Raw genomic sequence first — 144179 nt, 5'->3', positions numbered from 1 at the left:
TTTGGAGAAGTCTCTGTTAAAGCAATGATACAAATTGGCAAACCCGAGAAATTGCTGTAGTTAGGATAGGCCATTGGAGGAAGGGTTTAAGTGCCAAAAATATCTATTCAGCAACATCCCCCACATAACCCACGTGCTTTCAGATTTTTGTTTTGTTGGGGGATAGGGGGCCGACAAGTTCCCTTATTTACTATACTATTATTTTGAAAAACACAAATATTTGTGTTAGTGGACAGTGAACGTTTTTTTTTATTTTATGTTTCTACTAGCAAGGGTCAGTACGTGTAGCTAATGCTATATTTCTCCATTGTGATAATAAAAAAAACTGATAAATACCTGTGGGATCGCTTGTAGTCAGTTTTGTAGTAGAGGGACGACTGAAGTTTTTTTCCTTCTAGAAAAAATGAAAGAGAGGTAAGCATATTATTTGCTGGTAGCTTCTTATAATAACAATCATGTTTGGGAAATTATATTTCTGTATTGTTATTGGTGTGCCATTTTCATAGTAATTCCACAATCTGTATCCATATAGTGCCTATGGAAAGCATTTGGAAAAAAATGAATTATCTATGAAACTCAAGAAGGCACTGATGTGGAATGTGTTATAGAAATAGTTTACTATTATGCAGATAAAGCATTACTATAATGCCAACTAGGCAGCTGGTAAGAGGCGCCCCATGAGATTTCTGTTTTAGCAAGCAAGGTCACGGAAGAGGTGCAGTTTTACTAACGTAGTAACACAAGTTCAATCTTGAAGAAGGCAAAAAAACCCACATTAATTTGATTTGCAATTATGACTCAAAAAGGGGAAGAATTCCTTCTTGATCTTATTTCTCACTGGATCGACAAGCTATAACTAATCATGACCTTACAGCCAGTTTTATCCAAGTCTATCCTTGTTTGCTAAAAAAGTCATCTAGCCCATATTTAAAATGATCTATCGAATTTGATAGCACAGTGTATGTGGGTAGTGATTCCACGTCTTTGTTGTTTCTGTAAAGAACCCTTTCTCTGTCTTTCCTGAAGCCTACATGCATGACCTCTTGTTCTTTACACAGTCTTATTAATGAACAGTTCATGAGAGTGTTTGGCATTGTCCATGCATGTATCTGTACACTAATATCATATCCTTTCTCAGACACTTTTTTCTAATGTACACAAATTCAACTTCTCTAGCATCTCTTCATAAATATAAGGTGTTCAATTCCTCTTATTGAACACCTTATAGTGCCCGCTCCAGCACTATTTCTAGCTCCATAATGTCCTTTTTAAGAACTGGTGCCCAGACTTGGATTGCATTTTCAAGGTGAAGTCTTACCATTGAGTCAATGCCTCTTTTTGTACATGCCAATATAATACTGGCCCTTGCAGGAACTGCCCGACACTGAACACTGTTAATAAGTTTAAAGTCTACAATTATTTCCAAGTTCTTTTCATTTAATGATTTTCCTAACACATTTGCCCAACTCCATTTAAGATATAATTTACACATTTATTTCTTTTCCCAAAATGCACAACTTTGCATATCACCACAATCAAACTCGCTTGCCACTTTGTCCCCCAGTCCTCCAATTTGACCAATGAGTGGGAAGTAACATCTAGTTTGGGCTATATTACTTTACTGCAAACACTGACACATGTAAAAAATACCCACTTCAAGATCATTCATACAGTCATTAAATAACAGTAGACAACAGGACAAAACCCAGAGGAAATCCATTTACCACGTCTGTCCATTTGGAGAATGTTCCATTAACAATAAATCTTATCTTTAAGACAGTTTTCAAACCAGGTGCAAAAATGTCTCCTAATTTGTAATTTAATTTGTACAATAACATTTTTTTGAGGAACCGTATCAAATGTGTTAGCAAAATTCAAATAAATCACAATAACTAAAAGACCCTGGTCTATGTTTTTGCTCCCATTAGAAGATTAGAAACCCTATTGCCAGCCCTACACAGACCAGGATTTTGACTGATGTCACCAAAAGAAGATGGTGTCTTCTCAAGATCACAATACTGCCCAATATACCCATTCCCAACTACCACCACATTACAACAATTAAGAAATGAGTCGTGTTCCACTGGATTTACTGTTGTATTACAAATATACGAGTAAAACTGTGCTTTTGCTTCATCTTACCTTAGGCAGTGTTAATGCTAGTTTGCAGACTGGAGAGCATTGCTGTAATAACATATCAGTCTCTAGACCACTTTTGTAACCTTCAATGATGTCCTCTTTGGACAGTTTGTAGATAGTCACTGTACCTTTGTAGTGTGGCGAGCTGTAATTTCCAAATTCATCGACCACACTTAGGTTAAGTGGCAATCTTTGTTTTCTTTGAGAATGAAATGTGAGTTTAAAATGATTTCCAAATGTTTTGCCATCTGAAAGCAAACAGTGTGAAATGACACTTGCTAATTGGGAAGTGCAAAATGTACATATAAATACATGGGTATCAGTGGTATTTGTTAAAAGTGCTCCTTCTGCATATACAACAAATTACAAACCTACCCACTACTAATCCATCATTCTGCATATTTTGAGAAATGTGTGATAGAAATGACAAGGGAAATCTATAATCAATAAGATGCTAGTTTCTCCATCAATTGGACTAGATATGTTGGTCCAGATATATATATAAATATATATTTAAAATAAATAATTACATGACATTTGTGATGGCAAGAAAAATACATATTCTAGTAATGAAGCAGCTACACTTTTCATTTTTCTGACCTCTATTTTTTATCCAGTGGGGTTATATACAGTAGTATTAAAACATGACATGCCAAAAATAATAGTTTTTTTCAACTCTCCCTGTGTCACTCTTTCTTCGATTAACTAGCACCTCACATTTGCCATTCGTGACCTCATCAAATACAGTTTTTCTTCTAGTATGTTTCTCCATACAGTGGCAGGCATGCCATAATACATATACAGCATATTAAAAAGGTACTTTTTTCACTATATATATACAGTATATATACATATATATATAAATATAGGCGTAGAGACACCCTTTAGCAGCAACCATTGCTCCTGTGTTTGTTGTGTTCACTAGTCAAAGTTTAAGTTTCAAAGAATAATTGATAGAAGCTAATGCATAACAGATTCACCATTATTGGCACTTGTAGGCTTAAACTTTTAATGAAAATATGATGGCCTATACATTATTAGTGAGTGCATTCATTTTTTTTCCTGAAACGGGAAAACGATTGCCAGCAAAAGTAGCACCAAAACTAGTGATATAAGCATGATAATATATACAAACTGGCAAGGCACCTCATAAAACCTACTTAATATACTATCCAAGCAAAATACATTTGCTTTGGTTTGGTAATCCCTATTTCTAAATAAAGGGCTTTCTGAGTTGCAGCCCACCTATTATGTTTGGAACAGACAGACTTTACAAAGAGTCGGACAGAGAGTCTGTGTTCATCGTTTTTCTGATCCTATCATTTTTGTTAAGCATATTGTACCGGTGTGTATAAAGTGTATGAGTCTCTCTTATTCCTCACTTTGAGGTCCTCTGTTCGCGTGTTTACTTATTAACATCCATACATATCCACATACCTGAGGCAGTTATGTTGCCACAAAAACGCAAGTGAATTTGCTCTCCTTCCTGAAGGGGTATTTGCTCAGATGGTTCCGGGGGTCCCATATAACCCGATTCACGCAAGTGGAGGATTTCCCAGTTTAATTCTTTGGATGGTATCACTTCAACAATTGCTTTCTGTAAATTATCTTTCCTTCTGTACAAGACCACGTTTACCATAGAATTATAGGTGGCATTTTCTAAATTCTGAATAAAACTGATCAAGTGTAGGTTGTCCATAGTTGAAGAAAGACGAATTACAATGAATCTGAAATACCAAAAAAGGCAGGTTTGTTTAAAAACAAACGAACAATAGTACTGTATTAAAATTTCATTACTTGATGACAAGATGATGGGATTGTTTTTTTGTATTAGCACATATTTACCATCTATGTGTTTTCTTTTGTATTGAAATACATCTTATTTATACAGTGCCCTGCTCAATTGTCTTTCTATATGTGATAAACTTTATATTTTATTATGAATGTACACACAGCTATATTTAGGTTACAGCCAGCTATGGGGACTGTTCTAGGCATGACCCAGAGCAGTGGCCTGAGACTTACAATAGCAGTCATTTTCTTTTTTAGCGGGCTCCGAGCACATGCACAGCATAAGGTGGTGGCTGTAAATGGAGCGGTTTGGTATATCAGAGATCATCTTCTAACTAGCCCATTGAGGCAGGCGGAAAGCATCAGTAGCAACAATGTGCCAGGTGAGCTCTGGAGATACTGGGCTAGGGGGTTGTCCCTTTCTGACCAGAGGTGGGGCGGGGGGGGCAGGTAAAGCATAGGGCACCCTCTGTAAATAACATATGCATTAGCACAGGCACACTTACACTAACACACACACTGACTCTAAAATATCCATACTCTAAAGCACACACACCTACACTAAAGCACACTCACTCTATAACACCTCACCTCCTCCATCACACCCCACACCTCATTCCACTACATCCCAACTCCTTACTTGGCACAGAGGCTTTCCTGATACTTGCTCACAGGGTCATGTAACATTGTATTACGTGATCCCACTGAACTGCTGATTCTGGGAGTGGGCCAGTCTAAATTGAACCACCCCTGTATGATCAAATTGAGAGAAATGAGATCCTTTATTTGATAATGCATACAAGCATGCAATAGATCAGACATGATATCCTTTTGATCACGAGGAATAAGAATATATACCATTTAAGAAAAACACGTACATTTAGAAGCTACAATTTGAAGCTGACTTTCCTCTGACTTTTACTTTTTATCCCCTGTTGGACTATTCCTTTTATGGACAGCAATAAAAGCAAATTTCCTTTTTGAATCAATCATAACCCCACGTGGACACAGCATTAAAAATTTCCAAATCAGAAGCTGTTAATATATTGCTGTGCATGATAATTCGCTAAGATTAGACTTCATTATGTGTCTTGGGAAACGTATTACATGTTTGTTCTATTCTATTTCTTCCAATAATTGTTTTTGTAATTAATTCTGGAATATATTAGAATGCGTCATTCATTGCATTTTCCTATATCTGAAAAAAAAACCCTAAAAAAAATACTTTCAAAATGTACCGTAACACCTTATCTTATAATGTTTTTTTTTACCAATATGCTGCATAAAAAGGACACCCTGAAGTCCCAGTGAACACCCTAAAAAAACAGTACCTTTAAACATACATTCAGATACATTGTTCAAGTTGGAAAATAAAAAAAGGAACATGATTGAGGTACAATCTCCAGTCCTACAGCTGTAGATGTCATCGTCTCCTGGGTCAGAGTATTCTTGCCACTCTTTGAAATGGATCAATTTCTGCACATCATAGGGCAAGGTGAAAATGCATATGGGGAGATTCTTTAATAATGATAACCTCTAATGATTGTGGAACTGAGTAGGGTGCACTTCTAGTTAGGTAGGGTTTCTACTTCACAGAACTGTTTAGATACCTTCAGTTGACATTGTGGAGATATGAATACAGTGAGGTTCAACTAGAGGGTCTATTGTTTGAAAAGGCAGGCGACATTTTGATGAAGGTACATTTAATATATGACTGCATAGAGATGATTTGTACATTGCAGTTTAAACTGTATATTATAAGTGTAAGAAAATGTTACCTCTGTAAATACTCTGCCACGTCAAATGAGACAACCCCATTCTGTACATTTTTAACCACAATGTCGTCCAAAATATGCCATTGATCTTCCTTAAAAGCAAGCAACTTCAGAATTTCAGTTGGATTATCCTTGTGCTTCTTCATTGAGGCGCTGACAGCACTAAAATATTATAAAGAATAATAATGTCATGTAAAGGAGATGTTTAGCTGGTTTTCAAATGCATTATTCCCATACATACCACAAGTGATGAAACGATTAACAGTACTGTCCAATAACATGACTATCTCAGGTTGAAGAATTACACATCAGCATCGAAGAGAAGATAATGGTCTCCTCCATCTATGATCTAGATTGTCATTCTAAAGGTTTAATTAATTGCTTACATTTTTTTGTATTTTAATTCTTGTTTTTAATCTTACCGTATTGGGTTTGCCGCTGTGACCCTTGGCACTGTAGCAGTAGATGGCCTCTTATTTTCTAGGTCATCTCCTTGCTTTCTTTTCTCTGGGTTAGGAGGACATGGCAGAAAGATAGTTACAGGCTTCTGGAAAAGCTGGACCGAAGGATGCTTCATGTGAACCAACGGGCTGCTGGAAACCACTGAATGGTAGATATCGTGTTTTACTTTCAGTAAAGTGAATAAAGATGTATCAATGGGCTGAACCTAATTAAAGAAGAATGTGTTATTCTTTTAACTTAATTTTATAGTTTTAAACACAGATATCACACTTCATTCTTTTTAATTATGATAACCCTTTTACAAAGATAGTTATTCACACCAAAAATTATGTATGTAATAATAATGAAAAATACATTGTCAGAAATATGTATCATGGTGTGTTATAAAATAATCTTATTAATCCATGATCTTATATTTATCATTGGCACATTGAAGCGGGCAGGCACTGCGCTAAGATGGGACTGTGGTGATGCCCTTTAAAGATCTCTTGTCAGACCTCACCTTTGAGGTGTCTATAGTGTTGGAGACCCCATCTCCACAAGGAGTTTGACATTTTGGAGAAAGTTTAGCAAAGGGCTGCTAAATTAGTAAATGGTTGGGATGATAAAAGACTAAGGCATCCCAATATCTATAGCTTGGAGAAATGATAAGGGAGATTCAATAGGAACATTTAAATACTTAAAAGGATTCTAACAAAGTGCATGAGGGAAGTTTGTTTCAAAGGAGAAGAAGTGTTAGAACAAGAGGTCATAATCTAAAAATAGAGGGTCAGAGGCTTAGATGTAATATAAGGAAATTGCACTTTACATGAATGGAACAGCCTCCCATCAGAAGTGGTAGAGGCTAATACATTAAGACAATTTAAACATGCATGGGATAGACATAAAGCTCTACTCCGTCTAAGAGGAAACCAAGGTCTAAGTGTTAAGATCAGGGAAGACTAGATGGGCCAAATGGTTCTTATCTGCCGTAAAATTATATGTTTCTATTTCAGATTATATACATTGCATTAATATTTTAGATTTACATTACAATATTTTTAAAATCTTGCTAGTCAACTACATTTCTTATACAGTATCAACACATGCAAATGAAAAAAGTCATATATATTTAAATACACTGTGTTTGTTTGCTTATCAAAGCCTACCAAATTAGTCATATACTTGTTCTTTAAGAGAGGCATTTTTATGTAGCCCAACAAGAAACCCCTCAAACACTCCTCCCCAGATTTAGTGAAAAATAAAACATATCACAATAACAAATTGTCTATTTGTTCAAGTTGGTATTTTCTATGTTCTGCGCATATATTCTTTTCCCTTCTCAGATTATTCTATTCACTATGCATTCTATTCTATGCCTGGTGGATTTCAGCTAATTCAGGGCAGCGGTGAGATTGTAATTATGTACAAGACTCCCAAAGCAAAAAGACAGTCTAAGGGAAATTTGACTGCAGGGCTAAACAGTTCAAATTAATCCCGCAGTTCCAGTGCAAACAACTATTTTCTGTTTAGAGCAGCAGTAAATGTGGAGAGGGCATCGTATTTCCAGCTCTGGGCAGAATGAATGTTGTATATAAACTATATATACTCATTTATAACTCTTTATAAAAAAAATGTAAATTCTAGTGGTAAAAATATTTAAAATTTTTTTTTTAGTATTTTATTATATTCATAAAAATGCATGCAATTTCTAGGTAGAGTCTTGGTTAAGAAGATTAAGAAGGCTAAGAAAGCCATGAATAATTCTGTGGAGCTGAAGTAAATGTTTATATGCTTGGTTCCGCTTCTAAAAAATGGACATATCGATCGATATTTGAAGGAAGCTGTTGCCTCTGTTAGACAGCGATGATTCCTATCAGTAGTGTTTATATGTTGAATGCTGAATTTTTTATATATTATTTATATTTATATTGAACATTCATGCTTCCCAAGTGTCTCTTTCAATAAACAGGGAAAGACACTCTTTGCGATCCAAATCCTTCTGTCCATCCCTCCTCCCTTGTTGACCTATTTTGTAGGAGCTAAAAATATTTGTTGGGTATGAGTGTATAAGAATGTGTTTTAACCATAAAAATAACAAAAAATGTGTATAGAAAATTGTTGTAATATTTTAATTGTGTATGCTATATAGAATACATAATTTTTTTAGAATTGCCTTTGCTATTTACAGTAGGTCACAATATTTCTGTATTTTGGTCATTTAAAAAAAAACATATGGAAATGTGATTTTTTAACTGCAAAATATAAAATGAACAAACATAAAAAAAATATTATCAGCTATATCTCAGAAAACACCTGTAAAAATTATGATCTGTCTTGGACCCTCTAACCCCCTATATATATATATTATATATATATATATATATATATATATATATATATATATATATATATATATATATATATATATATATGTATATATATATATATATATATATGTATATATATAATATTAATAAATGAAGAATGTTTACCTTAGATTGTACAATCACTGAAGTATTGAAGCACCCTGGTGGATAGTTCACTGATATTCTGGGATCCACACTTAACTTTAGAGATAATCCTTTTTTGGGAACTGTAAAATTTTCTTTCTTTAAACATGAAACCACGGAAAATATGCCCAGTTTGTAAACTTTGAACTCTGCAAAACTGCCCTGCTCAAAAAAGTAATAAATGGGTTAAAGTAGCATTTGTGAAAGTCTGCCTAGATAAAATGCATTTTTATTTCTTTGGCAAAGGTAAAATAAAACATTAAATAGAATTTTAGAATAGAAAACATTAAATAAAATATAAAATAAATACTTTATCTGACATCAATAGCCATAGCTAAAGTCTGCTACATTTACTGCTATTGCGATAATTATAATTAAATATAGATCACAGAATATTTGTTATTTAGTAGATTGGGTAAATCACTTTCTCTTGCATTCTACACTAAACTGAAGAATATAAAATTACATATTACTGATTTTTTTTTAAATGTTCATCCAAGTTGCAAGGTACAAATCATGCAGAACTACCTGTTGGCTACCCTCAGCCCTTACTATTTTATTCACATGTTCGATCTCCATCCTTTTCTATGACTTTAATTATTCTTAAGCATCCAATAATTTGAAGTGTCCACTACAGGTATATCCTTATACCGCCCACAAATATCGCTTAAGCATCATTTTTGGCAATACAATTAACATTTTGAAATTAGCATAAAAAATGTAAGGCTTATTATTGTAAAAAATATAAAGGCTAAGAATGTAAAAAAAAAATGTGTTCCTCACTTTGTGGCTTCCATGATACCCATCTAATGAATTTGGCAGTATGTAACTTGATTGGAGTTTTTCATCATTTGCTTTAACCATGACATCCTTGTAGTGTCCTCTGTAGCGGGCGTTAAATGGAATTGATATACTTAATGGAAATGGAATTTTAAGATCAGGGTCTTTACTCCAAATACCCAGGACACTGCTGACCAGCTCTTCTGACTCAAACACCACCAAAGAGCTGATATCATCCATACATTGACATTGCAGTTGTTCCAAAATAACTGGAGGTGCTTTGATGAAGCACGCTAGCCTCTGATCATTTCCGTCCTCTGGTTGTAACATGTATCTGTGAACAAATACAGATTCATTGTATTTAATTATACACATGCACCACATTTAAAGGGTCTCCAACATTGGAGATAAAACTAAAACTCAATCCAGCACAGGAAAACATCACTTGTATTATAAAAGATTTTAGGAGGTGTGGATAGAGACAAGACTTCAAGGTGAAGCTCTACAAAGACATTTGGTTGAACTTTGTGGCCTATAGTTAGAAACTTACGTATAGCATTTTGATTAATAACATTTTTAATTTAAGCAAGATCATTTTGTGATATACATATTAGACGTGTATTTGGATTTATACAAGTTTTAATTTTAATGACATTTGCCAATTTTGTATATTAATATTTTTGATATTTGGATGAGCTTTAGGTAGCCAACCCTGGAAAGTTCTTCGATATGGTAATATGGACCATCAGAAACGCTACCCACTCATTTTGATATACTAATGTAAAGTTGACTAAATTAGTATTATATTTAATTTTGTTTAATAACATGAGTTATTACAAGAAATACTTTCAAAAGTTTGAGTGTGGTACAAGGGAACATAACAAAATGCATATTAATAATTTGCAGATAACTAAAACTATGGAATAAGGTACATGAAAAATATAATTTTCTGTCTCATGTGAGAATTCTCACAAGAACACCTAGATTTTGCTTGTCAGCAACAAAAACCCACAGAACCATGTAAAAAAACGGAAAATAATTTCCATTATAATACGCGTTTCATTTTCCGTGTGATTTCCTGTCTCTATATAAAAGGGTGACAGAATTTCAGCCTGACATATAGCTTTTTTGAATGTGAGTGCTATTACTTGAGTTTATTAAGTACACTGATCTGAATTCCTGTGTTACAAAAGGTGTGTAAAGTTCACACAGCCTCTAAAAAGTTATTGGATTTTTGCTCCTTAGTTTAGTCAAGTAAAACCTGGTATAAAAAGGAAAAACTCCATGTAGGACTTCATATACCCCATAATAAATGTTTTTATATTAACAAAGTAGTGTTCATCGTTCCAAATGCCCTCAAATTGTATGGCAACTTGTTTAAAAAAAGACATGGTTGGTATTAAAACATTTTCACACGTATATGTTTGGGAAATTAACCAATATTGTAAAAGACACGTTTACTTACTCTTTATACGTCCAGTTTTCAGCTTCCCCTACGTATTGTATAGAAGGATTAAGTGTTGTTTCATCACTGGCTGCTGCTTTATTTTCTTTATCAGAGTCCGCACTCCCGTATTCGCCTGTGTGACTTGGTCTTTCATTGAGGTCTTGTTGAAGCTTGCCATTTTTTTCATTTACATCTTCTTCTTCTTGTTCTTTGTAAATTGAAGTATCTGCTCTGTTTACTTCATAATGCTTGCTTTCTTCTCCATCACTATTATTGTTTATTGTTGGGGGCTCATTAGTGAAGACTAAAGTTTTGTCAGTCTCATATACTACATCTTGTGTAGTGCTTTTTTCCACGCGTGTTTTTTCTGTGACTTCGGAAACCTGGCTGGTGCCAGTAATCACACTTACACTCCTATTTCCATCGACATCATCATTAGTGACTTTGTCGATACCACTGGTCTCTTGGGTTCTGTCTGCAGTGTCCTTGTATCTGTTGCTGATATCTTTCAATTGCTGTTCAGTGAGTTTAAGTTGCTTTGTTGTATCGCCAAGTATTTGGTGGACCAAGATAAGGTTATTTATGTGTTCTGTAATGCAAAACAATAATATTATTTTAGCAAATGGAGAGTCCAAAAATGATACATGCATTTTACTTTTGATGTAAGTGACTCTGTAAAGTATTATATAGAAAAGCATGTTTACACAAGCCCTAAAGTAATATTCTCATGTCAAGCGTATATTGCCTGTATAGATGCCTGTTCTATAGATGCCTTTCAATTTTAAGCTCTAAGATTTCATCTGATAAGGACAGAATGCAGATACCTGCAGAATAGTCTGCTACCAGTTGGGAGCTTCTCGGAGAGTAAGAGACTGAAAAAAACCTGATCACTGCTATTTTGCAGCAACTGATCCATGGAGCAGGTAGCAAAACATGGCTGCTTGCTTTTATGGTAAAACTGCTAGTATGCTGCCAGCTGACCTATTGTAAAAAAAATAATGGGCTATCCCTGGTAAAAAAAAATAAAATAAAGGAATTAAAAACACAAAATGCAAAGAAATTACGGAATTTAAAACCTTTTTGTGTGCCTACTCATAGAGTTAATTATATATATATATATATATATATATATATATATATATATATATATATGCATTTATAGCTCTTTTTTTCAAATGTAATCCAGCCAGCACAAATTGTCAGCTGATGTCATAAAAAAATCTATATTGACCATGAGATTCACAATATATTTATACAATGCAAAAGTCTGTTTTAATTTATGAACATGGCTGCCCATTTCAAATGGTTTATTGCCTATTGTAAAAGAAATATCAAAGTTAAATTGCATTAATCTATATTATGATATTACAGGAAACGCTAATACATGCAGTGCCAGTAAAACTCTGTTTTGGCAAAAGACATTTGGAAGCCTAAATACTGTTAATGTGTTTGCGTATCTGAATTTGGGATTAAGTCAATTCTGAAAAGTAAAATCAATTGCTAAAGTAGAAATGTAATTGTTTTTAGAATATATTACAAAAAATGAAATATTCAAGGAATAATTAGGGAATAGGTGCAGGGTCCATCACAGCCAGGATTTAATTTACAATTATACCCTAGATAAAAAAAAGGGGCCTGGGGTGTTTTTTAATCCTTGGGATAATTGGTGTCTTGTCAGTGGCATACTTGTGGGGTGCTGTCTGCCCCAGGTGCCACTCATTAGGGGGTGCCATCAGGGCTAGCCTTAGGGATGTGTGAGGGTGCCTCCTCTGCGGCTCTACCAAAGCCAAAATATCTTTTGATCTCCCCTCACCAGCCCTCTCTCTGTAGGGGCAGACAGCTGGACTCTGGTGTCCTCCACCCTGCCAGCTCTCTCTAGAGGCAGACTGGACTACCCGCCGCTGAAAGTCGGTTGAGGAAGTCAAAACTGGTCCAAAATACTGTACAGTGCAGGGCCTCTGTTCACTGCTCTTTTGCAATGCGCGCTGGCTATTGATGTCATATCCCGGTGCTCAGACATGAAGCCACCTGTTCCGAGATGGAGCACTGAGACAAAGGTCTATATGAACAGACCCACCACAGGACTTAAGAAAGGCAAAACGTATTGGTGGTGTTTGAGCATCTTAAGATACCATAGACTTTGCAATCAGTAACGGGAGGTATGGCCAAGTTTCGGGAGTTGTGCACGCCAATGGCTCTGGATTTACAAACCTGCCAATAGAGAGGCATCTATTCCTTTGACGTACATAAACGTCTTTGGAGCTTCCAACTGATGTATTTTGGCTGTAGTATAGAATGTTATACTCCCTTTCAGAAATTATCTGCTCTCCATATGCTCTCCGTATATCCATCTGATTGCTGACTGGTGCAAACAGATGGACATTCTACATGCATAGATAGCTTTTAAGTTTATTTTTAAGTTTATTTTAGAGAATCTTTTGTGAGTGCCATTTCATTTTTATTTTTTAGTATTCATCTTCCATCAGTTTGCACTATGTGTGTTTGTACTTTTATTTTTTGTTCATCTTTTGAAGAATATTGAGGAGATGTTTACGCCTCCCTTTTTGACTTTTTTGGTTCCATTTTTCTTCATATTTGTAAGTTCATTTATTACTTTTCACTTTATGGTGATTTTACTGGTTTGTGTGTTATCCTTGCACAGGGTTATGTATTGAAGTTTCTTTGGAGTGTGAGACCTGTGACCTATTGCTGCTATTTAGGGTTTCCATGGATTATTTATTGGATCTATACCATCAAATTTAAGTTTGCATGCAATATTTCAGTTGATCTATACCTACAAGGCTGGGTTTTTGTGCTATCCAGTTTCTCCATACCTTCAATGCTATGTTGCCATGTGTTATTTATTTAATGTGTAGTTATTTTAACATTTTAAAGTGGGGGTGCCAAATACAGGATCTATGCCAGGTGCCAAATACACTCCAGTATCTTGTAGGGGAAGGTGCTGCATCACTAACCATTTTGCAATACGCAGAGGCACCTTTCATTCCCTGACTATATTATGTAATACCCCATACAAGAATTATCTTTAAAGGTTGTAATCAGTATAAATCACTAAGCAAAAGCACTGGTTTGTTACCATTTGATTATAGAATTTTTACATTTCTGTTAGCTTTGTGGCATTCAATGGCAAGGATGGTCTCCATTTTCATACATTCAATTATTATGCAGTCTTTATATTGTGCGTATGCATTAGTCTACCACTAGGGGGAGACACAGTCATTTAATGAAAAGCTATAGCTCTGATCATAAAGTATGAACCAATATAATATAACATTCAGTTTTATATATAAGCAAAACCAAAATTACTTAACTGCGAAAGTTAAACACAAGCCATTGTTGTCTAGCAAATGTTTAAAAAGATCTATGCTTTTTCAGGGTACAGTATAATTCCCCATTGCATTATATGTCTCCAATATGTGTCAATGTGATTATATCAACAATCTGTTCTTTGTATCTGAAATATTTAGAGTTTATTGTTTTAAATGTTTACCACTACTTTAGATAGCATGGACAAACTATAAATACAATCATAAGGTATTGTTAAAGAAAGTGTTGTTTACAAGAGTTAATGTGTAAATGCGTTCAAATAGGGAAAGCTTTGTTTAATAGGTCACGTTAGTACTACAGATAAAATGCTGGGGACTGAACATTTTTGTAATGCTACTTTGTGTTATCCCTTTTAATAGGATCCCTCTTCACCAAGAGCCCCCTGTGTAAAGGAAGAACAGTTACCACTAAAGTCTGCAAGTATTTAAGGTAGGTATGTGGGGTATATACATGAAGGAGGCTGTAGGGTCTTTAAGTCCCCAGTAAATGCTAGGCCCATACACATGTACTGGCTGTATTGCCCTTATGTCCTGTGTGGGCTTGGAATATAGCTAAAGCGTGTTTCGTGTGTTTGCACTTCCCATTGCTATCCAAGTTCCCCCAAAACAGCTTCCTATTGCCAACCTTGTCCCTGAAAAAGCTTTCTATTTCTAATCTTGTCCCCAAAAACACCTTTCCAGTGCCAACCTTGTCCCCAAAACAGCTTCCCAGTGCCAACCTTGTTCCTGAACAGCTTTCCAGTGCCAACACTGTACTCAAAAACAGCTTCCCAGTGCCAACCTTGTCCCCAATAACATCTTCCTTTGCAAACCTTGTACCCAAACGACTTCCAATTGCCTACCTTGTCCCAAAAACAGCTTATCATTGCCAACTTTGTCACCAGCTTACCTGGCTGAAGACTTCAGAAACTGAGCCTCGCTCTCTCCCTCCACATGTCCCTCTTGTTGCATGACATACCATAGTAACAGGCTTAGTGGAAACATTGCAGTAAATACCAATGACAAGTATTGCTGCGCACAAGTATATCTGGGTACAGACATATTTGTTACTCACTTGGACTAATCAGTTCAGCATTAACATTAACCCAGACAACATATGCTAAAGATGAAATTACCCCATACAAACACAAGGTTATTATTCCATATAAATAATCATCATATGGTATTACATTGCTGTCCTAATGTCCTAACGTTTTGATTTAAGTTCTATTTGTTTGTTTTCTTTCATTTCATTAAAGCTTTCCAAACTGGCATTTAAAGAATCATTATAATCTGTATGTATTTGTATTTCTTCAAATACTTAGTAGAAGTAACTCAAGTGTTATTTATGTTTCATCATGTTTATAAATGGTGACCATGCATATGGTAAATGTGATGCTGGAAATTTGAAAATGCTAGTAATTTCAATGTCATAATTAATAACATAAAATACAAAACTCTTTTTGCATTTTTATACGTTCTTACCATTATTTGAACCCATGTCCTGGAATTTACTCTGGATTCCATTTAAAAGATGAAGTGTGGACTGTAAACTCTCTGTAGTTCTACTTAACTTGTCACAGAAGGTCCTGCTGAGGTCATGAATTAAGAAGATTAATGAGCATATACACTTTTCCAAGTCTTCATTATTTTTCAGATGAGATCCTTCCAGCAAATCTTTGACATTTTCATTATACTGTTTAATCTGTGTCAGAATTCGAATGAGATGATCTTCAGCATTTGTGAGATTAGTAGATGCTAATTCCATTTTTACCATGAAATTATTTTTATGCTGATACCAGAATCCAACTAAATCTAAAATATTTTTTACAGCACTGCCTGCTAAAACTGTTCCAAGCTTTCTGTAGTAGGTGAAGTAACAGGCTCACTGAGTTATTACAGACTCCCTGTTACCGCAGAAACCCAAGGAGTGGCTCTTAGTATACTGTACACAGAAATCAGAGATAACAGACCCACAGCAGTGCAGCAGATCGTTCTTTAGTGAATGGCATACGCTCTATTCATCTGTTTACCTTATTATTACAACACTGTTAAGTAGCTGGTCTAAAGCCGTTACAATAATTGAGTATATTTACCTTATCTATCAATACAAAGAAAACCTGACTAGGTAAAAGATATTGCATATTTTTTTATTAAGGATATATATATATATATATATATATATATACTGTGTGTATATATATACATATATATATATATATATATATATATATATATATATATATATATATATATACAGTATATATATATATATATATATATATATATATATATATATATATATATTTACTGTATATATTAAATAGGTAGCTTAGTTAATCTGGATAAATGTTTTGTTGCTACCCGAAAGCCTTAAAATTAGGTCCCTTTATTCTCAGTTTCTTATAAACTAGTTTTTAAAAGATGAGGAATATAAAACAAACAACCTATTTAATAAGGTTGTCCTAACTTGTTTTAAATTAATATTGTTTGTGAAAATACATTAATCCTTCCCTGGTTTATATCTAAATTAAAAACAAAAAGGTTGTACTTTTTCATCAATCAGACATTTGAAAAATGATTTATAGATGTTATCTCATTTATTTAAAGATGAAATCCCTACATGTTGATTTGAATCGTCTTCTACAAAAGAAAATCCTGAAAGCCATCTGTTTATAATTTCCCACAAACATGACACAGACTTTTATCTGTGTGTTTAATACATATTTGATCATTAACCTACAAACTGCTTGTTTTACATCAATAATTATCTCTTGATTTGTTTTTATTTTCAGGATATCAGTGAACCTTTCCAATGTGTCTATACATGTCCAAAAAGTATTTGCAGTTGTTGAACACCTGAGTGGGTACAAAGTAGATTTCATAAGTGAAAGCAAGTCCTGATCAGCCCTCTGGGCATTTAAATACGTAGATGTTAGAGCAAGAAGAGCTTTCTTCACCCTATGGGAATTATAATGTTCATGTAAATCCAACCAGTTATTTAAAGGTACCGTATTTGCTCGATTATAAGACGACCCTGATTATAAGACGACCCCCCAAAATCAAAATATTAATTTAGGAAAAAAACAAAAAGCCTGAATATAAGACTACCCTATAGGAAAAAAGTTTTACTAGTAAATATTAATTCATGTAAACAATTTTTCATATTTAATAAAAGCTATGATTGAGAAATATATATTTTTTATTTCCTTTTATTTGCCAACCTGCCCCCCAGTTATGCACATCTTCCCCCAGGCTTGCCACTCTGCCCCCAGAAATGCCTTATACCCCCCTATTTGCCACTCTGCCCCATGATGTGCCTTTTAACCCTCTATATGCCACTCTGCCTCCAGAAATGTCTTATACCCTCCTATATGCCACTGTGCCCCATGATATGCCTTTTAACCCCCTATATGCCCCTCTGCCCCATGATATGCCTTATACCCCTATATGCCACTCTGGCATATAGGGGGTTAAAAGGCATATCATGGGGCTGAGTGGCATATTGGGGGTTAAAATGCATTTCTGGAGAGGGGGGGGGTAGAGTTATGTGGGGACTGTGCTAGCTTCCTGTTTCCTGCTGCTAATAGCAGAGACGCCGCTCGCGATCAAAGCCCGGTAAGCAGCACGGCCGAAGCAGAATGAGGTCTGATTAGAAGACGACCTCGATTATAAGACGAGGGGTATTTTTCAGAGCATTTGCTCTGGAAAAAACCTCGTCTTATAATCGAGCAAATACGGTACTTTTTCTACTTAGATAATCAATTGCATACTTTAGCATGTTAAGTAAGTAAACCTTAGAAAATGAAAACTTAGAAAAGTTCTTGAACGGTTTAATAACTGGAAAACAACACTGAATCTGTTAAGAAGCTTTTTTTATGTTTCAATAGCAACAACCTATTGGAGCCTGTTTTTGTGTTTCATGATAACTTAACATTCCCTAAAAAACTATGAATAATGCTAAGTTTTTCATTAAAGTGTTATTTAGTAGCAAAAAGAGTGATTGTTTAAACTCTTAATGTGGTTTCAAAGTGTTCAACCGAATAACTAAAATGTACATTTCTGCCTACATACAGTATGTACAGAGGTATTGCTTTACCACTGATTTTGCTGTACATGCGCCCATACCACTAAAAATATTCAACGTTCTTAGCACTTTGACCATTGTCCCATTGATTGAGGAAAAACAAATGCAGTGTGTGTTCAATTAGAAGTTATCCAAAGGAATTAGAAAAATAAAATGATTATGAGACTTTAGCCTCTTTTAAAAAGTAAACTGTATTTAGCAACCGTTATCCCTCCCCAACCAAACTTTATTCAGGAGGCACTATACATACTTGTAGGTCTCGATCTCCGGCATCTAACTAGACTGCTAGATTCCTCCATCAGACATTCAGATAGAATTATTCATCACTCCAGAGAACACATTTCCACTGCTCCAGAATCCAGTGGCAGTGTGCTTCATATCACTCCAACTGACGCTTGGCATTGCACATTGCGATCTTCGGCTTGTGTGCAGCTGCTTGGCCATGGATACCCATTTCATGAAGCTCCCAAACCCCAGTGCATGTGCTGATGCTGCATCTAGAGCAGGGGTGTCCAAGTTTTTTCTGCAGTGGGCCACTTCATCGGAAATGTATGAGTGCGTGGGCCGCACTCATTTTTCAGAGAGAAAATATGGCATTTTAGCTTTATAATGCATATTAATACAGGGTTAATTTGGTGATAATGAAAAAAACTGTGGAAAAGTTTTTTTTGATCAACTTTTATATGTAATTCTTTTAATACTGAATTACTTAAACAGTAAAGCAAAGTCAGTCCACAAACCATTTAAAACAAGCTTAGCCAAATAAAAACTGCACAAGGCTGGAACACACTGCGGGTACAAGCTGGATTTAAACTGGTTGACGCACACTGGAGGCAGGGCCGGATTAAGAGCATCATGGGCCAGGTGCTGAGGATGTTGGTGGCCTTTTTATGGAAATAAATAAAATAGACAGAACTGCTCGCCATACATGTGTACTGGATAAAGATGATCAGCGCTCGGCAGATAACATAGGATAGAGTCTTATGTGATGGGACTGAGAGTACATCAGTACACTAAAGGATCATACACAGGATGCCTGAAGTCACAATTTAGTGCCACTAATCCTTTTCAATAAAATATGCAGATTGAAACAGAGTAAATAACACAAAACCTTTTACTCTCACTGATTTCTGGGCCTAGAAAGTTTTGTCCTCTGAAGTGACTACAAATTCAGGAGGGTGTTTTATCTCTGTATAAATACAAATTAGATAGTTCTATTTATTCCTGCAGTAAGTAAAATGCTAGAAAACAGATAACCAAATACACACCAGGACAGGTTCTGCCACACCGATACCCAAACACACACCAGGACAGGCTCTGCCACAGCGGCACCCAAACACACACCAGGACAGGCTCTGCCACAACGGCACCCAAACACACACACCATCAGGTGTTTCTTCTGGAAAAACCAAAGATTTAAAAATAGTATTGGCCCTTGCTTATCACACAGCAATTAATCCCTTCCTTGCCTCTATTCCTGACCTTATCCCAGGTGCCTACCATGGTATTTTCTGAGGAATGGAAGTAGTTTTAGGTCCTTGAGGGTGCCAGCCTGCAAACTCAGCACATGAATAAACTTTTAAAAACTTTAATACATCCTGAACAGACTTTGAAATTCCCTTTACCAACCACATTTTGAGGCTTTTCTGCTAATATCAGTAGAGAAAGAAGCCATGATGGAACTAAGCAACTAAAATATATTCAGTCATGGCTTCCAGAAGCAGCTTGCTACAAGAGGCGTTACTTGCTTAAAACTACTAGATGGCAGAACACCACAATACTGGCACATCTCCTAAACTGGTTTTTTTACGAGGCATTCCTACTTTGTGACGTGCCAAAGATATATTTTGACCTATATTTTTTATAGGTTGCAATACAGCTTAGAAAAATACTTTTTATTAGGGCATTTAAAAAAAAATGATTATTTAACAAATGTTCTGCACATGTTTTTTTAAAGAATAATTTGCAGAATGTTTAGCAAATCATTTTGCACATTTTAGTTCTCTTTTATTAGTAGAGTTACTACCAGTTACTTGTCTGTTTGGCACCCTGAAGACCCCGAATACATTTTGCAAACATTTGTGTTGATTAACGATAAATAATTAATTCATGCTGTACGGATTACCAATTAATTACCGTTCTTATGAAATGTTTGTGTTTTTCAAGGCTCATAATGTTCAAAAGTTTCGGTTGATTAATCCTCACTTCACATCATATTTTTTTTTTTGTTTGGGTAGGGGTGCAATGCAGTTAATATGGCCCTGGTCCCAAAACATTTTGTTTATATAAATAATGATGCTGCAAGCTGTTAGTGTACAGTATCAATGTTGGAAATTACAGGACTGACAATGCACATAGGTAACAGGAACTAACAGTATTGTAACTAGTAGACACAAGCTTATGGCATCATAACTGAATGCATAACATCTCCCTTTCTTAGTGAAAAGTTAAATTGAGACACAAGTGATGTAATCTCCTACAGGTTAAGTCTCTGTGGTGGTCGTGAGTGTCGCCCACTTGAGTATAGACCAGACCTGGTTGGGCAGGGAGTTGCTTAGCCCTGCTTGATGCTGCTGAGATAATACCTAGGTGAATTCTTGGCACGTGGCTACTGTATTTGCCCAGTGCTGTCGTCTAGTATAACACCTATTTATAATGAAGTCGGTCACACCAGTTGGGTTTTGTAAATCTGGCCACTCTTAGCCACATCTACACAATCTACTTCACTATCTTCATAGCTGATTCAAAGTTGCCGCTAGCTTGTGGAAGTCGTGGAGATGAAGACACAGAACTCAGATTCTGCAGTAAATCTTTTAATCAGAGATCACTTGATCTGGCTGGCCATAAAGCGCAGACTGCGCTTTACACCACTTGATTATGGTTTCAGCTGATACGTCTGGGAGCCGGTAAATTTCCCAAAGAGTCTGGGAAGCGGGCTACAATAAACAGGAACATTTGTCCAGCATAGTTGAATAACTTCATGTTGATCAGCCAAGGAAAAGAAGGTATGTCATGTATAGAACAATAGTTTATTTCTGTGGCATGTGTGCATATTCATTGCATGTGGGGCAACTGCGGACAAAGTCTTTAATTTCAGTTGGCATTTTGGGCAATTACAGTGTGTCTGTAGCAAGCCTCACTCACAATGTTTGAGTTTATGCGTGTTAGCATCTCCGGTCTCTTTATACATCTCCAGTCTCTTTGTGATTTCGGGATCTTTGTACAAGATGCTATTTTTTACACTAATTTCATCCCTGAATGGCCAATTCTCCTTCACAATTGCTAGGGCTGCATAGGGTCACCCACAGAACTATAAACTTTAGTTTTATCTCTCTCTCTGTGTGTGCTGTTTTAGTTAATGCAGCCGCTGGGCTATGACATTAAGATAATCTGGTTGATTGATCTGCTTATTGTATCGCTGATATACTTCTCAGGTCCTGGCTTGTAAACAACATTAAGATTGTAATGCTGCAATATAAGCATAATTCTTGCAAATGGCGATAAGTGGCTAATGATGACAGCTGCAACAATGTTCAAGGGACACAATCCAGTCCTGTCTAATACATATTTGCTGAAACTGTCTGCACAAAAGAAGCGTATAAAGGAAACAGTTTAATATATATATACTGTATAAGGTTCTTTTTATCTAGCTTATAATTGCAAAAAACACATAGTTTTCAGACAGTGACCCAAGATATTTAAATCAGAGAAACCCAGGGGGTAATTGCCCCCTGATCCCTGAACTAACTTCAGTTGTTCTACATAAGCATTTTATAAGCCATTTTTATGTTTCAGCATTCTGTATTACAGCACGTCGTAGCTTTGTTACTTTCAAACAATAAAACTGACCTTTGTACTTATTTGTATGCAATCTATCTAGGGCACGGCTTATTTCACTTTGCATTAAACAGTCAAAGTGCAACAAATATGTCCAATAGAACTTTCATTTCAAAATAGAAACAACAGGAAAAAATATAAATAAAATAAATATTCCACGTAGAAGTATGATTGTATGTACGTACATGTGTATGTTTGATAATAAAATAAAGAAATGGAACTAGCTGTATTTTAAAACAGATTGATACCTTTGAAGAAAATGGAATTTTTGTAACAATCAATATTTTAAAAGGACATAAATATATATATCTGGATAACACTTATAAATTGTGCATTTTGTGAAAAAAAAATAATTCCCGGCTGTCAGTGGTAAAAAGTTTATCACATATGACGACACAATTGTCTATATGCCTTTTAAAGTTTTTGCTTGCTGAAAATAAATTCCTTTCTTTTGACTCAGGTTCTGTGTTTGAAAAACTGGGTGTGACTTTCGGCTTACTTAGTAATCGAATATCTTTCAGTTTACTTCTTGTGTGAAAAAGTACGTGTGTGACAAGCTCCAAAGGGAAACCAACTGAGGCATCGGAATAAAACCCCAGAATCCATACTTGAGACACCTACAAGAAGCCCACCTGTGGAGCAAGTACGTAGCTGAATGACTCCGAGTATGAGGACATGTATGATGAAGACTTGTTTGGTTTCCTGTGATGTAAGAAATGTATTTAACTTTAAAATGGTCTTATCGCTAAAGAGGGGGTATGCAGGAGATATAAAAACATCAACTCCGGGATGAAGGAGTAACAACAGCTTCACCTGCAGCAGGGGCCGAACAGGTCCTATATGATTGATGCATAGTTAAATCAGTGAGAAGAGTTTCAAGGAATCCTCACATTATCTATGCATTATGAAGGGTCAACTGAGACCACACAGTAGAATCTCACTGGGGTTTGCTCTTCATGACGCATAGAGATAGCTTGGATTTTAAAAATTCAACAGCATTTTGTGTTGTTTTTGTGTAGTGTTCAAAGAGGAAGAAGAAGCTGCCTAGTAGGAAATGTCTTGTATATTATTGTTCAAAGTCAATTAGATAGGAGTCAAATGGGTTAATTGAATTGTAAGTATGTTTTGAAAAGAATTTGCTGTGCAATCCAAAAAGCTTCAAGAGGTATGAACATATTTATGCACAAGAGGTCGATTTGATATGAAAAATCATGGCATAAATTCTAAAAGCCTGAAATAAAAGATTGAGGAATATGGATGTTTTTTGCGTATCGTGACAAATGCCTTTCCGAGGTTTTTAAAGGGCCAAATAGGGACACATGTTTGGGGGGTTTGGTCGGAGGTTTGGCCATGGACAAAATGCTAATTAATTTCTAGCATGGTAAGCAGAAGTTGATGCGACAGTTTATGTTTTCTCAAAAGTTTTAATAAAATGTTATATTGTGTCATAAAATGTTATATTGTGTCTTTTAGCCATATTTAGCGATGTTACTAGTTCATAACCTAATATTTAGTTATAGATCTGATATATTCATCAGAGTATGTGGAGCAGTGTGTTTAAGTCAGAGGTGTTACTAGAGGTTAGGATTAGTTTTTAATAGGATTACGTACATGAATAAGTAAGCGTTTGGCAGGGTTTTATTGACTGATGGTTGTAGCAACTGAAAGAGAGAAAAAACCCGTTGTCTACACATATTATTTTGCGGACACAACGTATATATATATATACCCCAAGAAATCATTCAACAGTTGCCTAGCAAAACAGATTTTAAACTCATCTTGAATTACAGTTATCAAGAACCACAGAGCAGTTAGTTGTCAGGTTTCTTCCGAAACAAATAAGAACGCCCAGACATGTCTGGCCTGCCCCGATCAGTTATATTCTCAATACACAGAGAAAAATGAATGGCATGCAGAACATGTAAAGACGAATCTGCGATAAAAATCCATTAAATGCCAATAGTTGAAAAATAGTAGGAAGCCAAATTTACTTTGATTTGTATTGTTCTTTTCTCTCTTGTATACAAAAGTAAATACACCGATCTGCAATCAGCTTACAAAATGAAACCTGATATAATAATGCGGAAATTAAAAAAGGTCCAGAAGATTTCACCGTTAAAGGTCTGCGGCCATCATACGCATTTTCAAGCAGACGACAGCTGAGCGTCACATCTTTGTTTTACCTTTTTTCATTCAAACACATAGGTAGATAGATTCATGAGAATACCCATTATGCATTTGCTCTGCCCCACCATTCACTAGCTATTTGCCAGACATGAGCTGTGTTCTGTAAGGATTCTCACCTCTAGCCAGCTCCCGTGTGCACATGCGCATTACCCTCTGCCACTAATTCCAATGGGAGCCCCTTCCAGCCCCCAATTACCTCTATTGCCACTTGTTCAGCAGATACTGTCCTTTAGTATGTGGTAGGATACACACAGCTGCACACTTGCATTCCATACACACATTACTATTTATTGTTTTATATAGCGCCATCAAATTCCGTAGCGCTGTACAATGGGTTACGTTGTATGCCTTTAGAGAGAATAACAGCTGAGATGCAATTGGCAGCCATGGTTCTACCCTGGGTCAGCTTCCAACCAACATAGGCTACTAACTGAAATGTAATATTTGTAATATGATTGGCAGAAGTGACAGATCCACTTTAGGTACGGAAAAATGTATTCTTTTAACAAAGGTGAGGTTACACAGTGATGATACTTGTGTACATGTATGCTTCATAGGGATGTGTCAGGTTTAGTAGTTTTGGAAGCATACATGCAATCACAACTTGACCTTAATTTAATATCCTTAGAGTAATTTTAATGCCATATAATATTGTAATCATACGTTAGCTCAGATATCACATTTTTATTTTTCAGGCATCGTGTTTGATTTAAACGACTGAGCTTCTCTTCAATTATAATGCAATTTGCCTTATGAAGAGTTATGGAATGATCATAATTTCATTATGACTTCATGCAATGAAAATAAATATGATGTTGGACAGATGTTATCTGATATTCATTTACATACGTATCAGTCAATTTTCCAAGCATATGGCTACCAAACTGTTTTTGATTGTGAAAAATTAAATCATAAAACTCTACAGGAAATTGGAATAACTCTTACTGGACACCGAAAGCGAATTCTTAATAAAATACAGAGCGTATTGGGCAACGAATCTGGAAATACTGAATGTGATATTGAAACCGAAGAAAAAACAACATGCATTTTAGCATCAGAAAGGGCAGATTCTAAAAAACAAAATGGGAAAATAATTAATGTTTCCTTAGCCTTGACAGAGCAGCATGAGAGTTCTACAAAAGAAGAACATTGCTCAGAAGGAGTCCTAGAAATAACAAAAATAATAGATCCTTCTGTCCAACCAGGATTTACATATGATTATTTGGACAAACAGCAACTTACAAGCGCTGCTACAAACTATTCTGACTGTATACCGGGTAATAATGATCAAGATGGCTTGGAGGATGAAAGTTTTTTTGAGTTTCAAGGACCTATGGTTGAAAATGAGTTGTACAGCAAAACAACAGATGATTCTTCACACAAGCATTCCATTACTAGTGTTCCATCTCGATCCTTTATACTAAGAAACAGACCTGTACCTGAGTTACCTCGTGTTGCGAATGAACATAGGTAAGCATTATGTGCACATTCTTACACATTTACACATTGCGTTATAGCTATGAGTCAGAGGCCGTGAAATAAAATCTGAGATGGGTCTTCTCAGAGCTGAGGTTTTCAAGGATCTCTGTGTGTAAACAGTTCAAAAAAAAAATGTTATCTCTTTTTTTTATGTTTCAATTTGGTGACATTCTTTGAAAGGCAAATCAGTCACATTAGAGAAACGCTAGGTGAGGTCACGCCTGAGAAGTAGCACAGAGTGGAAATTTAGACATAGCCTTGAGTGCCAGAAACAGCCGAGCCTGAAAATACAGATTAGCAGATAACAGGAAGTTTACATTTATGGTGTTTTCACCTTTACAGAGACTATGTGGTTTATTTAAAAATGCAAATTTCATAATGCAATCTAAGAACCCAGTGTAGACAATGTCCAGATTTGCCGGGGTGGGATTGCATACCTCCAACATTATCCCAAATTCCTTTTTTTCCTCTCATTTTTTATTCTAATGCCCCTCTTTTTTGTCCATCTTTTCTCTCCTAATTTCTCTCTTTTCCAGGCACACAGAATGTTTGCTGGTTATGTGTGGACAGTGTCCTACAGCCCTAACAATGTGTAGACAACATTAGAACATATGTTTATAAAAAACTGTGAAAATAAAATATACTTTTCCTTCTTCTAAGTGCCTTTCTAACTTACATAAACTAACATAACAAGTCTACTTAAAGCCCTTTGTCCTGAGCCACAATTCCACCCCTAAAGAAAAGTGTCCCATGTAGGGAGGTATGGAATTGTGTAAGCTAATCATGATGTGATGGAGCACTGTGTTGTACTTAATAACTAACCAAAGCCTTTATTGGGATACAGAAAAAAACCCTTATATAAACCTTATATTATATCTGAACATGTGCAGTAGGATCAGCCCTTAACTGAACCATCCATAGTACCGGTATATACTGGTAATGGAGTTCGGATAGAATAATTTCACTTCTCTCACATCCTTGGTACATCTAAGCCTTTTATTGGGGTGTATTAATGATGATGTATTATAAATTATGTATTTCCTAAAGAATATTGTGTTTCTTTTTTTTTTAAATTGCATATATATATATATATATATATATATATATTTACATAATAGTATATATTTCAGTCTATATTTTGCTAGTCATGACTTCTTGATTCCTACCTTAATCTTGTTTCACTCTTGGGCAACAAAGTATCAATCTCATCAGGAAATGACACATGGAAACAGTTATGAAATATCGTGAATGCACGACGTTTGCTATAATGTAGGAATGCCACAAGATAATTCATTCACGTGGCAAAAATATTACCGCTATGTTTCAGGATATTAAAAGTAAGGTTTGCACAGTTGCTATTTTAAGAGATTAATAGAAAAATAAAAGTGAAGTTACCAGTTGATGCTCCTTCAATCTGCTCTTCACTGTAGACTATGTCTTAGAAGCTGACTGTGTCCATAACGAGCAGTAAGATTCTCACTGCCAATATTAATCTCTTAAGAACATTTTATAAACCTTACTTTAATGAACAGTAAGCATTGCTTAATCATTTCTTAAGAGCAAAAATCCCTTGCTACTTTAAGCAATAAGTTGAATCATTCCATTTCAATAAGTTAACACAGCATTATGACAGGCCCATTCTAGTAATTGTGCTTCATGGAGGGCTCTACTTGGCTTGAGTAATATATAGTAAATGAAGTGATATGAAACCACAACAAACTACTTCTTGCTTAATGAAGAAACACCAAAAAATAAAAAAGCAAACTGTTACACCTTTCTTCTCACCAGGCACAACATGACTTTTAAATACCTTTACCTGTTCAACAGTGCATGTAGGGAGAAAATACAACATTAAGTGTGGTTTGCTAGATCTTTCAGTGTCTAAGGTATACTTTTCTTCTGAATAATAATAATAATAGTAATAATAATAATAACTATTATTATTATTATTATTATTTATTTATCTTATTCTACTTTGGGTTCATTACACTTTGGTTATGGGACATATTCTATATTGAAATTTATATCAGTTTCATTTATCTATTGTTTTTGTTGTTTTTTAATTGAATCCTGTAACCCTGAACAAAAGAAATACTCATACCGGAGAAGAAAACATGTACCCAATCTCACCATATGAAGAAACTTTTTTCAACAGTTCAGAATTAACAACTGTAAGTATAAATTATATTGTCTGTATGTAGATGGTATATAAATATGACATGTTTCACATGGTGGGAAAATTCAAACCACTATGATGCTACTATGATGCTATTAAAGCCTACTGTCATAAAAATAAAGGTCTATTTAAAAAAAAAAACAAAAAAAATAAAGTTTCAAGTTTTACAAAAAATGAAGAGCTTATCCACTCCCATTATGCAGTCGATGTACTAAAACAGAAGAAGGAACTGCAACATTTATGTATGTGCTGCTCACTACTACTACTCACTACTACTCATCCTCCACCTGTGTTGAACTAACTAACTAATTTAGTTTGATGGATAGATAGATGATAGATAGATAGATAGATAGATAGATAGATAGATAGATCAATCGATCAGGGATCTTTGTATGTAGAAATTTTGAAATGTAAATCAGACCATTTTTAAGGGGACAGTCCTGGGTTTTGATCACTGATACATGGGCCAGTTGACCTGAATCACAGCTCCCACGTGGCTTACTTGCGTCACATTGGAAAGGTTGAACAAAACCCCTTATATTTTTACACAAATAGCTATAAAGTCACATAAAAACTTTAAGTAAAGCCCTATCCCTGACCATAACTTCCTCTTTGACCTTCAAAATGATGGGAGGTGTGGATTGAATGTGAATTTTAGACATTTTGTAGTAAGTTTTAAATTATATTTCCAAGCTGTCTCTGTTGGCTGTGAGGTTCACAGTCCAGTAGATGAGCCACATAATTCTTTTATGGTCGCTCTACAGTATATGCATAACGCATTAATTATCTTGAAATGATAATTACTGTCTGCCCATCATAATTATTGATAAACATGTAGGAAATTGAACATATTTACAGCTGAATCTGATTTATACTTTCATTACTGAAATATCTAATTTGAAAATTAAATTCATGAACACCACAAGACACTCAGAAAAGGAAGGGAAAAAAATCAATACACTCATATATACTGCATTCTACAAGACTATATATGTCAGGAAGCATTACGAGATATTATCTCAATATTTAATGAGGTTGTAGATAGTACAAGTTTATTAATAAATAAACTTTTTATTTTCTCTCGCTTCAACTAACAGACAAAACGCTGGTTACCATCTCTGACTGACTACACTAGTACTTTCTACTACTTACCTGCTTTTTTCTTCCAAATGACCCTCAGGCAAAGATTTAGGAAGTTATTTCTTAAAGGTTTAAGTGTATGAAGTAACTGATATAAAAGTAATACATTTCTGTCAGTGTTCTTCCTGATCAGCGAGAAGCCCATTTTCTGAACTGAACGAAAGATATTGAGATCTGAAAAATTAATCACCTTGTCACTGGGTTTCAAAGAAAGTTTGACTGGGTTGTTCAAGTCATTACTGCTTCTCACAAACGATTTCAAAGACCCTTCATTGTCTTCTGTGAAGCTGCGCGGTAGCAAGACGTGACAGCTTTCTTAACTTATTTTCTTATTGAGCTGACTTTTATATTCTATAGAGACTCTAATTTTGAATGCCTTTAATGTCCTGGAAATAGTCTTAAGCAGTGGACTGAGTTCATGTTTGTTTTAAAGTCTGTGGGAGTAACAGGGAGTTCTAGCCAACATTTACCTTTTGCGATATCTGTGTACGTGCTACATTAGTATGTACAAAGAAACATGGCTTTAGTCGCACTATTTGCTATTTACTATTTAGGCAGGTATGAAAAAAATACTATCAAATATTAATGCTTTCCAAAATAGAAAATTCTAATTTAAATCAATATTTGGTGTGACCACTCTTTGCCTTCAAAACAGCATTAATTCTTCTAGGTACACTTGCACAAAATCAAGGATTTTGTAGCCGTATAATTGCATTAAACAATTATACAAAACAGGTACTAACTATCTTTACCATATTATAGGATTGTAGGGAAAACTAGGTGAGTTTGCTGAAAAGAGAGTTTATAGAAACATAGAAACATAGAAAGTGACGGCAGATAAGAACCAGAAGGCCCATCCAGTCTGCCCAACCTCTGAGTACTCTCCTTTAGTACTTGCCCTTATCCTATATCTAGCTTGGCATTATGCCTATCCCATGCTTGCTTAAATGACTTTACTGTATTAACATCTACCACTTCCACTGGGAGGCTATTCCATGCGTCCACTACCCTTTCCGTAAAGTAATATTTTCTGATGTTACCATTAAACCTTTGCCCCTCTAGTTTATGCTTGTGTCCTCTTGTTGTGGTTTTATTTCTCCTTTTAAATAAACTTTCTTCCTTTACTTTGTTGATTCCCTTTAAGTATTTAAATGTTTCTATCATATCCCCCCTGTCCCGTCTTTTTTCCAGGCTATATAGGTTAAGATCCTTTAACCTGTCCGGGTAAGGTTTATTTTGTAATTCATAAACCATTTTAGTAGCCCTTCTCTGCACTTTCTCCAACATATCTATATCCTTCTGGAGATATGGTCTCCAGTACTGTACACAATACTCCAAGTGAGGTCTCACCAGTGATCTGTACAGCGGCATGAGCTCTTCCCTCTTTCTACTGCTAATACCTCTCGCTATACAACCAAGCATTCTGCTAGCATTACCTGCTGCTCTACTGCATTGTCTACCTACCTTTAAATCCTCAGAAATAATTACCCCTAAATCCCTTTCCTCACACGTTGAGGTTAGGACAGTACCAAATAGTCTATACTCTGCCCTTGGGTTTTTATGCCCCAGGTGCATTACTTTGCATTTATCCACGTTAAATGCCAATTGCCACAGCTCTGACCATTTTTCCAGCTTACCTAGATCGTTTGCCATTTAGCTTCTTCCTCCAGGAACATCAACCCTGTTGCAAATTTTTGTGTCGTCGGCAAATAAACATACCTTTCCATCAACACCATCTGCAATATCACTAATGAAAATATTAAAGAGAATGGGTCCAAGTACAGATCCCTGAGGTATCCCACTGGTAACAAGACCTTGTTCTGAATATACGCCATTGACTACAACCCTCTGTTTTCTGTCACTCAGCCACTCCTTAATCCATTCAACAACATTGGGATCTAAACCCAGAGATTGCAGTTTATTTATAAGTCTTCTATGTGGGACAGTGTCAAAGGCCTTACTGAAATCCAGATACGCAATGTCTACTGCACCACCTTGATCAATTACTTTAGTCACCCAATCAAAAAAATCAATAAGATTTGTTTGGCAAGATCTTCCTGAGGAAAACCCATGTTGTTTTTGATCTTGAAAGCCATGTGACTTCAGATGTTCAACAATCCTTTCCTTTAACATGGTTTCCATTAATTTTCCCACTACAGATGTAAGACTAACTGGCCTGTAGTTGCCCGACTCCTCCCTACTGCCTTTTTTGTGTATAGGCACAACATTCGCTACTTTCCAATCCCCAGGGACAACTCCCGTTACCAATGATTCGTTAAATATATCAGTTAACGGTTTTGCTAGTACACCCCCAAGCTCTTTTAATAACTTGGGGTGTATCCCATCAGGCCCCATCGACTTATTTGTCTTTACCTTAGACAACTGAAGTAAAACCTCCGCCTCGATAAACTCACATATTTCAAATGATTCAGTCTTTTTTCCCAACTGAGGTCCCATTCCATCATTCTCATCTGTAAAAACTGAACAGAAATATTCGTTGAGGCAGTCAGCTAAACCTTTATCCTCTTCTACATATATGCCTTTTGTTTTTAGTCTAACTAATCCTTGTTTAACTTTCCTTTTCTCATTTATATATCTAAAAAATGTTTTATCTCCATTTTTTACTGATAGGGCAATTCGCTCTTCTGCCTGTGATTTGGCAGTTTTTATAACTTTCTTTGCCTCTTTCTGCCTAATTTTATAGATCTGTCTATCTTCCTCACTTTGGGTATTTTTGTATCTACTAAAGGCTAACTTCTTGTCTTTCACGATTTTGGCCACTTCTGCAGAGTACCACAGCGGTTTCCTTAATTTTTTACTCTTACTGACCAACCTAATACAATTTTCTGTTATCTTCCATAAAACAGCTTTTACAAAATCCCATTTCTCCTGAACACCATTTAAATTGTGCCAGTCTGATAATGACTCCTCTATACATTTTCTCATTTTAGAAAAGTCAGCTTTTCTAAAATCTAAAACTTTTGTTTTTGTGTGGTGTGACTCAGTCACTGTTCGTATATTAAACCACACAGACTGATGATCACTAGATCCCAAACTTTCACCTACAGAAATATCTGTTAACAAATCTCCATTTGTGAACACTAAATCCAATGTGGCCTCCTTACGAGTTGGTTCCTCAACCACCTGTTTTAAAGATAATCCCAATAAGGAGTTTAGAATATCCGCACTCCTGGTACAACCAGCTACTTTCGTTTTCCAGTTCACATCAGGGAGATTAAAGTCACCCATGATTATAACATCCCCCTTCACTGTCATTTTAGCTATTTCCTCCACTAGTAGATTATCGAGTTCTTCTACTTGTCCTGGGGGTCTATAAATCACACCTATGCGAGTTACTTTACTTTTGCCAAATTGTACTGTAACCCAAACCGACTCTAAGTTCTCTTCACCAACTTGTATTAAGTTAGATTTTATGTTATTTTTCACATATAGGGCCACCCCTCCCCCTTTCCTGCCCTTTCTATCTTTTCTATATAAAGAGTACCCCGGTATTGATATGTCCCAGTCATTTTTCTCATTATACCATGTCTCGGTAACAGCCACTATATCAACATTCTCAGTTGCCACAACTGTTACAAGTTCATGGATCTTATTCCCTAAACTGCGAGCATTTGTAGACATGACCTTCAGCTTGTCATTTAACACCGATGCTGCAATCACTTTCTGTCCTTGCTTTGGGGGGCAAAACATATGCTTCTCCCTATTATCTTTATAGACCAAGCCCCCAGATCCACCCACCTGGTTACTAAGTAAATCGCCTTCCCTTTCTATACTGTCTAACCCGGTATTTATTCCCTCCCCCCCCATTCCTAGTTTAAAATCTCCTCCAACCGTCTAACCATTCTCTCCCCAAGCACATTGGACCCTCTTGCATTTAGGTGCAATCCATCACGACTATAGAGATTGTACCCCAAAGCAAAATCAGCCCAGTGCTCTAAGAACCCAAAGCCCTCCTTCTTACACCAAGACTTCAGCCATGCATTTAGCTGCCTAATCTCCCGCTGCCTTTCTGGTGTAGCGCATGGCACAGGTAGTATCTCTGAGAATACTACCTTGGAGGTCCTTTTCTTAATCTTACTACCCAAGTCCCTAAAATTATCTTTTAGGACACTCCATCTTCCTCTTGCTAGGTCATTGGTGCCAATGTGCACCAAGACAGCTGGATCCTCACCAGCCCCTCCCAATAATCTATCCACTCTGTCCGCAACATGCCGAACCCGGGCACCCGGGAGACAGCAAACCATTCGGTTGCTGCGATCAGAGCTACAGATTACCCTGTCTGTTTTCCTGATTATTGAATCCCCTACCACCACAACCTGCCTGGGCTTTCCTTCCTTTCGGATCCCCTGCACATTGGATGAGCTGCTCTCCCGGCTGTTAGGGAGAACAGCTTTTTCCGCAAAGCCTACCTCTGAGTCTGCCTCCCCAACATGCTCACTTAAAAGGGCAAATTTGTTGGGAGGGAGAGACTCTGGGCTGGCTTGCCTCTTCCTCTTCCCTTCCCCACTGCAACCACGTCTTACTGTCACCCAGCTATGTGCCTGACTCCCTTCTGACTGATCTCCTCCCTCATTGCTAGGGGCCCCATCTAAACTTTGCTCAGTGAGCAACAGACTCCTCTCAAGATTGTCAATCTCTCTCAGTGTTTCAATGTGCCTCTTAAGAGCACCAACCTCAGCTTCCAGAGAGACCAATTGATCACACTTACCACAGCGATATGGACCCAGGAACTGCTGTTCCAAGCATGCATACATATGGCATGATGTGCACTCTCCAAATCTCCAAGCTTGCTCATTCTTTATAAAGGGACGCGAGTATAGAATTTAAACAGTTGCTTTATGTCACTTACCCTCCTTGCTCTTGCACTCTTGTGTTGCACTAACTGCTGTGGTGCACAAACTGGTCACTTACAGAAAGCAAGTCACTTAGAAAATGCAAGCCCCTTACAGTGAGCAAGCTGTGAGTTTAACCACTTCCTTATATACAGAGCAACACAGTTAATTGATTATAAACCCCACCCTTAACTAATTACACTATAGAAAATGGGAGAGAGAAAAAAAAACCAAACAGTTAATGCAAAACACAGTTTTTTTTTTGTTTTTTTTTTTGTTTTTTACCACAAACCCTTCAACCCTCTTGTTGCTGGTTGAGATACAAACCCACTGTTGGTATACTTATAATACCACTTCTCTGCCGCTGCTGTGGTGCACAAACAAACTGGTCACTTACAGAAAGCAAGTCACTTAGAAAATGCAAGCCCCTTACAGTTTAATGTCAAAAGTTATACACAGGGCAAGACTGAGCACAGCAACAAGACACAAGGTAGTTACACCGCATCAGCAAGGTCACTCCCAGGCAATTTCAAGGGAAACAGGGGTTTCCAGCCATTTCTTGAAGAAGCACAAGGCCAAGCGACTCAACTATTCACGAAAACACAGGAACTGGGGTGCAGAGAAATGGCAGCAAGGGCTCTGGACTGATGGAGAATGTTTGCAGGCAACAGTAAAGCATGGTGCAGGTTTCATACATGTTTGGGGCTGCATTTCTGCAAATGGAGTTGGGAATCTGGTCAGAATTAATAGTCTCCTCAATGCAAAGAAGTACAGGCAGATACTGATCCATCATGCAATAGCACCAGCTAGGCATCTGAGTGGCCCCAAATGTATTCTACAGCATGACAACGACCCCAAACATACAGCCAAAGTCATTAAGAACTGTCTTCAGTGTAAAAAATAACAAGGAGCCCTGGAAGTGATGGTATGACCCACACAGAGTCCTGATCTCATCATCATTAAATCTGCCTGGGATGACATGAAGAAAGAAAAGCAACTGAGACTGCCTAAAGTCCACAGAAGAATATATATATATATATATATATATATATATATATATATATATTAACATACATACCCTATTACTGTGCTTTTACACTCGGTATATGAGTGTATATAAATAGTCATCACTAAACTTTCATCAGTTGTAAAATATAACAATGGTCATATGGAAAAAAGGAACTACAGCTTATAAACTGAGCAGAAAGACTTCAGGAAACATATTATAGAAAAAAAAGTGTCTACAGTGAGTCTCCTGGTAAAGCCCTGATTCCCTGGGTCTCCAGGTCAGTTTCTTCATTTGGCTTCATCCACTCCATGCCCACTTTCCTTCCATTGTCAGCAAAAGGCTGCCTGAGGCTAGCTCTGCCCCTTCATGAAGCAAATCCCCCAGCAGAGGAAACTCCCAGGCATTCATATAAATATAGGAGATCAAGAACATAACAAAGTATCAAAAGATCAACATGACTGACTTTACTCTTATTAAATTATTGCTTTTAGGGAAATTAAAACTGGGTTTATACTTTTCTGTTTGCGTTTATGGTTTTACTTAAATCTTGTGTTATACTTTAATGTCTTGCTTTTGGTGACGCGTGGATATAACTCTAGTGGTGCTTGGGAAAAGCGATAGTTAAACCAAATGAATGCATTATGGGTATCCCATTATAGAACAATGCAGCACCAGTGACACCACTGTCCACCCCCAATACTCTAGTCTGATGTCATTTGTTCAAATGATGTTAGGAGTGGTGACATCAGCAGGTGCATGCACAACTGGCAGACAGAACCTGACCAAGCCACAAACATTACTTTATAAAAGTTAATATAAAGGGACTGTTTGTTACAGGGGTTTTAACTTATCATGCCCTCTTTTAGAGACTTCCCTTTCACTTAATGAGTATATTAACATTATTATTATTATTATCAGTAAGCAGATTAACTCACTAATGTAGCCCTTAAACTCACATTCCAAACAGAATGTAGGACATTAAAAAAGGTGCTAACGTAGTGTCAGCTACATTGGTAGAGCCGGTCTCAAAGGAGGATTGGATTGGGAGATAGTTCAGTGAACTCTGAGCTTTGTTAAAGTCGTACGTTTTAAAGTTTTGAAATCTAAGGAAGAGGTAGAGAACAAAACAGATCAAGGATTGTCTTTTATTATATCTTCAGTTTGAGAAATCTGACCCTACAGGCTTTAAAAAAATGTCTTCTTGTTTTTTTGTAAAGTAAAAAAATATAGGGGAAAAGGGCAAAATTTTTATTTAAAGACCCATTAATAAGGTTTTATGAGTCCAGTTTTTAATAAAATTAAAAAATAAATATATAATTTACAGTGCGATGCCACAATGAATAGTAAATTCCACAATGTTGTCTTGGGCTAGTTAAGATGCTACACCTGCAGTTAAAAGAATCTAAGACAAGACATGTAGCGTTTGTAATTTTGTGTCATGCAGTTTAACTTTAAGTATACATTCAATTTAATGGAAAAGAAAATAAGGAATCTCATGTAAAATTACTACATATGATGACCTCAGGAAAGCACCAAACATATATGCTGCTTGATATTTCCAACTGTATTTTAACCTTACGGTCATTTTCCAGACACCCAGACAAAAAAAAGAAAAAAATAATAATTATCAAAACTAACTTTCCACCACATTTCATCCTTTTGACCTCTTGATCTGATGAAAGCAGTGAAGATGTTTGTTTTCTCTCCACAAAGTCATAAACAATATGCAGATTCTACTTCCTTATACCAGAGTCCAAACATGTTTTAGATGGTAGAATAAACACAAAGTATTTGCCTATTTTGTGTTTATTTTTCAAGGAATTCTACGAAGCGGATACCATTTTGACCACGGCAAGAAAAAATGAAGTAAATGAGGAAGACTCTGAAATCAATGCAAGGTAATACTGAGCTTCTTTTGTTATTAGTCATAACATATAATGTGCGCATGATCACATATTTTAGAAAAAGATAAACTAACTCATACAGTATATTAGTATTCATAAATTATCCCTGTGTTTGATGGGCAGCCGTATATGGTCCAGATTAGATCTATGTTCGTCTGCACACCATGACACAACTTGATACATGGATCACTGTTGAAAAAATTGCATTTGTTCCGAAGGCAATCATAGCTACTGGCTGTCTAGCATAACAAGCATTTTGAGCAGCATTTAAAACTGGACTGGATCCTTTCTGTGCTCCTAATATTAGCTTTCTATGAAATTATTATGCATTGGATAGCACATACAGTAATAATGCTCCCCGAGCATGTTTTCTAGATGGGCATGTTTTTTAATGGCTGTTGTATAAACAGGTTTTATAGCCAGGTCTTAACCCTTGGCTGATTGCTGATACCATTTTATTGACTATGTGGTTGTAAGGGAATATGTTTTTGTTATTTTTTTATTCACAGCACAACATCGTCACATAACGATTCCATGCTACCTCAAGACAACTCAGAAGAGTCCTTGTATTCCACAATGGAAGAATGCTCTCGTGAGTTGGGATTGAATGTAACTGAGAACCTAAAAGGGCAATCTCCCACCACAACCAGTACCAAGCAGGGCAATGTCAGCTTACATCAAGAGGATTCCATTTCACCGTATGCCTGCTTTTATGGACCACCAATAAATAAAGCAGGATGGTTAGATAAACTTTCACGTCATCGGCATCGGTAAGGTCAACACTGGTACCACATGCATTATTTTTGTTTTCCGCACTCTGAGGCCTTTCCTTTGCGTTATTTTATTTCCTACTAACCTTGCATCATAAGACTTCTCACATATTCACTGCATTATATTTTTCTATTATGTCAAAGGAAATTATACTTCCACTTTCCAAAGTAATTTAATTCATCCCACTTACCTTCCAATATTACTATCAACCACGTTTTCCAATAACATCTACAAAGTCATTATCATTAACATACAACTTGCAGAAACCTGCTGGTTTAAAGAAGAAATCCGGTGTAAATCAGTATGCTGGTCACCGATAGGCTTAAATGATCTAACGGTTACTTACTGTGTGATCGAATGGTGTTATGGTGTGGTTGCAAAGTTCCTACAACGGAATGAGCATATTTTTGTGAATAATATTCTTGGAATTGTAATCACAATGCCCATTTATATTGATAAAGTCAGAAAAAAAAACAGAACTTGACTTAAAGGTATTATACAATGTGTTATTGTTAATTTCAGAACATATATGTTTCAAAAGCGCTGGGTAAAACTGGAAGGAGAAAATATTTCCTACTACAATACTGACAAGGTAAGAGTATAAGAAAACTACTCATTAAAACGGATTAAATCATCTAAGTGTCTCAGTCTGGGTTACATTCATGTTTTCATTCATATAGGATTTTGTTTTAAACGTATTGTACTTATTGTCTCAACCGGATAATAATTGGCTCACTTGGTGTTATAGTGTAACATGCTACTAGTGGATATGTCAATCATTCGAATGACTGGTGGTTAAAAGGGAATGTGGTTATGTTTAAGTTAAGTTTCAGAATCATCTAAGAGATGGAGAGGGATTATTTGCACACAGGGCCGGCCGAAGACTTAACGCCGCCTGGGGCGAAGTTTAAAACGCCGCCCCCCCCGCCGACGCCGGGGGGGGCGGCATTTTAAACTTCGCCGACGCCATAATCTACGATCCCCCCCCGGTACTTACCTTTAAACAGTCCTGCGGCGAGTCTCCCTGCTCTGCCACGGTGCCGGCTTGTAATGCTGAGCGCCGGAAATTGACGTCACTTCCGGCGCTCTGCATTACAAGCCGGCACCGGGACCGAGCAGGGAGACTCGCCGCAGAGGAGAGAGAGGGAGGGGCGCCGAGCGGGTAAGCGAAAACCACTCGGTGCCCCTCTCTCTCTCCTCCGCTTCAAAAAAAACCCAAAAAAAAAGCGCTTGGGGCGGCAAAGTGCCGCCCCTTCTAAAGTGCCGCCTGGGGCAATTGCCCCAGTCTGCCCCATTATAGGGCCGGCCCTGTTTGCACAGATATGATACATAAAACATGTGAGGTTGCACTATCCGTGATGCTGCAGGTAGCTGGATTCAAATGTATTATTTCCCTTACACAACTAAATCTAGTCTCACCCCTGACACTTTGACACCAGGCACTAACACATACTCAAGGTAATACCATACACTAACATGTACTCACTCACTAACATCATATGCAGACAAACAAGTCAACACCATAAACTATAACAAATAACCTATAACACCATGACCATACTGTAACACACACACACACACGCTAACACCATACACTTATACTGGCTTAGAATTTTATACGGGATTTCCTTTAATGCTATTATTTTTACTGATTTACTATCCAATTAAATAAATTATTTTGAGAATTGCTAATGGTTTTGAATGTATATATCAGTAGGTAGTGTTAAAAAAAAGTATTCAAACAGCTGTTGATGAAATAAGTGCAGACTTACCCACCTATAATTCAGACAGGTAATTGGTATAGAAAATGTCATTTGTTTAGTCGTACTTTGTTTCCCGTGTTTCCCGATATAACCTATTGAGACGGGGAGTTCTATGACAACTGTTAAATCTTTTTTATATTTTATGCTTTCAAAAGTTATGTTAAAGTTTTTGTTAAAAACATTTGTTAATGGTGGTGTGGTGTGAAATAAGACGAGTCTCAAACATTCCCTCTTATGTAATACAATAAAAAGTAGAACATATTGAAGAATATTGTACATGTTCTGCCAATTCAATCACTTGTGATCATTTATTAATATAAAATATATATATATAACAAAAGGAGGCCAATAAATTATTTATTGATGATTTCATGAAAATATTTTTTCAGTTGATAATTTGTTCAACATGTAAACTCATTTGGCTAATTTATCTAATCTTATCTAATCATTTAACTAATCTCATAAATGTACGGTATTAAATATTTCTTTTAGTGGTCTGCGTCAGATATTGATGATTTAAGATTGTAAGCTTGTTTGAGCATGGCGATATATAAATCAATACATAATAATGTAAGATGGATGAAAGTTTTCTAGAAAATAAAAGAAGATATAAGAAATAAGTGAAATTAGTTTTGTGTAACACCTTCTATAACATATGTTGCAAACACCGAAGGTTTGTCTGTCACATTATTGCTGGTATGAAAAGCATTGATATCATAGCTATTAACATTGCATAGCGGCTTTCTTACTGAATCCTACAGGGATTCAATCTGAAACCTTTGCCATCTGCTAAAACAAGTGATAAAGCTGTAAAATCTGCCACTGTGTCTTATTTGTTTTTCACAAATTATATTTGTTCTTTGTTAGGAGATATAGCCAGTTAAGTAGATAATTATATGTTTTCGTTAAGGTCTGCAGAACCCTGTAGAATTGTATTATTGGCTTTTTCATTTGGTGATCAGTATTCCAAAACTGAAAATAGCAGTGTTTATCTTTCTTTGCTTTAAAAATGTATTTGGCATATGACATACAGTATGTCAGTCACAAATAGTGTGGGGGTTATGAGACGTTTGTGATTTCTTTTATTTGGTCGAAATGTACAAAAATATACAGAAATGGAAGCACACCTTAAAAAAAAAAACATATACATTAAGATTCCGGGGTGCTGCTGAAATGAAATAGAACATTATGTAGGGTAACACAAACACTTAAGACTTGAGAGGTCCCCACTTAAGTGGCTGAATACAATACTAGAGATCGATCTGTCACAGGTATTTGAATAGCAATGCCCACATAGATTGCAATGTTAGAAATAGGTGAAAAGAGAGAGATTTTGGCCTAGATTTATAAACAGAACTGCAATGTGACAGTGTTATTTTACATAGCAATGTATACGAAGTCTGCCTAACCTTGTCACCGAGTCTGGACCCTGATGATGGACTCCTGGGTTGATCACATTTAAAGATATTATCACAACACAAACAGTTTTTCACAGCTGCATTCGTAGGACATCTGATGTAATATGGAGTTGATTGCATGACCTCCCAACACTTTGTGGTCATTGGAGTCCAATCGTGAGACAAAACAAAATGCAGATAAATGATGAAGGTCACACCTTGTACCAGGGCCGGTCTGGGGATAATGGCCCTTCAATCTGACTGCTGGAAATGACGGGCCACATATTATGTTTTTATGCTCAAGTACCATGCAGCCAGGCATATCTAACCAGTGACCGGTGCCAGATGCCCTGTCCAGGCCTGCCTTCTACTTAACAGCTAGACAAGTTTGATTTACGTATCCAAAGGGTTCTTGCAAGTTTGTCTAAGTAACATCTTGATAACTAGAAACGTGTTTTCTGTACGTCTGATCTCATGGATGATACAATCACCAAATCTTTTTCTTTTCAAAACCCGCTTGCTCATGGTACTGCTCCAGTGTATATTTCTTACATCTTATTATATGTGGGTGAGAAGCACCTTTACTTCTGGCACTTCATTTATTACTACAAGTCTGGTTTATCTGGCAATAACATGTAGACAGCATCTTCTAAATTCTTGAAAGCTAAATTAGGGAACAACTAAATTACGTTTTAGTCTAAATTCCCAAATGGTCCTCCACAATTGGTAAAATAATATAATATAGAGAAAATTGGTACACATTTTTAATTGTTTAAAATGTACAAATATAGTATGCATTGTTACCATTAAGGAGGGTTAGACAATGTATGTGTGCATAATTTGACAACTAGAAAACCCACTGGCCTCGATTACGAATGTCATGTCTTGTATCACGTGTGTCCATTACAGATAAAAAGACATATATATATATATATATATATATATATATATATATATATATACTGTATAGGTATATGTGCAGACTCACATGATTTCTATGAAAGGATGATTTTCAGATCTATTTTTAAGGACAGATTCATCCACGCATATTGTCTAGATTCTCTTTATATAATTTATATGCTAGCCCCATACAATCAGGGCAAAGAGTATGTTAGTAGAATTAAAAAGTGAGTCATGGAGTCTCTGTTTGATTTAATCACACTAATCATTTGGTCATTTACGTTAACAGAGGCTTCATTCAGGATTTGGAAAGGGTTTTCATTGCAAATTAGATAAAGTGAGTCTTAGATCGAGAAAGGATTGAATATACATTAGTCATTAATGAAAAGTGACAGCAGGTAAAGACACCGGAGAGGAAGGAGGAAGGTGATGAAAAGGCATAGATTAGGTATTCATCAATAGTGATTCATTTAGTGTAATGGGGTTGAATTAAAATATGAATGTCATGGAAATCTTAGCAGGCCCGTCAGTGTGTCTCTGCTTTGATACTTTTGTTGCATACAAAAGTAAGAAATATTGCTAAGTAAAGATAACTAAGATAGTAAAAATGGATGCCTCTATACTATAATAGATACGGATCAAGAAAATAGACCAAACCTGGTCTAAATGTATGTTTAATTATAGTGGTAAAAGTGGATGGGGTTTTAGGGGCCTACTTCTAACACACATAAACTTTTAGTTTAATCATAACCATACCCTTGGGATCATTATCTGTACGTCCGTTTCATGAGACTCTCCGACATACTTTTTGGTTAGAGTTTGATATGTCAGTGGCACAAACAGGCATGGTAGACCCTCATTTGGCTGTTTGTAATATTTTGATTTGTGTTATGTTTGAAGATGAAGATGGTGAATGCAAAATTGCAATTTTTTTTGCATGCTATTTTCACGTAAAATTTATACAGAAGTTTATATGATATTAAAGCGTTATCATGTCAATTAATCATTCATTTGGTGTTTTTTCACTGCACATCAAACCAATGCAGGTTTGCACTAGAATTACTTATTTCACTGAATTAGAAGACAAGGTACAATTCAGATGATAAATAAGGCATTATTTTTTTTTTAGTTTTTTTTCTTTTCTTTATCATCTGTGGTATATAATTAATTTTATAGCACCTTGCCTTCTTGACTGTTTTTTAAAGTGACAAATCCCATATTAAAATTCAAAGCAATACTGATGTAGAGTCTTTGCTTATAGCGAGCTAAATTGTTAAACATGCCTCAACAGATTAGTAGATGGCTACGCACTGTTGATATTTGATGGAAAAATAACAGATCGTATGGAGATCAATGTGATATGCAATCTAAAATGTGAGATAGAAAGTGTGTGTCATTTCTTTGAGAAAGCCTATTCGTACCATGTAGCTCTATACTGTATAGTGTAATATTTTCTAGATATCATTATATTTGAATTGTGCCAGCTACCAAAGAGAATGACCCACCAACCAGTTTACTAACGCGGAACACTTTATTTATGGAAACAGTTAATTAAGGATATTATACATCAGTACAGCCCTGTATGGTAAGCATTATCAGTACGGGCTCCATGACTGGGCCCACATCCAAGGCAAATATATTATTTAGTTAAAGAGGAGGGGGATTTAGGGGGATGATCTCAATTAGATCCTAGGTATGATCTACTCTGGGGGATTAGGTTTGCTAGAGGCAGTTTGTCAGGCTATTAGGGGAGTGGCGACATATATCATTACTTAAACTGGGTGCCCCACATGGCAGGCCACTATTTTGATATATATATATATATATATATATATATATATATATATATATATATATATATATAATATTAGCTGTTGATTACCCTCCCTAGTCTTCTATCCTGACCTGGTATGGTCCCTTGGACATTTGTGACTCTATATATTGTGTTTTGTTAAGGTTTTTTTTCAAAACAGTTCTTTTGAAATTCGATTTATTGTATGGTATTTCATATATGTGTAGCTATTTTATATCAGTTTTTTCTTTATTTTTTATATTACATACTTCAACTCAATATAGTGTATGAAGTCTCATATTCTCTAATACCTCTGAAAAGTATGGCATCATACATATTATTACTGAACATTATATATGAAAAAAATGCAAATAATAACGATTATTACTAAACATTATTTAAGGGTATTTTACACTTTGTATGCAAGAAAAGTTAGCAGCTTAGTTCCAAGATAAAGTGCTACCCTGTTTTCTTGTGCCATAAAGATTACACACACTATTCTGAAATTAAGCAAATCATTATGATTACCCTCCCTAGTCTTCTATCCTGACCTGGTGTAGGGTCCCTTGGAAATTTGGCACTAGAGCAGATGGTAGCCTTCGCAGGGACGGCTATGGCCGGAGCACAAGCCAAGGGGGATATAGTCCATATGGGGGCTGTGCAGCTGGTGGTTTATTTTACATTGGAATACACTGTAATGATTAGGCTGATTCTCCTAGGAACTCAATGAATTTACAGAATTGTTCACGTCGGGGGAAATTTGAGTGTGTTTTGAATATAAACATTCTGATGGCATGTTTATTATTGCAGTGTGTTTAGAAATAATGGCTTCTTCGAACTCCACCTTGCATCGTGTCAATACAATAATAGATTAAATAGTTTCTGTATTTAAATTTCAGGATGTGTTTTCTAAAGGGAAGATTTCTGTGTCTGCCATTTCAAGAATTCAAATGGTGGGGGAGAACAAATTTGAAATAATAACACCCCAAAGGACATTTGTGTTCCGAGTAGAAAAAGACGGTAAGAGCTTTCAAAACTATAGCTCACTGTAAAAAGGGAAATATGAAGATATATGAAGACTATCGTAAAATGCATTTGTCTTGTAAGTGGTAGGTGGGTAGAGCACTGCTGGACACAACATTATGAGCAAACAAGAGGATATAAGCAGTGTTTTTGGTGAATTGAGGTTGTTCTGTTGAGAACTGTTAAACATAAATACAAGAAAGCATTTTTTGTGAAATAGCTTTAGGTTTTGAAGTAGCAGCAACATGGAAGATTCAAAGTCCCTTCTAAGGTGAATGAATGAGTAAAAAAAAATAGGGTTCTGAAAAAAAATAATTATGAAAGGAAAATGTCAATATCGCTGTATACAACTCTTGTCCTATGGTATGGAGAGGGATTAAGTTATAGAAACATAAGCATATATGAATTCATAAAAAGGTACCATTTGGGTACCAGGAGGGTGGACAGTAAAGATGAGTTAGTACATAAGATGCTTTGCGTGTGTTAGCATAAGATGTCATGTAACCTCAATGACCATTAAGCTTCTCAGTGAATAAACCCAGTTTTATTTTATGTTTGTGCATTGGTTCTTGGGTTTTACCATAGAAAAGACACAAATAGTGAATCCCTGTTATTATGCAGGTCAAAACAACCCCTAGGTAATTTTCCCATTTAGTCTGCATTAAGTTGTCTTGCAGAGTTCCGTTGGGTACAGTTTGCCTGCTTTTTACAGTAAATAGATTTCCAGTTGTATATCATGCCCAACAAATTCATTTGCACGTTACTGTAATTACAATGCATTGGATTTATTTTACCTACATCTTTATAAACATCTTTAATTTGTTTGCTGTTTTGCTTTTAGGAGACAGACAGGATTGGATTAACACATTACGGCATGCATTAAAATCCAAGCCCGATAAATGTCCAACTCTTAACGTCAGCGATAAAAACGGATACCTGGAGTTGAAAGGTTATAAAAATAAAATTTTTACTATGATAAGTGGAAACAAATTATGGCTCAGTAAAAGCAAACAGGTATGTTCCTACATAATGTCCTTGTTATTGCTTGTCAGTAAAATAAAAGCAAGGTAAAATGCTTTATTATGGATTATTATTATTGCTTCTTTAGAGAAGCACTGAAAACTATAAATCACTGAAGAGGTTTTGTGTGTAAGAAGCACAAAAGGATGGGTACTTATTGCTTGTTCTTTATTGTTCTAAAGTTAAATATCTGTGAAATCATTTATTTAGTGAATGTACTGTATTCTGCTAGACTGACCTATTATTTAGAGTTTCCTTGCACATATTTAACTATATACCCAACTGTGTTGGAAAACTGGTGGAGCAGAGGCATTCTGTGCAGGGGATGATGTGACGTTGCCCATATCTACCAATAGTCCCGGTGTTTTTCTGGGACAGTCTGCATTTTCTGGCATTGTCCCTGAGGGGCTTCCAAATTGTCCAACTTTTGTAGTTGGGGAGAGAGAGATTTCCTTGCATTGAAATTGCATTGAAATTGGTTTTTCAATTAGAGGTCACGTTGTCTTGTTTACGATAGTGTTTTGCTTGTGATTGTTTAGCTAGGACTCTATTTTAAGGTCTAGTCAAGGGTTTATCACATTCTCACTCTACCACATTTATCTAATCCACAAGTTATTTTGTTTTTGACATATCCCACCCTTCCCCTTTTTCTAAAATGTATCTTCTCCATTACCCAATTTAACATTATCATACCTAGGCATGCCTTTAATTATATAGGTGATCCGGATAAAATGTTTTTACGTACATTTGCAAAGGCAATAATGCATTTAATGTGCACATTCTCTTTTTCTGATTATGTGATTTTCCTTCATTTCTATTGCATGCAAATGGTAAATGATTCCCAGAATACAACCTCCTATTTCATTAAACTAATTCTGACATTTTTTGAACTGCTAAATGTATACCAGTTTTAATTAATGTCATTCTCTCGTCATTCCCTAATCTTTTACCCCTAGTGGTCATTTTACAGAATCAATGACCACCCAACTGAGATGAGCAGAAACCAAGATAAATATAGTTTCTAGACAAATTATAATAATTATAATAAATAAAAAATACCTACAACATATATATGCACTCATTGTGAATTTGTAAGAAATGTGTTTTTTAGTGTAAGGGCCGCAGTGTAGCACTTATGACACTAGAGGGCAATGTTACTTCACCTAATAATCTGATGTATAACAGCATGTAGTAATACAGAAAATTCACAAAGGGATGAGCTAATACTGTTCTTATATTGGCACTCACATCCATGCTAGAACTACTCCCATTGTGATTTATAGAGCTTTATTATGACTGCAGTGCTAAAACTTACCTAGTGTTAAAATAAGAACACATCGCACTGAATTCTATTAACTTTAGCAAAGAAAAAACTGTGACTTCATATATTGTGTTTTGTTAAGGTTTTTTTTCAAAACAGTTCTTTTGAAATTCGATTTATTGTATGTTATTTCATATATGTGTAGCTATTTTATATCAGTTTTTTCTTTATTTTTTCTATTACATACTTCAACTCAATATAGTGTATGAAGTCTCATATTCTCTAATGCCTCTGAAAAGTATGACATCATACATATTATTACTGAACATTATATATGAAAAATGCAAATCATAATGATTATTACTAAACATTATTTAAGGGTATTTTACACTTTGTATGCAAGAAATGTTAGCAGCTCAGTTCCACGATAAAGTGCTACCCTGTTTTCTTGTGCCATAAAGATTAACAACAATATAATGAAATTAAGCAAATCAGTTCTATTTCATCTTACGATGATCTATATATACTGATTTAATGTGGATGTGAAAATGAATCTCTGAGAAAGAAATGTACACCCAGCAACATATATCATATTTGCTCTTTACAGTGATGTTTTATTGGACTTTTAAGGAATGAAATAGGTGTTAATAATATATTTACAAATGACTTTTGCAAAGATGGACACCTGTTGGGGGGGGGGTGGCTTGGGGGCAAGAGGGGGCACTTCCCACTCCTAGTGGAAATTCCCTCACAGGGCCCACCTATTCTGCCTCTGGTCCACCCTTGGCACAGGACTTATACGTTGGGAAAGAAATTCTGTGGACATGCATTTCAGCAAATGCATAGATGTTATACTTCCCAAGGTTTTCGTCTTTTGCAGACGAGATAGATGTGCACCAGCATGTCTCCACAATGCTCTCACTTCTCTAACGTAATTCATTTTCAATGATTTTGGTATTGACTGTGTGTCTCAACTTCATTTGGCAGTGCAATCTATACTTTAAAGCATAGGGCAGAAATCTTAATTAGAGAATAGATTTCATTACTTAAGACAAGTGTATCTTGAATACCAGTTAGGTAACCGTACACCGGCTGTACTTTCCTAGGAACCACGCCTGGACACTCACGGGCATGCAAAGTCATACGATGCTCTCGTTATGCCATTCTCTGCCCATAGTATCTTTCTAGTTTTGTAATTTGTATATTTGCCAACACAGCCGATAGTCAAGACTACACTGGGACTGTTAACAACTATGTAACATGGAAAATGTGCTACATGTGTTTCCCAGGTAACGGCCTGAGATGCTTGGGCCTGATATTACACACTTGTGTTGTTATTAAAACAATTAAAAACTACTTATATTTCATATTTTAATACACCTTATAAAAATGACCCCAAAATCTATTCTGTATGAAAGGAGATTCTCAATATACACAGCATTATAGTTTAGGCTTATTTTAACAAAATATAAAACAATTCAAGCAAAGGTTCCAAGTACATATTATAGGGAAGTAGTTTGGGAATCCAGTTGTAAAGGTAAAAGTGAGAACAGAATAGTTGAGGGGAGAAAAAAACATTGGGATTAATACAAAGATAATAAATTTCACACACTGCACTTCACCAGCTGGAGTTCTGAACAGCAGTATCAATTCTTAATGACTCTTGGTCGTTCAATAGATTGTACATTATGATCATGAAAAAAGCCAACACAGTTTGTAATATTATTGGATTATACATTGCAATGCATTGGAGGAACAGGGTAATGAGGCAGGCGCAATAACATCTGCTGCATCTGCATAAAGTGATGCAATCATTCTTTATTTAATTGCTTTAATCGTGGAATTCTAATTGTACAAATCGCTACAGTAATTTAATTAATTTGTCATAAAGTAAAATGAAAAATATATTTAACACATAAAAAGGAAAAGATCTAATAAACTCTGTCGCAATATGCGAACAGCATTTTAGAAAAAAAACAGCTAAGAAATATGTATGATTAGGTGATTTCATGGTATGTTTATATTCCATTGAGCATATTCTATCATTTCCCTAAGTGCTAGACTATGCTTATTTAAATAAAGGTGCTATATTTTCATTTCTGTAAATATAATGTGGAAGGAAACCTTTAAAAAGGAGCACAAAGTGCAAATCACAATTTCTACTACATCATGCAGCAAACAATTTTATGATTTCTAAGATGGTGTTATTATGGCAATTTGGCAGAGGTATCCAGGATTGGTTAGAGTGGTAAAAAGTAGCAGAGGTAGAGGCCAGTAAGTAGGGGGCATTAATCCAAAAAACTAATTAGTATTTTATTAGTGTCTTGTGTGAAGAAAAAAGAAAATTGGGAGACACTTTCCAGGTTAAGGTGTCAGGTTTTGGTGAGTGACTGGCTATGATGTGAAAGAGAGAGCCAAGTGGAGTATAACACCAAAGCAAGAAACAGAGGAAATAGGGAAATAACCACAAGCTCCATCATGGAGATGTTGAGCTTCAGATAGTGGGAAGAGGTGAGTAGAGGAAAGGTAGTTTACTAAGAAGTGATGCTGGAATGCAAAAAAAAAAAAAAAAGCTGATTGGTTTGTAGACGACAGGGCAGGGCCGGCCCGACAATGGAGCTCGGTGCCCCTCTCTCTCCTCTGCGAGCCCTCTAGCTTGGTCTCGGTGCCGGCTTGTAATGCATTACAAGCCGGCACCGAGACCGAGCAGGGAGACTTGCCGCAGGACTGCTGAAAGGTTAGTACAAGGGGGGGGGTAGATAATGGGGGGACGGCAGGGAGGGAGAGGAAGGGTAGATAATGGGGGGGGCGGCATTTTAAACTTCGCCCCAGGCGGCATTTTGTCTTGGGCCGGCCCTGAGACAGGGTAATGAGTTCATGTTCAGCTCAGTATAGCCACGAAAAATGACATATAAAAACAATTAGATTGCCAAACATAGGATACATTGATGTAGTGGTGGGCTAACCAATATATGTGACGTATCCCCTATATTTAAGCCTTTGAATTTTTTTGAATTGTACTCTTTGGGTATGTGCTGAATTCTTGCTTCGTTTTGTGTACTTATTATTCAAGCAGTAACCCGGGAATCAGAATGTGTATGCCTTTTATCCGTTTAAGGTTGTGCTGTCCCTTATTTTGTATAATTTTTCATGCTGAGTTGATGTTTCACGTTCAAGGCACTTATGCTGTGATCCATTACATGTTCCTTGTAAGTGCTATCTATGCTGCCCATTTTAGTGAATGTATGTTGACCAGAGCTCTAAATTGCCGGGTCATGTCTGAAGAACATGTTATGTTAGTTATGTTACCATATTCTTTTTTTTCCCTCTGTCTGAAACTTGCCCGAGTTCCCTAGAATAGACAGAATAACTTAATTTCCCAGTGAATTGTAGTGCTGTGCTAATAGATTTAGTTTCTTAACAGGAGAACAAATTCCTCCTCTGAATACATTCAGTCCAGGTCACAAAAACATCTTAACAGATGAACAAAAGATATTACTTTTATCTCCTCACAATAAAATAAAACCTGCCTGCACTTATTTATACAAATTGCAACGCCAGCATACAAAATAATAAAAAAAGAAAAAGACTTCACTAGAAATAAAATAATATCGCATCAATGTGATGGTATCGTGGGGAGTATAATACCTTTATTATCCAAGTTCTAACCAAATATTAAAATTAAATATTTACATAATCGATTTATTACATAAAAATGTAAAGCAATCTCGTATCTATATTCTACATACAATGCATTATTAGTGTGTAGCGGATTAACATGATAATATTGACCTCTGTCATACAGCTTTTTTATCTCATTAAATTCAGTTGTGTAAAGTACCTTTGCTTTGTGACTTTTGTTGTCTTTTCGTTTCATCGATTGCAGTTTTTTTTTTAAAAAATATTTGGTTTAAAAACTAAGTATTAAATTACTTCATTAATGAATATCCTGCATAACGATTTACATTTCTGCCTAGATTTGAAATCCCTGCTTAAGCAGGGATTTAATTTAGAATATATTTATCTTCTAGCAGTTATGTTTTTTTATAAGGACCATAACTAAAGCCATTTGTTTACCGCCATTAGTGAGTCGCTACCATGTGTAATTAACCCTCAAGATTGTAAGCAGGACTCTCTCCACCTAATGTATCGGTTTGTCTTAGTCTGTTAATTCTTGTCTTGTCATATCCCTTGAATTTATTTATGTATTGTATTAAGCGCTGCATAAACTGTTGGCGCTATATAAATAAAAGATAATAATAATAATAATAACAATAATAACTATTATAGGGTTCTTTTTACAAGGTTCCCAATAACAGTATGTTTATTAAGCAAAAATACAATGGTGTGAAAAACTATTTGCCCCTTCCCGATTCCTTCTATTTTTTTTTGCTTATCTATATTTCAGAGCATCCAACAAATTTTAAATGATGATTTCATTTATTGAGAGTAAAGAGTTCATCAAAAATTTTTTTTAGCCTACTTTACTTTGCAAGACAGGTTCTCGTTAACTAAATCAAACAGGGCTGGCAAACACCATGCCTTTCTGTGGCTAGTGAAATTTAACCCGGTTATCAATTACATTTGGTTAATTGGTTGATTTAGTATCTAAGGAGGCAATTACTTTTTTTTACAAAGCAGGACCAAGTAGGATTAGATACTTTTTTTCTTTGTGTACATACACTTATAATAAAAAAATGCATTTTGTGTTTACTCTGGTTATCTTTGTTTTATTTTAAAATGAGTTTGTTGATCTGAAACATTTAAGTGCAATACTGGAAGAAACCAATAATTTTCCACAGTACTGTACACATTAGTACTGATACTCTTCATTTCTGGGTTCTCTGTTTCTCGACTGCCCGTTATGCTCCAGAACTATACACAATTCCACTCCCAACCCTTTGTATCCCTCTGTCTGCACACTGTGTGTAATCTTGTCATCCAAGTATTTCATATTAGCTGGGTTTTTTTTCTGACTGCACAGCACGGTGTCTCTCCAGGTCCGTACAAAGCTCAAGTACAAAGCTCAGTATTAGTCTCCTTATCACACAGGAGCTGGCATGAAGCTCCCAATTGAGATATGTCTTGGAAGTAACTGTAGGGGTTGTACACATCACTGTGAAGCATTAAAACATTGTATGTTCCCTTAAATGTATTTCTTTGCATAGAAAGCTTTATTTTTCTTATAACTATCTGTTTAATTTGAAGAAAACAAAGACCTGTCCAGTATTTTGAGATAAATATATGTTAGATTCTAACCTTCTCCAAGTTTTTTTGGCATAATCAAAAAACTAAATGTGAATAATCTGTTGTCTGATATTCCCTTTTTTTACCATTAGAAACAAACTGTACCCAAAAACGTGTTCCTGATGGACGTGTCGAGTAGCATAATCTGTAGTTAATGGTTCCATAGAAGGATTATATTGCAAATAAGATTAACATTAATACTCCGTGTCAGTAGCGGAAGACCTGTGGCTAACCTGTCAATGACACATGAACGTGTAAACACAATTATGCAAATTAATCGACGGAATTTGATAGTTTACCTACTTAGACCACAAAGCTTGCATAGTGTATATTTTATTTACAAAAGGTTGACTTCCCATAACCATTTTGTAATTGGAAGATTTCCATTAAGCACAGAAAAAAAACAATAGAAAAGAGAAAAAACACAACCCAAGGAGTAGACGGAGAGTAAAAAAAAGTCCTGTGTATTGTCAATAGGTTGAAATGAGCTAAGCCTGCTTCCTCCATGGCATTTATAGCTCCTACAAAATTGTTGCCACTTGCCAGCAATTTCCATGGCATAGGCAAGCAGTCATGCCCCCTGCCTCATGGTCAATGGAGGGGACATCGAATATTGTATGAAAAGTACAAGGCCCATCAGCAGCGGTGACAATTGAGTTCTTGCCAAATAGGTACAGATTTAGAAAATGGAAGGGCCCAGTTTTATGTCACAGAATTGTTTTCTGGATCATTATGGGAATATCACTCAATATAAATTCAAGTAGTTCACCTGCTGTTCTTCTCTAAATTAAAACAAAATATTTTTTCCCGAAGCGTATCGTCCTCTTTACGGCTCTCCTGCAACTTAACTATTGATTGACTTTATACAGCGGCAGACTGTTCTCTGCAAAAAAATCTAATATTACTGCATGTTGTTTGATAGCAAAATCCATATTTAATGACGTGTGTATTACCACCATATGGGAAGCAAAAAACCTTTTTGTTTGTTTTTAATGGATGGGGCTTCATCTATATCAAGCTGGTTTGTTTTTATCAGGTATAAATATTGACCCTGGTCTTAATGGGAAATCAATGCAAGTATAACACCTGTTTGACTCCTACCCCTTCTAGTGCAAGATCACACCATAAAAACTACAAAGATGGCTTATTACGTAGGGCTAGTAAAAGGGGAGTCCCGGTGCATCAGCCGTTATTCTTCCAAACATTCGTGTGCTGAAACTAGACCCAGAACTGCTTTTTACAAACAGTAAAAGGGAGAAATTACTTTTATCAATTCAGTGATGTATCCAAGGCCTAGGATCGGCAGATCGCTCTATTGCCTAGTTACAGTCCAACCGGCCCATTTACACTAGCTCAGTGGAGCCTCCATTGCCTGCGTATCTTTATATCCCGGCACTCCATGTCTTTTAAGGCACGTCACGCCTTTTAATGCAGTGAAGATGCCGACTGCCGAGTTCCCTGTATCAATTATCATAAAAACATTTTCTTATACCTCATATATCTTTATAACAATGTAATCTGGTATATCTTGTGGCTTCCGGTAAAACAATTGGCACGCAAGTGGTATACAGAGCCCAGCTTGCCTAAATGAGTGCACGCTCTCATTCTATATAATTATATGGAACTTCATCTACATTATTTAAGTACACACTGGTTTTACATGCTTTCTCCACCATCCTATCCATGGTTACCTTTCTTTCCCAGTATTTTTTGTGATATCTCTCCATATTTCCTCCAAACACCTTGTGTCATAACCAATAGACAGTTAATCAATTTTTTTTTCATATGTTTCATTTATCTTGACGCAGCTTTTGCTTTCACAGATAGTGGAGTTTCACCAAAATAAATCAAAAGAGTTTTCTTCGCTTCAGATTCTGTCCTTGGAGAGCACTTAAGTGCATTGGCATTTCTCAGCGACATGAAATGCTAGAACATACATCAGAAACAAAATTTGAACCATATATTTTTGCTTACTTTTCTCATTTTAATGAAAAATACATTTTATTAGTTGTTTTTAAAGGGTTATAATTAAAAAAAAAAAATCTGGATAAATAGGGGCCAGAGGGGTAAGAGATACAATGTTTGCAAATGATCAGATTATCAGTATGTTTTTTACTTTACTGCCGCCGTGTGGATGTTTAAAACCTAAATGAATTGCGACCCTTTTTACGACACAGATTACTTGTGGTGGGAAATATTACTTTGGACTAGAGGTAGATTTTTTTTTCACATATAATTCTGTAATGCATGTTTTGTTTGGAGAGAATCACTATTGGCAGAAACATAATTACCTCCTGAGGTGCCCTAAGCCTGACCCAGGCAGTGCCCCAAACTGCCCCTTCATGGCCTCTGTCATCAGGAGGTAATTATGCCAATAGTGATGTTCCATGGTATTCCATGTCTTAAAGGTGTGCAGCACCTTGAAATGCATCTTATGGAGGCTATGTCAGCTCAGCACAGCCACTATGATGTAATGGTCCAGTTGAAGAGATATCCCTTGTAATTGGCCTGATCAGCAGCAGGGTAGAGGAGTAGATCACGGTCCCCTGGTTTAGAGGTAGGGGTACTGCCATCACCTTGGGTCTATCCGCCCAGACACAAAAGTATTGAAGTAATTTTGATTTGGGGCTGTTATAATCATAGACCATTTGGATTGGCTTGCTAGCCTGATACTGTGTACTGTATTTTGGTATTAAACAAAGAACTGACTGTTGCTTAGCTGCTTAGTTCACAATACATATAAGTGAATGTGGACATGGTCTTTCATTCAGTGGTTGTCCTGTTTGTAATTATCGTTTCTTGTAAGCACTATAACAGCAAGAATCGAATCCTTTTGCAAAATTTGCAAAAGTATGAGTAATTTGGATTTATGCTAAAACAACAACTAAACTGAAAATGAGAATTTAACTTTTTTTTTTTTACAATGTTAGTAATATTGCAAAGCAATGCCAAACTGTCATCAACCTATCTATAGTAAAGACACAGCGGCATATTGAATAATGTAAACACTGCAACAATGTTATTACATATTTAACAAACTAACAAACACAACCATATTAATTTATCATTAAATTAGTAGCCTGAACTGGCTAACTGACTTTATTGATCTTGCTGGGTGGCTACTGCTGCAACCTCCGCTGCACAGTAGCCACAATACTACCCTCCATGGTCCCTGAATCCATGGAGAGTCCTGCACTCAGCTACACGTGCCACACAAGTTACTTGTACCTTGGACAGCAAACTCCTTCACTGATGTCAGACCTCAAGGACCTGCTCCACAACCAAGTAGATTAGCCTGAAAGAGATTAGCCTGACAGAGAGTAAACGAGAATGAGAGAGTGAGAGAGTGAATGTGGGCACCAGGCAACATAGTTTGTGCCTGAATCAAAACTGCCACCCCTGAATTTCATTGAATTTCATCCAAACCAAATGTGTTGCCCCAAAAATGTATATGTGTGTGTACATTTTAAACATTTATATATACAGATATTTAAATAATTTATATATATATATATAATAAAAAATATTATAGCATATGGTAATTTAACGCTAAACCGTTGTCCAGGTAAAATAAAAAAAAACCCTTGTTTTGTAGTTTTGAACACTGACAACGTGCACCTGCATTGAGTCGTCTCTTTACACACGTTTGTTGAGGTGCTCCAAAGAATTTCAAGCCTGCTTTTTAGGTCAGTCTGTTTAATCTTCCTGTGGAGGAAATAATAGTCCGATATAATCTAATCAGTAAAAGCTGTTCTTAAGCTATTGAAGTATCTCTGACCAACCCCAAAGTGCTTGCCATGCCTATCCATGTGAAGCTTGTTTGAACCTTACATTTCAAGGCACAGTGGGTCATAGTGGGATTATAGCTACCTTCTTTTTATTTCACAAAAACGTTCTTGCAAGTGCTGAAGTTTAACAAATATAAATACATTTATGTGGAATATGCCTGATCTCATCTGTCCACTGGGTCTCTGAATGGATGTGCGGTTGCCTGCAAAGAACATTATTAACTAAGTTTGCTGATGTGCTGTATGTCAGCATGCACGGTCATCATATATCATCTTTAGCCCAGCAGGCATCATAGAGCATCACAGATGAGATGAAAGCCAGAACAATGAATTTTAAATATTATAAGGTGTGATATAGAACAATATATTCTTACGTGTAATTGTATGTCCTTTGAGTGTATCAAACAGATTAAAATGTATTACGTTGATTTGTATTTCAAAGCTCCAGGGTCACCTGATGGGGGGATCACTTGTGCCAATAGATCAATGGAATATTTTTTTTTAAAGTGGGCTTTTGGAATTGAACGTTTTGCACTCTAAAAAAATGCAGCATGAATAAAGGTTTTTTTTCATATGAAAAGCTACCAAATTTTTAATGTCCGGACATTTGCAGTTATGGAATTAAATAATAAATAAATTGGAGAAGGCATTTTAGGGTATTTTTCATTACTATATGAAAGTATGTATTGCTAAGTCTTATGCTAGAAAACAGAAAATATAGACAGGAATCAAGTGTACCAAGTGTACCACTGGGAATATCTGACGGAATAACATAGGATCTGGTGAAATGTACAGTGGATAAGGAGGGATTGATATGTGACTTTAGCTGTTTAAATATTAAAAACACCTTTCACCTGTATCTGCCATCCAAAACAAAGCCATTTTTAAATTGCTTGTTTAGTGTTCAGTAGTAATTCCAAAATATCTGACAATCAATGAGTGGATATTTTAGATACAGATACACTTGTGTTGGCATTAAGTAATCTTGTCAAAGGAGGTATGTGGAGGTAGTGTTGATTCGCCTTTTCCTTGCCTGGAGGTCGTGCAAGCAATCATTTGTTCACATCTTTCATGTAGCCAAAACGTAATTATTTTTTATAGAAACTATATTGAGTATAAATATGACCCTAAAACAGCACAAGAACAGAGCACATGCTTGAACACTTTCGCCCCAACCACTGGCTCCAAAACCCTTTTTATTGTGTTAAAAAAAAAATCACCCAAGATTTAGGTATATTCATACATACTGTTGGTATGCTGCTATAAGGAAAGAAGAGCCAGTAACCCATCAACAACATTATCAAATTCAGGTCAATAGCCTTTTGTTAAAAATGTGAATAACTGCCAGTTCCACCGAAGAAACACCGGTGTACATTCAGCCACAAGTATGTTCTTTCTTTATGCCTGACCGAACTTGTCCTTTGATGGATGTTGATGTTTAGCCTCAGGATGTTAGCCATATGCTGTAGGCATTTTCTGTGTTGCTGCTATGATGCCATCATATACAGGAACACACTGGAATTAATTTTTTAAGTTAACATGATATTGAGAATTGTACATTCATTCACAGATAAGGCCACCCACTGGGTCCCCTTGATCTGTTGAAGTGTAATACACTTTGGCTGGAGACAATGATTGGTTAGTTTGTCGATTAAAAGAATGGACGGGTATACTTAATTAATAAAGTGGGTGAAAATGTGTTTTGAGAAATAGTTTTCCATAGTTAAGATCTAATTAGGTCTCCTAGCACCTTGAAACCTACAAAGGTCCAGTAGGATTTACAAAAATGACACAACTCATTTTCAACTCAAGTGTAGCACTCTAGAGACAAGATAATCCCAGGGTGTTGTAGGGCTCATGCTGACTTTTTCAGGGCTCCACCTGGCATTGGCTTTATTATATGGTAAATGGGAAGAAGGTCACACAGTTTCTCAGTAATTGCCACCATGACACATGCTCATTCCCTAGAAAAATCTAAAATCTCTAAAATGAGTGCTTTTCTCATGATGGTTGTGTGGACCATGTTCTTACCCATTTTTGCCCTCTATAAACAACAGCCCATAGTTTTATTTGTCAGCATAGACAGCATAGTTTTTTATTTAGACAGCATAGTTTTATTTGTCAGCAAGCAGAGCTGGTTCTGTATAATAAACATTATTCACTTAATTCCACATTTTCTTGTACAAATAAAAATGTATATATTATCCATGGAATAGAGTTTTAGTCTTTGCCTGAGAACAGGTTATAGAGTCATTATGTGGCACTTTAGTTCAAATATATTCTAAATCATCAAAGTAACTTAATAAAACTCACATATTTCTTTTAAATCCCATTGATGTGTCAAGTGAGAATTAAAAAAAAAATACAAAGTGGTTTGTGAACAGGATGACAGGGAAGGGATCAATTATGTCTGAAGAGGGTTAATGACACTTGAAAATATTCCTGTGTGGCAAGGAAACTAGAATATATATAGGATCTGTTCATGTCTTTGCATGAATCATGGTATATATGATCCGTTCATGTATTTGCATCCATGATGGGGATAGTGGGAAAAAGCACGTAATTTATTAGGGATAATTTTTATTTTGAGAAAACAAATAGAGTCTATGAATAAAGTTACAATATCGGCGTAAATACAAACCACGTAAGGTGCACAAAACTGAGAGGTGGGAACATTTTATATTGTCTGAATTGAAAAGTATATGAAACATTTTATTCTACGTTGAGCAAATGCAAACCAAAAATTTTATTAGGGTAGTAAAGTTGCAGATATGCATTGTATGTACATGGACACCCTCCTAATTATAGAGTTTAGGTGTTTGAGACTTACCCGTTTCTACCAGGTGTATAAAATCAAGAACATAGGCGCTATCTTCATAGACAAACATTGGCAGAAGAATACTGAAGAGCTCAGTGACTTTAAACATGGTATCATATGATGTAACCACTGCCACAAAGTCAGTTTTTGAAATTTCTGCCCTGTCAAATCAGCTCCAGTCTAATGTAAGTGCTAGTACCGTAACGTCTAAACAAGTCACCACGCACCCTTTTAGAGCGAGACTGCCAAGTGTTGATCCAGAGACTCCCCCTCCCATCTGCTTGGACACCGCTACCTGCCAGAAGGATTGAGCCCACCCGCTCAATGATTTTGGTGAGCGTGACTGCCCAAAAAAAATATAAAGCGCTGCTACCTATACAAATGATTGAGTGGGAGCGCTCAACTGTTTTTTAGGCAGGTAGGTGAGCTGCAAAACCAGTAACCACCAGCAAGTTCCCATCATGGAGCCAGGGAGGCAACAAATGGCGAAAGGGAGTGGTAGGGAGAAGATGAGGAAACCTGAGATAAAGAGAAATGAAAGAGATAATGAGAAAGGGGAGGATAACAAGAAGACCTAGTTCTTATGTACATATTATAGAGTTAAAATTACTACTCACTACTAAAGTTACTACTCACAAAACCTACATACAACACTGAGGCCAACTCCGTATTAACGCCTATGGTTTTGGAATGTAACGTCCAGCACATTTAAAACCTTTAGTCATATAGTGTAGGTGAAAGGGAGCGAAGTAAATAAAAATCTCAATTTAACATAGAAAAAGATTTTGCTTTTCATTTGTTCGCAATGCACGGTTCTCCACACACATTATTAATGTCTCAAAAGGCTTTTCCTATTTCGACTGCCCTTTATTATAGTTTTACCTGGATTACCTTCTCTGACTATTTGTAAACCCCAACAATCCTGCTTTTAGGTATCTTTAGAAAATGTTCCCACTCCCTATAATGTCATCACCTCTTCTTCCTGCCCTCCAGATGGGCCATAACCCCAATTATATCTTGTACATATCCACCCAGTATCCTTGTCATCCCCTTTGTCCCTCATGTCAATCTAGATAACTTGCATGTCAAATGCCAATTTTATATGTCGGTTTGCCCTTCCTTGTACTTGTCTGTTGGACTTCAAACCTGCTAATTCTCATTCCCAGTCCTCTTATGAAATGCTATTTGTAATTTACGTACATATGCACATGCAATATTTAGTGGCTTTTCCTTGAATATTTATTTTGTTGGACTCTTTCCATAATATTTATTTCCTTGAACTCTTTTCCATGTGTTTCCTTGAACTATTTTGAATATACACATTTACATATATATCTATGGTATAATCCCATGCTTCATATTCTCCTGAAAAGTAGTAATTGAATTTCAAGTTTTTTTTCAAGTTCTGACCTTTGAGACAATTAAATATGTGTAATACATATATTATAATATTTTGCTCCTGTTTTAATTTTGCTTTAGCTTTCATGGATAAAAAATATTCCTTACATATGTGTTATTATAATTCTTTTAGGATGCGGCCTCTGGGATTTACATTACTGATATAAAAATGACTATGATAAATATAAAGGACGCAGACCGGAATGGTTTTGAAATCATTACTCCCTTTAAAAAATTTTGGTAAGTAAAGAATAATTCCCATTAATTCTCAAATTGAGAATAATCCATTACAATTATTTAATTTAAACAGAACAGCGGTTTGATTAATTAATATATCTCAACTATCCAGTGGTCTTTAATGCATTTTTTTTTAAATATTAAAAATATATATTTTTGAATATAAAGCAAAACTAACCGGAAAACGTTTAACATTTGATTACATAAACATGTATAAAAAGTGGGCCAATAATCTAAAAAAATGTAAATGTTGTAGCTTTACAGCAGAATCTGAAGGAGAAAAGCAAGAATGGATTGAATCGGTGCAACAATGTATAACAGAAACTCTAGCTGATTATGAAGTAGCAGAGAAGATTTGGTTCAATGAATCGAACACACATTGCGCAGATTGTGAGGCTCCAAACCCTGACTGGGCATCTATCAACCTAGGTGTTGTCATTTGTAAAAACTGTGCAGGTAAATGAATAATGCCACTGCTACTACACATCCTTTTTTATATTTCCCTGTATCCCAGCTCATCTTTTTTGATTAACTGCTCGTCTTTGGTGTGACAGTGTTATGAATAACGTCTTCTACCGGAAGAATGAAATCGTATGATAAGAACATTTCGAGCAGTCATACAGTCATATCAGCACCCAACCCGTTCGTAACTCGAGCTAGAATGAACAAAACATACTGGTGCACCAACAATGTTTTGTTTTTTTTTAAAAAAGATTATTTGTTAATATAATTTACATACAGTCACACAAAAAAAAATACAAAATGTACTTATGCTCTAATGAGAAGACATAATTAATGTATCATTAATCCAATTCACGTAAACAGTAATGGTAAATATTTTATGAGACGATTATATCTTATCGACTATGCCAAGACCACAGTTAAAGGAAAAGTATCACAGGAAAACAAATATGTTTCTGTCATTTAATATATTGGCAAACACCTTGCACCATTAAACTTTCTTTATCTGCAGGTCTAGAGGCTGCCATTGTTGGCAGCCATATGACATGTTGAGTGAATTTCTCTGCTCAAACACTACAGTGAGCTGATTCTTTATGGCAATGCTAATGAAGTCCTGCTTAATTTTTTCCTCTTAAGACTTTCATTAGTCAGAGTGTCTAGCTGGGTAATTAGGACTGAGCTATTCTATTGTCTACCACAAAACGGTATGTGTTTTGAATCATACTAGTTGAAAATATCATCCTAGATGAACAGAATATGCTGTCCAACAAAAATACGCGAATTCATCCATATAATCCACTTATAGCCCAATTTTTTATAATAATAATAATAATTATGACTACCTTTTATTTATTAAGCGGCAATACATTTCTCAGCACTGTACAATTTAAATGGGTCCGTTAACACACACATAACAAATATACATTAATACTTAAAGACACATGAGGAGATGAGAACCCTGTCTGTGAGCTTGCCATATAGTCCTTACTAGACTTGTGCATTCGTCTTCGGGCGAACATGGAAACGAACACGAAGAGTGCGTTTTCGTGTTCGTTCCGAAGACACGCCGAAGAGAAGACGGCGGCAGTAAAACGTAGGCGAAGACGAAGACACACACCACGAAGATCTTCGTGATTGTCTTCGTCTTCGTCTACCATTCCCCCCCTTCATCTTACCTTGTCTTCGCGGCTTCGCGGCATCGCGGCAGTTCCCGGAAGTGGAAATCCGCAGGTTCGCCGTCACGGGTTACAGGGCAGTGCGAATGAGCCTATTGGTCGCCTACAGGGACCTCCTCTGGCATCAACCAATTGGTTGATGCCAGAGAAAGACCCTGCAGGTGACCAATAGGCTCACTCGCATGGTCTTTGTAGCCCCTGACAGTGAACCTATGGATTTCCGCTCCCGTTAACCCCTTCGATGCTGCGTTATCTAACGCAGCATCGAAGGGGTTAACGGGAGCGGAAATCCATAGGTTAAAGGGCCGTGCAAGCGACCAATAGGCTCACTTGCACGGCCCCTTAACCCTTTTAAAAAAGTTAACCCCTAACTAATTGAACAGGGAGGGAGACCAGTGGCATCGGCAGTGCCGATGCCACTGGTCTCCCTCCCTGTTCAATTAGTTAAATGTCCGTATGAGCGACTTTATTGGTCGCTCGTACGGACATTTAACCCGGCACAGACTAACTAATTGAACAGGGAGGGAGACCAGTGGCATCGGTCTCCCTCCCTGTTCAATTAGTTAAAGACCAGTGGCACCGGCAGGGCAAGTTGCAGCATTGGGATTTTAAACCCCCAATGCTGCAATTTACCCTGCCGATGCCACTGGTCTCCCTCCCTGTACAGAGTTAAATGTCCGTACGAGCGACTTTATTGGTCGCTCGTACGGACATTTAACCCGACACGGACTAACTAATTGAACAGGGAGGGAGACCAGTGGCATCGGTCTCCCTCCCTGTTCAATTAGTTAAAGACCAGTGGCATCGGCAGGGCAAGTTGCAGCATTGGGGTTTTAAAACCCCAATGCTGCAATTTACCCTGCCGATGCCACTGGTCTCCCTCCCTGTACAGAGTTAAATGTCCGTACGAGCGACTTTATTGGTCGCTCGTACGGACATTTAACCCGACACGGACTAACTAATTGAACAGGGAGGGAGACCAGTGGCATCGGTCTCCCTCCCTGTACAATTAGTTAAAGACCAGTGGCATCGGCAGGGCAAGTTGCAGCATTGGGGTTTTAAAACCCCAATGCTGCAATTTACCCTGCCGATGCCACTGGTCTCCCTCCCTGTACAGAGTTAAATGTCCGTACGAGCGACTTTATTGGTCGCTCGTACGGACATTTAACCCGACACGGACTAACTAATTGAACAGGGAGGGAGACCAGTGGCATCGGTCTCCCTCCCTGTTCAATTAGTTAAAGACCAGTGGCATCGGCAGGGCAAGTTGCAGCATTGGGGTGTTAAAACCCCAATGCTGCAATTTACCCTCCCGATGCCACTGATCTCCCTCCCTGTTCAGATAGTTAAATGTCCGTACGGGCGACTTTATTGTTCGCTCGTACGGACATTTAATTAATTGAACAGGGAGGGAGACCAGTGGGATGTGCCGGGTAAGTTCTAGCATTGGGGTTTTAAAAGTCTGCACGAGCGACCAACAGAGTCGCTCGTGCAGACTTTTAAAATCCCAATGCTGCAACTTACCCAGCAGATCCCGCTGGTCTCCCTGTTCGATCAGTTAATAAATGATAGAACAGGGAGACCAGCGGGATCTGCCGAACAATTACGGCACCAGGAGTATAACAGTCTGTACGAGCGACCCTATTGGTCGCCAGCAGGGGGCTCGTCTGCCATCAACCAATGGCAGACGAGCCCCCTGCTGACGACCAATAGAGTTGCTCATACGGACATTTAAACTCCTGGCGCCAGAGCGGCTTTAACCCCGTTTTAACCCCTTAACCGGGGAAAACGAAGAAAACCCGAACACGAAGAATGTCCGCGAATATTCGCCCGAAGAGAAGACAGGACCAGGCGAATATTCGCGGAATACGAAGTTTTTTTTTTTGCCGAAGACGAGCACGAAGACGAACACGAAGAGCCCCCTGGTGCCCAAGTCTAGTCCTTACAAAGTTCTAGTCGGGGACAGCGGGCTTTTGAGGGAGCTGCTTGGGAGCTTACAATCTAATGGAATAGTAGGGGTTATTGAAACAAAAGGAGGGATGAAAAGATGGCGGAGTAGCTCTCTTATAGCAGTAAATAGGGCTAATGGGTTTCAGCAAAAGAGGATATATAAATAAAAGGAGCAGAGGGGTGAGCGGTGGGTTAGTACTTGGCTTGAGATGGTAGTAAGCAGACTGTTTGTTGTGATGCAGGAAGGCTACAAGAGGAGAAAAAGAGTAATGAAGTGTGTGATAATGGTTTAATTTAAAATTATAAATATATTTGTTTTGGATTTGTTTATGATTTCCAAACCTTCTGTTTTTGCTGGTACCTTTTCATTTAAGCCTCAGATGTCCTTGAGCAAACGTATTATAAGACATAACTATTTTACGCTGATTTTACATATACACAATACCTAGCGGAAACAGTTCCCTAGTTTTTACAATGTTAAGCCATACCAAAATTCGGTCGGTGTAGATGACTGTCAAGCTGAAAAAATATAATTTTCAGCTTGAATTACCAATTGTTTAAAAAAGTTTTTGAATGCTTCAACGTTAACAGAATAAGCTGTAGAGTCCTTTATCAGGACATCAGTGGCCCCTTCTTTATTTTTTTTTTAAAATTCCCAAACAAGCAGTATTTTCCTTAGTGATTTTGTCATTCAGAAAGCATACAATGTAACAGCAATTTTATTTGATTTATCGCGATATTGAATACTAATGTCAAATAGGCTGGTGGAGGCGAAGAAGGTCAGCAAAATGAACGCACAATTAATCATAAATATAAAAAAAAATATGGTTTCTTAGATTTGAATGCTGCTTAGATGAATCCAAGTCCTTTCATTAATTGAATTAAACTATCATATTCAATGAAAGCACAGTATAATGAACTATGAATAGCTCACAAATTTAGACAAAAATAATGCGATGCTTAATGCTAGAAAATTCACACTTTGAATAAAAGGATGATATAATGGATTATAATGGGGCCATGAATAAAACAGTGGGAGATAAGTGCGATTTGTAATCAGGCACATTTAAAATAATAAGGATATATATTTGCACATTTTCTACAAAATAGCACATGATGACCAAAGATGTGAGATGTGAGTCCTCTAGTTAGTGGCTTCATTAGATATAAAGGTGAATAACCATAATTCTCTTATCCGTAGAAGAAAATAATAAAGAAAGGTATGAGAGTATTGAAGCATTAATCATAAAACGTATGAGAAGATCTTTTAGGAAGAATGTACAGTTTTTGTTTTTAGTTCTCGTCATTAAGGCTATAAGGTTATCAATGAATTTAAACCTTAAATAATCAGTTTTACTGCTTAACTAACATTACGTGTTAATCGGACAAAGCAGCGACATTGTTATTTGATTAACATAACCTAGCTTGATTTAAGGATGCTATACATTTACTAGTTATAAATCAGTGTGTCGTTCTATAAAGCCATAATTTACATTATATCTGACAATTTAACAGAAATGTAGTTACTCGCACATTAATAGACCCCAGTGTCTGTGTAAAACTGCCTGTCAGGAAAATACTCTACAACCGCAACAAAGAAGCTGATTTTTTTTGAAAGACAATACAGTCCTTTCTTTGCAAAATAATAACAACCCCAGAGGACAAATCCTAAGCAGAATCAACGGTTTACATTTCCTCTGAGATCACGCAGCGCTGAAGACAGCATGAAGCTCATTTTAATGCAGTGAATTATTAAGCATTTTCATAAATATACATATATTTTTACCATATACATACATGCTTAAAAAACTATTAGTTATTTTAATAATTATTACAAATAAACTATTTTATCATTCTGTCTATCAATCAAGCTTTGAGGAGTTACACGTAATTATAAACGAAAAAATACGTTGCAATAAAATATTTTAAAATCAAAATACGAAACCTTAGCTCACTTTTGCCTCCTTTGTTTTACTAGAGGTATTTAGAAAGAACTAAAAAAAGGAAATTGAGGATGTTAGTTAGTTGCACATCCATAAATGCTTTAATTATCATTTTATGGCACTTTTGCATAATGTTCTTTTTTTTTTTATTAAACACTTGCCTTAGCAGAGAATGACTAAGGTGTTCAAGCATGGCTCAGGTAGGAGCGCTGGGCAAGACAGTACCTACAACAAGGCTATACAGGCTGTACGGGCAAATGATTCTGTCTGAATCCACACTAAGGCATGAAAACTCTGTATTTCATGAGCACACTGACCTTCCAGCAATATTAAAAAAGTTGGAATATATACATAGTATGTGTATATACTTGTGCAGGTACATGCTCAGGCACCGAGACTGTGCTTACGCTTTCAACTTACGACTGGGTTCGAAAAGAACCCAATGGTTCCCAATGAAGGCCAATGTCACGGAAACCTTATAGACATACTAAGGCAGTCTTCTAAGGCTGGATTTCTTATGCATCCATAAGGCTATTCTATCCATTTATCTATCAATTATATATTTGAAATAACTGCCAGCAGATCTATCTTTCTAGTGTATCAATCTATATCTATGTCCCTTTTGCTTTTAACAATTCCCTGCACAAGTTAAACTTTATTGAAGCAGAACCTTTTCTGTGCACCTCGATGATTCTAAATAACATAACTGCACATATAACTGAGCCAGTTTATATTCCAAACTCCATGCAAATGAGAAATAAAGACCTGTTGTCATCAAGGTTATAAGCTTTTAATAATCACAAAAGTTTAGGATGCCACAATATAAGACATAAAGGTCATGTTTGCAAACCATAATGCAATTGGAACCAGGTGGGAATATGTGAACTTTTTCTCTCTGTGGAACAAAGAAAGGTCACATTTCTGAGACTCTGGGGTATTATGACTTTTAGCTTATGGCTTATCTGCAACATAAAATAAGATGAAATGCAACACTGAATATGTAATGGTGGACAACTTATTCATCTTCCAGAGCATGGAGATTCACAGGATGGTAGAGAAGTAGGTCTTTTCACTTAAGAGGTAATTGGCAGAAGATTTGAACATTTTGCAAGAAAGACTGAGCTGGTGTTGTATACACTTCACAATAAATAGTGATCTGAGTGAGTTAAAATGTTCATCTGCATCACAAACACCCTCATTAGTGAATAGATCCCAAAGACATATTTAATACTATTTTTTTTTTTGAAACATCCATTCTGACTCTTCATCTGATTGGTAGCAACGTAAGTGCTTGTTTCCCCGTTTTCACACACATTAATCTTACACACCTTAAAAATTCACAACAAATCGGACAGGCAAATAATGTGGTCTGAGTTTGTAGCCATTGGATGTTGAAACCATGATTGTTTCCAGTTACCTAATGTAGAAAATCTTCTACTGTTATCGCATCATGAATATTCCTTCCTTTATTCAACAATCATAAAGCTTAAACCAACGCTAGAGTTAAAACCTATGCAAAAAAACCCTTGTTGGTGGATTATGTGCAGAAAATAACAGGACAGCAGGTCAGATTAAGACCAAAAATTTACATGGGCTCTTACAGCCTATCAAGCCTTATTGTAAATATTTCAGCGAGTGACAACCAGGGACAATCTTAATGACCCAACAGCCACTTGTTCTGTGTCCACATTCAGGTGGACAAAGTATTCAAAAAATGCTTCTGCAGAAGTTACCTTGAAAAGCAGCTTTTGGAACTGCCTCCACGATAACGCTCATGGAAATATTGACAAACGTGGAAATGATCAAATTCTACCCATTGACTTCGAACTGAATGTGTCGTCGCAACCCATGCTACATTAGAAGTGTTTATGTGATGTACAGTATATGTCAAGGAGCTGGTCACATACATGTTGGTTGAAACTTAGAAGCATAAACCAGTTATTTCACCCAACTATAGTGAAGTTTGACCAAACTGGACATCGCTTAAGGGGAAGTGATCAGACAATATGTAGGCAGTGATGGAACTTCTCACTATACTGATTGTGAATATATCCTTAATTGTGTAAAAAGTATTCATGATCATTTTTCCTCATACTAATTTTACAGCAATATTTTGTGATCCCAATTCAGTAAGAATACTTTTTTATAAATTGATGCGCAAGACTTTAATGAATGTAGTAAACTTTCCAATTGAAATAAGAATTCTCTAGACACTGTTTCACTTGATTGAAATTCCCTTGCAAATGAAATATACTGTGGCAACGTTTAACTTGGTTTACTTCCCAGAATACTGCCATGGTTAGTCCTTGCCAAACTAGCTTCATAAAATTATAAAGCTCTTGGAATATAAACAGCATGGACTGCTGAATATAAGAGATTAGCACAAAGAAGTAGATGCTATACTAGTGTGTAATATATGCTATTTAGGTCATCCCAAATGCAGAATGGATATGCAAACTGTCAGTATGCCTTGCTTGAAATGAATACAGTTTCTACTTTTGAAACGCTTAATCTTTTGAAACAATGCAATTTTACTGAACAAAAGACCATTAAAGCCTGATTCTGATTTACAAAGCAGAATAGGAACCTGACTAGGGAGCCAACTTCTACATATTCCTTGTATATTTTATAATGGTTAATATTGTGGGGTTGCACGTTGTCCAGGCCTGACCTATGAGTAGAGTGGAACTAGGAAGCAAAATTAGGCCTGAAAATAATTGAACACGAAACCCAAATGTCATGGTACCTCTATTGTATGGAATATATTTGATATTTGAGAATACACCACCATTCTGCTACCACCTTTATCATAGCTAACAATCTCTGTATAAGATGCACACTGACTATGTTTTGCCACACTTACACAAACACACTCACAAGTCTCAACCATGCTGACACAAACACACCAGCAACCACTCAATCACACATTACACTTTCAGCCTGTGGAATGACACAAACATACACATCACACACTGAATTTTCATGTCACTTTCACAATGCTCTTTCTCTAGGTGTGCATTGTCACATACTATTACTTGATCCCCGGCTTCCTGGTGTTGTCCGGCTTCCAAACCTGACACAGGTCAGTTGGCCTATTAAGAAATTTGGCAACATCCCAGTAGGCCAGTCCTGTCCCGTTTTAATAAAACAAACATACAATTAGAGAAGTGCAGCAATTGTTTTTCCCCAAGACATTTTTGCTGTTTGTAATGTGAATTAGGGAAAAAATAACAATGGAGCAACACAAATAATAAATATGAATCATCGCATGTAGGATATGGGAGAGAAGTATTTGAGTATTCTTGGGATAGAGATTTTAAGCAGTACCCCTTCACAGGACAATTCCACCCAAGAAAATCTGTTCATAACATCTGTTTTTGTATGAAGTATTATACTGCCCCCTGTCTGGCTTTGCTGAAATAATACAACCAGTTGTAAATATACCTTAACAGCTGTAATTATTTATCTATTAAAGGTCAACATCGTATGCTGGGAAGTAAAGTTTCAAAGGTGCACAGCTTGAAACTAGATTACACCATCTGGAGCAATGAGCTGGTTGAGGTACTACACATTTTCTTAATTTGATTAGTACAATGCATACATACCTATGGTGGATAATAATAATTTTTGGTTATTTACAGTTGTAAAAGATCAGTATGCTAAGACAGGTCAACTACAAAGTCTTAGAACTTTAACTAAGATGCTTTGTTTTAGTCTTAGACCATGTTCTCTGTCAGACTTCCAAAAGTCTTCTCTCAGACTTTGCTTATTAACACTACTTAATACTTTGCTACTTTAGTAGCTATGGAGGAAATAAGAGGTTATGTTATAAAGAAATAAATATTTCCTGTAGCGCTACAAGATTACAATATTATGCTTACCCATTTCTTTATGAAATACCGTATTTGCTCGATTATAAGACGACCCCCCAAAATCTGATTATTAACTTAGGAAAAAAAGAAAAATCCTGAATATAAGTGGCACTGTGGCCCATGATATGCCTTTTAACTCTCTATATGCCACTGTGCCCCATGGTATGCCTTTTGACCCCCTATGTGCCACTCTGCCTCCAGAAATGTCTTATTCCCCTATATCCCATTCTGGCATTTAGGGGGTTAAAATGCATATTATTGGGCAGAGTGGCATATAGGGAGGTATAAGGCATTTCAGGAGGCAGAGTGGCATTAAGGGAGTTAAAAGGCATTGTATAGAGCACTCTGCCTCCAGAAATGCCTTATACCCCTATATGCCACTCTGGCATTTAGGGGGTTAAAAGGCATATTATGGGGCAGAGTAGCATATAGGGAGGTATAAGGCATTTCAGGAGGCAGAGTGCTCTATTAAATGCCCCCTTAACGCCACTCCAGAAATGCCCTATGCCCCCATTTAACACACACACACACACACACACTCTCTCTCTCTCCCCCCCTCTCTCCCCCCTCTCTCCCCCCCTTCCCTCTCTCTCACCCCCCCTTCCCTCTCTCTCACCCCCCTTCCCCCTCTCTCCCCTCTCAGCCCTCTCTTACCGGTGCTTCCAGCCGGGGCAGCGGGTTGACGTCGCCTTCTGCTGCAGCCGGAAGGAGGTGGAGTTGGCAGCGGGGGTTTGTATGCGTCCGTTGCGTATACTTTCCCCGGCTGTCAGAGATCAGAGTTCCCCGCACCGGTGCGGGGAACTCTGATCTCTGACAGTCGGGGAAGGTCTACGCGACGGACGCAGACAATCCCCGCTGCTAGCCACACCTCCTTCCGGCTGCAGCGGACGTTGTCTACGCGGATCGCGTAGACGTCAACCCGCTGCCCCGGCAACACAGCAGGAAGCACCGGTAAGTGTGTGTTTGATGGGAGGGGGGCGCGGGGGTGAGACAGGAGGATCCAGGTCCCCTGCAGCGGTGCGGGGGATCTGGATCTTAGTCTCCTAATCAGACCTCTATTTGAGGTCTGATTAGATGATGACCCCGATTAGAAGACGAGGGGTATTTTTCTGAGCATTTGCTCTGAAAAAAACCTTGTCTTATAATCGAGCAAATACGGTAATAGGGTAATGCGTTAAGGTTTGAAATATTTGGGTCTTATTTGCAGTCAAACTCTGTATACATTTGGTAACATTTACCATACACAATTTGTTATTTAATTTCCTTCAGACTAGGTAATAAAGACGCAATTGACAAATGATCTGACTTTTTATGTTTTGCTAGCTTTTCATTGTAGTGGGAAACGAAAAGGTCAACAGTTACTGGGAAGCAAATCTATTGTCTGGGAGCAACACAAAGCCTCACGGAGCTTCAAATATTAACCACAGAAGATTATATATTACACAGAAGTACAAGGAGGGTCGATTTAAACAAACGTATAATCCTAAACTATCTCAAAGGCAATTAAATGAGGTAGGTATTACATGAAATATAGTTTTTGTGACAGATTATGGTTATTTGAAAAGGCACACAGTTCATGATAACATGTTGATATGCAGCATTTTTTTTTTAATATCAAATCCATTCAAGTACAGTAGATCCACTCTCTCATAATAAAACTGTTCACTAAGAGAAACCGTAAACATATTAATCAGTACAGACAATAAAAATTGCAGGAATCTATGGTCTGCAAACTTAATTTGTCTTAAGGAAAGGATAGCCACAAATAACTGATTAGTTTGACGGTAACCCACAAGAGAAATGCTGCCAATGAGCATGCAACTAATTGGCATAGGATTGAACATCCAGTCACAAGGTGGGTTTCATTTTGAAAGCATAGATAAATAGAACTTGACAGATTTGTTTTTTCGTGAAGAAGGCAGATTGTAATTCATGACCAATAAGCCAAAAAGTGATAATTTTTTATGTATCCAATGCAAAACACTTAAGTAAAAATATCAGTGCTAGGAATCACTTAAGCTAAGAGTGCTTTAATTCTCATTACAGAACAATAAGATTCCTAGTATAACCTGTAATATACAAGCTTAAAAAGAAATGTGTGGCCGCCCGTATCTTGCAGTCATGCTTACACCATACACTAACATACAGCCATACACTCTAACACCATCCACACGAATGCTAACATATGTATTAAAAAATCAAATGCTTACAAATGCAAACACAGTACAATACACAGTATACTTAAAAACTATACATTTATAGACACAAACACACACGCTATCCAACAACAAATACTAACACGCCCTAATGCTAACCAGACTTGCGCATTCATTTTCGTACGAATGCGCTTTTGTGCCATGGATTTGTGTCTACAAAAAAACATATGCTACATGTGGGCATTAGGGTATGAAAACAATCTCATACCAAGTGAATATTTCCTTTTTTTATTGTGGTGATTTAGCACATTATTCCATGTGCTATTTATAGTAAATTTAAATTAAATTCTGTATTGGTTACTGAATGTTATACAAAGCAAGAGCCTCACATTTGACTTTACGTTTTGGTATCCTGTTTTAGTGTAACTTTGGGCAAATAGTTTTGAGTTACACTGGTTTCATTTATATCTGAATATATCTGAATATAGCGCCTACATTTGTTTGTTTTACTATAATGGTGTAATATATTAACGCTATATTTTTCCCAGGCCTTATGTGCTTCAGTAATGCAATCTGATGTTTTTCAAACAATGGAGCTGGTATTTAGTGGAGCAGACGTCATGTATAATACGGGGGATGCAATTCACAGTACCCCGTATCTTTTAGCAAAGCAGGCCGGACAACGTTTGCAGATGGAGTTCTTGAATCATAATAGGTATTCAGGTAAACTGCATTTGAATATATACTGAAACAAGTATAAAGTCTTCATCAAAACATAACATCTGTTTACTTTCACAATGCATATCTAAGGTTTCCTACCCCACAAAAATTATAGAAAACCTAACTTTATTTTTTTTTTTAAATAAATAACTTATTGGGCAGTGCTTAATTTGGCTGGCACTAGCCTAGCTGTGCAAAAATACTCTTTATGGGTAAGGTGTTTTTTTATTATTAATTTATTAGTTTATTAAAATCTATACATACTGAATTTTATGAGAACTATTTGGAATGGAATACTCAGTAAACACTATAAATATGTCTCATTTATGAATACACAGACTATATAAATTTTCAATTGTATTTGCATTTTAGCACCTTTTTTACACTCTTGTAAACAGATTATAAAGTTTTGGATTATCAGCCAGACAGAGAAACCACCCAGCGTTTGTATTATTGTGGCTTCTTATATAAAGCTTCCTCTAAAGTGCCCTCAAGCAACAAGAAGCTCAACGAAGGTATTTGCTTTTTTTCTGTTCATCTTAATATATGCCCTTCTACTTCTCGGTTGATTGCAGTCCCAAAATGTTTTGGGTTCTGGAGTGTATCTAACCTGAAGCTTGGAGCAATAGAAAAACTGGTCTTTCCTTGGATCTAAAGGGGATTTGGAAGCTGTCTTTGTTCGCCCCCTTACGAAAAAATTACTGCAGTTTTTCTGAAGTAATACTGCAGTTTTTTGGACATAAAAAAACTGCAATACTGCACTTTTACTGCAGTATTACTGCACATTTACTGCAGTTTTACTGCATTTGTACTTCACTGTACTGCAGTTTTACTGCAGTTTTTTTTGTACGGAAGTACAAATGCAATAAAGCTGCAGTACATTGAAGTAGAGCCCTGCGCGGGACTATTTTTTAATCCCGCTCCCGCCCACTCCCGCGGTTTTTAATCCCGCTCCCGCCCGCTCCCGCAATGTGGGTGTTCCGCTCCCGTCACTTTTGTGGCCAATCCCGCCCGCTCCCGCCACATTTGTGGCCAATCATGCCCGCCTCCTTACCTGATTTCCCGCGCAGTCCCGCGCGGCTGCCCTCGAGTTGTTCCCTCACGGCGTCTCTTCTCTTGCTCCGCCCAGGAACAAGGCGGAGTCACAGGAAGTGACGTCACATCACGTGACTCCGTTTTGTTCCTGGGCGGAGCAAGCTAGGAGACGCTGTAAGGGAGCAGCAAAAAGGCAGCCTTGCGGGACTGCGCGGGATTACCGGGACCCGCAGGTACAGTGCCTGACCGCCCGCTCCCGCCCGCAGCCCCAGCAAGACCGCCCGCGCCCGCAAGTTTTTTGGCGGGTCCCGCGGGACCCGCCTCCCAGTGCAGTCCTCTACATTGAAGTACAACTGTAGGTTTGCAATCTAAAAAAAAAAGTGCAGTAAAAGTGCAGTATTGCAGTTTTTTCATGTCCAAAAATCTGCAGCATTACTTCAGAAAAACTGCAGTAATATTTTGTAAGGGCCATTTTTATGCGCGCTATCATGCTGAAGCTCAGGAACAATTTGTCCATCATGAAAAAAAATGACTGGCTTATAACAAACAATCCTTTCATTTCTTAAGTCATGGGAATGTCAGTACCTTTTCTGCCCCCTAAATGTCTAGTGTCTAGTGTTTGTTTTCTTTAAACTTTTTATATTTTTAGCCACTAGCCTTCCAGACCCTCCCTCCCAACATTCAAGAAACTTCTCAAAACCCAATTCTTTATAGAAGCCACACCATCTTAGCTGCTAGAACTTCCTTGTCACTGCTACAACCACCACGCTACCTCTCACCCTTTCTCTGTGCCTTATGTTTGTCACCCCATTCCCTCAAGATTGTAAGCTTGCGAGCAGGGCTCTCTCCACCTAATCTATCGGTTTGTCTTAGTCTGCCAATTCTTGTCTTGTCATACCCCTTGAATATATGTATTGTATTAAGCGCTGCGTAAACTGTTGGCGCTATATAAATAAAAGATAATAATAATAATATTTTGGCTAATAGTGGAATCATTAGAATGAATCTTTAATAAAAAAGACCCATATAAGTTAGTTAATAACAATTTATATGATGAGAACCCTAATATCTCACTGAATACATTTTAAAACAGTTTTAGTACATTTTAAAACAGAATTTAGTATTTTGTATTCTTATCAAACCATAGCTGGTTGTGCACTTACATAAATTATTTAAATATGTAATGTAGCCATTTTTTACACGTCTCATTTTTTCAGATTCTCTCTTTTGATTAATCTGTACAACGGTAAAAAAAAAAGAAATAATGTGAATATTACCATGATTTGCACATTAGGTATCAATCACAAGCATACCATACTTTCAATATCCTAGCCCAAAGCATTTTAAGGTAATCATTGTCTACAACTTAAAATGTAAAGTACATATCTAATTCAAAATTGCTAAACTCCTCAAGTTATCTAGACGTTTTTTTATAATTTTCATCTTACCAGTATCTGGTTCATATAACGGCAACTGGTTTGCTCTATGGGAGGCTGTGATATGTGGAATGAATTGTAATTAGTGTAGCTGTTTAACAAGCTGTAACAAATAAAGAAGCCCATTTTGAATTTAAGTCTAGGAGGTAAAATAATGTGACTGTACAATAATCATAATTGTGCTACTCAACTTAACATAAGACACAATAAAACATGTTATGATATAGTCTAAAATATTAAGACACAATCACAATGTATAGTGAGCTCTGCAATGTTTTTTTTTTTTAAATCCACATTGCTTAAAGTAATTGTTCTTTTAGCTTATCTTTTGCAGAATTGTATTTAAAGGGTTAAAACACAGTGGTCTTATACAGCATTTTGCTATTATTATTTATTGTTTCACGCAGAGCCATCACAATGCTGTACAATGGGACGAGAGGTACATACAGAATCAACTGATAAAGATTTAGCCAAGATCAGTTTGGCCAAGCAGACAGCAAAGCCATGAATGAACAAATATGATATCTGGGATTAAGAAAAAGTCAATAGTAGCCCTAAACCATTGCATCAGCTTGAAGAAAAAAGATAAATAATCATGACTACAGTTGAACATGTGTAAAAATATACTTGAAAATGATGCTTCTGAAAAAGAAATAGATAACAGAAACAGGAATCCTTCGGCATGAAAACACAAATCAATTATATTTCCATGTAAAACGGCTCAGTATAGGCACTGGAGCTGTTACGTTTTGTAAAATGTTAATTGGCAAAGTTGTATTGGAAAATGTTGAACAGTTCAATAAGTTAATTTACTGTTTATTACATATAATGACTAGAATGGAGAATTTGAGCCTGGGGCAAAGTCAGTTGCCTGCTTTGTGATATAAACTGGTCGCCAAACCACTAAGTGGAAACACAGCTTATTCTGTGAGGTGGAAACTATTTATTTTGAGAAAATTGGTGAAAGCTTTTGCCTGTTTCTCACTGGATCCTTCAACTATTTTAGAGATAACTTTCATAACTTTTAAAACAGCATTACGATGTTACAACAATGAATTTTGTTAACATGGTCAACATTATTGATACCCTTGAATATTTTGTACAGCATGCATAATATTTTCAGAAATAATTGGAAATGTACTCACTTTGTATTATCAGAATATATTATACAGAAAATAACTTACAGAATATACATTAGAAATATATGGAATTTTCAGTGAAAAAGCGAAGCCTTTTCAACTGACATGTAGTGATTTCACAGAAGAATAATAAAATACAAGGACAGCATTAAACGACACCCTTCCATAATATTGGGATGCACAGCCCTTGGCAACAATTACATCCTCTAAACATTTCTTGAGGCCATCTATCAGCTTCTTGAACTTGCCTGCTGGCAATTTCCCCCACTCTTCAATTGGAATTTGTTTTGTGTTATTAAATGTTTGTAGGATTCCTTTTCCCAGTTGCAGATTTCAGCTCTTTTCAAAGGTTTTCAATCAAATTCAGATCAGGTTTCATTGATGGCCAGTCTAAAATAGCCAGTTTTTCCTTTTCAACAATTATTTTGTGCCTCTTGATGTATGCTTTGGATCATTGTCCTGTTAGAGGACCCATGCTCTTTGACCCATGCCTAATTGCTGACACTGGATAGCACACTTAACTGTAAAATGCCCTCGCAATACTCTGATTTCATGATTTCATTAATACGTTCAAGCTCTACAGTACCAGAGACAGCATAACACCCCACAACATTAGGGGTCCTCCACCATATTTAACTGTAGGTTGGACATTCTTTTCCTTATAAGGTTTATTTCATCACTAACATATATATATATATGGCAGGTCTGCATTGCCAAAGAGCTATACTTTGGTTTCGTCTGCCAGAATGGTAGTAGTTTCACTGAGTATGTTTTGGCACTTGTATCTTTTTATGTTTTGCTTTTAGTAGTTGGGGTTTCTTTGGCCTTTGCTCATAAAGCCTTTCTAGTGGCATATGGTACAGGTTGAAGCCATGACTCCAATTTTCTCCAGGTCAGCCTTAAGCTGTGTTGATGTTGTGATGTCTCACGTGGTGTTTTTTTTCACAGCTTCCACCAACCTTTGAGAATTTCTCTGATCAATTTTCAATTTTCACCACGTGATTCTTGACAGTTCCATGTGCAGCAACTTCTTAGTAATAGTGCAAATTGCCAATGCCAATGTCTATGGAGATGGCCTTCTAACCTTTAGAATTCTTATGTTTGGTGATAATAGTATATCTGATGATCTCAGAAAGCCCTCTTGTCAATCTTCGTCCAATGGCAACCTCCGTCGACTTGAATAGGCTCCAGAAGCAAATATAATTGGACCTCTTACTACCCTTGTTGCCAAAAGCCCTAGATATGGCTCTGTTCATCAGATTCCTATATGGCAATACTCACGTTATTATTATTATATGTTGTTTGATATAGCGCCATCAAATTACGTAGCGCTGTACAATGAGTAGACAGGACATAAGTAGTATGTAACATAACAATTTGACTTACAGAAACAACAGGTTAGGAGGGCCCTGGTCAAAGGAGCTTACAATCTAGAGGGAGTTAGAGTGTATTACACAATAGGTAAAAGGTAAAAGTGCCAATGTTAGGGATGTACCAGCCACACTAGTGTAAGTACTGAAGGTGAGCTAACGGAATATGGCAGGGCGTTAGTGTGCAATGTTGTAAGCATTATCTATTCAGTTATATTTTATTGTTTAATTACATGTATTTATCATTACAAAATCTATTTTAATGTAATTAGAAAATTAATACTTGATCTAAACTGTTATGTTACAACTGTTTTAGATGGTGATTAATCTTCATAAAATTTTTCCTGTATCTCATGCTGTTGGTAAATTTTATAAAGCATTTTCAGTACATTTCCTAAAAAAAAATTAGGGCATTAGGGAATAATATTTCAAAATGCTAAATATCAGATTTTTATGTTTAACGTTTCTAATATAATTACACACTTGTTTTTCCAAATATAGACATGAAGAAATGGTGGTGTACAATTGAAGATAGTTTCTTGTACTACCATGAAAATGAGAATACTCCTGAGCCAGAGGGGGGCATTGACTTAAGTGAAGTAATATGTCTTGTTATCCATTCATCAGACCCTTGCTTGCATTCTGGGTAAGGATTAAAGTTTTTATGTAACCATAATCATAACTTTATAGATTACATTTAATTCTTCAATATGTAAATCATCAAAATTTGTCTAAATTCTGTATTTTTCTTAACATAAATTGTTATAATCAATATAAATCAAAAGGGCAGCCTATTCAGTTGGTTTTAGGACCATAAAATGTAATTTATATGTTTGTGGCTCAAAGAGTTTACCGAGTTTAGCAGCATATTTTTCAAATTGGACAAACCCAAAAGACACTGCAGTAGGATGATGTTAGCAATGAAAAGACACTCATCTCCAATACCATGAGACCTTCATTAATACATTTATAGTTACACATTTAGATTCTACAAACAAATGTAAACTGTTATTCTTTGACCGTAGATAAATAATTAGCTCTTACAGGCAAAAGCAGCCCAAGTTCCCGAAATAAATAATTCAGTTTGTTTTATCACAACCTGTAATTTATTAGCCATGAAACAAAGCCGTATAGGTAGGCGACACACACTCACCAGCTGCTTTATTAGATACGACTGCTCATTAACACGAATATCCAGTGAATCATGTGGCTCAGGGCCAAGGCTCAACGTATACCAGCAAGCAGACATGGACAAGAGGTTTAGTTGTTGTTTGATCACACATTACAGTGGAGATGGTGTTTAATCTAAGAGACTTTGACTTTTCAAGACACATCTTTCATTTTCACAAAGTATTTTTCCCTCCAACTTAAAAGTACAATTTTGTGTAAAATGTTATTTTTGATAATTATATAAGTTTTTTTTTTTTTTTGCTATGTGACAATTAAATGTAAACATTTTACTTAATAACCAAGCATCTTATTCCCTATGTTTTATATCAATGGATATGAAAAACACTACTAAATTGTGCAGATTCATTCCCAATATTTCATTTTGTTCAGAACTTAGAAGGGTTGAAAGTTTAATATAAACTTTATCTCATCTGTAATTAAGACAGCAGAGTCATAAAATAATATATATGTTCCTGAAACTGTTCTACTCACCCATAAATTTATTTCTGTTCAAACAGATTTACGGCATAATCCGTATGCTATAAACCAAGCTGAACAGCAGTGAATTTATGACTACCTCTGGACTTATTCTTTATTTTTGGGAGATACAGATCCCTTAAATTGATGCACAAGTGCTAATACTTCACTGATTTCTGTATCACAAGAATGACACATTTTATATAGACAGTGTTAAAAATAACAATATAGAGAAGAGCTGGTAATATTTGAAACGGGGCAAGTCCAATCTAGTGGCCCAATGATTAAGCAGTCAAAAACTAATCATATCCAAAACACATCCACACTATTCATCATGAAGGGCTGAGCTTGCCCTGCATAATGGACAAAGAGGTGGAGAAATGTCACTTAATTTAAAGGACTACCCAAGCTTTTCCTACAGCAAAAACTCACTAGGGTTTGACCTTCATGATGTATAGGAGGCAAAATGAGAACTTAGTTAAGGGGGAAACGAGAGCTTGCTTGGATGAGCATTGTTGATTGTAGTGAAAGCTATATGGAGAACTCTGCGTTGATCTTGCAAGTTTCCAATATGCAGACCTCCATAGTATCTTTTCAGCACACCATATGCTGAAGTCATATACTATCCCTCTGTGCAAAGTAGAAAGTAAATTTGGTAAAGATGATACCATTATTGGCTGACATGTAATGGATTGCAAGCTTTTAGGACTATGTAGGTCTCTTCTACAGGCATATTAGAAAGCTAGGGAAATATGGGGCACTGCCATGGGTCAGACATAGGGCAGCAGCCCCACGTAAATATACATTGCTTGTTATATATATATATATATATATATATATATATATGTATGATATATGATATATATCATATATATATATATCATATGATATATATCATATATATATATATATATATATATATATATATATATATATATATATATATATGATATATATCATATATATATATATCATATATATATATGATATATATGATAGTATATGATAGTATGATATATATATAATATATATCATACTATTAAGCCAGTATCACAACCTCATGCTGACGAGTCCCATGAAGGACGAAACAGCTGTCCATGAGTGGTGATCTGGCTATTGTACCTCTTCCTGAGTTTTGTCTAAAGGCTGTCTTGTACAGTGGGCAATTACTTTCAAGGAATCCATGTATAAAGTGGATATAGAGCAGGGGCGTCCAACATGCGGCCCGCGGGCCAAATGCGGCCCGCGAGACCTCGAGGGGCGGCCCGCGTAAGATCGGCAGCCAGGGCAACCGATCTTACGCGAGCCGCACCTCAAGCCCTGCTACTTACTTGTGGGAGGGTCTTCTGGACTGCACACAGAGGAAGCGGAGTTCACGTGACATCCTACTTCCTCTGTGCTTTAGCAGAGAAGGCAGAGGGAGGCCGCGCCCCCTGCTGAAGTCTGTAAGCGGCATCGAGGAGCTGCCTTGCAGGTAAGGAGGTGGGGAGGGTGTTTGAATGAGTGTGTGTGATTGAGGGAATGAATCTGTGAATGAATGATTATATGAATAAATGAGTGTGTGTGTGTGTGTGTAATAGCATGGATGTGTAAGTGCTGGAACCTAGGCATGATGGGACTGTGATTGCTGTTAGCAATCACACTCCTATCATGCCAAGTCAGCCAGTAGATGATGAAACCTGGCTAGCTGCCCCCCTTGTGTATTGATGCTGCCAGCAGTATGGGGTCTGCACATCACTTACAGCCACCCTGTACCAGCATGTACTGGCTGACTTGGCATGATAGGAGTGTGATTGCTAACAGCAATCATAGTCCCATAATGCCTAGGTTCCAGTATTTACTGGATGGATGTGTAAGTGCTGGAACCTAGGCATGATGGGACTGTGACTACTGTTAGCAATCACACTCCTATCATGCCAAGTCAGCCAGTACATGCTGAAACCTAGCTAGCTGCCCCCCTTGTGTAGTGATGCTGCCAGCAGTATGGGGTCTGCACATCACTTACAGCCACCCTGTACCAGCATGTACTGGCTGACTTGGCATGATAGGAGTGTGATTGCTAACAGCAATCACAGCGAGCACAGTCCCATCATGCCTAGGTACCAGCATTTACTGGTTGCCTGGGTTGCCAGCATTTACTGGTTGCCAAGTCATATTGCTAATTTTGTCCAATTGTGTGTTACCTACTTTTATTAAAAATGTGAGTTTTTATTATTATTTTTAAAGGTGGGGGTCATTTTCGGTTTTGGCTAAGTGAACCCTGAATGTTTTGGTCCAGAATTTTCATTTTAGTTCATCCCTAGAATAAATCTAGGGAATCCTGAATTTGTAGTCGCAAAACTTTCTAGGCCCAGAAATCAGTGAGAGGAAGAGTAAAGGTTTTGTGTTATTTACTTTATTTTAATCTGCATATTTTATTAGAGGCCATATTTTTTGTCACAGTGAAAAATGAGTGCGGCCCGCGCACGTATACAATTCTGATGAAGTGGCCCACTGCAGAAAAAACTTGGACACCCCTGATATAGAGGCAAAGGTGATAATTGTTAACCTTGTTTGCATGTGCCTACCCAGAATCCCTTGTGGTTGTGAAAGCACCATGAGATTTCTGAGGGAAAAGCAAGCCTTCTGGCTTGTCTGGTGTGTGTAGATGAGTGTTTAATAATACTTCTACTACCCCTTATATATATATATATATATATATATATATATATATATATAAATTATATTTAAGAGAACGCTCTACTTTTATGGAAAAAAAGACTATATATATTTAATTTGTATCATTAACGTGTAGTATATGTTAAATATACGAATAGAGTTAATAAAAGACATAGCAAAAGTTTTAAAATTACTTCTACCCCTAAGCATGTCCTGAACGGCTTCAATCCAAAATGTATGAAAAGAAAATCAGAATACATAGAAAAAGGGAGATGTTGAATTCATCTGCATGCTTGTCTAACAAATAGCCAGAATCCATATGCAATTTAGCACACACTATTCACTAAAAATAAAAAATGAAATGAATATTAAACTATTCAAATGGTAGCTAATGCACACAAACTTCTTTTTCTAAGCCATTAACATGAATCGTCGACACTCTGTTTAAGTCATTACTACCTCATCTGGCCTTACCTTTGACAAAACCCTTCATTTGTATATACTAAAACTATACTTTCAACTTTACTATATATATATTGTAAACTATATATTTCTAAATTTAATGCAAGAGATTAACTAAATGTTAGTTTCAAAAATTCAGCAGCACTAACACATTTACAATTCATATTAATGTGTTATTTCACATTGTGACTAATGTTTTTCATCAAATCTTAAACAAATTTGAATATTATTTCTTCCTTTTTTCTCCTCAGTAAGGATTCTGCTTTTGTTCAATACATCACTTTCCCAGGCACTGAACTATATTACAGTCTTTAATATGACTTAACTATTATATTAATTAATTCCAGGATTTATATATATTATATATTAATAAGTGTTCATTAAATTATATTAAATTCTCATAAGATTGAATTTTAGCAAAACTGCAAGATATATAAGCACAGATAGAAAATAAAGGCAAAATGTATCATTCACAACTCTTTGTACAATACCCAATTATGCTTCTCTGCTTTAAAATAGTTTTTTACATCTTAATCTATACTTTATGGAGGTGCATTATTAAACTCCTTTTAAATTAAAACTGTCCCTACTGTGTATTAATAATTACAGGGGCATCTTTAACCCTTTCATTACAATGGTTTGTAATACCTTGGTGACCAGAGGTTTTTTTGACATTTTACCATAGGTTCCCATTTTTATGGTTCATTTACCAACACAAACTATAACCAGCAGAAGAAAATGCTCAAATGGGAGACTTGGCATTCACACACTGTTATAGTTCATCGGTCAGCGTAGAGAGACACCAGGCTTTCACAAGCCAGATATTTCATGTACTGGGGGACATGTCCCTGTAGATGCAAAACCTTAAGAGATACTATTACTTCCTATGGGTGTTTTGGGCTATGTAATATTACATCCTAAGGTTTTGAAGGTGTTGTTATAGGGTCCTAGTGAAGTCCTTTCCAACTAACATGTATAGTGCAATAGGATCCCAGGAAACAGTGCCAGACACAGACTGGAACCAACCAGAGCTGGGCCACAGGAGAGGCTGCAGCAGGGCCGGCAATGAAAATGCCAACAGACAAAACAAATTACTGCATCAAGGTCACAGGACAATCTGGATCAGAAACAGAGAGTAGAAGTGTCAAAGCAGAATCAGAAACCAGGATCAAGGTCTTAGGACAAGTCGGAACAAAACACCAAAAATAATGTAACACACCCAAAGCCCAATTGTACTTGCTCCAGAGACCCCTTCATTCCTAGTAATGCTGTGCCAAAACCCACCGAATTTACACCATACACTGAAGGTGAAGGCCTGGGAACCTCTACATTATCTGTTCTCCTTTGTAAAATATGTCATATACCGCGCTCAGAAAGTGGTAGGTAGACCAGGAAGAGAACTCACTAGTGGAAGGCTGGATTTATAGACGTCTATGGTGTCTCCATCTTAAGGAAGCCCAAAGGACTCAATATTTTGAAACCATCTTCACGCCCAGCATATGATTGTAATGAAGACAGGTTGTATTTGCGAGAACACCTTGTAGGTGCCTGCACGTTGTGAAACTAGCAGAGATGCTTTTCACTGAGGTTCTATTCTTGTGAAGAACCCAAGCAACCCATGTCTAAAATAGCCACTGCTTACGGGGAGGGGGCTTTAATATACCCCAGTGCGACAGTGGCTCAAGTGGTTTGACTAGTCCAATTTATGCTACCACGCTGCCGTGCATTCATATATTTTGGTAACTCTTCCATCTGCATTTTACTGAATATATCGACTTGTTATAAACCGTTAGTTATGTAACCAGTTAATCCATTCCTCACTCAATTTCATCATTTTACATTATTTGTGAAAAAATTACATTGCATCCACCAGAGCGTTAAGGGCAGTAATCTGATTTTGTCTCTTAATGCATATAATATACACCTTTTTTCAACTGAACAATAATTAGTTTTCACTTAAATGTATTGCTTTTCATTTGATCAGTGGGATACATCAGGGGGTGTGTATTCAGGCTTGTATAAGTTATGTAATTTAAAGTACAGAGAGACTTTTTAAACCATAGCTAAGTGTTTTTATTTTTCAACAAATGCTAATACAGAAAATGCCAAAGTACCTATTTACAATATGTTGAAGTGCTTATGAAAGTGGGACATTTAGTGACTGGCAACCCAAAGGAAACACCTAGGTACCTTTTTACATCAACAAATAAGTAACTGGGTAAATAAAGGGAAAACAAATGGTTGTAATTATCTTTACGATCACTTTTATCATTTTACAATTTTATGCAATAACATTTATTGTCTATATATTCTAAATTTTGCATTTCAGAAATGATGTATTCGGTATCTCACTGATTTTGTTACCTTCGCTCTTCCTTTTTCTTCTGTGCTGAACAAAATAAGCTTAAAAATTGTTCTTATTAATCATTATTAATTTTTTATTCTTCCACTGCACTTTTCACATGAGCTTAAATGATTGAACATATATTTCTTTGGCACAACTTGCGAAACATAAGCTGCTATTATCATTACATTGAAGATAACATTTTGCATGTATTTAAATAATTGAAAAGGTAATATGTCACTATATCAAAGTTTACAGAAGGAAAACTATGTTAATATTTTAAATTTATTGTCCCTTTTATATGGCTTCAGGAAATGAACTGTAAATCTATAAAATGATTTTACAAAATGAATTGCTGGTAAAAATAAGTATTCTGGAGTTAAGCAGTCGGTGTTCTGACTGATTATTTGTTAGAAGCCTATTTAATGATATTTCAGTTGATATTAAATAGTATTTTTTTCTCCTTTCTTTAATGAGAATTTCTGAGATGTCAAACATATAGTGCAAGAGCTACTCAGTATGTTGGTGTTAAATGTTTCAATATTTCATTTTATTAGCCTTTCCTTCCTCTTAAAATAAATAAGCAAGTACTCTACAATGTCATAAGACAGCTAGCACTTTTAAGGCAATTTGCATTCTGCCATGTAAGATTCTAAAAACTGAACAGAACTGTTTTTTTTGTGTGTCTGCTCTAGGGCTTTCTTCACCTTTGAAATCTATTTATTGTCTGAGCGTGTGTTTCTTTTTGGATCAGAAAATGTAGAATCTCAGATAGAATGGACGAAGGCTATAGCAGAGGTAATGCTGATAATTAACTGACAATGAAGCCTATCATAAAATATATTGGCTTTGAGTTGTGCAATGATTCTCTCTCTCTCTCTCTCTCTCTCTCTCTCTCTCTCTCTCTAGTCTTGGGTGAATTGCAATTAAACATAGCGTTGTTGTATGGATATTAGTCTTTGGGGTCTATAAGCTAAACAGAGTTTAGCCTTTGCTGAACTTGGGAGTTAACTGGTGGTAACTTTCAATTGGCAAGTGCTCAGTGAATTGAGCAGTGCTCACCAACCATGGAATAACCTTAGTTCAGTCCCTAACTTGATGGAAACATGTTGAGGACACCATCTTGAACACCTGAACAAAGGACTCCAACAAGCTTTCTCTAATAAAGGGGCCGTTTCCCTAATGTATTATTACAAAATGCATTATAAAGATGTTAAAGATGATTTTCATTGGGATTCAATACAAGAACAAAAACCATAGGAACTCAACACACACACACCTGGATTCCTATATGATTTTGGCAAATTACTCAAATCAGATGAAACGCTCATTATTTTCAATGTGGTGTAGCAAACCTGTCAGGAACCCCCTTGAAACAAGGGTTAAGTTGGCTCTATAGTACCCTATAGTGAAGGTTAAAGGTCATTGTTAGGCAAAAGTGTATCCATGTCTTTGATGTTGTGCCTTTGTTTTTCACTATATAATATAATATACAGTTAAATGACAATGTATTACAATAATTATGTAATTAATGATGTCTGATGCATGTCATGAAGTTCAATAAAAACCATAATGTTAACTCCTGTGTAACATTTTGTTGTTTTTACAGAATGTTGTACCTGCTGTGCCCAAGAGGCTTTTGGCATTAAATTTTAGCATATTAGGATTTCTACATTACAAGCATTCATACAGTCTTAACAAATGGAAAGAAGGCTGGTTTGCTTTGGACATGGCATGTTTGCACTACTGCCATGACCAAGGAAATGACCAAGAAGACTGTATGCAACTCAAGAAACTTCAAGAACTTAGTGAGTCAGTTGGGCCTTACTAGCCTACCTCTTCTTACATATAATTAAATTCTGTTTGGGTGATAACGTCAATAAAAACTGGAAATCTTTAAAAAATCATAATACTGTATGTAATCCTGAGTTAATTTGGCTGGTAGGGTGCACACGGTGTCTACTAAACCCAACCAGCATCCGATTCATGCCACTTCCACATTATTTTACAAAAAAAAAAGAACAAGTGAGCCAACTGTCATAATGAATACATATTTTAGATGCAATCTCCATACATATAAAAGAGTTGTCATTGTGCAAGTTGATGGTCAGCAGTGTTTTCACACTAACTGTCTGTCAGGTAGTGCTGTGTACAGGCTGGAGAAGGGCTGCCAAATTATGTTGTGTACAGTTAAGAGAGATGGGCTGAGCCTAAAATATTCTTTAGTTAATGATTTTTTATTAAATTTCAAAATGGTAGTTAGCTTGATTCTTTCTTTTTCTTCAAAGCAACCAGCGAATCCATAGTGAAAGGTGAAAAAAGAAACACTATTTTACTGGTGGAAAGTGGAAGGTAATGTTATCATAATGTACTGAACGGCTTATATTTTCTTTTGGTGAATAAGGAAAACAAAGGTTTAGTAAATATTTGTGGGCTCTATTTTTGTATAATAAGTGGAGTCAAAGTAAATTCTAGTTGTATTTATAATGTATATAACATGTGATACCACAATTGCTATACAGAGCAATGGTAAAAGGCAAATCATAGGACATTCAAGATATTGAATAAAGATCATAGTTTTAGCTGACTCTATGCTAGTAAGCAATAACACCCTATATTTAAAGACTTACATGCTTTAGGAAAAGCTGTTAGTTATTATTTGTGCTGCATTGAGATAGTTATATACCCTTTACAGGTAACTATTATTTTGTAGTAGAGTTTATTTGTTATTTCAAATTAAAGAATAATAAGTATACATAAATTCATGATTGTGGATAGCCTTGTTAGTCCAATGTTTTCCCATGGGTCTGCCTGAGTGTTGTATTTTAAAATAAATATGATTTGCAGGAAACATATTTAATAAATGAGGTGTAATTTTTATTAATAATTCTCAATCAGACACACTTTGACATGGGACTTTTTGGAGTTATTGAACTCAATTATTACTTTGACATAAGTAAACCTAATACAACTTCACCTGTTGAGATTGATTACAAAATTCTAACCAATTCAACTGTTACCTTTTCTTTGTGATTTTGTATATGAAGTCCAGAACTGTTGCATTCATCATAAAGCATGATAAGATTCACTATGTTGCATCTTTAAATAAATTAATAGGTCAATAATAAAAAACACCTTATCATGCTTTTATTTAAACAGCCACGAAATGAAAAATACCTACAATGTGTCTTAAATATTACAGAGGTCCAGCATTTGAAAAGTGACCTTATCACTATAGCAACTAATGCAAAGAGCACTCCACAAACACCACAATCATTTTTTGCATAGGCCTAATGTACTCATCTTAATGTATTGTGTATACAAGGGTGGGCACTTCAAGTACTGCAATATAAAATAATACCTTTTTATTGGACTAACATTCCATCTTAAGGACGAGCTTTAAAGTCGAAAGCATAAGGGTTAAGGGGAAATGATAGATACTGATAAAATACAGGTCACATCAGTTTAATGTGGTTGTAAATTAGTTAAGCCAGGGAGGCAGTGAGGGTGATAACAGCATTGTTAAAACAAAAAAACACCTCATCGATATATATTTAGGCCAACAAAGTGAGGACTGTTAAATGATAAGAGTGCAGGAAGTTCTGATAACGTGACAGGAATCCTATGTCCATGTTTAATCCTAAGCTATATGAATAATGTTTTCCTGGCTTAAAGTTCCCCTTCAGTACTTTTATTTGGAGGTCCTCAATGGAGTGGTCCCTCTGGGTGAAGTGGTGTCCGACGGGGGTGCAGTTATTATTTTTGTTTCGTCTGTGAATGGAGTGTAGGTTCAGCAGTTTCTGGCTGGATTCTCCACTGTAACATCGTGTTTCACATCTATTGCACTGGATCATATACACAGCATTTGCAGATGTACAGTACATGTGTATGATCCCTTGATGCATGTTTTATAGTTGTGATGGACAGTGTTGTCATTACAGATTTGTTGACATAGTCTGCACTGAGATCTATTGCATGTTTGGTGCCATTTTTAATAATGTTTTGTTCACTCAGCATTTTTCTATAAATCAGTTTTTGTTTTAGATTGGGTGGTTGTCTGAAAGCCCGGATAGGTGGTTCAAGGGATATTTATTTTAACGCTATATCCTCTCTTAATAGTAAGTCCCTTATAATTTTGTGCATTAACTCTAGTGTGGGGTTGTATGTAGCCACTAATGGGATACGTGTAGTGGAATCATTCACATTCTCAGGTTCTTAGGTGTTCCCAGGGTCTTCTCAATGCAGATTTATTTTTCTTTGTAACTATCCCGGCTTTTGTTTGAACGGTGTTTTCAGCTGCTTATTGCCATCTTCAGTGTCAGAGCATACGCGATGCTATCTGATGGCTTGGCTTTTAATAATACCATGCTTACAGTGGGATGAAGGAAAGCTGGAGCTATGGAGGTAGCTGCATCTGTCTGTGGGTTTCTGTACAGATGAAGTTCTCCACTGGTGATTTTTATCGCTGTGTACAAGAGGCATACACGTTCATTAGAAAACTGATGGATTGGGATGTGTTAGATGAGTTATGACATTTTTTGATTTTTTCTTCTTTTTTTCTGTCTGTGTAATGAATATATCATCTATGTAGTGGTAAGATCTGAAAGGTTCATGGCAGCGTAAGTCAAGGAGTTTCTGTTCTTAGTTAGCTATAAAGAGGTTAGTCTATCGGGGTGCTATCTTTGTGCCCATTGCTGTTTCCATCTAGAAATCCTGGTTAAGAGTGAAATTGTTACATGTGAGAATTAATTCTATTAATTTAGTTATTGTTTCAGGGCTATATTTATCACTTAGGGAATCCTTTGACAAGAATTTATAGCAGGCATCATTTCCATCCTAATGTGGTATGTTGCTGTGGTGTATAGTGGTTTTTCATCCATGGTTGCTAAAATTATAATGGCAGGTAGTTCTTTACCCTGACTCGGTTTGTTGAGAAATTAAGTGACGCCTTTTATAAAGCTAGTTGTTTTATGGACAAGGGGTTTTAAGATATTTTCTATCATGTCTGAAATCTGTGTATCCGTACCTGTTATTATTGGTCTGCCTGGGGTCCCTGGTTTGTAGATTTTTTGAAGCATGTATAAGGTGCCCACAGTAGGGTTGAGTAGTATCACCAATTGTGTTTCAGTTTGGATGCTCTTTGGATAGGTTTTAATTAGGTTGTGTGATATATTCCTTGGTGGGATCTTGGCTCAGTTTTTTTTTTTGTGTAATCTGATAGTTGTCTGTTTCCTTTTTTTGTGTAGTCCTTGGTGTCCATTATTACAACTCCTCTGCTTGTGTGTATGTATAGAATAGACTATGTACTCTAAATATGCTAAAGATTTCTATACTCATTTACTATTAATCATCACAGATAGATTAATCTGTAGGTATGCCACATTGACTTTAATTAAACGTCATTGTTCTTTAACTATCAATCTGCATGTTTTTTATTAACTTAGTATTTTTATTCTTTTTATTAACAAACCTTTTTATTAACAAATCTTTTTTTAGATAACAATTTGATGCCAAATAAATTTAATTTGAATTGCATTTTTAGCCTTCCCAGGATAGTATTGTGTGAATATTATTTTCTTCCTTTAATTTTTCACGTTGCAGGATATTATACATCCATGGACATACAGCAGCAGATTTCATGATCTGGCATTCTGCAATTGAAAAAGCAGCAGGTACAGATGGTAATGCACTACAAGACCAGCAGCTCAGCAAAAACAACATTCCTATTATAGTGAACAGCTGCATAGCATTTGTTACACAGTATGGTAGGTAATACGGACTTTATGTTCAGCAGATTGTGTCTGACTTCTATTTGTTATCCGTAAGCAATTCTATATATGAATATCACTATATGATATCTAAATATTAAACATTTCACAAAATTACCTTTACCTGTTGTCCTCAGTAATGATATCCATAATGCACTTTAATTAAAATTCTTACAGTCGTGTATCGTAGAAGGTTTTTATAGATTTCAAACTAAATTAGCAAGAAAGTAATAGTTGTACATTGGAGCAGTATAATTATTGTAATTAAGGTATACGTCACTCCTAACACCATGCTATATATAATCTATCCCATTATCACATCAAGTGATTACCCTTCACATTACCCGATACCTTGTGCTTTAGTCCTTCTCATTACACCATAGACATGTACTTTACATTAGTCCCAGCTCATGCCATAATAGTTATTTCTCTATGTAATTATTTTTTCTCCCATCATCTTCATCTCGTCACTAGATGTTCCTTGCTATACTTAAGGCTGTTACCGCCAAAGTTATTTACACACTAGCAGATGGACACATAGAGCATAGAGGGTACGCTTTTGTGAATGACCACAAAAAGTACAGGGCGAAAAAAAAATACATTTTTGATAACAGGGTTACATTTTGTGCATGATCCTAATTTACTGAATGGAAGCAAGCCAAAAAAATAAACCAAATTTAAAAAAAAAATACTCAAATCTAAACGTAGAAACTCATACTTTAAATAAACATGAGGCTTTAGTACTGTATTTTGGGAGAAAGTAGATAAGCTCACCTTCCATGTCAAGGCCTGAGAGGTGAGTCAGAAAGACAGAGTTACTAAACCATGGTTGGATTTCAAGAACCAAGTATATGTGATAAGAAAATAGGTGCAAGCTTTATCGATCTTACCCATTACTTTTAATATGGAGCTCAAACTAAAAAGAGGGTTAAAATTAATTTAACTCCCATTCGAGGGAATCTATGCTTTTTGCTACGCCAGGGTAAAGGGGTTAATAGTCTTAAAAACATTTAGAGCGACACAGACCCTATCCATTTCCCTCTGTCTCCATCCTTCTCCATCTTACCAACCTCCCTCCCTCTGCCTTTAATATCTCCAAGTATGAAGTTTATCCATGAAATTGTGGGTACCAGGAGCATGAACAGTGAAGAATGCTGTCTACCACCTGGGTTGTCAATGGGGCACAACCTGTAGAAAAAAATTTCAACTTCCTTTTTAGGGCCCATACAGCATTGTCAAGTGATGCCATTATAGCCTAATCCTCACGCGGAGGGAAAGAGGCCATAGAAAAAGAAGTAAAACAAATAATAAAAAATAATAATCCATTCTGCGTCAGTGGTATAAGATTGAAAATAGGCCACTGGTTGTGAAGGTGCATGCTTAAATTCTATCGTGCAACAACGACCCCAAGTGGTAGTTACATTGCATCCTCCTTTGACTTAAATGGGCCATATACAAGTATATGGACATTATTCAAGTCTCTGGGGAAATAAGTGGCCCATTTTGTTCTTTTCTTTTTACAATTTTTTAAAAACGTATTACTGTTTATGAAGGAGAGAGGTAACCTAGCAACCCCCCTGCTTGTGCAGCTTGTAGGTTAATGAATCCGCAAATTGCTTGCTGTTTTCTTGCAGGTGCTTTTATGCAATACGAAAGTGATTTTTTTTTAAGTGGAGTTGTGAGTTGGCTTTAGTCCACTTTCTGTCCCGACTGCTGCAAACTCACATTTTTTTTGCCAACTTAGGGAAGAGAACCCATAGAATTTTAAACATTTTTAAATATTACATTTTTTAGGGCAACTTTCGAACTTAAATGTATACCTTCACATTTCATATTTTATAAGCTCAATGTTATTATGACATGCTACAGATTTTATTTTTGCGTAAACTGAATTTGTATCTAGAATTTTATGTCTCATTTACAGATCCAGGAACAGTTTTATACCTTTCTACATATATTTTTGTATATTTTTCTTCAGAATTCAGAATGAAATAATTATTTAAGCTATGCTGTTGTAGGCCACAGCTCTGTAACAGTCATAATGTGTGTCATTTACAAAACATGGTTCCTTGGCATACATTACTCTAATTCAGCTAGACATATTTATTTTAATGCCTTCTTTTATTAAGGTTTGGGAAGCAAATCTCTATATCTGAAGAATGGAAACCCGCTGCATGTAAAGGAGTTACTGGGAGATTTTAAGAAAGATGCACGGAGCATTAAACTAAAAGTCGGAAAGCATCAGCTGGAAGACGTGACTGATGTGCTGAAATGTTTTTTATATGAAATAGATGATGCGCTACTGACAAAAGAACTTTATCCATATTGGATCTCTGCCCTAGGTAATAACACTGTGTTCCAGAAATAGTGATTTCATTATTCATTTGAACAAATGCACTTAGTAAGTAAAAGATGTTTATTTAAGTGAAAGAGTATTGCTTTAAACCCTTAGAGACTGCAGGCATCATGCTATTAGACTAAGCTTCCTACGTAAAAAAGAACAAAGAATGTTACTGTTGTCAAATACCTTGTTCATGCTACTTTATATCAAACCGATAACATTAATGAGTATTGTAACATGTAATATTAATTAAAACCAGAACATGATTGTTCTACAAGTCTGTTTTTCCAATTTCCTCTTACTCGTAGCTTACAATGCTCCATAAGAATCATTCTTATAATAATAATAATACCATTGTTCTGATTTCACATTAATGCACAGAGATCATGTAGCAAACATTTTTTGTAACACGATACAATACGATACAATTATCGCTATCATCCTCAACCAAGATTAATGGGAGGTGTGTTAGATGCTTGACTATAATATAAATGTATTAAATGCATACAGTCAATAATCAACAAAGGTTTGATAAGCAGTGATACAGTATATAAAATACATAAAATAATAAATTCAAGTGTATACATGAGATCTGATTTTTGTGTGAAATACATTAATTCTAATTCAGTAAAATATATTATAGATTTTTCTTGGCTTACACAAGTGGCATACCAAGCACATTAGACACCCTGGCTGATCATTTTCTAACACCCCCTCCCCCAATATGGAAAAATAATTTAAACAACCTACAGTGAAGAAACTGCACATCACAGTGGTTCCAGCACTCGAGCGTCATGACCAGGGAGAGGCATGGAAATGGTTCATAGTGGACATTCTAAAAGTTACTGGACTAAGTAACTCCCCTAGGTTAAAATGTGTTCAATGAATTATTCTATTCCCTTTAGGCCCAGAACGGAAGTAGTAATAGATAGACTGCCAAGACACACACATACACACCTTCCCTTACACATGCCTGGCCATACACACAAACATCCTTGCATACGCTTGCCCTTACACAGACACACTTGCACCAAAATACAATCTTTTCTTCATACACACAATTTCGAAATAAAAACTCTTCATCATCTCTCCCCTTCTGCCTCTCTCTCTCTCTCTCTTCCCTTTCTACCTATCTCTTCCTTTTTACTTTATACGTATTACTTTCCCTTCTCCCTTTTTTTCCTACCCTGGTGGTCTTGTGGTGGGAGCACAAGATCTGTTGCTACAGGCCTCTGTTTTTAGTGCTGCCTCGTGGTGCGAAATATTAGCAGAGAAGGGAACACAAGTTTGTGTGGCACAAAAATATATATTTTTATAACTATATTTGAAATATATTCCAATTGATAACTTACATTTTTTAGTACACCTCGGTGAACAGGAAATCGTTCATGACCATGACCTGCATCCAGACACTACTGAAACTTAAATGGGATTGGATTCTATAGTCAGATGAAACAAAAAAAACTTTTTGGCAATAAGAGGTGGGTTTGGCTCACACAGAGAGATAACTTATGGACAAGTACCTCATGCCCACGGTTAAATATGGTGATGGCTCTTTAATGTTTTAGCAAGTGCCGGACACATATGTTGAGAGGTGTGTGCCATTAGTTGCACACATCTCCATGGTGGACCTTGAGTGGCGGAAGTGACAGCCGCCATGGGCCCCGGCTGCCACTTTTGTCTTCCATCAAAGCCGTAGATATAAAAAGCAATATGTTCAGTTATATATCATTGTTGTCTCACTGGAAAACTTTTATTTAACAATTCCTTTATTAGACTGTACTTTATATTTGGTACAAATTATGTTCTTATAATTAAAATTAAAATGATTGAAGATACTTGTAAGTTTCTCTCTCTTTCAAAATTAATATTCTGAGAGTGATCTATTTTTTAAAACCATAATATAAAAGGAAATGATATAACATTTACCATGGTGTAAAATTTTTATGACTCTTTTAATCTGCAGAAACAATACTTACATTTTATGGGCTGTATTCAGCCCCAGAGAGACACAATACAGTGAGGTTTGCTAATGAGACAATTTCAAGAGAAATGTTAAATGAGCAACTCTGCCTTGCTATTAGGTAGATAGATATAAATGCACAAGACTAGTGCTCAATTGCGTATGTTAAAACATGTTTGTCAAACAGCTTATTGTTAATCGAGGAGTTGATTCACTAGACTGCAAGACACCTCCATGGTGGCTCTTAAGTGGCTCTTTAGTTGTTTCCAGGGGACCAGCTTTAGCAAACATTATGAGTTGCCATCCCCTCTGTGTTTCTCTTGCAAGAAGGTCTATGTTGACCCTTCAAGATCATGGTAAAATAACCGTGAGCATAAGGTACTTTTCCACCGGTCTGTGTGTGCCATTACAGAGATCTAACATACATTGTAGTTAACAACAATATATCTATACAGAATTGATTAGTCTTTAATAATAACGGAGTTGATCCATGACTTTGAAACATATTCATTCATTGTTGGAAAGTAATAAGATGTTGTCTTTAATATTTCTTTATTACTCTTTTAATTCTTTTGTATTGCAGATATTCAGGATGTGCAGGAGCGTGTTATAAAATACCAAACCATAATTGATACTCTCTCTGAACTGAACAAAGCAACTCTTGCAGCTCTAATTGAACACCTTTACAGGTCAGATTATGTGTCTTTGCAATATAATTACATATAGTGGCATTAGAGAGAAAAATACCGGTAGTTATTTTGGTGCAATCTTTTCTAATACATTTTATTACAGCAGAGTGAATCATATACATTTTATTGTGTATGTATATGTCTGACTATCTCCCTATCTATCTATCTATCTATCTATCTATCTATCTATCTATCTATCTATCTATCTATCTATCTATCTACATGCTGTGTGATTCACAACCCTAAATATAGCATGAGCAATAAAGTTTACACCGCTTAAGATGCAGTCACTTGTTATTAGGTTGTAATAATTAAGTGCGACATGCTTCATTCACCTACTGCACTGCGTATTCCATGTGGTGTTGGGTTATCTGTTATGTGATAACATTAAATTAACTAAAGACTGGTGTGTGATTTCTTTATTTTTACCTCTACTAAGCCAGATAAATCATTTAGAGTTTTTGAGCTTTCACCATGAAAATTAACTTGTATATAACAAAGCTTTGTAAAAAAAAGCTAACAAGATCACCTTGTAGATACAAGGCTATTTTTTTCACTGATTTATGAGCGTATTTACAGTGATATTACACAAGAACTCAGTCTTTATCAACACAGATTGATGGTGTAGGACAAAAATCATGATGTATCTTTTATCTTGTTCCTCTGATGGCCAGAATAGATGACCACGTTGTCTCAGAAAGTGAAATGTCCGTAGTTATTATATTGTTATGACTATGTTGCCATGTTGTTGCAATAATGTTATACTCCTATGGTTTATTGAGAAGTAGCCACCACATAGATGTCACTGTATGATATATCCAGTAGTCAATGATCATCTCCATTTTGTTTCAAAGTGTAATATATTTACTATATCATGGGGAATTATTATACCAGAACAGTAAGAGCGTAGTAGAATGAGTGACCATTATCTAGTTTCCCTATCACAGTAGGTAAATGTCCACTTTATTCTCCCACCAGAATGAGATAAAGAGAGACTACCATACTACATTCAAAGTATGAACTATATGAAGGAATAATGACTTCATGTTATTGTCACTGTTTGTGGTATGAGTTTTGTCCACCCCAATATTTTCTCTGTTTGGGATTCACATGGTGGCTTGAGCGAGCCTAGTATCAAATGGACAAAAAACTGATCACAGTGAAACTTTTAAGCATAGGGTACAAGTTGATTGATAAAGTATTTGTGTTGCTGCCAAACGTGTACAATTTTGGAATCTACTGCTGTTAAAAAAGTTTTTAAAAAAGATTTAGAGCAACAGAATTGTCTACATAAACTTTTCCCACCAGTAAAAATGACTTCTAAAAACCTTTTTGTGAATTTAGCTATTATTCATGAACTCCGTTTGTACACTTTGGATTTTTTGCTAATCATTTTTAACATCAGTTTTTTTTTTTTTTATGAAGTAAGTTCTGCACTAAAACTGTAACGTTAAAATCCTGCAAACCTTGGCAATCATCCATTTCATTAGGATAAGAGATTACGTTCCCTACTCTGTTTTACAAAGTAAAAGGATAAAAGTACATTACACACAGAATACCAATTCCAGTTGTATGTATTGTTCGAAGAAAATAAATGGAATCCTGTTCCAACCACAATTCTACTTGTCTTGCAAAGTGATGTCTCCTTTGCTTGCAAAGGCAAACTAATATTACTCCAGATACCAATGTACTATAAAGTGTCGAGGTACCGTAGATCAGCAAAATCCAACAGTAAACATATGTTCTGGGAATTGCTTTCCTTGCTTTGGCTTGATGTTCCCACAGCAGAGGATGCTGGTGGAAAAGTTAGTGAAAGCTGAGACAAGATTTACACAGATCAAAGTATTAAGAGAGATTCTGAAACAAATATACTATATCTAAAATAACATGTGTGCCTAATTCCCCCCTGTTCAGCAAATCACCGAGAAAACATCAAATACATATTGCAAACTAAAAGTACTTGTTATTTCTTTCGCGTATAAAGAAAGGATGCATTTGCATACATTGCCGGTTTCGTGATATGGAGGGGCATGGATACACTTTTTATGACAGCTAAACCTTGTTAAAATTGAGTTACCTTGTATCTTTCTGAAGCCTGTATCTTTCTGAAAGATATTATTGTTTGCTTGCGTGAAAGCGCTTTTAATTTTGCATTAAAGTGAATGTATGACTTACACAGCTCATTACCATTACGATATTTATCAATATCTATTGTTTGTATCATTTAGTTTTTCAGCTGGTCTGATGTTTGTCATGGATATGTTTGACGGAGACTTTTTAGGAGAGTTGTCATTTTGAGGATTCATAATGGACTTTGAAGGGTTACCCCTGGCAGGTTTCTTCTGTAATAGGACCAAGCTGGTCATTCATAACGAGAGAGTGTGTTGAATTTCAAGAACTCTCAATGATTTGACTTTACATTGGGGTTTATCCACAAGACAGAGAGTTTTTAGGAGTTTGAGGGAGAGTTGTGGTTTTAACTCTCTCACATCAGTTTTTGTTTTGAAAGGTCAACATTAGCACGTTCTTCTGGCAATGATGGTTGAGTTGGCCCTAAAAAATGTACAATTCAAAGTGTGATGAGACTTTTACTATTTTACTATACATCACTTTACTATTTAATGCGAAATACATTTCTAATTAAGACAAATCACTTCCCCGACTTATACCACATCCCTCTTCTTCCAAGATTGTATGCACTACGTTTTTGGCTAAATCCATTGGTTGATGTTGAGCATAAGCCAGTTCACTTAACAAGATGAATTTCATTTAACTATAGATGCTTTTATGCATGCCATACACCTCTAGGTACAGTGGTTACTTACACACCTTATAAAAAAAAACTAAATAAAAAGACAGCTCGAAAGAAGGCTTTGCAGGAAGAAACGAGTCAAAAAGTGTCATATAAGTGTCAATATTTCAAAATCTTATATAACCGCCATAAAATGTGTATTACATAAATATTTTTTTTTCTGAACAGGATTCAAAAATGTTCTGATGTCAACCATCTGGATCCACAAATTTTGGCTTCAGCTTTTTCTTCCTGTTTGTTTCAAACAAATGGGCAAAATGATGCCGAAGTAGCTGTTGTTCGGGATCTAATAACTCACTATGTAAAGATTTTTCATGTAAGTTACAGCGCATATTAAAGGTTTCTATGAGCTATAAATTGCATTTGATAATTGTATTTGCATTACATTACAATATTTCATGTTTTTTTTAAATTTTCGATAGGTAAGTGAAGAGCAATTACAACAAATGGATACAGAAAACAGATTTATTACCAAATGGAAAGACTGTAAGGTATTGTGTGATTGCTGACAGCTAATTTCAACGACTATTTTACGGTTTATAATAACTGATCACTGCAGGGCTCGTTGTGCCTGCAAACTTTAAAAAGTTGTTGTCGCTTGCCCACTTCTACAAATAAATATTCAGGTTTCGCACTTCATAAATTAATGTAAGGTGCTTATGAGTAAGCGCCATCTAAGGTGCGAAACACTTGTACTTTTCTTTCCCATCTATTATGCGTGCACACACCGGAACTTGATTACCTATTTATTCCATTATTCCATTAATTATTATATTTGTTTAGTACAAAGCCTATTTATTTGTTCGAGTTAGGGGTTCCTTGGCGGAAGCTGTGTGGGTCGGAGTGGACCCGTGGGTGTGTGGTCGTCGACCTGTTGGCATGCAGCCCTTTGAAAGATTAATGCCACTTTTACTACACCTTACCTTCCAAGTGTCTCTCATTGGGAAAAGGGTTGAAAAATGTTCATATGAGCGTCATAGACAGAAAAAGACAGTTTTCCTTCCCTGACCTCATAATGCCTGTTGTTTTGCTTGTAGCATAACTCTTGTTTCCCAAAGTGTTTCCATGGGGCAGAAAGTGCTACTCTGAGTTGTTATTCAGATATGCATTAATGTTGCATTCTGTTCCAAAGATTGGAAAGCAACCTTATCACTATTGCAATCATTGGAATAAACCATTCACAGATTATTACCTACTAAATAATGAAAATAGGGTTTATGGATTTTAGGTCATGTGAAAACATAACTAAACTGTTACATTATTATGCCATATGGCAATCTGATATATTTTTTTTATTTAGTACATCTATTTTTATATCTCATTTTTCAGTGATGGCGATCATTTTTTTATTTGCATGCACAAATGTTTGCAAAGCATTTACCTCTAAATTGAATAGAAGCATTTCTAAATAAAGAAAAAAAGATAGAAACCTATGAAGAAAGTTAAATAACTCCTGTCAATGGGATTTTTTATAGAAAGTCATAAAAGAATGGACATGGATATTTTTTTCATATTTTTCCAATTTTATCAGTGTGGAACTGACATTTGTGTTGTTGAACTCTTAACAGTGATCTATGTTCTCCTGTTGAGAAATTGCATGGACCTGTTGGAACAAGGTGTTTTCTTTTTTTGTTTTTCAAAATATGTTCAATGATTCATGGGACTTTTATTTTCAGACCTGAGTATTCTTGTTTGTTCTTGCTTCTGGATTAAACTGTGATATTGCTTGAATGGTTCTAAAAAGTAATTGTATCCACCTCCAAGGCTAATTGGTGTTTTGCAAAGCTGGTTCAAAATGTTCAGCCACATCCAAAAGGTGTGTTTGAACATTTTGTCAGAAGTATACACAAGTATTATGATGCATTCAAGACCTTTCTTTTCTTCCCTGGACCTCAGTTGAGTGGGCTTGGTCATGGAAAATGGCATACGATTAGGAAGCCAGGGTGAAGCTAGGTTATTATTACTTTGTAGGTTTTGCTCAAAGTTTCTGGGAATCAGAAGGGATTACTTGGCCTCCAGCACATTGTTTGATCTATAAGCAGGAGGAGTAGCATTTTAGTTTACCTATGCAATACTCATGTTTCATCCACTCTCTATTGGCACTAAGTCTTGCCCAGTCATGTTTGCGACTACCACCAACACATGTTCACAGGCAACCACGCCACTGTGAGTGAGTCTGATTTACAAAAAGGTCTCATGGAAAAACTAGGTTAGCTGCCTGTTCTTCTTTGTTCTTCTCTGATCTGCTGTTTCCAATGTCTGTTGCTTGCCATTTTTATTCTGGCTATGTTTTTAGCAAGTGCTTTATAATTGTAGTTTGTATGTATATGTATATTGTATTTGTCCAGCCCTGAGGATAATGGAAAATACAAGGTACTAATTTAGCCACAGTTATCCTAAAGTGGAAAAGTTATCTCTATCAATAATGGCTGCATTCACACAGATTGTATTCAAATACCAGGGCCGGTGAAGTGTATATATGTGTATATGTGTGTGTATGGACAGTGTTAATGTGCGTTTATGATCAGTGTATATGCGTGTATATGGCCACAGTGACATTAAGAACTGTGTTTTCCCAAGCATTTGATTTCTTCAACTATACTTTATAAATGCATGTCACCATGAAATATGGGGCTGGTATTCAGTTATTTGCAGGGCTGGTGTTTATTCCCAGTCCGGCCCTGCATTTGACGGGCCCATCTTCTTGTGGGAACAGCATCATGCTCCAGAATATAGTCTTCAGTTTTAAAGGTCAAACTTCCAGATCTATTCCAAATCTTATTTTGGGGAGTAAAGGGCATGCTTATACATAGAAAAACAAACAGAGAACAATAGACGCTTTTATATTCTTGCTGGGGTAGGCAAATATGAAATGATCCCCACCATTTTGGTTTTGGTTTGCATGGGGTCTGGCATGAACTTGAAGGGAAGATTCCAGATGCACAGATTATCTTCTTATCTTCTTATTCTTTATTAACTAAATTTGTGACGTTAAGAAGCTGCTTGACTGAGTGAGCAACAGGGTCTGATTCATGCTACAACCAAGGCAAAGAACTTAGTTGTCTTACAAAAAATAGATGATTTTTATTACATTTAGACCAAAATGTGTCTTGTTAAAAGCAAACTTGTATGCTGCAAAAACACTAATACACGAGCAGCTTGTTTGATTAACAATTTCCTAACATGAATTTTATTTCAGATTACTCAGTCTGGGGATTTGTTAATTGAAGTTTATTTGGAAAGAAAAGATCCCGACTCATGTATAATTATAAGGGTAAGTCTTTCTTCTGCTGTTGAGTTTCAGATTTTGTGTTGTGATTTCCAACTCGTAAAAATGCAAGCTACAAAGTCTATTTAATTATGGCGGTCAATTAGCTAGAAACAAAGTATGTACAAACAGCACTTGTGGTTGTTATGATGGATGTACTGCTTTTGCAATTTGTACCAGAATAACTTTTTTATACATTTGATGTTACATAGATACAAGATCACATGTATTATATATTTTAGTAGCATATTTGATAAATTACACTTTTTTGTATATATATATGAATTGAAACAACAAAGTGATTTTTTTTCCATATGTTCTACAGGTATCTCCTACTGTGAGTGCTGCAGAATTAGCTAATTGTGTGGTTGGGATTAGAAACCTTACTCTGACAAATGAGATGCTTTGGTCGACATTTGAAGTAATTGAAAATGGAGATCTTGGTATGACTATTTTTCAATTTTTGATTAAACAAAGATGTCTTTTCCCAATTTAGGAAAGGGACATTTCTCATTTAATAGAACAAACACTAAGGGAGTTTATAAATAAATGTCAAAAAATTACATACTGAGGCAAGATGAATATGTCTCTGTTGCAGCGTCCTCATCACTGATGGAAAAAGTGGAAGTTCAGAGGTGTAGAATCCAAAGGATGTGTTAATTGGAGCCATCAAAGCCTTGTCCTTCCTTTGCCTGAATGAATAGTTACACCCTTTAATTAGTCACTTTTTATGTGTGCTTTTGCCATGTACAAACTCACGCTACCTTTAATACTAAATAGTTTAAAACTCAAACAAGCTAATTACTTCACTAATCAAGAGAAAGCACAGATGTCTTCCTTAATTTCTGTTGATGTCACACTGGTTATCTCTTGCGGGTTTTTGAGGTTTTATTCAAATTAATAGTTCCTTAATAGTCTTATAGCAACATGTTTACAGCAAACCATCAGTTGTGGTGAAATAAAATAGAAGAAAAAAATGTATAGGAACATTTACCAATATAGGCCAAGCAAGCAGCTGGTTAGGAATTCATGGCCACAAATTTTGTAAGAACCGGTTAGGTAGTAGTACCAGACATGTCTATTGCACAAATACATTGTTTGGTTTTTCCCCCCAGAGCGTCTGATGCACTACAAGGAAAAAGTACTGGAAACAGTCCTACAGTGGAGTTTACTGCCTGATCCTGGAGCTGCATATCTACTTATCAAGCCATTTTCCAACCGTGAGCTAATCAGTACTGGTACGTTCAGTTCATGCAGCTGAGGCTAATTTCTTTACTATGTAATAGGTGTAAATACACATAGTGATGTCACTATTATATTCAGTTTTATTTGTTAAAGGGCCACAAAAAAAAAAAAGCTGCAAAATTTTGATTCTTCTTCAATGACATTTCTTGCCACTAATGGCTGCTGAGTGACAGCTAAAGCAGCCAATCAGTGGCAGAAAAGTACTCCCATTGAAATCACACATATGCATGCATGCTGGGGTCTAAAAAAAAAAAACAGCCAGGGCTGGAGCTGACTGGAGGTGAGTACATCATGTGCCCATAAATGCATTCTGTTTTTATTTGGGAGTTAGGGAAAAAGACAAATGCACTTGTAAAAGACCACACAAAAACGAAAGAGACCACATACCTGGCATATGCATTAAAGTGCATATGATGCCTGAAGTTTCCTATTAAATTGTGGAAACAGTGGAGACTTTGTCTCAAATCAAAGAAAGTACAGAATAGTATAGCAGATACATTATTTTATAGTAAACTGGCAGTATATAGAAGAATGCACTGAATAGTGCAGAATAAATGCAATATATGCAGAACCCGTCTACCTCCAGTGTATAGGAGAACAGAAGTAACCCAGTACGTGCTGGACTTTCCTACATGCATTATATATGATTTATTTTAACAAAAAAGATTGAATGTCCCTTTGGGGTTAAATAAATGAGTTGCCAGTGAATTGTTGTGCGATAAGATATATTATGTCTCCTAATTTACTATACATTATAAAGGGTCAATGACATACCTCATTAAATTTGTGATTTGCAGGTCAGCTCCATGCCATTATTATGAACGGTGAAATCATCTTAGTTTGTTCGGCAGGAAGAGCTAAGCTTGCACTGCATAATGCAAAGTTGACAGGGACACGTCATGAAACTTGTCTCACTGACTTAATTATGCATGATACAGGGCAATTTCAGCTTTTTGGAAGACAAAGATGCTAGGGTTAACCCTACATAATATATTGTAACATCAGGATGAACAAATGTTCATCTCTCTGGCATCTCCGTGTTTAGCGAATATACTGAGCTGCAGAATACTATAATTCAATAACTGCATTACTTTTCGGTCCAGGCAATCAATGATTTACATGCTAATTATACTTAACGTCCCTGCATTTTCTTTTTGTCTATAAATACTTCAGGCTTTTATTATTAGTAGTTATTATATTACAATTATATTAATAATTCCTGATCAACAAAGTAATTGACAGTGCTCTGTTTCAAAAGTAATATAAGGAATATTTAGCAATCAATTACATCATTTAATCATGGTTACATTAATATTTTTCACACTACATGTGTCGCAAAAGTGATTTATTTAGGCGATTGAAATTAAAAAAATCGAAGCAAAGAGCTTCTTGGATACCGTTAGGTTTCCTTAAAATATTGAAAATCATATATAATGTTGCTAAATATATGACCTTGTTATAAAGTAATTTGAAGAACTGTGTGTGTTATCTCTGCATAATATTCTTTTCTTCTTATTATTATTGTTATTATTTAAGTTTGCTCTGAAAGTGTACTTACACATATTCAGCTCTTATTTTGGTTACCGCTAACTCCTGAGAGAATTCCACAAGAACAACAATATATCAAAAACCTTCAAACTCCAGAATGCCCACTAGACAATTATATTCCAATATTACACATGCAACAAGTTCAGTTATTTAGAACATGCCGTAACTGCACATAGAATTCATTTTGCTGATATTTGGACATTCTTTAAAAATGCATTATCTATGTGCCATGAGTAAAAAAAAGACATGAAACAATAAAATAAAAGATGTTTCATGTTACTGGTATACTGCTTATCATTTAAAAAAAAAAAACAAAAGAAACCAATTTGAGTAAATAGCAGCTGCATTATTTACGTTTTTGCTTAATCACAGCCCTAGAACTGATTTATGAACCAATGATTTTGCAAATAAATTCACTCATAATTGTCCTTTACCATGAGAATGACTGAAGATCATATACTTTCCTAGTGTTTTGTTTAGGAGAGACCATGTAAAGTACAATACAGTAAATATTCTCATGAAATGAAGAATGAGGATAATGGAAGCGTGAGGCAACATCTATAACTATTTAAACATAGACATGTCATTTGTATTTTAATGTTTGGCATTATCCTTAGCCTGACTCATGGCAGTGCCCTCAGATTCCCCCGAATCTCATGCCTCTGTTTACTGCTGGGCTCCAGCCATGGGCGTAGGAACCCCTAAAAATCTGGGGGGGATAGCATTTTTTCTGGTAGGGTATACCTGACCATTTCACCAACAGGGACTTTATGACATCACATTATAAATACATAGACATTAATATGAAGTTGGTCCCCCTTTGCCGCTATAACGGCTTTCACTCATCTGGGAACGATTTCCACAAGATTTTGGAGAGTTTCTGTGGGGAATTTTTGCAGCCATGCCTTTATGGGCCTTGTTTTGTACACTGGGGCAGTCATGATGGAATAGAAAAGGACCTTCCCCAAAACCGTTCCCACAAAGTTAGAAGCATAGTGCTGTCCAAAAAGGTATATCACCTACAGCTCATAAAACGTTCTACTGGATGAATGGGAGAAAATTCCCACAGAAACAGAAAAATCTTACAACCACAGATGGACCCCACTGGACACGGCCACAGAGACTACTATGATGTATTGAAGGATCCATCTAAGACTCCTAACACGTCATGCACACAGGAACATATCCACACACTTAAACACTTGAATAACATACACACGCACACAATAATACACCCCAAAACATTCCCACCCTAATATACCTAGACACATGCCCACCATAACACACCTGGAAACATACTATCATACCCATAAAAACAGATGTGCACAATAACAAACCCACAAACATACGCTATCACACCCAGACACGCAAACACATCCTTCACTTACTCTGCCTACCCCTAGATTAACTCGTGGTGCTTTGTATTAGTGATGCCCTAGACCAAGTAGCACCCCGAAATATTCTCTTGTGTCCGAATGCTGTGACATACAGTGACACACATACTCATTTTAACCAGAAATAGGCCTGGATTTAACCCTAGGTGCCCCTGAGTTAAACATGTGTTACAGGGAATCATAATCTTCCCTTTAAGTACGACATGCCTGCTCATACACACACATACACTATCCATACACACATATACACTATCCATACACACATATACACTATCCATACACACATATACACTATCCATACACACATATGCACTGCCCTTACGCATGCCTGCCCACAAAAACACACACATACACTGCAATTGCCTGCACATACACACTTGCCAGTACTCACACATATGCACTACCCTTATACACGCCTGCCCAAACATACATAAACTGCTCACACACACACACGCCTCCCCATAAATATACACTGCCTTTGCACATACTTACACAGACGTATACACTATAAGACAAATACACTCCTTATATACACACACATATACACTGCCCATACAGACGTACACATATACACTGCCCATACACACGTACACATATACACTGCCCATACACACGTACACATATACACTGCCCATACACACGTACACATATACACTGCCCATACACACGTACACATATACACTGCCCATACACACATACACTGCCCATACACACATACACATATACACTGCCCATACACACGTACACATATACACTGCCCATACACACACATACACATATACACTGCCCATACACACGTACACTGCCCATACACATATACACTGCCCACACACACGTACACATATACACTGCCCATACACATATACACTGCCCATACACACGTACACATATACACTGCCCATACACATATACACTGTCCACTGCCCATACACATATACACTGTCCACACACACGTACACATATACACTGCCCATACACATATACACTGCCCATACACACGTACACATATACACTGCCCATACACATATACACTGTCCACACACATATACACTGCCCATACACACGTACACATATACACTGCCCATACACATATACACTGTCCACACACACGTACACATATACACTGCCCATACACACGTACACACGTACACATATACACTGCCCATACACATATACACTGCCCATACACATATACACTGCCCACACACACGTACACATATACACTGCCCATACACAGATACACTGCCCATACACACGTACACATATACACTGCCCGTACACATATACACTGCCCATACACATATACACTGCCCATACACACGTACACATATACACTGCCCATACACATATACACTGTTTTGCACATCAGACCGCCCCCTCGTTTTGCACATCAGACCCCCCCCTCGTTTTGCACATCAGACCCCCCCCTCGTTTTGCACATCAGACCCCCCCTCGTTTTGCACATCAGACCCCCCCCCTCGTTTTGCACATCAGACCCCCCCTCGTTTTTCACATCAGACCCCCCCTCGTTTTTCACATCAGACCCCCCCCTCGTTTTGCACATCAGACCCCCCCCTCGTTTTGCACATCAGACCCCCCCCGTTTTGCACATCAGACCCCCCCCCTCGTTTTGCACATCAGACCCCCCCCCTCGTTTTGCACATCAGACCCCCCCCTCGTTTTGCACATCAGACCCCCCCCCCTCGTTTTGCACATCAGACCCCCCCCTCGTTTTGCACATCAGACCCCCCCCCCTCGTTTTGCACATCTCTTACCTTTCTCTTCTGCTTTCTGCTTGCTCTTCCTCCTCCCCTTCTGGTGGTTTGCCGCTCTAGTGCAGTGCAGCTGCGCAGAGCTGTTTCTGCTGAGCGCCGGGGCTGGGATATAAACGTCATATCCCATCGCCCGGCACTCAGTGACAGACAGCACACCGGTAAGTGTTGGACTGGTTAGGGAAATCCCCAACCAGTCCTGCACGCTGCAGCTGCTGATCGGGCAGCTGTGCACCGAGGGCACTGGGGGGGATTGCTCTATTATCGGTCCCCCCCGCATGATTTCCTGGGGGGGATCTGTCCCCCCCGTCCCCCCCGGTTCCTACGCCCGTGGCTCCAGCTACAGCATGTCATGGAGGCTTTGCTGGCTAGACACAGGCCTGTATAGTGTAAGTGGGCCAGTTTAGGGATTTTCTTTAGAAGCACCTCCAAGAGCCTGATCACCCAGTAGGAAGAATGATACTGGAAGTATGTTGGGCCCACACAATGCACCTAGGAGGCAAGCTGCAAGTAACCTAATAGCGTTTCTCATATACCTGTATTCATCTTTATTTTGGCAGCATTTTTCACAAATATCTTTCTCTTCCTTTTTTAACTGACTTCTCTCTGCTGGTTCCTTCCTTATGACCTCTTTCCCTACTCATTCTCTGATTTATCTAATTTTCTTTCCTCCTTATTTTGTCCCTTAACCCCTTTCTCTCCCTTTTTACTTTTTATTAATTCTTTATTGGGACTAATCACTACTCCCACCTACCCCCTAGCATTCTAACCTTTGCAGTATTAGTTAATCTTACCTTCCCCAACACAGGAAGTAGGGGTCACCATTCTCTACTCCTCTGGACCACTACATTTTTTTGGTTCCTGAATAAGAATGGGATCACAGATCTGGTCAAACACCAAAAGATCTTCTCCCGGATACAGAGTACAAGTTCTCTGCTGCAGAGATATAAACATGTTGTAGAGAGGAGCACTTTGGTCCTTCATGGGATTAGATCTGGGCAATTGGGGATCGATGCAGATGGTGAATCACAGGGGGCATTTGTGAAGTAAATACAACCTAATTTGCCAAGTCTTAATCATATAAAGAATAAAGATTATCCATTGATGTTCATGAAAATACTGTCCAAGATCAGCCACATTGTCTAGCCTGTGAAATGTTAATCTCCATCTCATAAGTGAGGCCTGAAGTAGCATTTAAGAAAGATGTCTACCTCCATTCATGGGGATGAAGCCCATCTGGTGGTCAGGATGTACAAGGATCTGTTTGGTCAGTACTGTATGTTAGAAAACATGTTATGTCTATGATACTTAAAATATGGGACAGCATGAGCAGCAAGTGAGATGTTTCCCATCTAGGGGTTAACCAAAGTCTTAATGTTCTGCATAGTGCTAATTCTCTGAAGATGTTATTTACATTTATCATTTGAGATAAAAAAAGTAAGTAGAATACCAAACATTAATATGCATACACCCATATATGCATACATATATATATGTATGCTTTGGACAACATGCATGATGTTTCTATAGAAAAAATGTAGTGATTGTTGCTTGGATAATTAAGCACATCCCACTCTTGTGTATATATTAAGACACAGTAATGTATCTAGTTAATTCTCACTGCTAAAATAATGTCTAATAACTGTAGCAAATAATCGCGCAGTACCAATTAAAATATGCTTGTTAAGTGAAATTTGATCCCTAAAGCCACAATGTTATCCATAATTAATGTTCTCCTTTTGTAAGATAAAGTATATAAATACATTTTCTGTAGGAGTAGATGATTTTTTTTATTAAGAAACATGAAACCTTTTTTAAGCAAGGACATTTAGTTAATGAAGGCTCTTTTTTTGTCAGGGACCTACTTCCTTAATGTATTATATATTGTATTACTAAATATACGATTTGTTATTTGAAACTGTTAGCATACGCAAGCATGTGACTAGTCAAGTCAGACAAGTTTACTTTACTTTACTGACAACTTGACTTACAACTACATCATACTTGTAGTCCAGTGCTCTGGAACTCAGGTGAGTATAAGGCATATTTACACATGCATCTGCTTTTATATTGCATTACATTTTATTTATAGAGCATCAGCAGATTTAGAAATTTTAATAACATTACAGGCAATATCCAAAATTGACAGTTAACACAGGACATACTGATACAAAAAAAGAAGAGGGGCCCACTCTTGTAGCTTTTCAATGTATTATGGGGTTGCAGGGCAATTTTACAGAACCCCTTTGAAAGCAAGTTGCTTGAGCAAGGATGATTTAACTTTAGTGAGCATTATATGAGATAAGTCACAGTGGCATGGGGAGCTCAAAGGTATGAAGAACTTGTGGTTTCTTCTCAGAATTAAGGCTGGCATTAGGAGGACACGTTTTAAGCTTTTAAGATTTTTTAGAGTGTAGGAGCATTGTTCTATCTTAGAAAATGGCAGGCAAAACATAAATAAAAAAGGCTAGTGTGAGCCATTTAGACGCTGGTCAATTGATGTTTGTTTATAATTCACATTTGTGAAATCAAAAACACAAACTTTATCGAATCTAAACACAAAAACATATTTCAATATCAGAAATTGACTGACTGCATGGGGTCAAATGTTTCTGATTTGCCGTCAAATTCTGCTGAAAATAAAACAGTTTGAGTTTAAAACTTTCTGGAGACTTCCCAATATCCATCTGAAAACCATGTAACCATACTAATCCACTGACCTAATATTTTATAGGTTGATCAATGTTTCTGCTGTTAGCTTATCTGCTCTGCTGGAGCTGAGAACATCAACAGCAGAGATGTGAAGTGCATCATATATGAAGCTGCACAAATAACATTACGATTTAAAGTATGCCATTATTTTCTAAACTTACCCTGAAAGGTCTCTCTGAAAGGGTCTATTACTTTGTTCCAAATGCAATGTAAAAGCAAAGATCATCTCACTTGAATCCATTACCATGGGAAAAAAATCCCTGTAAGCTCATCTGAAAAAATGGAAAGCAGGTAACTAAGGAAACGTGAAAATCCCTACACCAAATATTTGGAATGTCTGTGACAGCACTAAATAAAATTTTAGTAAATTACAAACTGTTTCATTTCAAATGTTTTCAGTTGTTTAGAGTGTTTCTGGTGCTGTATTGTGTGGTGACCTTCGTGATTTGATTTTGTTTGATGTGTCATACATTTTCATGATTCTGTTTTCACTTACTCTGCTGAATCTTATATTTTTTGTAACAAACCTTAGCATTAACAATATCATTCCTAGTACTGATGAATGCCCAGGTCTTTCCCAGAAATAATTATTTCATCATGTGCAATTTTGCCTCCTTCATTAGTTTATGGCAGGGGCACTTAATTGTCATGTGATATAATATCAGGTAATGACAATCTGTTACCCAGGAAACCAATATTATCTTCTTAAATGTTTCCGTGTTTTCGTGTGATTAATGCTGCAGGCAAAACAATGAAATGAGATAATTGCTAAGATTTATTTGGTTAGTATACTAGTAAGTGCAGTTAATGTTTTATGTAAGTGGAACAGCACAGTTAAAGTGTGTGGAATTAGACTCCTAAATATATTTCTAAGAACCCCTTTGAAAGGAAGTTGGACTTCTATTGCACGTCAAGTAGAATTGCAGATAATACACGCCTACAGGTATGTGGCACGATCCATGGAAAATTATGAATTATGAAAGCAATGTTTTACTCATACCCCTCATAAGGCCATCTAGTCTTCATTTTTGTTCTTCCTGCTATAAGATCTTACACCTTTCTTAGATCATGACCTTGTCTTATGTTTTAGAATAGCTTTATGACTCTCCCATGCATGACTGGACGGGGGATAACAAGGTGGTCCTGCCACTTTAAGGCTGGTGGCCACCTAAAGATGTCACCACGGCCAGTGACTCTATATGACAGGCTGTACGTTACGTTTTCATGCTTATGTAGTGTGCCACCAGGCATATCTACCCACTAATGCTGGAGTGGTAGATCAGGTATGTATGGAGCCACTGAGGGGCAGCAACGCACTGGACATTTGCCCAGGGTGCTAGATGCCTAAATTCCCTGTCTGTATTATCATCTACCACCTCTGTGGAAGGCTATGCCACCTATTCACCATCCTCTTTATAAAGAACCAATGTCATCTAACCTTATGACACTAGATATACATGTTTTTCTCTGATCACAATAATTAGCCATCAGCTAGACAAGGTGTATAGGGTAGTCAATCTATTTTTTTAGCAGATTGCACTCTTTGGAGAATGTATGACATTGCTTTTAACCAACAATCATTCTTCAACTTTATGGTAATATTATGTATAATGTAATATTAGGTATAGTGTTTTCAGGCGCCAGTACAGAAAAGGTCTGATTACAGCAAGAGAGCTTTTAGCATTGCTGTGTGATGTTATTGATACTATTGTTGATGATAATTATATTATTGAAACTCATATTTCAATTATGTTTTTTGTTATTATTTTAGGAAAGAAGTCTTTGTATCAAATGCACACAGGTTACGTGAAATATAAGGAGGAACCATCAAAACTTCTTGCGGGGAACAAATTTCAAGACAGATACTTTGTATTGCGAGAAAGGAAACTTCTTCTGTATAAAGACATAAAGGTACTGTATGTGAGGGGCATGCTTAACCATCCAAGTACTAGGAGACCACTCTGGGACTATTCTGATGTCAACCTTACTTAGGAAAGAATGATGATACATTTTAAAATATAGCTAACAGATAAGAGACTTGGTAAGATAAATATAGTAATCAATTAAAACTAAAAAAGGGGAATTAATTTATTGAACAAAGTGTTCTGATTCTGCACTTTTTACACTGCTTACCTAATTACTTCTTTGTGGGACAAGACATCCAGCATTATAGGTTTCCTAAAATACTTGCAGTTGAATTCCTTTCATCAATGGAAGGGCTGGGACCATTTGTCCATGGCAGCAAGACCACCCATGTGGCCCGGTAAAAATGCTTTCTAAATCACATCTAACAGAGGACAGACTCAAGGTGCACTGTCCATTCCTGACCAAAACACATTACAAAAAGGGAATATTATTAAGAGCACATAAAATAACGATATAAAGTTTCTATTATTTCCCTTGATCCCTTGGTGGTCGTATGTGGAAGGACATGTAAGCACAAAAAAGCTTCTGGTACTGGCCTAAAATATTTAAATTAGCAGAGGTTATCCATGTCAATAACTAGATAAAAAGGTTTATTGGACAAGTAAAAAACACTATATTCAAGTCAATAAGTAAATAAACAGGATAACTAAAAAAGTAAAAGGAAGAAAAATAAATGTTCATGAACGTTGATACCAGCTTTATCAAGTCTGAGCTTCATATGTCTTATTTTCACGTGAATGCAGTTACCAATTATTAACAATAGATAAACAATCTATCTGCAAAAACGGCAATTACTATTATCAACAGCCAAATGTTAACATTTTAATATTAAGCAAATATATCAATTACATTGCAAACATTTGTGGTCTAGAGTAATAGATTTTAAATCATTATTGCGGATAACCAATGTAGTAGAATATGTTTAATTCATTAACCACTTCTGGATTAGTTCCTAGAAATTGATAGAATATTCAAAAAACACTCACATATTACTAAATATGTCTATGATTAAAATATTCTCTCTATATTACACTCCATGTTCTCCTGTTCTTGCTTCTAGTCTATTTATTTATTGCAAGTTGGACAAAAATTATGCTTCAACCTTTATTAATTGCCATCTATGGATGTTTTACCTGTGATATATATGTATGTATGTATATATTGTGAGCCTGTAAACCACAGGGAGATGATTAGCATGGCATTTTGGGTACAGGTGCTATGTAGATCATACATATGGGTCCCCGGGGTGGAGCAGTTGGAGGGCAGGGTGGGCCAATGCTCTGTTCCCCCTGTTCAGAGGAAAATCTATGCCGGCCTTTCCAAGAGGTTAGAGGTCTGCAGGACCCGGTCTGGGATTACTATGGGGCCGGCATCAGGCACAGGTGCCGGGCATTAAAACCCCCTGGAGCTTGGTGAGCAGAGAGACTGTTGGTGAAGAGGAAGTTCCCTGCTCTCCCAGGGCAAGCAGAGGCCCTGAAGAAGACCATCCCTGAGTCAAGTGAGGCAATACCTACCTGGACCTGTGTGTGCTGTCTGGGGGAGGTTTTCCAGAGCCTGGCGTAGCTGGGTCTGGCTGGGAGGTTGAGGTTGTGGGTGATTAGGCTGGTCAGTCTGGGCCAGCATAGTTTAGTTAGAGAGGGCTCCAATTGGGAGCTAGGTTTTTGTTCTTATGATTTGTGTTTTTGCGTTTGAGCGATTAAAAATAAAGCACTGTTTTTGCTATATATATATATACACACACTATATAAATAAGGTGTATTTTTATAAAATGAAAAAGTACTTTCAATGCTACACTTTGCTAACATTATACTTTAATCTATCCATATGAGATTTCAGGTATGGGGAAAACATTTTCCAATTTGTTTAACTGGGTATTCCATTTTTTTGTATGGCACAATGATGACTATATATATATATATATATATATATATATATATATATATATATATATATATATATATATATATATATATTGAAAAATGTGTCATATGTGGTTAAGAAATAGAATGTGTGAGAATGAATCACAAGTTCGTATATATAAGTTGAACCACTGGAAAAAAAATCAGGTGTTTATATTATATATGATGATGACTGGGAGTTTTGAAGAGATTGTAATGAAACTATGACCTTGAGATGCCTCCTTAGGGACCCAGCATACATATCACTGTATAATACTCATTATATGTGCATACAGACCTGTACAGTGAATGATTCAATGACTTGTAATGTTCCAGAAAAACCTTCTATAATTAGAAGACAAATCTGTTTTATTTTCATTTTTATCTCTGTGAAATTGGGCCCCAGCTTGAATTTTCATTGTACTGTATTCAGCTCTACAAATAAGCACATCCAGGGCCGGCCCGACAATGGAGCCGAGTGGGGCAACTGCTCCAGGCGGCACTTTTGAAGGGGCGGCACTTTGCGGCCCAAAAGCCCTTTTTTAAAAGCAAAAGAGAGAGAAAGGGGCGCCGAGTGGTTTTCGCTTACCAAGCTGTCAGTACCCGCTCGGCGCCCCTCTCTCCTCTGCGGCTAGTCTCCCTGTTCGGTCTCGGTGCCGGCTTGTAATGCTGAGTGCCGGAAGATTACCTCATTTCCGGCGATCAGCATTACAAGCTGGCACCGAGACCGAACAGGGAGACTCGCAGCAGGACTGCTGAAAGGTAAGTAAAAGGGGGGGGGTAAGGGTAGATAATAGGGAGGGACGGAGGGAGAGGAAGGGTAGATAAGGGGGGGGTGGCATTTTAAAATTCGCCCCAGGCGGCATTTTGTCTTGGGTCGGCCCTGAGCACATCCTGAAGTCATCTTTCTGAGCATATTAAAAAAGTAAAGTCTAGTAAATAAATGTACCGAGTGTAAACACATAGAAGCTTATTATTTGATGCCTTACATGCTGCATACAATTACATTGGAACATCCTGGGGAGATGAGATAGGGTTGAAACATGATGGGAGGGTAGGGCAAGGCACACACAGGTCTTGCTCCTATTGAGAGGAAAAAAGGACAATAAGGCTGAAGAAGTTGATAATGAATGAGCAAAGCCAAACGTCATTCCCCACACCTGAAGATCGAAAGTGCTGCTCCAGTCTCCAGTCCATCTTGCTGGAGAAACCCCTACAATAGTGGAGGAAGGGAATACAAATACCAATTCTCCTGGAAACCCTCCCTTTAGCCCAGAGAAAAACAGAATTGGTAGAAAATAAGGGATGGCAGTGTCAGGAGATGTGAAAAATGATTCACCTTTCATCTTCTTCTTCCTCTGAAATTACTTAAATATACTCTATATCCGTTAATGTAGCATTTTATTAAGATATCAACACACCCTTTCATATTGCAAACAACCTTGGACAACTAGAGAAATAGCAATAGGTAAAACATGGAAATAAAGAAAAAATGTTACAGAGTGGCTACTCTTTTTTAAAATTTCAAATTCAAAATGAATATTTATTTGCATTCATGCAAATATAATTTGTGCAAGTCAATAAAGCTAAATATTTATATTCAAATCCCTGCTTCCATTGCTGTTCCTACAGGGTATGTATATGTAAATGTTATTGCGGGGGGGGGGGACACTCGTGTGTGTTCCCAGGCCATCTACCTTCAGTTCATTAACGCCTTGTCAAATGCTTAAGGCGAAGAGTAGGATACGATGTGTGATACAACAAAAAAGTGAAATAACTGATTATGATTTTCATGGATAAAAATAGAATTTGTGATAAACCACCGTATGCTCTCATCTATGTGTTTCTAGCAGGTGTGCTTTATTTAATTGCATATTTTAGTAACTTTTATGGCAATATTTAAGCAACATAGAAACAAGTTATTTAAATGACAATTTACTCAGGAAAATCTGGAACACTTGTGAGCATCGAATTAGTCAGAGTAAAAATATTATGGGCTTTTCATCTTAATGAAAATGTGTAATTAAAACAAATAGATATATTCAAATTGTGATGTTTCTAAAGAAATGTGCAGCAATGTTTACAACACCTTTTTACCATCCAAAAATACGTATATTCACACTAATCAACACAAAATACTTTATGGTCTTTTAAAGCCGCTCGGATGGAGTTTACAGCCAAGCAGCTTGTAATTCCTATATAGTTATAAATAAGAGATTTTGCATATTGTGTTCAAATTAAAAAAATAATATATATATATATATATATATATATATATATATATATATTGTATGGTCAATGTAATATATCATTAATGAATTTGAGATAATCTTACCCTCAACATGACAATTTTTGTTTGTTATTTAGCCACTTATGTGCACCTGGACTCACAGGCAGCATGCTGGCCAACCGCTAGGCATTTGCAAATGGGCCAAAAAGGATTTGGACAATTTTTTTTGTTCGTTTTTGGCCCTTTCATTTTTGGACAATAAATTCCTTTCGAGTGGGCATTTAGATTTGGAAACGAAATTCGTTGTTTGATGCCCACTTTTACTCTCACTTTCTCACCTCTCATTTTTGTTCACTCTCTCTTGCTCTCTGAATGTCTCTCTACCTTCTTTGTCAACTACTTCTGCTTCTGTGTATCACATCTTCTTGTTTTCCTTTCTCTTCCCTTCTATCTTCTCTCTTCTTTCTCTTCTCCTCTTTCTTTGTCCGCATCTCTGCGGATATAACCTCAGCCAAAACACAAGGTAATCTTAGGGTAAAATGGCAAAGCTTCCGTTGATGTCCTCTCCCTCGACCCTCCAATTGGGAGAGAGAATGTCCCTGGAAGCTCCATCATTTTGGCTAAAATTCGCCAGGTGGTTATGTCTGCGGAGTTGTGGACAAAGAAAGAAGAGAGAAAAGAGAAGAACAAGAAGATGCAAGACGCAGAAGCAGGGCTACAAGACACTGAAGTTGCTGGCAGAGAAGCTAGCAAGAGATTCAGAGAGTGGGAGTGAAAGAGCTCGGACAAAAATTCAGAGCTTTTTCATGGGAGGCTTGGCCTCGTTTTCAGAGATTTGCATGAATTGACACAATTTTGCTAATTTAATTACGTTTATTACTGCATATTTTGCTGGATATGTTGTCCATGAGAATGAGATAGCAGTTACCTAAATTAGGAAGACCCCAAAATACTTGGGAGACATTCCCCTTGATCTTTATTTCTTCTGTTCATCTTTATAGCTTATAGTCTTATCCTAACAGTATTTTGTTATACTCAACAAAGCCTAATTCTTCCTAGACTTAAGTTCTCTACACCAAAATAATAAGTTTAACCTCACTGGGACTTATGTTTCTCCATTTGTGACCAATAGAGTACAACTATACTGTAGTAGTCTGTGCTTTCTGGGTTCGGTGCCTCAAGTAATGGTACCTCATGGTAGTAAAATTAAATTGAATTTTCTGCATTCAAAAATTAAAAATTCTAAATATATTACTCTATGACACAGGACAAAAACAGAAGAAAACAAAATTGCTCAATAGAGTGACTGATGTATTTCATCCATATTGGTTTTTTTTTATCAAAAAAATAAAGCCAGGATAATTAAAGAAGAACTCTCTCGTTCATTAGTTTTATCACAACTAGAATGATTTATCAGAACTACCTAATGCTGTGCTCTTTTCCTGTTTAAAAAAGTTTAATTGTTTTGGACATATTTACTTTACAAGCGAGAGACTGTTTATTATTTAAGAGAAGTGGAGACGTGTGGCAAGAAGTGGCAAAACCATATCTAATGAATTTTCTGTACAAGGGAGAAATTTACATGACGTCTTATGTTTAAAGTTTAGTATTTGCAAAATGACCCAGATAATAAGCAATATTAATATATCATTCTATCCATTAGCAATGTAATTTGTTTCTCTATATTCGTATCCATACAGCCATATTAATTGGCTATGAAAAAAGTATGCATACTGTAAAAATGTCTGTGGAATGCAGCACTTTCTTTTAGGAATAACAAAAAGCCTATTTTTAATAATTAGCTATTTTAGGTAAACCTATGTGTTTTAATCAGGTTAATAAAAGCACAGCATTAAATCTTCTTGATTATGTGTCTTTGCTAGAACACTTTGCAACAAAAGCACAACAAAGCAAAAAAAAATCTACATCTAGATGGAACATTTTTTGCACTTTTAATGTTTCTTGGAGGTGTGCTTTTTTTTTCCAGATTAATATCTATTTGCATAAGCTTGCATGCTATAAAAGCATGAATGTTAACTAAGTGTTACTTGCATTTCCTTTAAAGCTTGCAAATATCTGTTTGAACTCGTACAAGAACTGTTTGATACTAGAAGTTGTGTTAATCAAACATTTTATGAAAATGTAACAGAATGCCTTATAAAGAATACAAATCTGGTGATGTTTGTAATGTTGCGAAATAATTTACTTTGTTAAAACCAGTGATTTCAATATAGGTCTAGTAAACAGAATTGTTGTATTGTAATGTATAGAAATGAATAGTCTTTTTATGTGCTTGGAACTAAATTCTTATGACCCTGCAAAAATATTCTGCATACCCACAATATGGCAAGAGAGCACAGATAAAAATGCAAACAAATATTATTGTGCAAGGTAACAAATTAAACATGTGATAAAAAAAAGTGATAAGGTTTGCACATGCACCTACATTTGTCATAATAATATTTTAGTAGGTGGAACAGAAGCTTTATTTATTCTATTCGCAAAAAAAGCCCAGTGGTCATTTAAGTAAAGGGTTAATATAATTGACCAGATTTCTGTGACTTTAGATTTTGCAAGTTTCACGCGAGGGCATGTGAATTGAACTAAACATGCATGTACTCACCTGAATTAAATTGTATAAAGCAAGACAACCTTTGCTCAGGGGGGTGAGGGCCTTAAATGTATAAAAATAACCCAGTGGGAGGCACATAGCATACCTTGTACCTCTCACACATCCCCATCCCATTCACTTCAATTCTGCAAGGCAGAGATGGATGGAGGGAGAGAGCTGTGGGATGAGGTCTGTGCAGAGGTATATTCTAACTCGTATAGTAGGTTGGCAGACCCTCTTCCACAAAACTGGGCACAGCTTGTTGTGTGTGCTCTGGTGGGCCTCTCATGGCACTTAGAAACCTCCTGCAAGTGTATGCGAGTTGGGAGATATTGTTTGTGAGCTCTAATGCAAGTTGGTTTTAGTGAATTTGCAAGTTGGGCTTTTGTCAATCTCCTATAAGCTTGCTGCTCCAAACTCTTAAACTAAGTTGCAGCAACCACTTACAATTTAGACAATAAACCACTTTGATAGTAAGTAGTGGGTTGCTTTAACTCCTGACACTTCCTGATATTTCCATGTATTTGTTAAACTTGCTGTCTATCTATATATAAATGTTGTATACTGTTTGTTATTTGTTTTAATGCAGAGTATTAAACCAGAGAAAATGTTGGCAGTTGTTTCTTGCAAGTTGTATATTGGTGTCAAAAGGAAATTAAAACCACCAACAAGGTAAGCAAGAGCATGTTTGTACATTAAAAATGATACTAATATAGAAAGCTATAGTTATCAAAGACGAATAAACTAATGGCTCTCTTATCTAAAGCTGTACATACATTTGCATATTTGCAATTTATTAAGTTTATATAGTGCTACTAAGTTTATTTCGTGTTCCCAGCATTTAAACTGAGTGATCCAGCTTCTTATACTGGTAAACACAAACACCTAAAACCTTTTTTTATTACTATAACATAAGCACCCAATCACATGACTACAAATAAGACGTAAACATTCTCAAAGAAAATATCAGTGGCATAAAACTTGGCATGATTGCTGCTATTCCAGTAAATAAGTAGGGTTTGTATTATTTTATGGGAAGAAAACGTATGTTACTTTAGATCTTTGTCTATTTTGGCCCAATAAAATGTATTCACTTCAACTAAAGACTCCAACCCAATGAAAGTAATTATTCTAAATAGATACATTTTTGCCAGTCCTAAAATGTATTTTTGTCAATCATGTTTACCACAGAAGTTATAATTTACAACTTTGCAGCTGTCAGTAGTAAAAATAAATATTCAATACCCATTTTGAACAACAATTATAAAACATTTAACCTTCTCAAATGTAATGCAAATAATAAAGTTACCGTGTCTCACAAAAGAATGAAAGAATGTGTTTTATTTGTACTTTTGTCTACATTATTTTACAGATTCCTGCTCTGCCCACTTATGAATATTATTAATGTCTTGCATTAACCCCTTAATGACAAAGCCTGTACATGTACGGGCTCAAAATGCATTGTTTTCAATGGGTTTTGGGACCGCCCATTGTCCTTAAGGGGTTAATGTGCTGAAGACAGTTTAGTAATTTTTAGGCAGTTTTTAGTTTAATGACAGCTCAATAAACATTTCACATTATTCTAACACATTGTTGTATTAAAGCAGGGCCAACAAAGCTTAGCAACACATTTGTTTCCCTATATAAATTGTGCCTCATTCTAGCATAATTTGATTTTCTTTTTTGTTTTCAACAGCTTTGGCTTAACAATTTATTTTGAAAATCACCAATGGTAAGAATAATTGGTTTTCACTTATAGACATTAAATTGAAAAATGTGTATAATTAGCAGATACAGGCTAAACTAAATTCAATGTTTAATATAAACATTTTAATTAGTGTGTAATTGTTTTCCTTTTAATATATAATTGATAAGCATAAGTGAGAGTTTTTCACTTGCTTAGGAAAAACAAGCACTTTCTGTATTTTCTGTATTGTATGGCAACAAAATATTGATATTAAATAAAGAAAGATAACAAAGGATGTTACAATTAAAATTAAAGAGAGAGAGAGGGAGAGATATGACGCTGCAAAAGCATATGGGTGGTTTCTAAGTAAATGTAGTTTTTTTCTGCTTTTGAAACTGCTGCTTCAAAAACAAAACTTGGCTTCATGACTACAAGTTCGAGGGCACATAAGTACAATGTTGATAAGATTAACTGAAATCAAGAAATTGAGTATTAAAATTCTATAACTGTTTCTTATGCATTATTTAGTTTAAAGAGTATTACATTAACCAATGTTCTAACTAAGTAGAAAAGCACGAGCAAGGCCATATAAATGGTATAAAATATACAGCACAATGCTAATACGACAATATACTGGACCTAGTAAGTGGCTTAAAATACTTTACTTTGAATAATAAAAATTTAACAAACTATTTTTGTTCATGTTTTTTAAGGCATCTCTGTTGCGATTCAAAAGAAACTCAAATGGAATGGTTGTACAGTTTACTCAATGCTCAGGTAATGAATGCACGTCACTCTCAGCTTAGTAATATCTGTAGGTATAGCTTAAGCACTTGCCAGCTTAACAATAATACTTGATTAGGTAAATGTCTCCTTTTCTGCAGCTTCGCTTCTTGTCTTGCCACTTCCTGTTCTTCGCTTCTTCTGACACCTTTCTTGGTCCGCTTCACCCCAAAAAGGTAGAGCCTTAGAGAACTCGTTCTCCCCCGAATAGAGAGATTTGTGGAGAAAAAGAGGTGCAGAAAAGCTTCTTTCTCTGTTGATCCATCTGCATTATTCAGGCCTGGTGTAGTACATCTATAACAGGACAGAGCCTCTTTCTCATTCCTCCAATAGGGGGAGAGGATGTGCAATGAGGCTTCACCCAGTTATGGAAGAACACCAAGCCAGAATAACACAGATGGATGCTTAGAGAAAGAGAGAGGTTCCTGCCTGTCTCTTTCTCCACTAATCCATCTGCATTGTTCTGGCCTCTTGGAGTACTTCCAGGAGGACAAGTTAATAGAGCAGATATAGGGGAGAAGCAGCCCAAGAAAGAAGACAGAAGAAAGACGAGAGAATGAAGAAGAGGCAAGGCAAGAAGCAGAGGTGTGGAAAAGGAGACAAGGTAACGGAAGCGTTTGCTGGAGAAGGCAGGGAGACATTGAGAGAGTGTGGGAGCGTAAGCATAAGAGATTGAGTGAAAAAAACAATTACATTTAAACAAACATTTTAAGCTGCTTCCTTGAGTTTTCAGACATTTGTACGGATTAACAAAACTGGCAAAATGTGTTACAATTACAATTTGTACAAGTCTGAATGCACAAGTTTACTATTCAGTAAGAGGTGCACATAACATATAATGCTTATAGACTCCATTGATTAATCGTACAGAAATTTCAATAAACATTTAAGTAGTCCATTGTGTCAATGTAGGAAGAAATCTGTCTGGTTGAGTAGGTAGCAACACAATAGCTATAAAACAGGGCAGACTTTGTATTTTTTTTTGCAATTTATAACTATTTATTCACATGTAGGAATGTAACTTTTTAGAATCTTCAAGGCTGAATGAGTATATTACTTGTAGAAGTTAATCATCCTTTATAAAACAATGCACGCTGCTAATTGATGCTTGTAAGTGCTTTGTAATAACACCTATCAGCTCAGCGTACTGGATCTGAAAATTTCCTCTTAATTTTACTGAACATGATTGAACGCTTTTAAAACAGACAAGATAATTTTACACATACAGTAATGAAATGAATCAAATCAAACTGCTGCGACCTTGCCCACCATTTATCTTTTCTAAGGCAATGCATTTTTACTGTAGAGCTGCATGAATTTTGTTAAATAGTACTTTGTCATTATGTTCTATGTACTTTGACATTTCAAACAGGTTAAGTGTGCTTGTTATGAAGAAGGCCGTATATTAAATGGAAAACTTCCCTAAAGAAAGCCTTGTAATGGCAATACGAAAAACTCCCAAACATCCATAGACTTGTAGAGGAATAGCACAGAAATACTAGAACATTATGATTTCACTTTACATTAAAAAAAAAACCTTTACGTTAATATTTTCCCAAATGGCAAAGTTGACAATTGCCCTAAATTTGCCTGGATAATTGTCCTAGTCTGAAAGCCTAACAATTGCCACAATGGAGGGCATCATGGATCTGTGCAGGCAATATGGCTGCCAAAGTAACTGAGGTTATGAAGAAGCCTTTGTTCACCCATAACCTTGGGGTCATGGCTTGTACAGGTAATACGGCTTTCGAGTTGTGCAACTCCCTGAGGTTCCTCAAATGGCAGCTAGGCCCTTGACACTTAGCATCATGCCTAACGTGCAGAATAGAAATCACAACCAGTCTTATATTATTATAATACAAAAAAATGTTGGTTTTAGCTAAACAAAAACAGAATATGGATGATTATCCTTTTTAAAACTATGAACTTCACTCTATAGAAAACGCTTGGGAAAGTCAGTGTGGGAAGGCGTAGGGAACACAGTTTACTATTGGAAAGCCTTAACAAATTGTGTAATAAATACAGCTATTTCTTTTAGAGTGCATGACGTCTAGAAATCCACTAGAAAATAATAGTGGCTCTATAATACATAGCCACTAGCTAAAAGTCTTCAAATAAATACAGACTTTTCTATCACGGATACTCTTAGATCATATATTTCTATGAGTTTTACCGTTTTTCTCAGTGCATTTGCTTGTTCAAAAACACGAATGACTGATATAGACCAACGTGGTCATCTTATTTATGTTGATCATCCTCAAACATTGATAGCAATGATTTAAAATAGTTGTGAACGTTGCTTTGAATATGTTCTTTTCTTTAATTTGTTGTTTCTTTTAGGTACATAAAAATAACTGTAGATTGTGGTAGGGTGAGCAATCCCTGTGGCTTTTTTCCTACAACAGTTAATGGGCATAAGGAAGGTATAGCAGGCTATTTCCTGGAGCGTATGTCAGATTGACAGTCGCTTATGTGACAAACCCCATGAGGCACAATTCACATAAAGTTGCTGTGATTTTTTTTTTTGCAGCAATTTTATCGCTATGACAGCAGCTCACCTGATATAGCCCTAAAGCTTACACTTGCGGTAAAACTAAGAAACACCATTGTTGATAGGATTTGACACTGCAACCAGTTTACAAGCCGATGATTAATGCAATGTGAGACAAGACATACTTGTAAAAAAAAAACAATAACATATATGATTTGCATTCCACAGCATCCCGGTGATGTTTTTCCTAGGACCAAAAAATCTGAACAACCAACAACAAACCAAAATTCAAAAATGAAAGAATTTAAAATGGAACAAGAGAAGGATATTGTTCAAATGAAACACATGGTAACGATGAGTCCCACTTCAATATACTTTATACATTCGTCCAAATGTTTTAAGTACCAATGTACTTGGTGAAATAATTATCTCCATAATACTACATATACCAGTGAAAGTATGATATTAATTAAGTATTTGAAGATTAAACACTAGGCTATTATCACTGTTTATCACAAGGAAAATTTGAATAAAATAATACGATCCTGATTCTGAGCAGGGTAATATAATTCACTAACTTAAAATAAATTGGAAATTTCTAATGAAAAAAAAGTTGTTACTGCTTCTGTTGTGCATTGTGTTATATACTTGCAGCAATGTCCATGTAGTATTCATATACAGTATATATATATATATATATATTATGTCTAGGCAGATTTCTTTCTTTATACATCTCACAATTCTACAATCTGTGTTATTTTGGAAAATTCAACTATATGGTTTTTGGGTAGCAAGGCACTGAATCCAATCTGATATTGGATATCCAGTCTGAAGTTTTATTCCGAGACTTGTATTTATTCACCTACACAGAAGGTTTTTTTTTTTTGTTTTTTTGTTTTTGTTTTTTTTTTTTTTACCTCTTCACTGTCACATAAGTGATTCTGGGCTTGATTCACTCTATGTTCAAGTGCCAGGCATAACAAGGCATGTGTGACAAAACTGATCACAAGCTCCAACTTGTATAGTAGTTTGCTAATTCACAGAAAAAAAAACAAAACCTAAAAAATAAGACTTGCATGTGACTTGCTAATGGAAAAATCTGCAATTGGACAAAAGTGACAAGCAGACTACCGCAGGGATCTCCTGGCCCACTACTATTTAATGTGTCTGTGAATGATCTTGCAGTGGGCATTGAAAAACATGTCCCTGTGTTTGCTGATGACACAAAATTAGGTAAGGTAATACAGTCTGAACTAGACCTTATTTCCCTGCAAGGGGATCTGGTCAAATTGGAAAACTAGGCAGCCAAGTAGCCGGGGAGCTTAAATAAATGTGCAAATGACACCTTGTGATGAATGTTGTTGTACTAAACTGTCACTATTAAATTAATTATAAAAATTTTATATTAACATAGTTTTTTTGTATTTCAAGGATGATAATGCATGGCCAGACAAAATCATGCTCAGAATCAAACAAGCATTATCTAAAGAGGACCTTAGTTCAACATTAAAACAAAGGGCATCGATGCTGACTGAATTGGAAAATAAAGAAGAAGGGCGCCTTACAAAACACAAGAAGCACTATAGTTTGGTAAACCTTTCCATGCCAAGCAACTATGATGGTGGCGAGATGCACAGCAAAGACTCAGACTTTAGAGACCTAGACCAATGCAACAAAAAGCCTTTGGCATCCAAAGCAACATTACCGCCAACGCTTATAAAGGAACTAAGTTCAGTGATACAGAAAAAACAAAAAAGAGAGGATGGAATGAACCAGATGTGATTAACAAAAGACTACAATGCTTACTGGAATGTGAAATGTAGGTTTGCTGTATATGATAATTTGATTACGTGGAAGATAAATAACAGCACTCAGATAAATAACAGCACTCAGCTGACTTCGTAAAAGCATTCAATCTTGCAAAAAAATATGGAAACAAAAAAAAAAACTGTTGATACAAAAGTTTCCTTATATCTAAGATGTTAAAACAATTGTATGGTAGGTGAGCCATCATATAACTGATTTTCACACTGTTTTTTCACTAAAGTGTTGAATTGTCAGTTCATTTGACCACATTTGAATGCACTTGTTTTTCATAGCCTATAAGGCAACGTGTAAATTATTCTTTACATAGATTGTTTGCATTATCCTGTGATTTTATATTTTGCATGTTGCTGTTGAAGTAATGCAATTTGACTTTCAGTGAGCATGTCCAAATCTCTAACCAGGGGCATTGCTAAGGGGGCTGAAATTCTATCAGTGGGCAGCCCTAAATCGAGAGCTGCAGTAATACACCAGGTATGACGAGTGTCACACAGCAAAGTAAGGAGTTTCTAGGTTCCACATGGTTCAGAAACAAACATCACCCAGCTGACACTCTGACTGATGGAACAAACTATGTTCTTCCACGGGCAGGACTTTTATTGTCACCATTGCCATAAAAAATCAGCTGAGCGAGTATATGACAACTGACAACAATGGCAGCTTCTAGGTCTGGAGTATATTGGAGCAAAATTAAATAAAACCAAGTTTTTGTCAAAGCCATTTGGCATTATTGTACATAGCACTGTATATTCTGTTCAAGAAGATATTTTTTCAGGTGTTTTTCTAGAACCATAAAGGGATTTCATTGGTTATTAACGTGTGCATGTGATTTGTGATTTACAAAACTGAGGTCCTCAAGACCACATATACCCGGTGGTGGAGTGCCAAATAATTGCTCCAGGGGAACAGCATAAATTCCATGTCCCCTCACATTCTATTACCTATAAAGTAGATGGAGGTCAACTGGAGGGACTTAAAAGATATCTTAACCATTAATAATATAATAAGCATATGTGCAAGGACATTACATTGTTAGGAATCTTTTCCTTGTATCTTTTAGCCTACCATACAAAAACATAAATTTTTTTAACTGGACTAGTTTTTTTTATATTTTCACCAAATAATATTAATGAAAACTTGGTAGTTATTTTTTATTTAATTTAATGCAAAAAATACAATGAAATGAGCAAACGTTAAGTGTTGTATAGTCTTCTTCATTGTGTGCATTTGTTTAAGTATATTCCTGCATAATATCATGTCTTGGCTGCTAGAATAGCAAATTAAAATGAAAATATAATTCTAGCAACATTCAAAATGGAGTCCAGACTGAATGTCTATTGCAGTATCATGTTCAGTGCATCCATTTACATTTCAATAAAATATTTAATTTGTATGCCTTTTGTACAGTAGTGTAAAGAATTGGTTACAGAATTTTCCAGGTTTGTTTATCACTATGCTCTATGACAATTCTTTGTTAGCTTTTGAATGCTTTGATAATAAATATTTTAATTTATTCAAAGATAACCAACTTTATTATTAGAATGCAAAATATGAGTGTACAGTAGGATCCCATGAACTGTAAAATAAGTTTAAATTAGGAGTTTTTAAATATACACAGCTGTACTCTGCACATGAAACTTCAGGTAGTATTAAGATATGTTAATTTACACCGATCAACCATAAAATCATGACCACCTGCCTAATATTGTGGAGCTTTGTATCTGGTAAGGCGTAAGCAGCAGATCCTGTAAGTTGCGAGGTGGGACCTCCATGGATGCATCCTGGTGCCATGTGTTCTCCAGGTGAGCGACGTACCTGGCCATCCACCTAATGTAAAAGACAAACCAGGACACCTTCTTCCATTTCTCCTTGGTCCAGTTCTTATGCTCACGTGCCCATTGTAGTGGCTTTCGACGGTGGACAGGGGTCAGCATGGGCACCCTGACTGGTCTGCAGCTACGCAGTCCCATACACAACAAACTTGCTCAGATCCTTACACTTGCCTGTTTTTCCTGCTTCTAACAAATCAACATTGAGGGAATGTTCACTTGCTGCCTAATATATCCCACCAACTGACAGGTGCCATGATAACAAGATTATCAATGTTATTCACTTCACCTGTCAGTGCTCATAATGTTATGGCTGATCAGTGTATATGCCATCATTTTGAACTAGCCCAAGCTTCAGCTAGTGCATTTGGGTTAACTTCTGGAGGTCTTTATCATTACCAGATGGAAGAGAGGTCTATCTAAGGAATAGACCTCTGGGGTCTCAAAAGCTTATCTGACTTTACATCTTTGTTTCTATGTTCGCCTAGCAGAAGGTATCAAATTTGACTAAAGCACAAATCCACTCCTTCAGGGCAGCAAACAGACCACCATTTTTTGATATCTCAGCTTGAGCACAGGTAGTGCAAAAGTGAAAATAAAATAAACATTTTCTGGAATTGTGCAGCCCTGGACAAAAGACTCTTTTCCTTGGCTAATGAAGCCATACCAGTTTTCTGCATGTCAGTCCCTCAAATAAGTTGGGTGTTGTTAGAAAAATAGAATCAGAGCAATAAGGTAAATTGGATATATGATAACCATAATTTTTAACAATCAAGCCTAGACATTTTATCTACTTTTCTGGTAGGGTGTTGGGTAATACAGATTATTAATTTTCTTCTATAAGTAAGTATCAAAACATTGACAGTCCATAGAAAAAAACATTTATTAATTGAGTATTAAATGTTAGTTAAATATTTATAAAATATATACGCTCGTAGTGCTTGAAATTCTTAATATGAGATACATTCTAAAATAGTAAGTTGACTCAGTGTCCAATTATTGAATTTCTTGTTGAAATATGTACTGAAGTGCAACATGACAACAATTAATTATAAAACAAAACTAACAATAATGTGCCCTATAAGTGACAGAAGGTGGTTCCCTTAGCTAGTTGGCAGCAAAGGTTGTTTACCTGGTTTCAGATTTTTAATTGACTGTCTGGCATTCTTAGCAACAGCTGGTCTTTAATTAGTTGGAAAATTATTGTCACTTAAAAAAAAGAGAGAGAACAAAGCAATTAAACATAAGATTCCATATGGTGAAACACTGTTGTCAGTTTCTGATTTTTCTTTTCACTCCATCCTTTATTAAATGTTTCCAAATGTGAAAAAGGCCGCTTGGCTCTGCTCTTTTCCTCCATTACTATTCACTTCCTAATTTCTGCAATGTTGATCCCTTTTCTGCTGCTGGATGACCATGAAATATATGCACGTGTATGATATAGAGAGACAGCCACACACACAGTTTTTTTACATTTTGGTTACATGTAGTTTTCTGTGAGATTCAATGAATGAAGCAATGTTTCATGATGGTCACTGTCATCCTTTAATGTTACTTAATCAATACTTTTTGACAAAATCACATGGCTGTGAATGAGCTGGCTGAGACTAAGACATCGATTAAGATTCTATACAGCCAGGTTTGGAGTGCTCCTTACATTGAATATATAGTGTAGAGGACCCACAGTATGTTGCTTGCTATGGGCTATAGTGTAGTCCTTCCATGTTGCCATGTCCTCTAGGTAGAAAAATAGCTTGCTGTGTGAGAAAGAGAGATATTTTTTCTATTGAGGCACTTATATGTTTAGTGACACATATTCATAACCCCTATTGACTCTTATAATTGCTGTTATGTAGGGTTTGGATAGAACACAATGCTAAAAACAGGCACGATGGCACTGAATGGACAATGGTGTTTCACTACATTAGATTAGACACTAAGAGCCCTTCATTAGGTTTCCGTGAATGTCTCATCAGAAGTCCGTTACAAGGAAGTATCTGTCAATAAAAGTGTTCACTTACCAACAACAAAAAAATCAGACTCATTTGCTGCTGCATTATTTCTTTCCCCTGTGCTTAAGAAGGGCAGAAGGGCTAGAAACAAGAGGAATGGTTGAATTATTACAGTCTGTAACTACATGGGTGATAGGAACTATAATAGCAACTTAGCACGGTATTTCACCTCTAAGCACAATCAATAAAGCATTCATTTTTATAAACAAGATTTTGGAACAGACAGCAAGGCTTTCAATCTAAATGATCGACCATGTCCATTCATAAGACCTTTTCCCTAAAGGCAATTGAGAAAACCACTGCACTGTATACCACTTTTTATTGATCTCACAATGGAATTCAATGTGTCTGTTCCAGTTCCTGGAAATGTCTGGCTGCCCTCCCGGGCTCATTAGTCTGATTAAGTCCTTTCACAATACAGTCAGAGGCTCAATCCATTTAATGGCCCTTCCACTTTAATAAAGATGCAGAAGGATATGTGTTTGCTCTGTTTCTTGACTGCAGAATAAAACTATCATTTATATTAACACATACAGGTGAATATGTTAATAATAGTAAGGAATGACTGATTTCCATCCATATAGAAACAACCGCTTCCTTTAATTTAATGCAGAATATCAGGCCTTTAAGTTACTTGTTAGAGGTTAATTAGGGGAGGGATTTTGGTATGTATGGAAGAGAAAGCTACCATGAACATAGCAAAGCTAAGGACCCAAACATGTATGAGAATGCACAACCAGTGGAATAATAGGCAGACTTGATAAGCCAACAGATTGTGAATCTCTGTATCAATGTTACTGTATTATAGTACTTGCTGCATTGTCTGTATGATATTGTCTACTAATTGAAAATAACATTCTAACATGGAGGTATGATTTTTTTTATCTATTCCAAAAGTCATCTATGGTTCTCAATTTATTTTTAATTACAGTATATGACTTTGCTTGCTTTTTTTGTAAACCTATGCTGTTTTGTATACAGTGTGTTGAAAATTAGGATGTATAAACAGATGGCATGCATCTAACACTATTACCTTTAGAATTACATTTAAAATCCTGGTACAAACCTATAAGGCCCTCCATAACACTGTTCCTCCATACATTTCTGCCCTCATTAGCAAATACTACTCAATCCTTATGTTTTTCTCATGGGCTAAGGCTCTCCTCCTCACTTATTACCTCTTCCTTTTCCTGTCCGAACCTTCAGCTTTCACCCTCCCTCCCAACATTCAAGAAATATCTCAAAACTCACTTCTTCAGAGAAGCCACACCATCTTAGCTGCTAGACCTTCCTTGTCATTGATACAACCACCACACTACCTCTCACCCTTTCTCTGTGCCTTATGTTTGTCACCCCATTCCCTCAAGATTCTAAGCTTGCGAGCAGGGCTCTCTCCACCTAATGTATCGGTTTGTCTTAGTGACCCAGTATTGCAGTGTTCCAAACAACATTAGGCAGAACATATGCTGAATGGACACTATTCAGTAATGTCCTAAACAAACTAATTGTATAGAGACTACATAAAAAGCACATAAAGGGGACTATTCTCTAAAGGGAAATGAAGCAGAGTGGTTGTAGTTTCAACTCCCTCACTTCACCATTCATTATGAAGGGGAAATTTCTCCAACAAAAAGGTCTTTGCTTGCCCTGCATAATAGATTTGTACAATCAGATTTGTATATATTTAAATTTTACCAAATTTCGTTTAATTCGTCAATTCGTACACATGTCCAAATCCAGCAGAGGCCCTGACGAAACAAACCAAAACAAAGCACGGAGCTCTGATTTTTGTTTGAGTTTTTTCACTCTCACTCGCACATGCTTTCACACATGCTCTTTCTCGTACGCTCTTACTTTTTCACTGAATCTACCAGTCACTCTCATATGCTCTCTGTCAAAGTCTCTTTTCCTTGGTTTTTACACTTCTCTTTCTCTGGGAATCCATCTGCATTATTCTGGCCTGGTATAGTATTGTGCAACAGGTACGGAGCTTGGTGCACCTCACAGGGACAACCTCTCTCCCAGGGGATACCCTGTTGGAGGGTGAAAACTCCACTTTGGTTCTAAGAGTGTCTCTGTTCTTTTGGTATCATTCTCCACCCAAATCTTCCACTTCAGCACACTGTGCTCAAAATATCAAAATGGAGCAGGTCGGATAAGAGTCTATGTGCAGGGGCATGATCAGGCTTAGAATTTGACAGGCAGGTGTAGATGTGCCTGGTTGCAGATGGCTGTCAACACTTGTTATAAAGGGCACAGATGTGACAGGACTGAGCGATGGGGATCACAGCAACCTCAGAGCCTCCTGGTGGCCATCCTGGAAGGAGCAATGTCTGTCATGCTTGGGGTTGCTGGTTCAAATCTAGAGGTTCCTGAAACCTAGATTAAAGGGTTTGGTGTGTTTTTGGAGATGCACTTGTCAGGGAAGCAAAAGGATATTATTATTTCATTATTATATTGTATAATCTGTGGGTAAAACGTGAAATCAAAACAGTCTTTGTATATGTGGATCACAGGAGTAATTTTTCTGTTCCTTTAATTAAATATAATATGAAATATAATTAAATATTACAAATGTTTTACAAGTGTAAAAAAAACAAGTGTTTCTTAATGCTAGTTTCCTGATGAGTAGCCCCAGGCAAAATAATACATTCAAAAACCTATTTTGACAACATATGTTTTCAGAAATTTCCATTATTTTGCTCTCTGTGACAGAATGCCCTACAGAAGAAAAAAATATAGACATGATAGGCATTTAGCACTGTAGCAAAGCATTATTTTCTCTTACTGTTGTTCCATACGTTACATCGAGCCCCAGAATGTGTTTATACTATTTTGCAAATTTCTAGTGAAAAGATTAATAGAACAGCAATATAAAACTACTGAATTGATATATTATAGTTACATAGTAACTTCTTGACTCCAAAAAGCAGTTAGACTTTTCCTTGGATAAAGAAGCTCTAAATATTAATGTTTATTCTACTATTTATAGTCCTGTATGTTTTGCTTTTCTAAAAAAATATCCAGACTTGTGCATTCGTATTCGGGAGAACATGAAAACAAACACGACTGTTGTGATTTCGTTGTTCAAACGGAATACTGAATAAGCTAATACGGCGGCGGATAAATGTACATCTCCAATAATCTTTGTTTCTTTGTATTCGTCTTCGTAAATATATCCTAGATAATCTACCTGCTCCCTTCCCTCCATACAGGTCACTGCCTATAGCCTACCTTAAGTATAGCAGAGGTTAATGGGAATCAGTAGGACCACACCAGGAGTTAAAGGTCCGTAAGAGTGACTCTATTGGTCGGCAGGGGACTCCTCTGGCATCAACCAATGAAGGGCAGCTGCCCAATAGAGTCACTCTTATGGACCTTTAACTCCTGGAGCCAAAGCCATTGGTCTCACCAGGACAAGTTGCTCTGAGATGTACTTTGCCCTGTCATTTGGCAGGGGGCTAAAATCCCTGAGTTAAGTTGCTCAGAGAGGTTGTCTGAGTCCGAGACTCAGGACGGGCATACCATGATGGAGGTCTGCAAGAAGAAAGTGATCAAAAACGATAAATGTTAATGATGGGGAGAGATAGATAGAAGAGATAAAGAGAGAGAAACAGAGAAAGATGTAGGGGAGAGATAATGAGGAGGAGAGAAGTAAAGGTGAGGGATAGAGAGAAGGGGAGAAAGGGAGAGATAGTGAGAAAGGGGGATAATGAGAAAGAAAACAGATGGGAAAAAGGGGTACATTATTGAAAGGAGAAAGGAGAGAGATAATGAACAATGGGAGAGTTAAAATATAAAAAGAATAAGATAGGGAGAAAAAGAGAGACACAAAGAGAAAGGAGGTGTAATAAAAAAAGAGCGGGAGAAAGGGTGGGTAGACAAAAAAAATGAGATAAAAAAAAGATAGAAAGATAGGAGAAAGATAGAAAGGAGAGATGAAGAGAAAAAGGAAAGGGTTTATGGTGAAAGAGAAGGGGAAAATAAAAATAAAAGTGGGAGATAAGGAAAAATAAGAGAGGTAAATAGAAAAAGATGCAGTGATAAAAAGAAAGGGAAGGAACAAAGAGAAGGGGAGAGATAAAGGGAGGGTAATTAGAAAGGAAGAGTAATGACAAAGGGGAAAGATGGGTAGAAAGGGGATAGATAATAAGACCTGACTGAGAGGAGACCTGAGACTCTGAGAGGAGGCCACTGTGGGTGCAATTTGGCTGCTGGATAAATCCTGTGGATGCCATCTGGGCAAGTCCTGTGTCTGTGTAATCTGGTTGCTGGGACAAATCCTTATGTGTGCAATCGGGTTGCTGCGGCAAGTCCTATGTATGCATTCTGGGGGCTGGGCAAGTCCTATAAGTGCAATTTGGGTGCCAGGGATGGCCTCTGGGGTGTGCAACCTGTGATATACAGTATCTCACAAAAGTGAGCACACCCCTCACATTTTTGTAAATATTTTATTATATCTTTTGATGCGATAACACTGAAGAAATGACTCTGCTACAATGTAAAGTAGTGAGTGTAAAGCCTGTATAACAGTGTAAATTTGCTGTCCCCTCAAAAGAACTCAACACACAGGCATTAATGTCTAACATCTTGGCAACAAAAGTGAGTACACCCCTTAGTGGAAATGTCGAAATTGGGCCCAAAGTGTCAATATTTTGTGTGGGCACCATTATTTTCCAGCACTGCCTTAACCCTCATGGAGTTTCACAGGTTGCCACTGGAGTCCTTTTCCATTCCTCCATGACGACATCATGGAGCTGGTGGATGTTAGAGACCTTGCGCTCCCCCACCTTCCGTTTGAGGATGCCCCACAGATGCTTAATAGGGTTTAGGTCTAGAGACATGCTTGGTCAGTCCATCACCTTTACCCTCAGTTTCTTTAGCAAGTCAGTCGTCGTCTTGGAGATGTGTTTGGGGTCGTTATTATGTTGGAAAACTGCCCTGCAGCCTAGTCTCCGAAGGGAGGGGATCATGCTCTGCTTCAGTATGTCACAGTACATGTTGGCATTCATGGTTCCCTCAATGAACTGTAGCTCCCTAGTGCCAGCAGTACTCATGCAGGCCCAGACCATGGCACTCCCACCACCATGCTTGACTGTAGGCAAGACACGCTTGTCTTTGTACTCCTCATATGAGAAACATTTTAAAAAGCACCTCTTCTCACTTACAAAATCTAATGGAAACATCTGCTAAATTTTAAATGTACAATTTGTCCCAAGTTTAGGAATACCCAATGTTTGGTCATTCTGCCCCATGTGATATTTGGAGTGTTTATGAAGCCGGCCAATGCAAGTTACCCCATCAAACCATATATTTTTTTGAAAAGACAGCCCAAGGTATTTCAAATGCTGGTATTTTTACCCATTCCATGCACAAATTCTACTTTGTGGTAGTAATTTATTTTGTGTTTGTTTATTACAAATTGTACTTCAGGTACAGCTCCTGGTATATGTCACTGTCAAAGAACACCCCAATATGTGTTCAGCGACATCTCTTGAGTACAGCAATACCATTCCAAAGATGGGGTTGTCTGGTTGTTTGGGGCTAAAATGCCACCTTTGTGAAGTGCACGTTTTTCCATTTTAGTTAGTCTGTGTCTATGCTTTATTTGGCGTCTCCAACTTTGAACCTGGAGACTTCAATTTACCTCATCAAACCATTCACAACCCTTGGGTATTTGAAACGCTAGTATTTTAACTTTTTCCATGTCAGGATTTTTTGGACGACACATCGCTAATTTTGAAAGGTTGAAATGCAGTACTTGTATTCAACCTCCAAGGGGAGCCAGAGTTCTCAGGAGGGTCTGTAGAGACCCTCTTGGAAACTTGTTTATTTTTTAAAGGACACTGCCATCTTGCAAGTGGCAAAATCTCTCGCAGTGGGGCTTGTGACCACTCCTTGGAGGGGCTATAGTAGGGGACCTGGGGTTGGTGTTTGCTATCGATACATTTCAGTAACACCATTGAAGCTAGGAAGCGATCATTGATTGCCTCCTAAACCTTTTTAAAACAGGCCATACAGTGTATGGCGGACGTTGATGCCACGGGGAGGGGCCACACATGGCCCCTGATGCCGATCTCGGTGTTGCTGAATGCCTCAACATTGAGGCATTACAGCAAGACCCTTTAAGTGAAAAAGGTGATTGTAGGTCGTTTTCTAAGCTTGTTTAATGCCATGGTGTGCCAGGCACGTCATTGGTCATTAAGTGACTGCTGGCAGTTATGGGGTTAAAATATGGTGACTACATCTGCCTTACACCAGTTTATTGCCACTATACCTAAACTGAAGGGATCCTCAAATATAATGGTCTGGCCAGAATTAGGCTTCACTCCTTAAGGACCCATGGGTCCTTGAGTTTTACACTCCTGAGCAATCAGTATCTCATTTTCCAATATATCAATTTAAAACCTTTTTGAAGTCTCTCTTGGCATGTTTGTACTTGCTTTTTTAATGTTTGAAACTAATTTTCTTTTTTTTTATTTCCTGTCTTACGTTATTGGGAATTGAGGAGAGGACAACATGACAGTGCTTTGGGTGACGTCCTCTCCCTCGATTGAACTTGGGATAATATGTCGGTGCTTGCTGTGACGCAAAATAATGCGACTTCTGTACAGTTAGGTTAACCATTTATTTGAGTGAATGGTTTCCTTGAGTGGAGATCTTGATAACTGACTCTTGTGCACAAACTGCTGCCATAGCAGGGAACTCTGCATCACATACAACCACACACTCATATGTATGTCCACAAAAGAAAGGGCAACATGGAAAAAAATATGTCAGAATCTATTATAAAACATCCAATAAAAGTTGGCATTAAAATATAACACTGCAAGTAGGCAGAGAGTGTTTTCATTAATCCTTAGCACTGGCAGTGCTTTTGGGATTGGGCTACGGCTGTACCTTTGGTTGCCATAAACCACGTGGAGATAGGAGTCACCTGTGATACCCACAGCTGTTTTATAGAAATACTTCTATTGCAACTCTCTACTAACATCATGCAGTCAGGAAGTTATATTTTATATTAGTTCTTCACATTTGTTTGTACACCAAAATCTTGTTTCAATGGTGTTTTATAAAAAAATTATACATTTTGCTCTTATCATTAACAGAAGAATGTCCTCTGATAATAAAAATGATTCATAAGTCCAGAAACTTTAAAGCAAATGCTGTCTCACTTCTGTTACCTTGAAACGTCTTAATGGAAACAATTTTATGAAACTTTGTCCAGGAGGAATTAAAGCACTAAGTGCAAAAATGTCTTTTCAACTTCTTCACACTTAATTTACTATTTTTTTACTCAGCCTAGTCCACTTATTCCCTTTTGTATTAATTTGAAAACAAAATCTGTCACATGTTATTTTGACATCTATATGGATTTTAATGCACTGCTCACTGGTTCCTACCAAAGTCTTTCTCTGTTATGTTTTACAGCAAAGGTCATTTTAATTTAGGCTGTGCAGAAATTAGTTTTTATATCGGAAGCATCATTAGCAACAAGAAGAAAATAATGTTATGCTTTGGTGTTCAAGCATATCAGCATTAGCTCCAAAAAGCTATTTCAAACCATTATTATTTCATTAAGACAACTATATATTTATTCCAGTATCATGATTTACATTGGGATTTGGCATGTGCCTTTCCCAACAAACATGGGCTTTTTTTTTAAATGCAGTTGGTAAACTGTGTAATGAATATAAGCGGTATATTTGTCAAGCAAGACAAAAGTTTTGGAAATTCTAATGTGCTATTGTTAGGGACTATTTTACTATTATCTTTATTGTATTATTGTCCAAGAGGGCTATCTGAATCCAGATTTGACAGCAGGCGGACTGCCACTCCCTGGGTCTGACGCCCTAGGGCCAGTCAGCCTAATCCAGAATAAGCTTTTAGTGCCTTTATACCATTTGATTGAATCACAAATTAATTTAGCAAGGTCCTGTCTGGAAGCCTAGATGAGTCTGTGCAAACATTTGGGCATAGTTAGTCTCAGCACATGGGGCAAGGCCACTTAAATTGTATTGATCCCTTTCTTCTTGGTAGCCATCAGTTTTATCTGGCAGCTTTGCAATAAATATAGAGCCAGTAGCTTGCAATTATTTTATGCAAAATAAATGGTGTGACTGTATCTTAGAAGATGACTACCAAAAATGTTTGAAAATGTGCATCCATGTACATCCAGTTTTGATCCATAATTATGTTAACATCTCAACAATTTTGTTACTTTTCTGGTTTAGATAATGCATTGTTTTATTGATCACCAACAAGGTTTATACTTGATTTTTGCTTCTTAACCTATTCTAGGTAATGGCAAGTAATGTCTTCTTTTCAGTACTAAATATACACATTCTTTTTTTATATTTGGCCAATTGATTTATTAATTCAATATAATTTTGATTTGTTATTGGTTTATGTTTGGATTATTTTATTATTTCTTTTACTGACAATTATTGTTTATGGGTAGTTCATTTACCCTCAGATTTCAAATTGATCTCTTACAGTAATTCTTATACAATTATGAGTTTGCCAAAAAAACTCAACAACATGAATTACTGTATACGTAAGAATGTGTACAAATAACTTTGTTAATTTAATTAAGCAGGGAAAGAGTTTGCACAAGCTGCCACAATACATTTCATATGGACAAGTAATAAATTATACTAGTTATATCCCCGCATGCAGTATTATCGATTTAAAGTGTCACACTGAAAGCAGATTTGTCAATTTTTCCAAGTCGTATATTTTACAGTTCTATGCATTAAATAAGCCTTAGTCTTGAAATAAAATACACAATATATACTTATTAAACACCCATCCTTTATGTATACAATGCAAGGTATATTAAGTTCTTAAGATATGCAAGATTGTTCCATTTTATTAAAGGGGAAATTAATTTGAGCAAAATCTAGTAATCAAAACTATCAGATGGTGAGTCAGAGTGCCACCATGGTATACACATTATTTCTGAAATATGTATTAAGTTTAATTCATTTAATTAGTGTAGGCATATGAAAAATTTTAGAAACTCTTTCCTGCTGTTTAGTTGCTGATTGTTGTTAATTGGCTCAGGCTGCCTTTGTAAGTGTGGGAAGAAGAAGGAAGAAAATTCCTTAGCTTATATGAGATGAACTTTTAAACATCTACAAAATAATTGCATGTATTTTAGGTGTGAATAAGTATGTGTGTGTTAGCATGAGTATGTATGTGTTAGTGTGTACGTGTTAGCATGAGTGTTTATGGGTGTGTTAGTGGAAGTGTGTATGTGTTAAAATTAGTGTATATGTGTGTGAGAGGGAGAGTATGATAGCATTAGTGTGTAACTGTGTGTGAGTAGGTATAAGTGTGTGTTAGTGAAAGTATGTTTGTGTTTGAGTGAGCTTGTAAGTGTGCATAAAAAAGTGCTAGACTTTTGTTGGCAGGGAAAAAATAAACTATCAAATTGGGAAGTTCTCCTTATCACCCCGCAAAAAGACTAAAGGAATAAGAGCTTGCATGGAAACTTTTAATCTTAGATTACACCTGTCTAGTAAGACATACTAATTAAATGGTAAATAGCTATGGGTTAAGCTATGCACTTACAGTCCGCTCAGAACACAACAAATATATACCCCCTCAAGATGGGAGCATGCAATGCAACACATAGATGATGATTATTAGCTGAAGTCTTGCATCAAATAATCATGCCTTAAAGTAGTCTTTATATTTGTACATTTTCTTTCTCCTTCTCTCTCTCTAAAACTCTCTCTCTGCCTCTCTTTGTTGATTCCTGTAAACCATGTTAAGGGGCCCTGAGGTAGAGTTCTTTGACAATAGACACTATTGTACACTATACAATATAAAAAAATATTAATGTTATACTAGTAAGAAAATGGCAAGAGTTCCTTTAAAAAAAAAAAGACCTACCTTTTTTCTTTTCCAGGAAAAAAGAACAGACAGTATCTACTCGATTGTGTGCTGTAACAGTAACACCTATATTGTTTCTCAAGAGTGGATTAACAATAGGGCATTTGGACTAGGCACCTGTTGACTAAGGTACCCACACTTGCTCTTTACTTACTGCTGTGCCATATATATATATATATATATATATATATATATAATATCCTCTTATATTTTGCAGGGTGGTTACCCTCAATAGTTTCTACCAGCCCCAGGGAGATGTCTTGTTAATAATGGAATTATTGATGTCTGTTATTATTTGTGTATTTTGGGTCCCTGGGGTGGAGCACTTGGAGAGTAGGGTGGGCCAGTGCTCCACTCCACAGTTTGTGAGCAGCCGAAGACCAGCAGGTGGGAATCCAGTCCGGAGATTCACGGATACTCTCCTAGTACTCACCTGGTTCCACTAATTAATGGGAGAGGCAGTTAAGTAGCCTCCTGGTCTGAGAGCAAGGGAGAGATCATTTGGCTCCCTGAGTGAGAGCGCTGCCAATATTATATACAATTTGTTATTTTGTTTGTTGGGAACGGATAAGCTGTCCAACTGCAGCTAGGCTGGAGAACCCTGTATTAGTTAGTGCTCACGAGGGCAAGGCTTTTTGTTTTGATTTATTTATTTTCTGTAATGCCTGTGATGACAAAATAAAAACAGGCCCAGCCTTTTATTTTACCCTCCTTGTGTCTGAGCCGTCTCTGCAGTCTGGAAGACTGTGTGTAAGTAAAGATTCCCGGACAGAGTACCAAGTGAAGGGGTATTGTGTCACAATATATATATATATATATATATATATATATATATATATACACATACAGGGTAGCCAATTACATGCTAATGCACTAACATTATATCACTATATTATTTAGTTGCCCCAGGGTCATATCTGATTGTGATCTGCCCCCGAAGTTTCTGTTGTTTACATAGTATATCCATAATTTGCATTTATCTTTCATCATACACTTCTGGCACATGCTTAAGACTGAAAATGATGACATAATACCCTAGTGATAAATCACTGAAGAATATTGCGTTTAATTCAACAAAATTTGATTCATTTTTGTGTACTCTATTCAAGTGTTTATTTTTTCTGGAAAGCATCTACTGTTAATGACTTTGTACTTGCTATTAATAGTTTTGCAGAAAATACTGATTCTAAATGCATATGAAATAGCTATAAAAATGCTTCACATTTCTATTGCCCCAGGAAGTCTGAATTCATGTCAAATGGCTATAGCTATGTAGAACAAAATGATGTGAAGCTGAAGGAAATATATTTTACTCAAAGAAATTGACTCTACACTTCCATACCTTATGCCTTATTACAGTCATTTTGTTTTTCACAGACGTCTTTCTGTTTCCTTAGCAACAGTGAAGTTGTGGCTCAATGCATAAATGAAATTAAGGATATGAGCAGAAAAGGCCAAACCTGAAAAAATGTAATGAGAGATGTAAAAAGATCATTGACCCAATATTTTACTAATGGTAAAAGTAATAATTCTTTTCAGTGACTTTTTATTTCAGTAAAAATATTTTTCATGCCATTTTAAAAACTATAACAATCTTACCACAATGGTAGACATTAGTCAGGCATTATTGATTGTACACATGAAAGAATGCCTCATTATACTGTTTTGAGTTTTCCTGTCTGGAACACAATGCAGAGCTATGAGGCTCTTTGTCTTTAAATTCAAATTTAACTTGGCAGACCCCTAGCTCGGACAGAACACTGCAGCTTGGGGAGAATGCATTGGGAGGCCCCAAAAGTAAATGCATCACTGAGTCAGTACAACAGCTTCCTGCTCAGTGGTCACATACCTCTCAAGCATGAGAGGGCAGATACAGACCCCCATCACGATAATGTATACACTAAAACATACTCTATCACACCTCACTATCACCCATACATTATAACATACTCCATCACACCTTGCTTGAAGCTCTTCTTTATAGATGATTGCACCTTGACATGGGGTCATGTAACATCTCTCAAGTGGGCTGGTCCAAGTCGGACAGTAATTTTGACTGTATTTAGGTAAATCACTTTTTATTGTTTTTCAACATATCAAAGACAGAAGGGAATAAGGGGAGGAGGGAGGGGAAATAACAGCAGAATGGAAGACATGTAATCATACAGTTCAATATGGAACGTTCAGCTGCGATGTGACTCAGAATAAATCGGGAGTTGCAATCGGATGCATAGCAAGAAAAATTATCAGTAAGGAGTGGGAGAGAAGAAGGGGGGAGAGGAGAGAGAGGAGGAGAGAACACATAAGGTGAGAGAAAGGAAAGGACAAGTGGGGGCTGGTTGAAGAGCGAGTCAGAGCCCTAGCCACTTGGAAATATTCAAGATTGCAGGAGAAGACCCCGTAGTGTGGCGGACGAGCCAGCACGCCCAGGTACCCGTGTATTTCTCCATCCTGTCGGAAGACATATGAATGAGCTCCTCCACGTGAGTAATCCAAAGGCGCATGGAGGGAACCAGAACAACGGAATAAGACAGCGGGCTGCATTGAGAAGGTGACTTAATACTAGGGCTGCAACTAACGATTATTTTAATAATCGATTAGTTGGCCGATTATTTTGTCGATTAATCGGATAAAAAAAATGAATGTAAATTTTTCATTTATTTAAAATAATTTACTAAACAAATGATGTTAAATACAAACAGCAGAATAAAAAAAACTTTGATAAATTTCTTGTCTTTATTTCCCAACCAGCCCCCCAATATATGCACATTTGAGCCCTGGCTTGCTACGCTGCCTCCCAGACATGCCATGCTGCCCCCCCACATATGCCACGCTGCCTACCACAGCACTCCACACTGCCTCCCACATATACCACACCACGCTGCCTCCCACATCTGCCACTCCACGCTGCCTCCCACATATGCCACTCCACGCTGCCTCCCACATATGCCACTCCACGCTGCCTCCCACATCTGCCACTCCACTCTACCCCCCACATGCCACTGTGCCTGATACGCCTTATACCCCCTGAAACACCACTCCATCCTCCCCAGACATGCCACCCTGCCCTCCCCACATATGCCACGCCATGCTGCCTCCCACATCTGCCACTCCACAATGCCTCCCACATCTGCCACTGTGCCTGATACGCCTTATATCCCCTGATACCCCACTCCATCCTCCCCAGACATGCCACACTGCCCTCCCCACATATGCCTTATATACTGTATATGCCTTATACCCCCAGATATGTCACTTCACTGCCCCCAGGATTTAGATTCCCCTAAATTAACCCTAAACTCCCCATTAACCATAACTGCCCCTAAATTAACCCTTAACACCCCCTTAACCACAGCATCCCCTAAATTAACCCTAAAGACCCCATCAACCACAGCATCCCCTAAATTAACCCTAAACACACCATTAACCACAACTGCCTCAAATTAACCCCAAACAACCCCATTAACCACAGCTGCTCCTAAATTAACCCTAAACACCCTATTAACATAACTGCCCCTAAATTAACCCTAAACACACAATTAACCATAACTGCCCCTAAATTAACCCTAAACACCCCACTAACCATAACTGCCCCTAAATTAACCCCCACCTCCCCTAACTTTCAGTAGCCCAAATATATATATATATTACATACATATATACACACATATATATATATATACATATATATATATACACATATCTATATATATATATATATATATATATATATATATATATATACATATACTTACAGTTAGATGAGTGTCACAGCCATGTGGTTCTGGCCTGGAGAAGGAAGGGGCGGGGCCAGTTGTCACAGTAATTACAGGGAGGGGGAGTAAGTAGGAGCTGCTGCTGTGAGACGGTGAGTCAGACTAAACGGATTATATAATGAGGGGGATTTTTCAGAGCGTTTGCTCTGAAAAAACCCTCATTTTATAATCGATAATAATCGATTCAACTAATTGATAATGAAATTCGTTGGCAACGAATTTCATTATCGATTATTATCGATTTTATTGATTAGTTGTTGCAGCCCTACTTAATACCATATGTTTTACTGAGAACAGGGAGAACCCACTGTGAAGGAGAAGACCAAGGCCCGGAGAAGGCGAGATCGATTGACCGATCACCTCCCCTATGCATCGAAAAACTCCTAGCCAAAATGGTTGGAGTTTATTGCAACTCCACCATAGGTGTAGATAGCTACCAGGTTCTGTACCACACCTCCAGCAGTTAGGGATTTTAACTGATTTTGACTGACTTGGGAGATCCTGTAATGAACTCTGACTGTCATATAAAGCTGTGTAATCCATAGAGATCTCTGCAGTTACAGCACAGACCTCCATTGCAGCTCCCACATGGCCTTCCTTGCAACATAGCTCTGCCCTGCCCTTCTCATCTCTAGCCATATTCCTAAAACAGATGATCCAGTTTGAACACCTAAATGTTGGGGGTATGTGGTCATTAAGCAAACCATAGCCAGAATGCATAGGCAACTTATACAAGGGTTTTGAGGTATGATGAAGGTGATAGGAGCATGATGGTGAGCCAAACATAGCACAATAATGGCATTTTGACATTTTGGACTAGCATTAAATTATTTCTAGAACTGTTTTTTTTTATTCCCAATGCAGTACTTAATGTTATATAATTAATTTCATATGTTTTCTTAAAATTGGCTTATATTGTAAGACATTACATAAAAATATAAAGATTGCCTATAGATATCCATTTTTCGCCTATCCTATATATACATAAATTGTGTCATTTTATTAAATACCACTGTATGACTCCATAAAATC

General features: G+C 36.6%; 2 protein-coding genes across 2 annotated transcripts in view; one reads left to right on the top strand and one right to left on the bottom strand.

Annotated features, from left to right (window-relative positions):
• DTHD1 (death domain containing 1) overlaps window positions 1–16055 on the bottom strand; it is a 19649-nt gene extending 3594 nt beyond the window's left edge. Inside the window, exons 1-9 of the mRNA XM_053454963.1 lie at window positions 15698–16055; window positions 10905–11475; window positions 9443–9773; window positions 8642–8821; window positions 6128–6372; window positions 5709–5867; window positions 3577–3866; window positions 2143–2387; window positions 337–394 (exon numbers count right to left, since the gene is read on the bottom strand). Of these exons, the coding sequence (XP_053310938.1) occupies window positions 337–394; window positions 2143–2387; window positions 3577–3866; window positions 5709–5867; window positions 6128–6372; window positions 8642–8821; window positions 9443–9773; window positions 10905–11475; window positions 15698–15989 (2371 nt within the window). The 5' untranslated portion in view covers window positions 15990–16055. The remainder of the gene's footprint in view (window positions 1–336; window positions 395–2142; window positions 2388–3576; window positions 3867–5708; window positions 5868–6127; window positions 6373–8641; window positions 8822–9442; window positions 9774–10904; window positions 11476–15697) is intronic.
• Window positions 16056–22652: 6597 nt separating this feature from the next.
• Window positions 22653–125697, top strand: ARAP2 (ArfGAP with RhoGAP domain, ankyrin repeat and PH domain 2). The gene is made up of 32 exons (XM_053458355.1): window positions 22653–22845; window positions 25019–25793; window positions 27892–27973; window positions 36799–36878; window positions 37394–37654; window positions 38178–38247; window positions 44407–44527; window positions 45372–45544; window positions 60196–60302; window positions 60556–60755; window positions 69305–69390; window positions 71025–71213; window positions 72406–72580; window positions 72976–73092; window positions 78059–78203; window positions 85364–85466; window positions 86278–86476; window positions 86957–87020; window positions 90270–90433; window positions 92566–92778; window positions 95324–95429; window positions 98410–98557; window positions 98664–98732; window positions 101441–101515; window positions 101835–101952; window positions 102625–102747; window positions 111952–112091; window positions 119435–119517; window positions 120542–120577; window positions 121246–121309; window positions 124035–124154; window positions 125238–125697. Exons 2-32 carry the CDS (start codon window positions 25108–25110, stop codon window positions 125586–125588), a joined length of 4668 nt encoding a protein of 1555 aa, XP_053314330.1. The 5' UTR covers window positions 22653–22845; window positions 25019–25107; the 3' UTR covers window positions 125589–125697.
• The last annotated feature ends 18482 nt before the right edge of the window (window positions 125698–144179 follow it).

Source organism: Spea bombifrons, chromosome 1, assembly GCF_027358695.1.
Source record: "Spea bombifrons isolate aSpeBom1 chromosome 1, aSpeBom1.2.pri, whole genome shotgun sequence".
Lineage (NCBI taxonomy): Eukaryota > Metazoa > Chordata > Amphibia > Anura > Pelobatidae > Spea > Spea bombifrons.
Note: the sequence above shows the minus strand (reverse complement) of the source record. Positions and strands in the feature narration are given on the sequence as shown.

Bases quoted from the DNA above. Each gene is read 5' to 3' on its own strand.
- ARAP2 (XM_053458355.1), top strand. From the start codon at position 25,108: ATGACTTCATGCAATGAAAATAAATATGATGTTGGACAGATGTTATCT. The intron at 95,430-98,409 runs GTCAGATTATGT...TTTTCTGAACAG, and splicing joins CTAATTGAACACCTTTACAG to GATTCAAAAATGTTCTGATG. The intron at 124,155-125,237 runs GTAACGATGAGT...TTGTATTTCAAG, and splicing joins TTGTTCAAATGAAACACATG to GATGATAATGCATGGCCAGA.